The 121,896-nt window shown below is 46.8% G+C and overlaps 5 protein-coding genes across 10 annotated transcripts in view; all 5 read right to left on the minus strand.

Annotated features, from left to right (window-relative positions):
• si:dkey-46i9.6 (E3 ubiquitin-protein ligase TRIM39) overlaps positions 1-4,199 on the minus strand; it is a 4,827-nt gene extending 628 nt beyond the window's left edge. The window contains exons 1-7 of one of the 2 annotated variants that reach the window (XM_068587938.1): positions 4,186-4,199; positions 2,333-3,278; positions 1,530-1,625; positions 1,214-1,444; positions 388-535; positions 261-287; positions 1-190 (exon numbers count right to left, since the gene is read on the minus strand). The exon at positions 1-190 is cut by the window's left edge and continues 628 nt beyond it. In XM_068587938.1, coding sequence (XP_068444039.1) covers positions 1-190; positions 261-287; positions 388-535; positions 1,214-1,444; positions 1,530-1,625; positions 2,333-3,247 — 1,607 coding nt within the window. In that variant the 5' untranslated portion in view covers positions 3,248-3,278; positions 4,186-4,199. The remainder of the gene's footprint in view (positions 191-260; positions 288-387; positions 536-1,213; positions 1,445-1,529; positions 1,626-2,332; positions 3,279-4,185) is intronic. The other variant, XM_068587939.1, reaches the window with a different exon arrangement.
• A 1,998-nt stretch (positions 4,200-6,197) lies between these two features.
• On the minus strand, positions 6,198-14,249 carry btr12 (bloodthirsty-related gene family, member 12). The gene is made up of 8 exons (XM_068588094.1): positions 14,211-14,249; positions 12,792-13,273; positions 11,648-11,839; positions 11,288-11,383; positions 9,559-9,792; positions 8,505-8,652; positions 7,724-7,750; positions 6,198-6,995 (listed from the first exon to the last, which is right to left on the minus strand). The coding sequence occupies exons 1-8, from the start codon at positions 14,215-14,217 to the stop codon at positions 6,457-6,459; spliced, it is 1,725 nt and encodes a 574-aa protein (XP_068444195.1). The 5' UTR covers positions 14,218-14,249; the 3' UTR covers positions 6,198-6,456.
• A 30,266-nt stretch (positions 14,250-44,515) lies between these two features.
• On the minus strand, positions 44,516-63,892 carry znf219 (zinc finger protein 219). Of its 5 annotated transcripts, XM_068587999.1 has the most exons (5): positions 63,765-63,892; positions 54,602-54,686; positions 52,034-54,392; positions 51,710-51,856; positions 44,516-49,849 (listed from the first exon to the last, which is right to left on the minus strand). In XM_068587999.1, the coding sequence occupies exons 3-5, from the start codon at positions 54,387-54,389 to the stop codon at positions 48,663-48,665; spliced, it is 3,690 nt and encodes a 1,229-aa protein (XP_068444100.1). In that variant the 5' UTR covers positions 54,390-54,392; positions 54,602-54,686; positions 63,765-63,892; the 3' UTR covers positions 44,516-48,662. The 5 variants fall into 5 exon arrangements, with proteins under 5 accessions (XP_068444100.1, XP_068444099.1, XP_068444098.1 ...); XM_068587998.1 differs by lacking the exon at positions 54,602-54,686; XM_068587997.1 differs by lacking the exon at positions 63,765-63,892 and having other exon boundaries at positions 51,764-51,856; positions 54,602-54,778.
• A 6,684-nt stretch (positions 63,893-70,576) lies between these two features.
• arhgef40 (Rho guanine nucleotide exchange factor (GEF) 40) lies at positions 70,577-106,353 on the minus strand. Its single transcript, XM_068588201.1, has 27 exons — positions 106,174-106,353; positions 98,728-98,817; positions 97,027-97,134; positions 93,974-94,259; positions 92,389-93,520; positions 91,888-92,126; positions 91,621-91,803; positions 90,932-91,046; positions 90,212-90,305; positions 90,030-90,116; positions 89,303-89,419; positions 88,569-88,667; positions 88,316-88,467; positions 87,225-87,363; positions 85,920-86,039; positions 84,987-85,178; positions 84,387-84,902; positions 83,795-84,186; positions 83,043-83,292; positions 82,711-82,800; positions 81,172-81,378; positions 78,451-78,630; positions 78,047-78,227; positions 77,014-77,127; positions 75,165-75,274; positions 73,513-73,556; positions 70,577-73,232 (listed from the first exon to the last, which is right to left on the minus strand). Exons 1-26 carry the CDS (start codon positions 106,174-106,176, stop codon positions 73,530-73,532), a joined length of 5,223 nt encoding a protein of 1,740 aa, XP_068444302.1. The 5' UTR covers positions 106,177-106,353; the 3' UTR covers positions 70,577-73,232; positions 73,513-73,529.
• A 9,194-nt stretch (positions 106,354-115,547) lies between these two features.
• Positions 115,548-119,414, minus strand: si:cabz01007794.1 (uncharacterized). Its single transcript, XM_068588297.1, has 10 exons — positions 119,163-119,414; positions 118,843-119,034; positions 118,615-118,710; positions 118,369-118,525; positions 117,746-118,227; positions 117,426-117,617; positions 117,198-117,293; positions 116,952-117,108; positions 116,652-116,810; positions 115,548-116,554 (listed from the first exon to the last, which is right to left on the minus strand). Exons 1-10 carry the CDS (start codon positions 119,412-119,414, stop codon positions 116,511-116,513), a joined length of 1,827 nt encoding a protein of 608 aa, XP_068444398.1. The 3' UTR covers positions 115,548-116,510.
• Between the last annotated feature and the right edge of the window lie 2,482 nt (positions 119,415-121,896).

Raw genomic sequence — 121,896 nt, forward strand, 5'->3', positions numbered from 1 at the left:
TCGCCCACCTGGACCTCCCAGTAGTGTCTCCCCGAGGTGAAGCCCTCGCGGCCCAGGACGATGACCACCGTGTCGAAGCGGTCCGGGCGGTCCGGGAGGTCCTGCCACGCGCCCAGGTGCCTCACCTGGTGCCGGTCCTGGGAGAGCTGCAGCCAGGGGTTGGCCGAGTCCGGGTCCAGAGTGACGTCCACTGCCGGGACGCAAAGAGGGATTTAGTCAAGAGTTTCAAGGTGATACAACTACCAAAACAAAACGTGTACCTGTATATTTCAGAATCTTCTTGATCTCTGTCGAAGAAACAAAAAATGTGAAATTATTTTGAGATGTATTGTGTTCAGCTTGTTCTCGACTTAAAACCAGATGTTGCCACGTTAACGGAGCTCATACCGCGTTCAGCCATTTTGCCGATCATTTCATGAAGCGTAGCCTCCAGTTTGGACATGGACCTCCGGATCATGCCGACGCACACGTCAGTGGGAACGCTGGTGTCAGACCAGTCTTTGACAGACGGGGGAGTGCTGAGCGCTGGGAAGCTCTGCGGAGAGATGCAGCACAAACCAGTGAGTCCACACAACAGCAGGAGATGAGTGTTATGAATGCACGCTGCTGGCCTAAACACAATCACAAAGTTACGGCTATTTTATAATTTACATTTTTTCATTTATTTTTAATAAATACAAACAGCTGATCGAGACTCAGACGGCACTGAAGGAGGTAGAAACTCCACGGCTCGCCACTGCGAGTATACCGATCCTTTTAACTTTACTTTATTTTAAGATTTTTAAAAAAAAAAAATTTTTTAATTTGAATTTGTTTTTGTAATTCACTTTTTTTTATAAATATTTTTATTTGATGTATTTTTTTTATTTTTATTTATTTGATTTATTTCTTGTATTTAATTAACGGCAGGAAATGAGTATTATGAATATGAATGTTGTGCTCATCCTCTTCAATCACTTAAACTACTTCTGATTTTAACATTTAAATTGATTTTTTTATGTATAATTTTAAATTTAATTCACATCTTTTCTTGTCTAGTTTGAGGTCAATGTGTAACTTTTATAAACGTGGAATAAAATGATGAAAATGAATCAAAAACATTGCATATACAGAACGGGAAGAGGGCAAAAAAAAATAATCAGGAAATCCTTTTCTTAAAACTACAATAACGACCTTAAAGGTGCTCTAAAAAGCAAAGCGCGCTCCGCCTCGCCTTCAGGAAGTGGATGTGGTCGCTCCGGGCCACGTTCTCAAAGTCGGCGTTCCTCCTCTTCAGCGCCGCGATCTCGCGCTGCAGCTCGGCCACGAGGCCCTCGGCCCGCCGCTCCGTCTGCCGCCGCTTCTCCTCGATGGCCGAGACCAGCTCGGCCTGAGTCGCCTGGATGGAGCGCAGCAGCTCCGACACCACCCGCGCGCTTTCCTCCACCTCTTGCCGAGCGCTGACCTGGACGGACATCGTGAAAAAAAAAATACCATGAACCGTAAAACCACGCGATGCGTTCAGGTTCCTCATCGTGGCCGTGGCTCACTTTGTTTTGCTCCACAGAGAGCTGGATCTCCTCCACCTTCCTCACTCGGTCCTGGATCATCTGCTGCACGTCTATTTCTGTCCTCTTCAGCTGCGCCTGCACGACACGATGTCACACGATCAAGGCCGCTGGCACACACACACACACACACACACACACACACGCACACACACACACTCACGACGGTCACCATTCTCGTGGCGTATCCACAGTGGAGCATTCTGACAACATATAATCTCCCTCAGATTGAAACATGATGAAAAAAGAAGTTGCTGGAAAACTGCAATCAATTATTCATCACACTAAACTAAATCATGTGACTGTATAAATATGTGTATGTTGACATTTCCTAGTTTTTCTACGACAAACAAACCTCTTGACTTTGTTTATATATTTAAATTATTCTTTTTGTTTTTAAATCCTTGTATTTAAAGTGCCAGTGAAGTGGAAGCTAGCTCGTCTTTAGCTCCTGCGCTGGCACATCGGAGGGATTCAAATGAAGCAATTTCATTGGGCCGCTAAAAAAAGTGGGCGGGCTTAGAATGTAGGGCAGCGTGGCTCCGCCCCCTCGACGCTGCAGATTGATTAATGGATGATTGATGGATGGATTTTTATGATTTTATTGGGTGAAATTGGGCAACGTAGCATGTTGCTCTATACAGGAAGAGAAGACAATTGGATTTTTGACATAAATGCACAATATGACACTAAATTTAACCCTTTGTTCACACTACATGTGGAAATTCCACCATTCAAATGGCCGAAACATCCGACACTTTTTTCCCCCTTTGCGTCCCTCTCACCTTCTTCTCCATCCACTCCCTCTCCACGGGGACGGTGTAGTGCGCCCGGTGGTCCGTCTCCGTGCACAGCACGCACACGCACGTCTGGTCCTTCTTGCAGAAGAGCTCCAGCAGCCGCTCGTGCTTGGGACACATCCGGTCCTCCATGTTGGCCACGGGCTCCATCAGCTTGTGCTTGGTGAAGCGGGCGGCGTGCGCGTTCAGGTGCTCCTCGCAGTACGAGGTCAGGCACACCAGGCAGGACTTCGCCGCCTTGGGCCTGCCGTCGCCCAGGCAGACGTCGCACAGCACCTCCTCCCAGGAGGGAGGCGGGGGCGAAGGGGAGGGAGGCGGGACTTGAGGCTCCTGGGCCGTGGCTTGGGGCGCTGGAGGAGCAGGAGGAGGAGGAGGAGGAGGAGGAGGAGGGGCTTTGGCTGCTGACACAGAGGGGATCAGAGGGGGGAGCTCCTCCGGCGGAGGCCTTTTCTCTCGCCTCCTCCTCTCCTCCTCTTGCTTCTGCTTCAGCTCCTCCAGGAGATGCTTCTTCTGATCTTTCTCCAGAAGCCACTCCTCGTCCTCCTTCTTCCGTCTCTCCATCGTCCACTTCCTCTCGCTGTCCTCCTCCTCCTCCTCTTCGCCGCTCACCTTCTTCTCCTCCTCGCTCCTCACCCGGATCTCCTTGAACTGCTCGGCGATCTCCCTCAGGACCGTGTTGATGCTGATGTCGGGCCTTTTGCAGAAGGTCTTTTTGCACATGGGGCACTGGTACAGAGGGCTGGTCTTCCAGTATCCCAGAATGCAGCACTGGCAGAAGTTGTGTCCGCAGGGGATGGACACGGGGTTGGTGAAGACGTCCAGGCAGATGGAGCAGTGCACCTGCTCTTCCGAGAGGTTCCCGGTGGTGGCCATTCCTGCACGGCGGAGAGGCAGGGTCATTTTTTTCAGCGCAAGCGGGGCATCCGACCTGCTGTGGTGGTGATGGTGGAGGCGCGCGGGTTAGACGGCTGAGAGACTTCATCAGGGTGTTTTTCATGCACATAGACCGAGCAAAGCGGGACAGGACTCACTTGTTGTGACACATTCAAGCCAAATGACGTGATGATTGTGTGAAGACACGTTTCATTTGACTTGCTTGTGGGCATTAAATGAGCCTTTGAGAGTCTTCAGTGAGTGTTGTTCATGTTTTGTTTCATGAATGTATTTTCCTGATTGCCACGACTTTGACAGAGGCCTTTATGTGTTTACATTTCAAAGATGATTCAGTTGACTCGTCAGTGCTCTCTGGTGGAGACTTTGTGTAACAGCGACTCAGTTACCTGAAAAGTTTTGGCATTCACAACAAATATTTATATCGATCAACTTCCACTATATTTGTGATAAACTGATAATATTGTCCAACACAAGTGTTTCTGCGTTGCCACAAACACTCTAAGTCTTTTCAAAGAAGCCTTTGCGTCTTGAGCCGGAGCTAAATATACGTGTTTGTTTGATGAGTTTGAAGGCAGCGCGTCAGAGTCTTTAGACACGCAGCTCTCCGCTTGAGGCCTCCAAGCAGACGGGATTAACATCGCTCCAAAAATACCGGCCCAGTCAGCGATTTCCTCTGCTTTGAAGTGTAATCTGGATTATTGTGACACACAAACGCCTCAAAGAACACAAACTCAAAGCTCAATTCAACTCGTTTTTGTTTTGTTTAACATTAAAAAAAAAGAAAAACCCTGTTTTGCTCAGGTTACGGCTCTCAAGCAGCTAAACTGTGATGAATAAAACACAAACAACACTCCCCTGAGAGACCAGAGGAGCAGATGAGATGGAAGAGATATGAAAACTCAGGAGAAGCACGAAGAGACGACGGGAAACAAGCAGAGACTCACCAGAGAGCAGCTGCCTCAATGCTCCGCTGTGCACTGACACATGAGCCCGGCTGTAACCACTGCCACCTCCAACACACACACACACACACACACACACACCTAAGACCCAAAATATACCCCCACCCGCCCCCTCCTTTTACCCCAGATCCAGATTTATACCCCCGGCCCTCACAGGAGGACGGCGTTCACTAGTTGCAGATCACCAGCCGGCCACCAGCCACAAGAAGATCCAAGAGGATGAAGCTGAAGTTTGACTTCTGTTAAGAGTTAAAAAGTCAGTGTTGATCGTTTATGGATCGTATTAGTTATGTTTAAAGGCCCTCTGCGCCATAAGGGTTACAAATAGTGTGTCTTCTTGCAGGAATTGGGCAAATTATTGAACATAATCTGCTTGGAGGTTCACAAAAATCACAAATTAGTGACGTAAAAACTCACTCTGTATCTATTCGTGCATGTTTTTCTCGCTTAACTTCATATTTAAAATATAAAATGGTTGATTGGTTTGCTCGGTGTTTAGATTGATAAGCAGCCGACTGGAAAATAGGCATCACTAAAATATTTAGCATCGTAGCTTAGCATGTTGACAGGTTGATTCGTCCATCTTAAAGGCAGAATAAGAACGATTCCTCATTTCTGGATTTAAAGTTGGCTCCGCCCCCCCGGCTGCACACGCCCTCCTGGCGTAAAGTCACGGCGCTCGCCGCCCTCGGGTTACCGCTGGTTTTGAAACGACCTTCGTTCACTTGGCGCCGCGCCTCAATGCGCCGGCGAGGTTTCTTGAGGCCGTTCCAACGCACACACTTACTTTGTGGCTGTTATAGATATTGAATCCCAGACGTGTCCGGTACACATAATACACCATAATAAAATACCATCAGAGCACCAGGGTCTCTGCAGACACAGACACACTCCTCTAGCGGGTCAGGTTATGATTGGAAATCCTTCTCATTGAGCCTTTAAAGAGGAAAATTAAATCCTATAAATGCTCTTTAGAGTCTTTTCAGGAGCTAAACGAAGACAAATCCAACATAAGTACAACAAAATGAGTAAAATCATCTTTAATGAATAAATTCAGATTCAAAGTACAAAAGATTTCATATATAAATACAGAACATACTTTCATGCCCACAAAAACAATATCAGAGTATATATCAGAATATTGGACAGTACTGTATGTACAAAAATCTCTCACTTGGTCCCAAAGGCCGGCCAAAAAACCTCTAAACGGTACATTTACATCTATTAAACTTTCTTTCTTTGATCTGTAAAGTCTCCAAAGCTCCATAATAAACACTTACACGGTAAGGAAAGTGTCAAAACTACATTATTACTAACTCGCTTTAAAGTCCAACTTTAGAGGAAGAGGTCAGATTTAGTCCTTCACATGTTTTTACACCAAGATATCTGTTTATTTTCTATACAATTAGAGATAAGAGAGCACAGCATGACAGTATCTATCTGTAATATGTCATATCCATGTTACAGAACACTGCTCTTTTTGATCTGTATTGAGGCTGAATAGTTTTTTTCATGTTTACACACAAATTTTACTAAATGTTTGCTTATGGAAATTTGGTTAAAAGTCATGAAAATTTGGTTAAAAGTCATAAAAATTTGATCAAAAGTCATGAAACTTTGGTTAAAAGTAATTAAAATTTGGTTAGAAGTCTTGAAAATTCCGTTAGAAATCATGGAAATTTGGTCAAAAGTCATGAAAATTTGGTTAGAAGTCATGAAAATTTGGTTTAAAGTAATGAAAATTTGGTTAGAAGTCTTGAAAATTTGGTCAGAAGTTATGAAAAATTAGTTAAAAGTCATGAAAATTTGGTTGAAAGTCATGAAAATTTGGTTTAAAGTAATGAAAATTTGGTTAGAAATCATGGAAATTTGGTCAGAAGTTATGAAAAATTGGTTAAAAGTCATGAAAATTTGGTTAGAAGTCTTGAAAATTTGGTCGAAAGTCATGGAAATTTGGTTAAAAGTCATAAAAATTTGATCAAAAGTCATTAAATTTGGTTAAAAGTAATGAAAATTTGGTTAGAAGTCTTGAAAATTTGGTTAGAAATCATGGAAATTTGGTCAGAAGTTATGAAAAATTGGTTAAAAGTCATGAAAATTTGGTTCGAAGTCATGAAAATTTGGTTTAAAGTCAGAAAAAAATAGTTAAAAGTCATGAAAATGTTGTTTAAAGCCATGTAAATTTGGTTTAAAGTCATGGAAAAGCCGTCGGTCCACATGTGCATGAACCCTGCTGCGGGCGTCCTGAAGGCCTCAGGTGTGCTTCACGGGCGAGATGACGAGCGGCGCCGAGTTCTTGCCGTCCTGCTGGAGACACGGGCTGAAGATCGGGTACAGACTCTCGCTGAAGGTGTCCATGAAGGTGTAGAGGTGCAGACGCGCCTTCACGTCGTAGAAGGAGATCTGCCCGCCCTCGTAGTCCAGGAAGACGCCCACCTTGCAGGGCTGGGCGGCGAGCGGCAGGGCCAGGCGGGGCGCCGCCAGGGCCTTCACCTCGCCGCCCTTCAGCCACAGGCACCAGTAGCCGCCCTCGGGGCTCAGCTTGATCTCGCCCTTGCGGCGGGCCGTGGCGCTGGCCATGCCCAGCGTCCAGGCCGTCTTGCGCCCGAGGTCCACCTCCCAGTAGTGGCGCCCGGAGCCGAGGCCCTCGCGGCCCAGGACGAAGAGGGCGGGGCTGAAGCGCTTCGGGCCCTCGGCGTGGACCGACTTGCGCTCTTCGAACCGCACCTGGCGGCCGTCGTCAGACACCACCAGGTTCTTCTGGGACGTGGCGGGGTCCAGGATCACCTCGCCTGGGCAGAAGAAGAGGTTTATTACGTAAACATGGAGTTTAGTGACCTTCGCTTTTAGTGGATTATAACGTAGCTAAACACCTTTGGCTATTTGCAGGACCTTCAATCTATAACGATTCACCATATTTTAAAAATTAATCATCCTTTTTTTTGCTCTAGAATACACATGATGTCGTAATTTCATCTAAAAATGCTCTAGCGAACTAAAAGTACAACGTACCATGACTTGACTATACTCAAGTGAAGTAAAAGTACCTTCAAGGTTGTACTTAACTTACTTGTATTTAACCCTCAGGCCTGGTTTTCCGAAAAATGGTTATACTAAATTCAGATTATCTCCTCAACCACAAGACCTATTTAAATAATTTAAAAAAAATATAATATACAGAAAACCCTTAGGAGCATATATAATAAGTACATATATGTATTACTGGTATACTGGTTTATGATAGTGCACAGAAAAGAAAAAATATATACTGCAAAAAATATATAATTTAAAATTGTATTTTCTTATTGTAACTATATTTTATTTCATATATAGCTATGTATGTATACAGTACACACTGCATAATGGTGCCAGTGAACTTTGCCCTCTTTAACTGGGTACAAAGCTCCTGGTTGTGGAGAAACGGCGCCCCCTGGTGGACGTTTGGGAGAACTGTTCTGCTCCAGTGAAATATCTCAAGAGTCAAAGTGCTGAGCGCCAAATGCATTAAAGTCTCACTCACTTGAGTAGTTCTGGAGCTTCCGGAGCTCTGAGAGAAAGAGAGAGAATGAGAGAAAGAGAAAGAGAGAGAGAAAGAGAAAGAGAGAGAGAAAGAGAGTCAGCAAGACATTCTTCTACAGAGTCAGAGCAGATGGCTCGTGTGGGCGGTAAACATGGAGACCTCCAGACATGTGCTTCTGTCAGTCGGCTCTCCGTTGAATCCAGGCGGTGGTGAACTGCGGCGTCAACACCATCTCCATCTGTCCGCCCATCTTGTGTGTGTGTGTGTGTGTGTGTGTGTGTGTGTGTGTGAGTGTGTGTGTGTGTGGGGACCCGGCGATGAGTCGCGTATCTATTTCAAAGAGCTCGTGCGGTGACCTACATTTGGATTCCGCTCAGCAAAAGGCACCAGAAGCTGTTGACATGTTACTCTCCTTTTGGAGGCCAAACACTGAATCTCGCCATGAGGAAGACTTTTCAAGGACATTTTTTTTATCATCCAGGGGATGGACAAAATAACAGGAACACCTAACAATGTAATCCAACTTTTGACAGCCAGTTTTTGTGGGGTTTTGTGCCGCTTATGTAGCGTTTTGTAGCATTTTGTGGTGTTTTTGTAGCGTTTTGTAGCATTTTGTAGCGTTTTGTGGTGTTTTGTGGCATTTATGTAGCGTTTTGTAGCATTTTGTAGCGTTTTTGTGGTGTTTTGTGGCATTTATGTAGCGTTTTGTAGCATTTTGTGGTGTTTTTGTAGCGTTTTGTGGCGTTTTTGTGGTGTTTTAATGTCGTTTTGTGGCCCTCACCTTTCCCGTACAGCCTCTTCAGCTCTTCCTGGAACTTGTCCACGAGGCCGCTGACGGAGGACCGGATGGTCCCCAGGTAGAGGTCGGTGTTGACGCTCACCGCCGACCAATCGGTGGGCTCGGGAGACGGCGTCAGCGCCGTCAGGTTCTGCAGGCGGGGTGGGGAAACGGGAGAGAGAGGTCAAGCGAGATGGATCGATCCCCCTTCTCGGGAAATAACGTCTACATGTGACGTCTGTGAGGGTGAAGCATGTCGACAGAGTGCAGATGCGTCAAAGGAGAGAGGCGAGAGTTACAATTACAGAACAGGGGGATTGTGTGTGTCTGCATGTGCTCTCAACTTTGTTCTGGGAGAACATGTGCGCTTCCTCTCGCACTCGCCGGGAAAAAAAAAAATACTTCAAAGGCGTCTTTCATGAGAGGAGAAAAAAAATCAACATTTTATCTCCATAAACAGTGCAGGGCAAATGCACGAGGGGGGGAGGGGCAGAAGGATGGGGAGCGGGCGGGGGGGGGGCAGAACAGCTGGCTGTGTTCTGTGTGCACGAGGCTTTTGATGTTGCGTTGCCAATCTCTTAGCAACCGCCTCCGATAATTGGCAGTGTGGACATGATGAATAATGATAGAAAGGAAAACAGGATGTTTGAAACACGTATATATGTTCCAGTCTGGGTTTTAACCGCATTAATAGGAGTGTATGAAGTCCAGGTGAAGGTGGAATATCCGCAGCGGGATGCTCCAGTGTGATTTTTAACTAATTAGCTCCCACGCTGTCCTCAATGCATATTAAGTGTGTTGTGTATGTAGGCTGCACGCTGGAAGACTGAATAATGAAGTCACACTTAATATGCCGGCATGCATTTTTAAAATTACACTTGGGCCGTGGTCTTGATTTCAAATGTTGATCGGCACAAGCCGGAGGGGGTGGAAGTGGGGCAAGTTGCGGAGGACCAACAGCTGGAAAATTTGCACACAAAAACAGCCGAAATTTGAAATAGAGACATTCTTTCGTCCATGTTCGGAGCGGCAAAATGTCCCTCGGGGGCCGCCGTACCTGCAGGAAGAGCACTTTGTCCGACGTCTGCGAGAAGGCCTCCAGCTCGTTGCTCCGCCTCCTCAGCTGGCTGAGCTCGTTCTCCAACCCCCGGGCCAGTTCCTGAGCGTGCCGCTCGGCCTCCCGCTGCCTGCCGGCGATCAGCTCCACCAGCTCGGCCTGACTCTGCTCCACCAGCCGCTGCAGCTCGGCGAACACCTGCCAGCTCTCCTCCAGCTCCCTCTGAGAGCCAGCCTGCACGCCGGAGACGCAGAGGTTTAGAAAACCGTCACCGGCACTAATAACGCCGCAGTTATTAATAACCCTGTTTGTTATGTTCCTTCTCATCTGTTCGACTCTTTTTAAATCCCCTCGTGTTACTGTTTTTTACATCGTATGCGTGAATCCCTTTGACGTGCCTTGTTGTTGAGGACGTGATATAAATAAACGCTCCACGCCTTCAGGCCTACGTTTTTTTTCCTCTCCCATAACCGTAACAGGGTTAGGCCTGGAATAAAAACATTAAAGACAATTAAGGAACAAAAAAATAGGCCGTGAAATGCAGCTCCAGTCATGACACGGCTCTTTTATTTAAGCCTCGTCCAACCGGACTGACGGGTTAGTCTCCTCTTAGCCAATAGGAAACCAGCAAGCCCTTCATCTGGAAGTTCCCCTGCATGGGTTTCAATGCTACGCTCCAGTTTCCAGCTCAGTTTTTTATTCTCCCACAAAGAGAATATGTATAGAGAGGTTTGTGTTTTCCTTTTATTCATTATCATCGAGCGTATTCTCCGCTTACTCGACTCAAATCTAAAGAATCCAGAGAGGCTTTATTGTCTTTATCTCTATGTCCATCACGCACATGTGCAGAGTGTTTGTACAGTTAACACACACACACACACACACATCCTGATGTCCAACCCTCTGGTAACTCAAACCTCATTGTAGCTGTAAATCTCACTGAGCAGGAAACCGAGAGCAGCTCTGAACCGGGGAAATGACTCTCACGTCCAAAACCTCAAAGACAATTTGACCATTTTACAACCACAACTCGTCCTCCGTGTTGTGTTTGGAGGCGGACGCGCACGCCGGTCGCACCGGTCCGACGGCCTCAGACGTGGATCTGAGTCTGGAGACGCACGAGAAAAACAAGCTGGAAGACGAAGACGAAGACGGAGACGGAGACGCGGCCTCTCTCACAAAAGCAGAGGCCTCGAGCCCGAGACTCAACAGACCTGCGTCCCGCCAAAGTGCCCTCGCTTGGGTTTTGTGTGCTTTGCGCCTGCACAACAGAGCAAATAAAGCTTTACATGCGAGCCGACTGAGCTAATATTTAACAGAAGGAAACTGCGACAGATCCACGCACCTTAAAAACACACACGTTTAAAACGCACAAAGTATTCAATCCAAAACTAGAAGACGGATAATAACATTCGGGTGTTTGTCAGTCAGTGTCTTCCTGTGTTATCTTGATCAATACTGTCTCAAATCCTATTTAACTGGTTGTCAGGAGGTTTTTCCTGTTTCCCTCCTCCGAAGCGGACTCGTGTGGATTTAATCAAGTGGATGAAACGTCTCGTCTTGAGCTTCAAACAGCTGCAAATTGACACCGACACTTTCAAAACACGCTGTGTTTTGTCGCCCGGGGCTCCAACAACACACACATGCCCAGTGAAGACTCACTTGGTCTTCTTCTTCTTCTTCTTCTTCATCATCTTCTTCTTCTTCTTCTAGCCTTCAGGAGACTCACCTTGATGACCTTGATGGATTGTTTGATCTCCTCCAGCTTCTTGGCTCTCTCCTTGATCAAATGTTTGACCTCCGACTTCTTCTTGCTCAGATTACTCTGCGACAAAAGAACAGTCACTGAAATCAACATCGGCAATAAATAATCAAAACCATTCACATCGAGCCCAAATAATCACAAAAGTCAGTGGTGAACACATTTGTTTTGCAGATGGCCTTTTATTTCTCCTCTTTTTGATGTGCCACATGTCAAAATTATATCAAAATGAGGCTTAAATGTGGTGTTTTGTGTGTGTTGCATATTGCACTACTTAAGTTCACCGGCCCTCTCATTGCTTATTAATAGCGTGCGGCTGCAGCTCACCATCTTCTTCTTCCACTCGTGGTCGACGGAGGCGATGTCGTGGGACTTGTGCGTGGACTCGGCGCACGCCGTGCAGATGGCGGCGTGGTCGGTGCGGCAGTAGACCTCCAGCAGGCGCTCGTGCTTCTTGCAGACCTTCTCCTCCAGGTGGAAAGTGGGCTCGATCAGACGGTGAGACATCAGGGGCTTCACCTGCGAGGAGGAGGAGGCAAATAGTTGGTGTTTGAATGCGATATCTTCGCATAATAATGCAAAAATAAATACGTTTTAATGTGGCAGGAGACATATAAAGCTCATTATCAGGTTCCTACTTGTATTTAGAGTTTCTACACAAACACATTTACATGTTTTAATGCTCCAAAATCTTTCCCCCCAATACTATCCATCTGAATATACCTGTATTCACCCTCATGATGTTTTATCCCGTCTCTTTAAGCCCCTCCTCCAAAAAAAGCCCAGTCTGCTCTGATTGGTCGGTTACAAATCCATCCGGATAGAGCGTTTTGATACTTCAAGTGTGCATATATAACACTTAGAATACTTTAAATACACAGTATCAACATAGAATATGTTTTATAATGTATATTACACCTTTGAACAGTACATTATGGACGATACAGTACTGCCTCTTGTACATTATTGACGATACAGTACTGCCTCTTGTACATTATTGGCGATACAGCACTGCCTCTTGTACATTATTGACGATACAGCACTGCTTCTCGTACATTATTGCTTCATTACAGTCCTGCAACCTTTTTTTGAGATTTGGCGTGACTAAGTATGACCTAATAAGATAAGATATGTGGCATTAGTGCCAATCTTGGCTGAACTAAACAACCGCTCTGGAATGTTCTCGTGACGGTAGAGCCGAGAGGTGTGTGTTGTTTGCGAGCGTGGGTGTGACGTGTGTGCTAAAACATTTAATGATACGTAATGCAAGACACATTTAATGTATAATCCCCCTCTTTGAGAGGCGTTAGTCTCTCACAATAATTAAAAACAGGGTGTTTTATTCAACTTCGAGGTCAATTTGGTGGGCCAAAGTACTGACAGTTATTCAGAAAAGACAACAAAGAAAGGCATTGCCAAGGAGAAAGAAAACAGATGTGTGTTATCTTCCCGATAGAGGATACAAACGGACCTTCCTGTGATGCCTGAGGTGGACCTCGCAGAACGATCCGGGGCAGTTCACGCAGGACTTGAGCGCCTTCACCTTCCTCCCGATGCAGGCGTCACAGGGAACCTCGCCGGCCCGGGCGAACTCCCCGTTGTCGGACCCCGGGGAGCTGACGTGGCTCGTGTCCGAGCTGAGATTCAAGGTGGACCCCCGCGAGGCCCCGCCGGCTCCCACGGCGCCCACGGCCCCTCCGGCCAGCATCAGCCCCTGGAACTGGGAGGAGATCTCCGCCAGGACCCGGTTGACGCTCATCTCGGGCTTCTTGGAGTAGCTCTTCTTGCACATGGGGCAGAGGAACTTCTTGCTGTGGTTCCAGTAGCCCTGCAGGCAGGCCTTGCAGAAGCTGTGGCCGCACGGCGTGGAGATGGGCTCCACGAACACCTCCAGGCAGATGGAGCAGGTGAACTGGTCCTCGTGGAGGACGCGGCCTCCTGGAGAGCTTGTGCCTGGAAGGACGACGAAGGAGACGCGGGACGTAGATCAGACTTTTTAACGGAAAAAACATTTACTTCTTCTTGCGCGCACAAACCGACGGGCACACCGGCAAACAGTAGATGGGATTAAAGCGTGGATTGAAGAAAAACACTTTGTTTTACAGAGAAAGAGAGAGAAAGAGCTGAGGATATGTGGCGTTTGTGGACCAGGGTCAAAGGTCAGTGGCCGCAAATCGGCTACCGCTCCTTTTGTGGCTTGAATGAGGTCACGAAGAAGAGTGGGGAAATGATGCCATCGCGCGCAAGAGAGCACAAAGTCTGTCCACGCGAGCAGGAAGCGCCTCGACGGCGTCACTGTGTGCAGAAAGGTGAGAAACTATCCGAGGAATGCAGAAACTCAGGACCTTCTGCCGCCCAGCAGCGCTTCAGGTTTACAAGACAAACACAACTCCCACTGGAAATGTACACCACTCTGCTGCTTTAGGAGGCTGAATGGCTTGTTTTTTTTCCCCCATGAAACCCAAAAGGACCAAACACATGTCGACATATCAGCTAGTGTAGCGTCATTTCAGGTCATTAACATAGTTACGATAAGAAAAAACAACTTTTAGTTGTTGTTTTCGGAGAAATCTTTTTTTTTTTTCGTGCGCTATCATAAACTTATACACCACTAACACATATATAAACTCATTATCTATGTTCACAAGGGTTTTCTGTATGTTAAAGCTTTTTAAATGATTCAAATAGACCTTTACGTTGAGGAGATATTCAGTATTTTAAGTAAGTCAGGCTTCGCTGTGAGTGTTGCATTAATATTTGACACTGAGGTTCTCTCTCTTCCACTGTGCATACACAGCAACCAAACACAACCAAACACACCTTGTCCTTGTCCTACAGTCAAAAGAAGAGGCTTCACTGGGAGAAGCCGGTGAGATAAAGCAGATCTTACCCTGCATGTTGTCCTCTCTGACGCGAGACACTGCGGCTCTTCACTTCATGCACTTTGCTATGAATCACACGGCGGCAGGTGCTGCTCTCTTCCTGAAACCTGGAGGGAGGCCCTCCCAGTCGCAGCGTGACACACCCGGACGCTCACACACACACACACACACACACACACACACTCACACACACATGCCCTCCCTTTCTTATCGCACTCCGGTTCCAACGACTGCAGCCCGGGACGTCCCGCGCTGATCGGTGTGAAGTATCGATCTCTTGAACCGATCAATGGCTGTAAATAAGCTGTTGCAGGTGAGTTAAACTGTTCTGCTGCTGTGTAGTTTCTGTTGTTCCTGTCAGACGTATAAATGGGGTCATAAAGGTCCTTTACGGTGTGAAAGAATATGAATCATTTGTGACTATCTGAAGCTTCATTTTACTTATAAATTTGGGGAAAATACAGGTAATTACTTTATGTATGAAGTCCCTAAACCTCCATCTAGAAATATTCATGCAGTTTAGATTAGAAATTGTACTTTTTCCATAACATGTATTATTATGTGTGTGTTTTAAAATGTTTGGATGCACCAAAAAATATAGAAAATATATCTTAAAATGTATATATGTGTACTTAAAATCACCCAGATGGAAGTAAAAGGTTAAACAAACACCAGAAATCATGTCAATCGGGATTTAATGACGAGTTTCATTGCAGGGAGGGAGGGGCTCGAACCAGAATATCCCCAAAATATGAAAAGATAATCCAAAATGTTGTCGTTTCCAATGCTGGTGGGACTCGACCTCAACCCATCCTAAATATAATCACAACTTCTCAGAAGTACAGACCACAACCTGCAACACGAAGACTCTTTTCATCTCAAACTCGACGCTTCTCTCGGAGCCGTCACGTTATGCAATCTTTCACTGCAGGGAACTAGAAGACTGTGTGCTGTGAATCCTGTAATCCAGATGATTTTCTAAACAACTGGACTGGACTATGATGTGCTGACCAACGTCTCCAGTGAGAATGTGTTATATTGGCAACACAACTGCATTACTTTCATGTTATTTTTGACCATTTGCACAGTGAACTGTGACTGTTACTCTGCATATATTTAGTGTGCAGCGTGAAACTATTTCGGAGCGTTTCTTTGTGTGAGAATCTCAGGTTGAGCGAGTGCGGGGATTAATCAAGGCAAACCACGAACAGGTGTGTGTCTGTGTGAGTGAAGGCAGGTGTGCAGAGCTGATAACGAGCAGCTGTAACGCTCTTAAATATCCGTCCCCCAGAGTTTAGACGTGGTTTTGATGGTGTTAATGAAGTGTTTGGTCCAGTTTGAACTCACTGGTTTGCTTCTTAATCTGAACCGGCGAGGGAAATGAAAACATTAGTTGTAGTGGAAACACTTTTATCTGGAGAAAGCACATGTTTTTATTTGTACAAACACAACCGTCACTTGTAAACCTGTTCCATGTCTTCGTTGGGCAACCCGAGCAGCTCAAAAACCATGTGGACAGATCTCAACTTGTGCTCAGCGCTGGGACGAGATGGAGTCAGCGTTGGTCACCAAAGTTGCTGCAATTGAGCTCAAGGGTGACATGAATGTCTGCACAAAATTGTGTGGCAATCCACCGAATAGTTGCTGAGACACTTCAGTACAACTGACAGACGGCCATCTTTAGAAGCGTTCAACACTGTCCAGACGATGACGTCGTCACACTGAATGAACACGGCTGGACTACTGAACAGGCCGAGCAGACGCAGGCCGAGCAGACACAGGCCAACGGAGCCAAAATGTCAGGAGCCCTTCTGGCCTTTACCACCAAAATGTCACTCAATGAGATAAGAATACCAACCAGGAAGAGACTCAAACGAAACCTACAAACGCTAAAGAAATGGAAAGAGACACATGAGACGTATCAATCATGAAGAGACTCAAAATGGCCACAAAGAGACACAAAAAGACGAGTAAAACGACTGCAAAGAGACACCAGACGACTGAAAAGGGACTCAAAACGCCCATGAAAAGGGGCACAACAACAACAACAATAGACTCAAATGACCGCAAAGAAACACAAAACCACACAGAGTTGCGTCGTTACTACAAAGCAACAACTGCAAAGAAGTTTTAAAACTGCAAAGTCTGTGTCTAGCTCTTGGAGGAGAGGTGGAAGGGCATTTGTCTCATCATCAACCCCACGGGCATGAACACACAACATTTTAATTGTATTGTCCTTCAAAGGTTCTTCTTTTAGTGCAATGCAGTCTGCAGCGTTGATGTGTCAGAAGCTGCGTTGCTTCATCTCCACCACTAGTGGGCGACCTCGCTCTGGCGTTGAGGCAACAGCAGCTCCTCCACAGACGCTTTACAGTCGAGTTGCGTTTCCACCTGATACGGCAACGTGAGAGCACAACAGGCTCAAATTCCCCAAAAGCAATCAGTGTTGGTCTTAAAGGGGAGGTGTGTGTGTGGAGGGGGGGGGGGGGTCACTGTCCAACCACGATGATGTCATGATGCAGTCCATGTAAGTTTCCGATAATCCTGGAAACGGCAACTTTTGGCCGACGGGCCTGAGACCCAGCACCTCGTGGTCCGATGAGACGTTAAAGAGACGCCGTTGATCCTCTTCACCTCCTGCAAACGTCACTGCGTCTCTTCCTGCCTGTTGTCTCACGTTGTCTCCACTTCCCTGAGAAAACTGTCTTCTTCTTCGTTGAAAGAACAATTTGCCCCGAAAAGACACAACTTTTTTTTTTTATAATCACGACTTTTATTATTGCTGTAAATCTGCGTTTGAACTGTCAATCATTACCGGAAAACAGTTGCAACCACAACCTTGCATCAGCGATACTGCTGTGTGTGTGTGAGTGTGTGTGTGTGTGTCGGCATGCGTCTGCATGCTATAATATTTAGTGTAGCCCCACTGCAGAGATTGTGTCGCATGATGTTGTGGGGCTACAGTTTCTTGGGGGGGGGGGGGGGGGGGGTCTGCTTTCTCTCCCTGTCGCAGTGTCAGTCAAGGTAAATGTATTCCTCCCTCAACCCCCTTTTCCTCCCCCTTCCTCTTCCTCTCTGCGTCCACCAGCAGCTCCTCGCTCTCTTTCAATCTTTTTCACACATCTGCTTGTCTTTTTCCTTCTCTTACCCCCCCCCCCCTCTTTTGTTCTGTCTGTCTCTGTTTATTATTTTCCATAACCCAATCCAAAAGCTCCTCTTTCAGGTTTATAAATAGCCGCTATACCCGTCTCTTTATTATTCTCTCCGTTGCTTCCTGTATTTTCTCCTCTTCCCTGCAATCCGGCTCGACCGTCAGAGTCTCTGCTGGCAGCTCCACTGCGCTGCGTTTTTTTTTCTTTCCCATCCTTCTCCAACCTTTTCCTTCTCTTCTCTTCTTTCCTCCACACCTCTCACCCATCTCTTTCTTTTCGCCTCATTTATTTGAAGAACTCTTGAGCGCGCTCGCGAGCGTGGTCTTTCTCAAGAAGGATGTACAGCTTCGGGTTTACGCGGCACTCGCTCCTCGCTCATCCGCAGAAGGAAAAGCCACCAGCTCGCTCTCCATATAGTTTTCCCCTCCTCACGCCTCAGCATGTTGCTTCCTCCGTCCTCCAGCTCATCCTCCCTCCTCTTTCCATACGCTCTCTGGTTTCCCTCGCGAGGGTATCGGTGCTCTCCTCCTCCTCCGGGGGGGTTCGGTAGCACCGCCGAGCATCACGGATACTCGGCTCTCTGTGTTACCGATAACCAGAGGACAAAAAAAACGCCGCAAATGACGCCGTCGTCTTTGATCCCATCCCATGCAGGCGTCGTGCTCAAGGGCACTAAAGCATGAGCGGCTGGACCGGCCGGGCCTGCAGCTGGAAAGTTTTCTGCACACATGAACCCTGCTGCTGCTGCTGAAGGACTCTGAGAGAGGATCGATGCGGGTCGATCGTCAGTGACATCACATGCTAATTACATAAGCGCCAAAATCATTAATCCAACGACCAAAAGGAAAAAACACTTTTAATGGACTCAACTAGACTTTGTAAATCCATAAATGCATGAATTTAGGTCGGGTAGACCTCGCATAAATAACACAGTTGCAAGATTTATTCAACTAAGTTGACGATACGAGTCGAAAGGAGTCGGGGCGCGTTAGCTTAGCACGAAGACGGGAAGCGGCTAGCTTGGTTCACAGGCTAACAGCGAGCGTTTGGAGGAAACAGAACGTGGCTCTTTCCAGATGTTTGTAGAGGCATGAGAGGCCGGCCAGAAGGCAGATCTGCTGCGTTTGAAAGCCATCGTCAGGTTAAAAGTACCGTGTTGTGCAGTCGCCTGCTCGCTGGGACGAAGTATCTGGAAGCTGAGACGTGAGGGAACTGTCTCAAAGAGCAAGTTCACTGGTTTTCTTTGTGCGTTTAAGAGCAAAGGCCAAATTCTTGCAGGTGAATATTACACCCTCTCGTCAGTTAGCCTGTTAGCATGTAGCTCCGGGTATCGATGTGCCTATACGTGTACTGCGCCCTCGCGCAGGCTCTTGTTTCTCAAAGCATCGCCGCATCGATCGGCTTGATGTCGGCCCGTCATCTCCGTGCAGCCGCTTGAAGGTGAGCTCCTCTTACTCGGAGCTGCGACGTCATGCGCATCATGTTGGTCTTAGTCATCATCACTCTGATGATGCACACCGCTCCAGAGGAGCATCTATAGCTTCTCGCATTGTCCCCTTTTCCTTTTGCGTCTTCAAATGTGGAAATTCATCCCCTCTTGTGCAGGGGAGGATTTCCACCCCAAAACGCGTCGACGGTCTCTGAAGCACGCCGGCGTGAATGTATTCAAGCTGTGTGAACGTGAAACAAATCAATAGCGGCGAAGCCAAAGGCATCCCAGCGTGGTGAATTCAACCGCATCCATGCTGCTCCAGCTGTTTTTATTTTTAGCCATTTTTTCTTCTTCTTCTTTTCTTTCCATCATTTACAAATTAAACGTGTGACTGTATCTGCCTCCAGTTGCTGCTTCATTCAAGTGTGTGTGTGTGTGTGTGTGTGTGTGTGTGTGAGAATCTCCCTCCAGTGACTTCTTTCACTGTAATATCTGTATCACATCCGTTTCAGGTAATACCTTTTCATGCATCACATGGCCTTTTGTTGCCCGGCCGACTCGCATGTGTTCCCTTTTGAATGCGAGAGACGCGAAAGCGCGAGCGATCGGGGCCAATGTGGGATTTTATTTAAACCCCATTCTGCTTTAAACGGCTTAAAACGACACTGCGGCGGAGAGCAACATCAACCTCTCTCCCTCTTTCCTTCCTTCCTTCCTTCCTTCTCTCGCCCTCTCTCTCCCTCCCTTCAGACGCGATCTGATCTGATGCCGCCACGTCTGATCTCGTCTCTCCTCATCTCGCGCAGGACTTGAAATATCGTCTCAATAGAGACACCCGGGAAAAACAAAAGGCACGTCTCGCCGCCGGCCGATGGCACGAGACATTTTGAGGCTAAAGATCACGTGGTTCAATAAACAAGCGAAAGGCCCGTCCGAGATGTTTACGGCAACAGAGGCTGGTTGGGAAACAATGGTTCTTCCTCGCTCGCGGGGTTTTTCTTATTTCTTTTTAAAAGATGAGGAGTGGGATAGAAAGATCAGAGAGCAATTCAGCTGAAAGCCGGATGATTCCACTGTTTTCTTTTCATCACTCATCTGAACAGCCGGCTTCAAGGAAATAGTGTCTGTTGAAGTAATTGCGACTGTTTCTCCCTGTGCATGAACCGCTGCTTTGTAAAAAAAAAGAAAAGAAAATCTCTTTTTTAGCTCCGTGGATGGAGCCGGGTGACCTCTGACCTCCTGCGTTACAGGATGCATCCGCTGCTTTTTACCGGGAAATTGACAACAAAAAAAAAAAAAAAGGCGAGTTGGTCTTTAGGAGTGTTGTGTTTTTTGAGGCGTCCCGGCTCGTGAAAAATCTGTTCTCACGCTTTGAGTCCTTTTTAGCGCTCGGTTGAAGTGTGTTGGACCCCTCTACGACAACAAAAACACCCAGGGTGCACTGCGGTTTTTAGAACGCAACCTTTTCAGACGGGCTTCCCTCCAGGAAGTTAGAGGCAGAAAAATAGCTCTGGGCAAGCGGCCTGTTTATGGTCTTATTTTTCTTTCTTTTTTTTGTTTTTTTTTGGACCGAGTTGACTTTTAAGAGGCTCACAGAGCCGTGACGTTCTCTCTTACTACACTCAGCTCTTCTCGTGTTGTTTGTGTCTTCTGTTGGACTTAAACCCTCTTAATTAAAACACTGGAATTAAGTTTTTAGACGTTTTTGGATCGACGTACCATCTCATTAACGTCCACCTTTTGATTCTGGTGGCATCGATCGCTGTATCTTCACAAAATACAAACGGTTTTGACCATAACTCAATAATTAATATGCTAATTCTGACACTTTCTCACTAATATGATGAATTTCGTGAGATGTAAATTCAAGTTTATATTATAAAGACGAATGAGGTAAATCCAGGTTGTAACATTTGATATAAATATTCATCAAAACCCAACAACACTCATTGGTTTCCAAAATTTTGTCCTGATGTAAATCCAGAAGAAATATTAATTTACTGCGTTTGAATTGTTATAAATAGTCAAGACAACCCTTATTTCTGTCATCAGTGAAAAATGTGTGTATTCATGACATGCGTAATTCCTTTTCTCTAAATATAAACACACTATTTCGGTCCGCGACCACTGAAACATGCCGGACCCGACTGGCCCCGGCGGTTCGACACCTGGACGCCGTCGTGAGTGTGAAGGACTCAAGTGTCCTATTTACGCTCGGCATAATTGAGTGCTCCAAATTCCTCATGAATTCCAGCAGCGTAGGTGGAGAAGCCGTGTATAGCGTCGTGCGTTTGAACTGGAGCAGCACCCAGAGGGGCCCAGATTGAAACCGGCCCCTGCAGGGACCCCTCGCCGTAGGACTCGCGTCCCCTGAAGGGGCGAAGTGGAGCTCTGCGTAGAAGAAATGGGACGTTTGTGTGTTTTTAGTGGAAACAAATAAAGCGCTGGACCAAGAGAAGAAGAGCCTCTGCGATACTTCTGTCGGTGTCTTTTGGATGTTTTTGGGAAACCGTGCGCCCAAAATCCTCCCGCTCCCATTTTAAGTCCCAGCATGCCCCATTCAGACAATCTTTTGGCATAAAATACTTAATTTTTCCCTTTTTTTTTTACTGAAACTCCTTTTTAACAGGACAAGACTTTGTTTTATTGTGATTTTTGTTGCAGATTCTGATTCTTTAGGTCCTAATCTTTCCAAAAAGGTGTTTTATTGATGCTCCAGGAGGCATTTTTGGGGGAATCTGGCTCATATCATGCTGGATGTTCATAGTTACCATCAAAAATATGAATCTTTTGCAGATATACATTTTTCCCAAGGCTTTGCTGAACATATACATACAATAAACACAAGTAATGGAAGTAATTTGGGGTTTCTAAGACAGGGAAAAACACTCAAACACAGGGAAAAAGAAGGTCTGGAGCCCAAATTGGTTTCCACAGTTTTCAACAGGTTAATGCAAGAAAACTGACAAAAAAGGGTGCAGAGTTCAAAGCAATATGCAGCAAGTTTTATTTAGTGCAGAAAACACAGTACAGGGAGTGTTCGTGTGCATTCTCACCTCGTAGCCACCAGTTTCTGAAAGTCCAACAACACATCATAGATTGAAATGTCAAAATACACCGAAGGGAATTCATAGCCTAAAAACATACAAACATGGATTTTCACATGCCTACACGACAAAACGAGTGGGAGGAGCTCACAGCAACGCGTGTTGTCCACGTGTGAATCGTAGAAACGTAATCTAACACAACCAGCAAATAAATAAAGCAATCGTGACGGGAGAAGTGATGAGGCAATAAAGGAGATTCGGTGGGTTGTGGGATGGGGCTCTGTCGAGCTTCCTGATTGGCAGATGCCTCCCTGAAAGGACAGTGGCCACTGATTGGCCACGCTGAGAAGGGTAAGCCCGCACCGCGAACGCCACAATGTGAACGTACAATCATCTCGAACACAAAACTAAAATCCTACTTCGCATGCTTTCCTTTATCCTTTTCTTTTTTTGTTTTCGTGGCATGGTCGTTTCAGCGGGACGCAGCTGGATTTTCTTCGCGCTACAGACGACGTAACAGAAGGGATGTACGAGAACAGATTATCTAAATATACATGTTTGTTTGTCCTCTGAAAGTATGGCTTTGATGTCACTTCTAGGCTGTAAAGCTGTGCCCCGAATATCCGCACCAATTTACGTTCCACTATCAAGTACATTATATTCTCGTCAAGCATAAATAAGGAGTGAATGTAGATAAACGTATACAAGCTAGAGGAGGGTATTAAGTCAGCAAGCACGGGTTTTGGGGAGACACTGCACAGACACTGAAGTGAATAAACGGGACGTACAAAAGCGCCGGCTGCCGATTGCCAAAGCTCTCGTCCGCCGTGACGTCGGGAGGTTTTTTTTAAGAAAGGATGTGGAGACTTGACTTAAGCCGTCTCGGACAAACTGTACGGGGCTTTGCTCCATTCGTGATGTACTTTTTTTATTCCAACCCGTCCTCGCTCCTCCTGTTCGCGGGGGAACCGTCGCCGAACCCCTTGATTTGGCCGCCTTCGGAAAAAGGCGGGAAAGGGGAAGGAGGGGAGGGAATGAGGTCAGGTTGGCAAAAGCAAAGCGGAAAACATCGACAAAAGAGACGGAAATAAAGAGCCAGTGTCTGTTCATGTGCAGTGTGAAGGGGATTCAAAGCGTCTCAAAAATGAGCTCAAACTCTGCGTCGATACGTGAATTAGATCTGACGCCTCGGTCGACTCGAAACCCGCAAACATCTCGCACGCCGTCGACGGTTTGCAAAGTGCACCCACACACGAGTGGCTTATCGGCGGTTTACTAGAAACAGTCGGGGTTTGTGGAGTCGGGAGGAGGGGTGGGGAAGCAGCGGAAGTGCTCGACAAGAGAGACGGGAGACTGTGTTTTAGGTTGACGTGCAATCTCGTGGCCGGCCACCAGGACGTTTCGCTGAATTTCGTATCAAAACTCCTTCCTCCCCTGTGACACCGGGGGGGCCGAAGCGACATCTAAAGCTCGGCTTACACTAATCCCCCCCGCCGAGGAGGAGCGCGTCCGCCGGCACGGGGAAACGCGCCCCGCCGACTCCCGCGAGGATCAAACCTGTGACTCCATTCGGCTATTGCGGGGGTCACCTTTTCATCTCGCCACCTCGCCACCCCCGGACGCTCCCGAGGCTTATCTATCACAAGTCCCGTTTCACATTGAAATGACCAGCTCGCCGACCGCTTTCCTCCAGTTGTGTCTGTTGCCAAGCAACATTAAGCTTCTTTAGCTTCTGACAGGTAGCTATTTTCGGCCTCCAGACAGAGACGGTGTGTTTTCCATCACGTGCATCCGAGTCCCGCGACGTGTATTATAACAGGTGTTACACGTTGTGATCGTGAAAAAAGGTGTTCACACACACACGGCCGGAGCGTTGCGGATGAGGACTTGGCGTCGCTCTGAAATCAGAACAACGATGCAAATATGCAACGATTGTTTGTGTGCAATCACATGTCAGAGGACATCTGATGTCTAAAATACATTTAGCTATTTGAAAGAAGAAAAAACTGATTTTGAAGGGATCCTCGAAAGTGATTTTTACAAAATCTAATAGTTATTGCTTTTTCATTCTAATATTCTTTCCCATTGATTGATTGATGCACAATTTGTCGACTCAAATGAACTGAGCTGGTTTGATTTTAACACTTCGCTCCGGAGGAAAAGCGACCTCCCGTGACGCCGCGCGACCGCTCCAAAGTGCGTTCGTGTCTGACGTTTTTACGGGGCCCTTTAACTTCAGAATGAATGTCACACGCCCGCCTGCAAATATTTACAACCGCCGCCTAAGTGTACGGGCGTCGTTGATGTGGAACAGCTGGATATAAAGGAGGCCCATAAAGGAGGGCCGAACCTCAGCGGCGTCCAGTCAGCAGCTTATCTGAGCGCTTTATTTTCTAACTTGCAAATCCGATCGGCTCAAGCGCAAAAAATGTACCGGCTCTGGACCGGGGCCCACACACAATCCAACTATATATATATATATATATATATATATATATATATATATATATATATATATACACAAGCTGTGCTTTTCACTTCGAGGTGTCAATTTTTAAAATGCCTGCCAAGTCAAATCCCCCCCTAAATCCCTATTATTAAGTGTATGTCAGGTAATTATTTGAGGAACCGTGTCAAATCCAGTCAGGGGAGAAGGGGAAAAAAAAAGGGGTGTTTGATATCAAACTCAGGCGACGTCTTCAACAAGCCTCCTCTACGCTGAGAGGGAAGGAGGAAGCGGGGGAGGAGGTAGGAAAGGAGGCACGGCTGCTTCCTGTCCTCGAAATAGAAAAAGAGGTTACATTCCAATAATAATTCTAGTAATTAGTGAGATTATTATTAAAGCGATGGAGAGTAAGTCTGGCTTTTTAGAAGCAGTTCAGTGTGCTACATACATCGAAGAGGGGGGACGAAGCAGGAGTGTGTGTGTCTGTGTGTGTGTGTGTGTTGTCCCACAATACCAACAGGACCCTTCCTGTTCAGTGTGCTTCATATTTACTCGTTTTTCCGCGTCTTTCCTTTCTTTTCCGTCTCGGCCCGGCAGCTGCCGGCGTCTCTCTTTTCCTCCCCCGTCGGTCCGATCTAAAGGTGACGGGGCTCGGGTTCGCCTCTGGCATCTGCTCCGAATCGTTATCGAGTGTTTATTTAAGGATGCGGAGGCTTGGGTTACCCCCCCGCAGCCGAGGGGGAGGGGGCGGGGAAGAGTGCCGAGTAACCCGAGGCCACAGACGAACACCGCTTTTTAAACGGCGTAAGGCGTGGCGTGGACGGCGGAGAGGCAACACGACGCCGGTTGTACGCGTCTCTAAATGTCTTTCTATACCTTCGGGCCGGGTTTCTGGTCGGCTGGAGGTCAAAAACTATTCTCGGGGTTGTTGGTCCGGACTATTCTGGGGTCGTGTGAAGACAGTCGAAGCCGCGGCACGGTGACAATGCGCGGCGTGTTCAGTTTCAGTTGTTTTCTCTATTGAGTCGCTTCGTGCTCTGTACAGCAGAAACACATATTTTACTCAAGATCCGCTTACTTTCAACCACATCTCCGATGTCCGTCTCCGCGTGCGCTCCGTTTGTAATTGGAGACGGGTCGATTCTCATATTTTGTCATATTACTGTCTCGCTGACACACCGGGCTAACTCCGTTAGCCGGGGAAGAACACGAGATGCGACTGTAAAAGCCCAATGCTTAATTTAATCAAAAATAAGAGAGCACAAATAAAACACTTTTGTTTTTTTTAATCAAGCCAGAAACTAGCAGCTTCCTTTAGTCCGGCACTGAGGGAAAAAAAGTCAATTTTACAACCAGGACGCGTGAGAGAAAACATGGCGTTCCTCTGCCAGACGTCTCCTCCCGTGCCAAAAAAAACCCCGTTGCTAGTTTTAATCCAATTAAAACAAACAGTGGGAATTATTTATCGCTCCCTATCGGTGACGGAGGAGCCGCTCCGGATCTAATGACTCCATCGAAGCCACTTGGGGACACTGGTTTTGAAATGAATATTTGAGTGGATTTCCACCTGGTCGCTCGTTGATATATTAGCATCAGGTATCACTGGAGAGGGGGGGGGGGGGGGCGTAACGCGCCATAGGGGCGTTAACGTGAGGGCGCGCCGCCACGTATTGATCCGGCCCTGCGTCAAAAATTACCTCCGACTCGTGCGAGCTAGCGAAACCGGCTTCCCGTGACCGCCGCCTGCGTCACCCCCGTGAGATCAGACTGGCAGAGGCGATCCAATACCTGGCGTGAGGGGATTTTACACCTGAGACTGTTACTCGGTGTTAATTCCATCCTTGCGGAGAGAGAGAGAGAGAGGGAAAGAGAGAGCGGAGAATGAAAAGAAAGCGTGATGCCGAACGAGGCGGAAAGAAAAGAAACTCGAGTGTGCTTCTGTTTTCGTTTTTTCCTCCTGTTTTTTTTTGTGCGCTCCTGTTTTATATGAGGACGTGTGCTTGTTTCTTGATAGGAAAGAAGTGTGCTTTTTGTGGTTTTAAAAGCACAAATCCTGTCTGCTTGTGTGCTGGGCTTTGTGTTGCATCTGCAGGACGAGCGAGGGCAAGGGGGCAAGGGGGCAAGGGATCAAGGTATCAAGAGGTTGAGGGGTGACATGTAGGGACATTTGCAAAGGTTAATTTGGTGACGGGAGGTTACAGTATTTCGTCATGCTAGATTATAAATTCCAAATCTCTCCTCTTTCCCCTCTTCTTTCTTCCTTCTTCCACCTTCCTCATCCTCCATATCAGTCGATCTCTCATGCAAAAAGGCGTTTCATGACACTTTGCATAATATGACGATAGATCCTGAACTTTTTTTTTTTAAATCCCTGCTCCGTCAAACCTCCCGATCCAAATCATTTACTGTATTTCTGTACATCTGCGTAAATTATTTTTTTTTCCTTCATTATTATTTTTTTTTAATACATTTTTTTTGTTCTCATTTTAATTTTAGCGTTTCCCTCGTCGCAGTCCCCTCTACTTCTTTTTCTTCTGGAAGCGTCTGAACTGGTTCTGGATGGCGAGCGCTGCCTTCTCCGTCTCCGGCGCCTCCAGGTCGATGTCCACCTCCTCCTCTTCCTGGTCCTGAGGCTTTGCTGCTGACGCCTTCTCTGTAGAGGAGGCACAGGGCGGAGGTTAATACACTGCGGGAGGCGTCAGGGAATCCATTTTTATCAGCAGCATTTCAATCAACCACCGCACCCAAGTTCAGGATCGTTCCAGGTGATGAAAAAACAAACGCTTTCTGGCGAGACCCAAAAATAACGAGCCTGTTATGAACCGCTAGAGCCCTCATCGCTGATTTGAGAAGTAAAAAATACAACAAAGACGGAGGAAGTAGCGGCGATAAAAGCCGCGCGGACTATAAATGTACCAAACTGACAGTAACAAGTCCGTGTTTGACGGCGCTTTAAAAACATCTCTGCGTGTCGGCCTAATCTGGAAGAGTACATCCTGCCGATGAGTCCAGTCAAGCCGAATGATCTCGTAAAGTCTTGCGCCCGTAAAAGACATTTGTGGATATGCTGGAATCAAATATGTCACTCGGATTTTGTTTTTCCTTCCTCTCCCAGTTGTGAGGAGGCGCTCATGCCTCATAATGAAGCGCAAAATGTTCAGCCAACTGAAAAGTGCCACAGTCAGCAGGCTTCATGTGGGGAACGCTGAAATGCTGAAATCCCAACATGTTTTTTTCGCCAGAGGTCAAACGCTTGAGACTGACGGCACGAGAGAGGAAGGAAAATGTTCAGCATCATCGAGGGGCCGGCCGTAAACGTGAGGAATAGGACTATTAATTTAATTGGTTTTGAGGGAACATATTCTTTACAAGATTAAGTTCGTCTTTGACGCATCACAAACGCGTCTCTAATCGCCGGCTGCTTCGGTCAAACAACACTCTCACCCAGCAGACCAGTATTCATGTCCCACTTGGAACAAAAAAACATACTTAATTTAACCCAAAACATGAACCTGACCTCGTAGTGCAGGTTAAAACACCACTGATGCGATACATCGGATCAGAAAGGATGCAATACATCCGTGGTTTGCAGAAGCGTACAATGCCAACCTTTTATTTCCGACGACTGGATTGCTTGAATACATGTTGACGCCTACGTCAGCCAGTCCATTGCTTTGTAAACTGAGTTTCACATTTAAAGATCATTGTACTGCGGAGGAAATGTCTAAAAAAAAAGGCCGAATGATTTGAACCCCAATCAACAAAAGGGAGGTGTCTACATTCCTGCAGTCCGTTCTATCCGATGTGTGTTTAGTTTAGCCGGTACAGCCGTTGAACCTTTTCGCCTTCGGGCTAGAATAAAAAACCTTCACGCGCAATAGATTTGAGGCACATTCGGACAGTAAGGACAGGTGACAGAGGGGAACGAGGAAAAGATGATGTACTCTGGGTCAGATACAAAAGAAACATGTTTAAAAAAACACAGAAAAATAGTATAAAATTGCTCCCAAAGGAAGCGCGAGACAAGTAACCTCATCCGATCCTGGCCGATGGTGCATTGATAGATGGTAAATTCTGCAGTGCTAGAATTTATTGATGAGCGACGTTGCACAAAAAAAAAAAAGTGAAGCTGCAGCCAACTTTTCCTGGCTGCCACGCCGGTGATTCCTGCCAAAAAAAAAAAAAAAAAAAGACTGTCTTGTCTTGGTTGCTTAGCTCATGGAAAATCAGTCGTCCGACCTCCATAAAACAAAATGTCAAGTTTCTTGTGTTGCGGAAGCTGCGAGAGGGAGAGACGGTGCAGAGAAGGACAAAGAGGTGGATCAACAGAAAAGAGAGGCTTGAGGAAGAGGGATGGGAACCCGCATGCCCTTCAGAGACTTTTGCCGCGAGGCCTTTGGTGATGTTCCCGATTCCCGTGACAAGTTTGCATCTCCAATGTCCCAATCTGCAGCTTTGACTTGGACGTAGCACCCTTTACCTCTGGAGAAGACATTAGTACAAATAATCTCAAAGACTCTCCCGTGGAAAGTTGTCAGTGTCTTTGCTCAGATCTTAATGAATAAAGCTGTGAAAGTTGCCATCGACATGAGATGTCAGCAACCAAAAGCGTATTTCCTGCATGTACATAATCTATATCATAATGTGCAAACGTAGCTTTTGCTTCGACCCTGGACGGGAAACATATTGAAGGAGACCAAGGATTCATTAGAGAGAGGGTAAACATACCTTTGTTGTCAGCCGCAGTCGTCTGGCTGCATTTAGCAGAGTTAGTGGATGCCAGCTGTAGAAGACAGAAACAACACTTTGAGTCACACGTTCTGTAACTGGAGACGTTCTGTCACGTTCCTGCTCGGTTCTGCACCTGAGAGGAACTGTTCCCTGCAGCAGCATGCTTTGTGATACAACACGTGCACAATTACAGCACAAACAAGTGACTCCTTGATTGAGTTTTCAGTCATAATCGAATGGTCCACGCGTCATTATTTTTATTAACAACCATTGCAGCTCCCACGAATCCGTGCTCTGTTCTTTTACTGCCAAAGCGGTGCAGCCTAATAGTCTCATATTTTTGCTTAAAATCTTCCTGGCAGGCTGGATGAGAAGCAGAAGGCGGCATGGTGTCTTCCTGGAAGCGTTCGAATGACTGCGATGGACTCAAAGTGACACATTCCCTCTGCAGAGAGCGCTGAATGAGCGGCAGCTGAATGAGTGCGAGTGTAAGCCAGGTTTTTCCGACATCTTGCCGTATGCCAAATCTCTGTTTTTCTGTCTCACTGAAATCCAACTGTTTTGGTCCGGTCTCACCACCCTCGTCAACCTTGTTCCCAGCAGCTTTTTCAGCAAAAACAAGCTTTGATAACCCACTTGGTTAGGGTGAGGAAACAATCTTGGTTTGGGTTAAAATGGCCCAATCCTGATGCTCCCCTTAGGCCTCAAGCCCTGAACCCTCAAGTGGATCCTGGACCCTCAAGGCTGAAAGAGCATGAACCGGTATAAATATGAATGGGACAATGTGAAAAAATAAGTATACTAATCTTTACATCCTCCAGCTCTCCCCTTGTGAGACAAGAAGTGTCCACATGTATGGTGAATAAATAAACCAGGTGTGTAATACAGCATATGCTTTCATTACTCTGCGTTCATGTATTTTTCATGCATCTTAAATCCTTGATGTCAACGCAGCGTTTCTGTGTGAATTTAATACGCCAGACTGAACACCCATGTGCCGTCCTTTTTGTTTACCCTTTTTCTTTACACCTCTGGGCTTTCCCCGGTACCCATGTGTTTCAACACACAGCTACGACTTGTTGGTAATTCCACCCGCAGAAAAGTGTGCAGAAAGGGCTCGCTTAAAGGACGGAGCCGAGCCCTCGCGGACTTTGCGGTACGGACCCTCGAAGTCAGTGAGTCCCTGAAAGCAAAGGAAGCTTTCACATGGGACATGAAACAAGGTCTCCTGGGTGAAAGTCCCTTTTGACCCATCTTCCTCCTCCGAGACTTCACCCTGCTGTACGCTGCCAGCTAAGCACCAAATGGTAGACGGAAAAACTCCGCTAGCTAGCAGAAAAACTTTGCTAGCGATCGGAAAAACTTTGCTAGTTAGCTGAGAAACTTTGCTAGCTAGCGGAAAAACTTTGCTAGCTATTGGGTATTTCCCTCTGAAGGTGGTGAAGACTAAATTCGGAGCTAAAACGAAAGCGAACGTTAGCGTCCAAAGACTCCAAATTAACGCTAACGTCGGCGCTGTGTTTGCTAGATGTGTGAATGGCCATCTGTTTGCTTTGTGTGCTTTATAAGAGGATAATACGTTGATGTTTGTTCAGAGATTTTTCTGTTGCCCTCAAGGGGTCAAAAAAATCTATTACTACAGCTTAAAATACATTACTGAGGAACCTATAGTGGGGGATTTAGGCGGTGTACTTCTAATGGCTTCCCTCCCTCTTGCTTCTCTTTTATTTATATTTTTTACTTCCTCCTGTCCCTTTCAAGCTCGACTTGCCTTCCTGCCACCGCGCTATAAGTGTTACACTTGCGGACATGTGAGTCAGTGATACAGGAGAGAGAGAGCGTGAAGAAAACTGACGGACTGGGACAGAGAGGAGGGGAGAGATTATGACAGATTCTGCGATTACGCAATATCGTGTCAGACGGAGGAAAAAAAATAATAAAGGAGAAGTATGCGCGTGTCAAAGTGCGTGTCACTGCATATTCTTGTGCGTGTGTGATTTGGAGTGTGTATATGTGTGTCTGTCGCTGCTTAACTCTGGCCTTATTGCGCTTTATGATCCACGTAGCAAATGGCCCATGCATAACACAATCTCCAACCGGGCGCGAATGAGTTGGTGAAGAGCGGCCTGCCACTCCAGCCCTGCCAATAACTCAGCAGGAGTCCGTGTGTGTGTGTGTGTGCGTGTGTGTGTGTGTGTGCGCCCGTTTTCTGCAAGCATGCATGAGCGCATGTGTGTGCTGATGTGCTCATTTGTGTGGGAGTTTTCTCTGCGCTCATTCAGTGTGTGTGAGCGCGATGTGTGTGATTTATGTGTGTGTGCACACGTGCAAAAGAAACCCGACGGGTCAGCGGCCAATCCGGAGGCCCACGTTCAAAGTCAGACGGGGAAGGAGACTAATGTTCAGTGACTGTGTATACAGTATGTGTCTGGTAGGAGGAAAGAGAGAGAGAGAGAGTGAAAAAGAAGAGAGTGAGAGGGTAAATCAAAGGAGGGAGAGACGAAGGGCTGGGTGAGAAGAAGTTCAAATGACAGCCAAGGAGAACGAGCTAGAGACAAGTCGGAAATAAGAAAATGTCAAACAAGTTCCAAGTGCCTCAACAAGCTGTAACGAGGAGGTGAAGGTTGACTGTTCGTTTTGCAAACCACAACTGGACTTTTTCCATCGCAGACTGTCGTGATATTAAAAAGCACAGACGTTACTGATGGCACTGACAAAGTGTCCCGGTGTATTTTAGTTAGCGCTCAAAACAAGACGCTGAAAAGCTATATCTAAATCAACCATCGACAATATAATATTAACTGTATTGTTGCTGTATTATCATTTATACCTGTGCTTTTCCTACTTCCAAAATGTCGAACCTGCGACCTGTCGCCAGCCAATGAACACAGCTGTTGCTAATTACCGTTAATTAGCTTGATGAACATCCACCTACGTTATCAAGGTGATCTGAATTAAATCAATCAATTCTACACAAAAGGTTAGCCAATGTGTTGCGAGAAACCTTAAATGGGTTTTTAAATGAGATGTATTTGGTTATAAATGGCCTGCGATAACATGTAGTAGCAAAAAGAGTGAACTCGCGTCAATTAGCTAGCTAGCAGCTAGCTTGGTTGTTCAGCGCAAACGACTGATAGCTCGCGCACATTCTTGAAGAATAACCTGTTAAACTTTTATCATGATTTTAGATGAACACACTATCATTTGAGCTGATATAAATTGTATTTGGGGGGCTGTGAAGATGCGACGCTGCGCCGTTAGCTTAAGCAGCTATAGCGCAGAGTTGGATGTCAAAATGCAACGAATCAGTCCGATGTAGCTTGTCGCTCGGATAAAGAATTACAACATGGTATCATCATTGAGCAACAATAAGTACACCACTATTACAATATGTGTAAATATGAGATTTCCAATCAAGATGAATTCAGATTATGCTCGAAAAAAGTAATCTGCTGAAAACCAACGCTGCTGATCTGCCAGGATTACATCTTATAGCATAAAAATAATGATCAGACGTATTTCGATTCTACTACGTTTTTTCCCCTCAAATGATTCAGCCCCGTTTGAGCGAGCGCATCTTACTGCAGCACTGCAGTCACGCTGAGACATCAAGGCACCAGACTACAAGCCAGTAAAAAATGAGCAGCAAAGGTGCCACAGAAAGAGAGAGAGAGAGACAGTGATAAAACAAAAACCGGTGAGGCACTGTGAGGTAGAAAGAGGGGGTGAGAGGGAGAGCGAGCGAGAGACTGCAGAGATATGAGTGAGTGTGTCTGCAGCAAGAGGGTGAAACACTGCAGAGAGAAGAGGGGGAGGCTTATTGTTCGGCATTAGCACACACCACACGGGGAGAAGTGCGGGAGCTTTTTCGGTGAAGGAGGCATTAAAAACAGGTTTTCTTTTTCAACACGGAGCCTGATAAGCAGCGAGAGAGAGAGAAAGGGAGAGAGAATTCGGCCTTGATGTGAATAGAAAACCAGACAATCCTCGGTGAAGGTGTATGTGAAAGACGTGCACACCTACAGGCGGATGACACGTCGTTCACATTCAGGGTTTTCAACGTCTCTCTGGGTTGTTTGAGGATGAACTTTAAAAAAAAAAAGAATCAAATCGAGCCACTTCTTTTGTGTCTTGTTTTTCGGCTCGTGTCTACAGTTGTTTGGCAGCACCTGACAAACGGCGTCAATGGAGCTCATTTGATGAGAAACCGGGGATGGAAATCAAATGTTTAAAACCTGACGTTGTGCCTTTGGAAGTGGAGCATGAACCCATCGGGGCTGTCAGAATATATATTTTTATTTTGTTTCCTCTTCTCTTGATTCCTTGTGTTAGTCTTTTCATGCTCGTGTGCTTGAGGGGCTTAATTTTCCCTCACAGAAACAATGGCGATACATCTGCATGTGTGCAGTTTGTTGACTGGCAGACGATGACGCCGCCGCCACGCGATAACGGCTGGCAAACAAAAAAGGTAACGCAAGACTCCTGCAGCTGCAGCGAGCCGAGGGGATCGGGTGAGGGTGGAGAGGAGACGCAGGAGGGGCCAGGAAGGGGTTACAGAGAGCGGCGACTTATAAACACTCCCAACCGAGAATGTGAGAGATGGAAGATAAAGGAAATAAACAAACGGTGCGAGACGGCGAAAGCAAAAGAGCAAAAAGCACAAAGTGAGATTGTGAACAGACCTTGACTTCACCTCCAGGCTCCTCCCAGAACGTGTTGCTTTTGTGCTTATAGATAATATAACAAAATAGTGTTTCTATTCAGAAGTAATGTGTCCCTCACTACTCTTCTTGTGGCACTTTATCTTTACGTTTATTAACCTTTTTATTGCACTTTGTATTGCTATATTGTTACGGCACAATTGTCTTTTTATCTTCCTCCTCCGGGACATTAAATATCTGAACAGCACCGTCTCAGTTATTGTCGTCTTAGTTGGCGCAGACGAGACTTTTAAACATTTGTATGAATTAGATTTTTAATTGTCGCCGTAGCTTTGACGCTAGTCTTGTAAGAAAGAGAGCAGATGGGTCAAACTGTCAGTGGGACCGAGTGTTATCTTTATTACAAGCGTGTGGATGCAGAAAGGTCGGTATCGGAAGTGTTTCCTGTTTCTAGCTCGAGTGCTGTGGACCAATCACGGCCCGGCTTTGGCCGAGCGCAGGTAAACAGAGAGCTTTTTATTAGGGCCGCATGTGTACGAGGAAAATATGAGATATGCGAGAGCGTTATTGGATACAGCAATATCGATATCACTTGGGATAAACACACAATAGCTACTCAGTTTTGCCTTTCTGTTGCCTTCAGCACACCACTCAACACAACAAAAGGCACCAATAATAAAAAGTGATAGTTCAAGATGCAGTTTTCTACTGCAACTCTTCCACCTAACTGAAAAAAAGATCTTTAAATATCTGTAAAGATTAGCCGAAGACGTCTTCTCTCAACTCTTAACTTCATTGCCCAAAGTTGATAACGTTGGCATAACTTGACTGTAAAACTTGGCCCGGATGTCCAGATATCCGTTACCCGAAATATTAGCCCGTTGCCCTCAGCGGCTAAATGGCGGTCAGACCTGAGGCCTTTTGAGCCACTCGCGTCGCCCCCGTGGGTCCCGGTCGTCGAAATGTCTGTCGAAATCAATCAATCAATCAATCTGGTTGGAAGGAACCGCGATCGATCGGCCCGGTGCCCTCGCGCAGCATTCAACTTCAGGGAGGCAGTCGGTTCGCTTCCCATCGCTTCAGAAAACCCAGCGAGTGAACTGCAATGGCGGGTTCGTCAATCTGGGACTCGGACCTGCCGGGAAAACCCTGCTAGAGAACGGCGTGTCAGAAACACCCCCCCCCCCCCCTCCGGCAGCACCATTAGTTTTTTTGAAGGGCACTTAACCCCCTTTTGCTCCAGCGAAGCTGCTCCGTGATCGACAGAAGATTAATGTTACAGCGGCGCGGCTTCCCGTAAGAAAGTAACCGTTAATGCGAGAGCCAAACAACCTTATTTGCTCCCAATTCAGCACTTTTCTCCTGGCGAAGACACTTCTGCCTCTAATGGGTGTCAGAAAATGGCTTTCTGAGTCGGCGGAAATGAAGTTAAAACCTGACCTCCGACCCCGGCATCCTCCACACAGTGATCCTAATATCGTCTATCCGTCCTTTTGTCTCATCCTTTCTTCTTCTTCTCTTGTCCCATCCACCCCCTCTCTCTTAATCACCAACGACTAGCTTTAACCCCCCCTTGAGATATCTCCTTATCCCCCCCACCCTCTGCTTTTAGTCAGGGATTTCCCTCTTTTACATGTAGCAGTTAGCGCTGTAATTCACGAGCGGCGAGCCTCGGAGAAAAGGCTGAGAGAAAGCGAGCGAGGGAGGGAGGGTAAGGATGGGAGACAGAGACAGATTGCAGCATTTAACAGCCTGCCCTGGGGAGCTGCTGAAGGTGATAGAGAGAGAGTAAGACACATACGGAGGGAGAGGGGAGGCAAGATAGAAAGAAAGAGACATGCATTGTAGCAAGAGGGTGATAAAAAAAAAGAAGAAGAGAGGAGAAAAACCTTGCACACTGGCTCGGTGAGAAAGATTGGAACATACACGGTCTATTCAGGAAAGACTCTGCCGGCGTAAATGGAGTCCAGATGGAGGAGAGGGAGCGCTGTACACACATATACAGAGGCAAGAAACACATGCACCCCCACCGGCTCGCTCCTCTTCTCACACAATGCAATGCACTTCATTTACAACAAGGTTTCTACCCTGTGGGAAGAGGAGGAGGAGGAGGAAGAGGAGGAGGAGGGTACACCCCCCTCTCACACTTCTGTCACATTTCTTTATCCGTTCGGAGCTGGAACCGCTCCCCGCCTCGCCTTGATCTCAAAGCCAAGTCCTGGTGGAATAAAACCTGCTAAATATTAAATGAGTTATATAAGGTCCAAGAGAGCTGCTTTGCAGCGGTCAGAGAGGATTCAGATCGCAGCCCAGCGCCCGGATCCAGACCGGATTGTTCTCCCGATTCATTGTTAATCACAAAGAGCCCAAGTTGACAGATTCAAACTGTTTATTATTATTATTATTATTATAGGAGACTTTCTTTACTGGAGATGTTCATTTATCTATTGTTGAATAGTTTTTCTCATTCTTTACCCTGCGACATCTGACAATCCACTATGACATCGGATCACATTTTGGTGTGTATATATATATATATATATATATATATATATATATATATATATATATATATATATATATATATATATAGTAATCCAGTATCATTATTTATCATAGTCACATGTTTATCAAAAACAAATTAACAAAAGCTCAACGATGCAGTGTTTCGACTACTCTGAACCAGAGTGGAGGGAGGAGCTTAATACAAGGAGGGGCTTAATATTAGGGAGGAGCTTAATATTAGGGAGGAGCTTACTACAGGGAGGAGCTTAATATTAGGGAGGAGCTTAATACGAGCACTCAGCAGATGTTGACACAATATGAACATGTCAAGTCAGCACTAGCGTGCCCGGCTAACAGGCTTCCACTTAGCAGTATGACGGCTTAAATCTCCAGTGAGTGAGGGCCAACACTTTGAGGGCTTGTTAAAAAGGAGGGGGGGCTTGCATCAACACTGGCAGTAATTACATGCTCCAGTGGAAATTGACAGCGTGTGCCCGTAAAAACATGTCGACGATGTCATCCTCTTTACAGCCGACGTGTCCAGACGCACACTCAAGTGCATCAAAGCCAGCCAGTTGGCTAATTGGGCCAATATGACTTTTAATAAGTCGATCGTGATGCCGTTTTTTAATGCCTCCGCGATGGAGGCCTCAACGAGACGCTGGTGCAACGCCAACGGGACAATAAAAGAGATTACGGGAGTCGCCGTGCATGAGAAGGCGACGATTCAGTCTCTGCGTAATGATGAAATTAAAACGTTGTCTTTAGGGGGAGAAAAAAGCGTCCCACAAGATAAATGGGCACCGCGGAAGCGCTAACTAGCGCCGGCGCGCTAATGACGGTGTCAAAACAAACGCACCGGACTCATTACCGATCGGTCCGGAGGGAGGTTGCTGTGTGAGGGAAAAGGGGAAGTTGTGGCATCTTGGGGGTTTCTTTGCCTACAAGCATCCATCTCTTGAACCCCCGCCTCCTCCTTCCTCCTCTCTTACGTAACATACGCCACGCTTAGAGTTTCCACTCGTTTTTTAGTGTTTTTTTTAGCCTGGCGCTCTTTTCATCGCCTCTCCTGTCCTCTTCTGCACTCCACCCTTCAATTTCGCACCCACACAGGCGTCGTTCCCTTCTCATCTACGCTGTCTCTCCTCCTCCGCCTCCTCTGAGGACACTCACTCGGTGTTTTTTCGGGCGGCCAGATGAGCTGAACATCTGCTCAGAGCTGCTCTTACTGTATGTACATTAAGTGGACCGGGCTGTTAATCTCTCTGGGTCCTGCTGCTCTTACGGCCGTATTGATGACCAGATTATGTCCTAATCGCTGGATGCATTGTTTTAATAAAAGTGCTTTTTGGCTCCAAAAGCTGGTCGACCTCCATTTTAAGAGCTTAACCTATGCAGGCAGGTCCACGTCCCGTTTGTATAATCTGTCTCTGTCCCCCAAAGTCAACACTGGCCTCCCGAGTATGGAGCGAACGTGATGAACGTCATGTCAGGCTCCCGAAAGGGGGGATTGCAAGAAATATACATATAAGGCTTGGTTTTTGATGCATTTAAATCGTCTGCTGACTTTGTGACCACTTTCGTTCTCCCCGTCCCATCTGTTGGACTCCGCGGCTTCAGTTCTGGAAGCCGTGAAACAATCTCCTCGTGCTGAACCGCGCTGTACCTGCCCACTAAAAATAGCACAATGCCGGTTAATGGCTTTATATAAGTCGGTGGGTGTAGGGGTCTGCGCGGCGAGAGGGAGATGCAGAAATAGTTATGGTTCCTGGGGGCAGATGGGGGATAATGAATGGTATAGTATAGAAAAGGGAATAATTAGAGTGCATCCAGAAATCTATAGCACTTACGCTATATAATATGAGGGGTTTTTTTATATGAGAGAGACTGGCAGCAACACAATCCTTGGATTGTGTATTTCAATCCAATCCTTCATCCACTTATGATCATTGTGACCAGTTCTCGAGAAAGTCGACTCAAAACTAACGCCAACTTCATGCCGGTGCTTGAAAAAATATCGGGGTCGGGGTCACCAAAGTTACGATGATTCATCCTCCGGGAAACATGAACGTCTGTCAATCAGATTGGCGCCGATCCACCCACTCGATGTTTCATTTCATCGGGTCAAAAAAGACGCGGACCTGCTAATGCCGCCGCTCATGAGTCCATCGCCGTCAGATCCTACATCCCATCCGACGTTCCTACTGGTTTCCTTCCTCTAAAAGACACTGGGCGTCCACGCCGCTCGCTCAGCGAGACTACGATCGAGCGCCGGATAAGGAGAGAACATCCAGTGTTGGCTTTGCCGTCTTCAAAGTCATTTTGCCGTTGATATTCAAAGCACGCACCCCGAGTCGCCCGACAATCATCTATTCGCATGTCGGCGTCTGATACGCGATACACACTCGCGCCCCCCTCCCACTCCCACACAATTGGGAAATGGAAGCAGCCGATTGGCCGAAAGGGCCGAAGGAGGCGACAACGCTCTGGATACAAAGCAGGTGCGACAACCGCGAGGTAGCACATGTCTCCTTTAATGGAGAAAGCACTTCCTTTCCCTGGTCCCTTTTCGCAGCTAGTGCTCAAACCTCAACAGTGTCTTCTTGAAAACACACATCCAGTACACTTCTTAAGCCAAGGCGCACACACACAGGGCTTAGTGCTGCACTTGCTGTTGGTAGGGGGTGGGGGGGGGGAGGCAGCAGAAAGCCTCTAAAAGCTCAGCAGAAATGTATTTATAGACAGAAATAAAAGGATTATACCTCCATGAAGGAGTAGGGGAAAGCCAGTGATTTCCAGACATGCCAGATGCCGCACAATCTCAGTTGTAGGGGGGACGAAAGGGAGGGAAGATGCGAAGGAGGAAGAGGAGGAGGAGGAGGAGAAGAAGGGGACTGACAGATGGAGGGAGACAGATTGACAAAGAGAAACAAGGATCGGCGCTCCTCTCGGTTTGACTTCAGCGGCTTCAGATTGGCCCCCGAGCCCCGTCAGACCCGGGTAATTATCCCCTGCCAGCTTGCTGTAGCAATAGGGTGGCGCTCTGTGAGGGGTGAGCCTGCAAAGTGATAATTACCAGCATAATGAGAACGCTACCCCCCCCCCCCCCCCCCCGCTCCCTCTTTCACTTTGTGTGCACGAAGGCACCGTTTGGACGCACGAGTACGAAACGTCTTATTTTTTCAACCTAATTCTGTCCCGCTTTTCGAGAGCGAGCGCAGATGATGATGATGATGATGGTGGTGGTGATGATGATGGGAGGGAGAGGGGGATAAAAAAGAAAGGAAAATCCACCAAACAGCTGTCAAAAGTGGAACCGCTGCCAAAGAGCCTATTACATAAGAGCCCCGAACTCATTTCAGTTCAAACCCCCATTCATACCCCCCCCCCCCCCTCCACACCCCCCCCCCCCCCCCCCCTCCTCCTCCTTTTGACTCCCTCGGCGCCTCACGCTGTGCAGATGTGTCGACTCCCGGATGTGCGCATGCAAGTGTTAATACCCTGCATGAGTCCTCGCTCCGCTGTCGCTAAGGAGAATACAGTCGAGGCTTTAGCTGGAGGAAAGGGAGGAGGGGGGAGCAAAGAGGAGGAGGAGGAGGAGGAGGAAGAGGAGGGGGATGAATGGAAGCGCGTGAAAAGAAAGAGGAGGAAATGAGGCAGTGGGTGACATGATTTCAGCTGGAGGAGACAGTCTGTCAAAGCAGTGGGAAGGTGCTCCTCAATGAGGCCGCGGGGGCACGCTCTTCTTCATCTTCTTCTTCGTCTTCTTCTTCTTCTTCGTCTTCTTCCGCAAATTAAAAAACAAGAGGACGTGCGTGTTGAGATTATCTGGCGCGCGGGATGTCCGTGTCCTAATAACTTATTAAATGTTATCACTGATTGTTGAACACTTAAGCGCGGCGAATCCTGTGTACATGTGTGTGTGTGTGTGTGTGTGTGTGTGTGTGTGTGTGTGTGTGTGTGTGTGACCCAGTGTAAAACTGAAATGAAAAAAAACAAACAATAAAGGCTTTTTTTCTTCATTTCGTTGCAGCGCCTCATCATCCGTTGGGATCGCGGCGCGGCTGCAGTCTAATGCACGAGGTCGCGGGTTCAACTCTCATCCGGCCAACTCACGGGCCGGCGGGATGGATGCGTTTAGACGGCACGGAGGTGGAGAAAATGTAACATATGAGGCCGAAACGTGCATGGAAAAAGAACGACGAGGTTCATCCTGCTTTGGAGAAGACCTGCTTTTACTTGAAGAAGATGGAAGTTTAGCAATCGACCGGCGTAAAAGTTTTTTTTTTTCTGCTATTTTCAGAGTCACTAATCTGCTTGTTTCTTGATTTAACCATCAATCGATTGGCCTATAAAGTGTCAGAAGAAATGTCCGTTACATCACAAGTTAACGTCTTCAATACAACTAATTATTGATTCACCGTCACATGAAGCAAAGGGAACACACACGTTTAGCCCCAGAGAAGATTCACACCATGAATCGACTGTCGAAATATCCGCCTGTTCACGCTCTAGTTGATAGACTGCGGATTGATTGTTTCAGCTCAAATTCAGTTAGTTATCATATTTAAAGGAGATCAGAACTTGGAAACTAACACGGTGAGAATCTCCAAATGTTGTCTGATACTTCCACCGGATCAGACTCAGGACGTTGTCAGAGGCCTTGAATACGCAGTGATGTCAGCCATCAGTGAGCCGCAGAAGTGACCGGCAGATGTTCCTTCCTTCCTTCCATCCATCCATCCATCCTGTGTTTACACTCCTGGTCCCCCATGTGCAGCATCATCTGCTACGTATCAGAAGCCGGAGGACGTGAGCGACGAGGTTCACAGAAATCCGGCACATGCATTGGAAGCGAAGCCGTCCCATTGGGCCGATGCTCCGCTTCTGTGACGGGGAAGAGAAAATAATCACTCCACCGGGACCCCGCCCCCCCGGCTCTCACCCCCACACCACGTTATTTATATCGACGACGAGGGACTGATCGATGGCGATGGAGGGGGGGCGACGCTGCACCCCCCGGCGAGACGCTCTGCGGGTTAGCGACTAGAAAGGTGAAGCAACACCTCAATGACACTCCGGTCCGTCCCTTTGCCAGTGGAGAGCTTCTCCTGGGGTCAACGTGGAGGTCAAACCCGGATTACAAACCCATCTCATCATCGGTATAAAGCTCCGGGCGAGACCCTCAGCAGACGACTGGACCACGTGGGGTCATGCAAGCCGGACTTAAGGTGGAATAACAAGATAAACGCAAAAAACAACCTATGTATAAATATATATTTGAATATCCGCAACCAGCAGTAAGTGTCCATCAAGAGCCTACTTTAAAGCACACATGGGCGCACTGGCTTCCTTCATTAGTGCTGAGCCTGCAGCATCGAGTCCAATGGGCCCCATCATGAAGAGAAAGAAATCTACTTTATTATGCATGGGCAGCAGCGATGCATACGAGCGAGTTTGGGGGGGAAGGAGTCATGCAGCAGTTCTGCAGGGAGTCCTCCTGTGTATCAGCTTCCTGTTTCACACTCTGCAGGGGTCTCATCCCCCCACATCCACGCTCTCATCACTGTGCTTCCTCTTGAGTACATCTTGCTTTTTCCGATACCGAGTGTGAAAAAAAAAATCCTCAGGAACCCCCATAGGGCGCCCTGCGGGTCCCCAGACTCTACTTTGGGGGAAACCCTCGCGCTCCACCAGATGTTGCCCAGTGGCGATGTGGGCTGGTGTCACTGCTGCTGCTGCTGCTGCTGCTGCTGCTGCTGCTGCTGCTGCTCTCATTGCAGTGTTTCTGTCAGACTTGGGACTGAAGCCAATGGACAGTGTGGTGGAAAGCGCTGCGCTGAAACATCATGTTCTTAAAAAACCGCACCTTGTTTTGCGGCTTCTGTGGATGGATGGTGGTGAGATTATGCACGCAAATTAAAAATACATTTTCTCAAACCCCACATAGGTTGAGTTGCGCATGCTTACTGGAGTGAGAGGACGCGGTTGACGGCGTACAGGTGCATGATGTGGACACATGGGCTTCATGTGATGGAGAGCAAAATGACCGCCCCCGTGGAGAGGAGAAGCGCTGGATGACTGCAGCAGCAGCAGCAGCAGCAGCAGCAGCAGCAGCAGCAGCAGCAGCAGCAGCAGCAGCAGCAGCAGCAGCAGCAGCAGCAGCATTGTTGAATTACTCACTTGTAGCCGACAACTGTGATCTTAACACCAGATTCATGCTTTGCAACGCGCGCGCACTCACCTCGCTCATCTTGGAGAGGAGAAAAAAAAGCCGCGCGCGGATGTGGAGTTCTGCAGCAGAAGTGGACTTCTACGATCTTCTTCTTCCTCCTCCTCTTCTTCTTCTCGTTCTTCTTCTCTCCGTGTTCTCACACCGGCGTGGAGAAGTAGATCGATGAGGAGGTTGTTTTGGTTTTTGAGGGTTTTGTTCGTTTTTAGCGGACAAGCTGCAGACAGTCACAACAGTCTTGTGGACGCTCCGAGAGAGAAGTGATGCTCTGCTCCTCTTTGCGCTCGAGATGATGGAAGGAAGCTTCAGCGCCTGTAACGGTGCTCTCTCTCTCTCTCTCTCTCTCTCTCTCTCTCTCTCTCTCTCTCTCTCTCTCTCTCTCTCTCTCTCTCTATCCCTCTCTCTCTCTCTCTCTCTCTCTCTCTCTCTCTCTCTCTCTCCGTGTCTCGCCCACTCAAGTCTCAACCAGTCACCAGGGAGCTGCAGCCTCGTGCAGGGATGTAGGCTAATAGAGACACAATAAGGAGGCTAAAGCCCTGGAGCATTGGACTCTGACTCCTGCAGATTCATGTTAATTGTGTTGTTTAAAAATAAAATAAAGTATTCATTTATTTCCTGACAGGAAGTGCTACTTCCTGTTAGGTGGATTTCGCACCTTTTATTTATTTTTAAACTAATCTGTCTGAAACGAAGCTGATGTTTTCTTATTATACTGGTGATTTAATCTGCTAGATCCTAGTTTTTTTTTTTTTTTAAATGAAAATAAATAAAGCCAACCGAAGTCATGTACGACTTCCTTTCATTGCTTTCAAAATAAATACTGAAAATAAAAGCTCAAACAAGAAGATATAATCGGTTTAAAATATGATTAAATACATGTTTTATTGTGTCTGCACTTTAAATTGCATAAACTAACATCTTATACAAAAAACAAATGAAAAAACGGATTTTATTTTGAAAGACATCTGTGGCATCCGCTTTTGTGCGAGCTTTTTTTACCGCGGATGTTTGTGCTGCGTGTTCTTCACGTGGGCAGAAACAAACTTTAATTTAACACAATGAAACGCGCCGTTGTGTCCTCCGCGTGCGCACACGTGATTAGTGGCGCTAAAGCTGTGAAACCCGGAGTCGCTGTCTCGCGTCTGTCCTGCAGTACAACCCGCGTCCACCAGAGGGCGCCGCCGCGGCCCGTCACCACCTGGAAACCCCAAGCTGCCGGTGTCAACGCTCTCCAGGTGCAGATAATGAGCGGGAGACTCATTAGTTGACGCAAGGAGACGCTCACCGGAGTGCAGCGGGTCTTTACAGCTGACAGGATGCTGCGGAAGAGGAGCACAAAGGCCCCGGAGAGTCTCTGAGCACGTGACTCTGCTCTTATCTGGACCCTCAAAGAGTCACAGCATGATGGGAGTGCAGGGAGACATATTTCTGCTGTGTTTAATTGTTATGTCTTGCATCAACCACTAAGGAAATACAAATTAATAAGCATCCATCACGTTCATATACACCACACATACAATACCTAAATGAATACACTCTGCACTGTATATATCTTTCATCCCAGCTATTTTTATTTGATTTTTCTATTTTTTGTGTGTCTGTAAGCTGCTACTCTGACAACAAATTTCACCTTGTGGATTAATAAAGTATATATTCATTCATTCATCAGTCTCCTGGGCTCTAAACTCTTCTTTACAGTTCATTTTTAAAACAATTTCATAGCCTCAAGAGTGTAAACTAAGTGCAATGTGCAGCTTCTTTCCGCCGGTCGTCACTCTGATGAACAATTAGACTGTTGTCTTTAATGTCTTTTTGTAATATTCATCTTGTTTATTGTGTATAAGTACAAAGAGCTAAGTGAAACTGCACTTGTGCCTTTGGGACAATGATGCATCTTTAGATAGCGAGCTGAGATTGTTCTGCAATTTTTTCAAAATACATCTCACATGCAAGAGCCTTTAAATACCAAATACCTGCAATTCCCCTCAAAGCCACAAGAGGGCTCTCTTCTCTAAAGCTTCCCCAAACACACATACACACACACACACGCACACACACACACACATTCACACTCAGTTTTATGTAATCACAATCTTGGCATGGAGGTGTAGGAAGACAGGAAAGAGGAGTCTCGGGGTTATTTTGTTTGTGTTTATTTATTTCTAATGTGTTTTATTTTATTTTTATTTTATTTTTTTTGTATCTGTCCACAAAGTCATATTAGTCACTACTATGTTAGATCAGTTTTCCCTCACTGCAATGGCAGTCAACTACACAAGAGCCCAAACCCGGCGAGGGCCCCTCGCCTCGCAGAGATGTGTCGCTTCACGATTGAACCGGGTCAAAAACATCCGACCAATCAGATGCCTGTATATATATATATATATATATATATATATATATATATATATATATATATATATATATATATATATAGACATTAAAATGATCACGCTTTTGCCGAAGATGTCTGATTCTGAATCAGGAGATAAGGTGCATCTTTCACAAGGGAGCCACTTGTTTTCATCTGGAAGTGCAAATTTAAAAAAGTTTTTGTTTTATGGTGGAGAATTTTGCAAATTTTTCCAACTTAACTTTTTTTGCGTATTTTGAATTGATGCGTAAATAGGAGCTCTTCTTAAAAACCTCCATCATGGGAACTACTTTATCTTCATTTTGTTTTCCGTCAGGCTCTTACAGACAAAAATAAAATGGAGGCCGTTAAACATACTTTCACTCTGCGTATGGACACAATAAAGGCACCCATGTGTTTCTTCGTAAAACAGTCAAGCTACTCCTTCAAAAAGAGTAAAAAACATCAGCTTTCGTCTTCCAGAGAGGATTCGTTTTTTCTGTGCGAGACATTTGGCTCGAATGAACCTCTGGAGAAGCTCCTCAGACACGAGGAAGATGTTTCTCAGATTGATCGGCAGGCTGTTTTATTCCCGTCTGCCGGTGGGAGGAGTCGAAGGGACCGTCACTCGGGTTTGTGCTCTCTTTAAAAAAACAAACAAAAAAAAAACACAACAGCTCTAGCGCTATCTGTACAACATTCAACAACACATTTCTCTTGTTTTTTTTTGTTTTGTCTTTTTGTTTTGTGTCTTTTTTTGTCTTTTTTTTTTTTTTTTAACCATAATGCCAAAACAATAATAATTATCATTATAAGAAGAGCGTTTTTCCATCTCGACGGCATCGAACAAACACCACACAAACTGAAATAAAAATCTAATAAAGGCCTCAAATACCAGATAGTACACGTCACCTTCAAGTGGTGCTAGAGAGAGAGACAGTTTACGGACGAGAGAGAGCGACGTGGGGGGGAGGGCAAGCGAGAGAGACAGAGAGAGAGAGAGAGAGAGAGAGAGAGAGAGAAAAGGGAGGGAGGATGGGTTAAAGCAGTGGTTCTCAAACTGTGGGGCGTGACCCTCTAGTGGGGCGCGCAGGTATTACAGGTGGGGCGATGCAGATTCTTAAAATAATAATATATATATTTTATTTTTAAGAATTCTCTGCATCTTTAGCAATTAAGGAGCTTTGTGCTGCTGTAAAGCTCTGGGGCTTCAGTGCCTTGCTCAAGGACACTTCAACATTAAGCTATGGGGAGAAAACAGGGATCCAACCGGCTTCCTTGGTCATCTTTTTTTGCCAAACATGAGTTATTTTTTTGCACATATATAACTTTATCTGCATTGTTTTAACAAAGTGATTGCACGTGTTATTAGTTTGTCAGATGGAACAATCTGGTTTACTTGAAAGGGATTTAAATCTTCTTTAATCTATTCATTAAAAAAGTTTGAGAACCACTGAGTTAAAGAAAGAGAGAAGTGAATTATTTAGTTTTCTCAAGTTGAGCGTACTTTAGTGTCACCTCGGACATGTTTTGGCACCTTTTTGTTTATGAGATTAAATACATAATTCATTCGATTTAGACTTGGGCTTTGGTTTACAAAGGGTTAGTATCGAGACCAAGAGCAGTCCAACCCTACAGCTGCAATGATTTGTACTTGTCTAAAAGGTTAAAGGTCAGGTAGTCCATTCTTTCAAGAGTCTAGCCATGCTAGATTGTAATAAGGCCTAGTGACCAGAGAGAGAGAGAGAGAAGGGATTGAGGTGATGGAGGAGAAGAGGAAGGAGAAAGCGAGGGAGAGCGAGTGTGATATAGGCTAAGTGCTTTTGGTGAGTTTTACAAAATACACCAGGAAGTGCTTGAAACAGAAGGCACGATGGCATTGACAGTAGTTGTTAAGGAGACACCACTAAGGGACTTATCACTACACAACTCATAAGGTGCTCTAAAGAAGGAACTTAAAAACACATTAATGCACATTAAGGTGTGGCTGCGGTCGTAGGATACCCCATTAAAAAGTAGTCCGGAGGAGATAAATAGTGGTTTCGAGGGGGATATCACTGCATATTCGCCCCCTTCCTCTTCTTCAAAACATCACGATATTCATGATTGATTGTTTTTCGTTCATAGCAGTCGTCGGTTACGCAGAAAGTGAACTTTTCTTTAACAACCAGTTCAACGGTTGGATATCTGATTGACTAATCGATGGGGTAAATCTATCGAAACCACAGCTTTACACATTCAAAAAAAAACAACAAAAAAAAAACAGAACGACAGAAAAGTGACAACTTCCATTGAAAAAACGTTTGGTCTATCGATAAAGTCGAAAAAACAAAAACAACTACTTTGGGAACTGAAACCTTGCACAGTGCTCTGTATAGACATTCCAACTAGTCTTAGCTCACAAACATTATAATCAATATTACCTATATTGATAACCTTTTTCTGTAAGCATCTTGAAATGAAAATAAACAAAAGTCTGCTTCTTTTTTTGTTTTCTTCTTCTTCGTCGTCTTTACAAAAGCTACACATATTCTACTGGGATGTCTATGCATTTTGTTAGTGTTTTTTTTTTAATAATTACTCCTATCTTTTCTTTTCTTAATAAAAAAGAAGAGAGGGAATCTACTCATCTAAAAGATGCCATACCTCCCCTCCACGAAGAGTACGGTTCGGTTCTCCGATTGAGGTACGGCTTTCTTTCTCGTTCTCTACCTTGTATCGTTCCTTTTTTTGGGGGGGGGGGGACACAGTTGCCGAGTCTCTGTCTCTTTAAAAAGGGGCGTGTCAGTTGATTGTGTCCGGGGGCGGAGCCTCAGGACAGACTCCCGCTCTCCGAGTTTTTTGTTCTTTTCCACGCGTTTCGGCGCCATTGTAAACACAGATTTTCTTCTTCTTTTTTAAACTTCGACCCCCTTCAGCCGTTAACTTATCGTCGCATTTATCGACATCACCGATTTAGTATTTTTTTTTGTTGTTGTTTTCTTTTTCAAGCCGAGCCACAAACATCCGCCCGCCTGTGTCGAGTACAACGCGCTACCACGTAGCGTTTCTTTTACAACTTAACTATTCACAACACCCTAGAACCACTTTTAACAAATATACTGTACTTAAATTGTTTTAAACTGTATATTCAGATAAAATGAATGACCTATCGGAGCCTCGATGTGCAGACCCTCTGGACGACGCACATGAACAGGCACTAACTGAAATAAAAATAAAAAATGTTACAAACGTTTCTTTTCCGTTAATCTTTAGGACAATCGCGTAGAAACACTTTTCAGACAAACAAGGCAGTGATATATAGTCGAGGGAAAGCACGGTTACCTCATGCCTTAAATTAATACCTAATAGCTTAGCTGAGGTTCGCAGCTTGAAACCTTTTTCCAGGACTCAACTTTCCTGCACATTTATGTGGAGGAAGGAACTTGAAGTTTGAGGTTTCAAACCGTCGGGAGAGTGTCTCTTCACAGCAGCCTCGTCGGTGTAGTAGTCTGGAATAAACGGTCCATTTATTGGTGGGAAAATGAATGCGTGTGGGATGATGCCATCAGAGATCTTACACGTGTTCCTTTCATTCATCACGTAGGAGATCACCTTTAAAATCCTCTTGGAGTGAAGCTTGAGAAAAAGGAGGAGGAAAAAAAAAAGGATAAAGTGGCCGACGAAATCCTGAAAAGATGCATGGATGCTCTCTTGTGCAGGAAGTTTCTTTTGAGGATGACCGAAGTAGACGAGTAAAGTCGGAAGGAAAAATAACTGCTGCGATGTTTCTCTCGCTCTTTCCGAAAAAAAAACAAACAGAATCCTTCGTCCGTTTCTTCAATTCTGTGTCGAATGCAGTTGAAAAACATTGAACCCGACCCTTCCAACTCGAAGGGCGTCATCCGAAAACGAAGCATTTTTAATCTGTGAAGACTCTTTCCTCCTCTCCCACCAAGTGGTTGGAGCTCAGGGCTGGTGAAAGAGCCAGGGACATCCTCAGGTCCTGGTCCTCTGAATCCTCCAGGCTGCTGTTCTCCAAATTATCTTCCAATTCCTCCTCCTCCTCCTCCCCCTCCTCCATCTTCCCCTTGAGCGCCAGACCACCTCTGACACTCTTGGACGCCGAAGCCTCGTCTGGGCGGTCGAGGACGTCGCCCAGATGGTCGTGCGTGTCCTCGGAGAGCCCGTTCGGGGTCTTGGCCTGCTTGGAGGACCATTCCCCCGGGGGCGCCTGGGACTCGGCCCCGGTCACGTGCCTCCATATTGTCAGAGAGTCGAGATCGGGGCGATCCGCCCGGGGCTTGGCGGCCTTCGGGGCTCCCTCGTCGTCCAACGGGTTGGAGGGGGCTCTCTTGCGCCTGGACTTACTGGTGTGGTTGACCTGGAGGTGCATGGCCATCAGCTCCGCGGAGGACGTGCGGAAAGGGCAGAACAAACACTGGCTCAGCTTGACCCCTATTGAACTATCGCCGACGCCATCCCCACCTCCGCCCTCGCCCAAGCTCAGGCTTCCGTCCTCCTCCATGCCCCCGAGGCCAGGTGAGGGGCGGCGAGACAGATCCAGGGGTTCAAAACCGCCCTCGTGGGTCGAAGGCGCGGGCCCTTCCTTGTCGTTGGGCGGCTGGACCATCCGGCTGGTGGTGAGGGGCTTGCGGCGGGACACTTTGGGAGCCTTGGGCGGGGGAGACTCCCTGATCCAGCCTCCTTCCATCCCGCCTTGGTAAAGGGCCCCCATCACCCCGGACAGATACCTGTACTGGGTCTCCAGGTCGACGTCCCTCAGAGCCGCCAGGGTCTTGCGATGGTCCCGCTGGTCCGGGAGCCCCAGGAGCCAGGACGGCTGGCTGTTGGCCCGCGAGGTGGGCGCGTCGGTGGGGCCGCGGTTGACGGGGCAGTGGTTGGTCGGCTGGGATCGGCGCTGCTTGGCCAGCCCGGAGGTGCCAGAGGTCAGACTGTTGATGGTGGAGGTGAGGCCGCTGGAGGAGGAGTTGGAGGAGGCGGACAAGGCGTTGCGTTGCTCCCTGTGGTGCCGCTGGAGGTGGTACTTCAGCGAGCCCGACTGGGTGCCCGCGTAGTCACAGTGGGGGCATTTGTAGGGTCTCTCGCCTGAAGAAGACGAGAGGAACAAAACAAGATTGGGGAAACAGTTTTGGAGTATTAACTAAAGTAGCAGCTGACCTACAGATGAGGCTTAAAGAGACCACTGATTTTGCATGTGTTAGCTTATCTACAACAAATCATATGAGCTTTATATTAGTGTAAACCATTTTTGCAAAAGAAAAAATTTAATAATACACATATAACATATATTTACATGTGAAGATGGGCTTATAGAGCCTGATAATGTATATTTTGTGTCATTTACATATCAAAATTAATGATGATAAGACATTAGTTGTCTGAAAAATCCTAAAGAAAATCTGTAACACTTGAGCATTTATTAAAAATGGTCAGCAGTAACGTGCAAAATAACTGGTATGGTCCTTTTAAACAGTGGGAGATGTAATTATGCATGTCAAAGGGAGATGGCAGTATTTCATCACTGATTGAAAATGACACTGCTGGGAGAGATAAAGAGGAGGGGGCATCATGCTGGAGACATATCAACAGCAGGAAATGCATTGCGAATGAAAAGCATAAATTATCCTTTTTTTCGCATGAAAAAAAAACCGAACACACAAAAGAAAAAACAGCTCTGTTGATGATCGCAGATGCACAAGTATTAACATTTTGTTTCTGCAGAAAAACAAACGAAAAAACGGAAGTCTCTCGGAGGCAATAATCTCGAGAGCGCAGTGATATCAAGAGTATTATTACAATTTGATGCCTTCACTTAAATTACTGACCATGTGGTAATCACAGAGAAGCAATAGCGCATGATGAAAAGAGCTGCACGCTGTCGTGAATAATACAGCTGTGATGTGATGGGTCCTGTCAGCTATAGACAATTATTCATAATGGCAATATTAAATAGATTTCATTGAATGCATTTTGGGCACCGTCTTGCCGGAAAGACTTGGATGTGCTCCAGTTCCCCGTTTATGGGGATTGGTGGCATCTCAGAAACTGGAAGACGGGTCTTCATTTTGATCAAATACATCAAGCGAAGAAAGCGAAAAATAAAAAATAAAAAATGGCAATGACTCATGCTGATAAAGTCTTATGAATATGGATAATTAATTAAGAGCGTGAGTGAGTGCTGTGAGAGTTCCCAATTTTCATAAAAAGTCACCAGAAATTCAATATACGGTTCTTTTCATTTTTTGTTATTCTTTTTGCGGCAAAAGCCTGTTAGAGTCTGTTGGATAGCGCCGCGTGTCTGTTCTACAGTCTGAATTATTAAGATAGCATTTGATGTAAATTTAAGGAGAACAATTAGAGATTCACTTGCTTCAAAGACAAGATCAGAGAATGCGAATCTCAGAAAAGATTAAAGCCGAAATTGCTATTATGGAGAAATCTGAGAGCGTGTATTTTGTGTCTTGATGTGTACGCAAAAATCATTATAGTTAATCTAAAAAAAACAGCTCAACCAAACCATATCAACGTTGCACAAATTGGAGTTCAAATCAACTAATAGAATAAATAGTCCTATTTTCAAAAGAATAAATGCATTGCTTCTTTTCATTGGGGGTGAGGTTACTGGCTAGTGAGAGAAGTGAGCTTTTTTACAAAGATTTAACCTTATTTAATCCCTGGAGTGGCTTGATTTTTCCTCTGAATCTACCGTTAATATACCCTTTAGCAAGGCACTTAACCAGGAGTTGCTCCAGTGGGGCTGCTCGGTTGCCTGCAGTTAGAGCAGCTATGATTAGCGCTGGCCAGCTCTCTGGGGTGATTGTGTAAAAAAAGGAAGCAAAAAAAGGGTATCGCTGCCGAAGCGAGGATGCTCAATGAAACCTTTCCAGGGATTTATAAAGGCTAAAAAAGTAAATGTGGTTTGTTAAACTCACAGCAGTTTCTCACCTGTGTGAACTCTCAGGTGCACTTTGAGATGGTGTGAAGAGCGGAAGGCTTTACCACAGTAGGGGCAGTCTTTTATCCCTCTACCGCGCACTCGCTCCCTGGTGGGAACTGAAGGTATGGAGGAGACCGCTGTCAAGCCATTTTCTCCTGCAAGTGGAGAGAAATGTAAAGATAACCGCGGGTGTGAAGGGCCCTACGAGAGCTTGTTTGTTTTTTTTTACAACAGAAAACAGAAGGAAAATAAAAGCACTCTTGTGAAAGTAACATATGCTACATGGGCGCAAAACAAATAACCCAAAAGACAAGGCAGACATGCGATTGTACCTTTGAAGCCGGAGATGACAGAGTGGAACCCTGCAGCCGCCCCGGCCTGTTGTGATCCACCACTGTGCAGTTTGGATTCCTGCCTCACTTCTCCTGCTTGTTGGGATTCACCACCGTGGAGCTGAGCTTCCTGCCTCACTTCACCGCCGCCGCCGCCACCTCCTCCTCTTCCAGGCCCTGCTCTTCTACGGCTACCGCTCCCTTCCTCTTCGCCTCCTTTCAGAGGCCTCTGAGTGTGAACGCGAGCATGGACCACCACCTGCTGCAAGCTGCGGAATAGCTTTCCGCAGTCCGGGCATTCCCATGGCCCTCCCGCTCCGCCGGACTCTTCTCTCGGCTCCAGGCCTCCGAGGTAGGCCCTGACCTGGTCGGCCTCTGTGATCACGGAGCTCCGAGCTGGGCCTCGCTGGCTCTGCTGCTGGCCTCGCTGTTGGGGCCTCTGCTGCTGCTGCTGCTGCTGTTGCTGCTGCTGCTGTTGCTGCTGAGCTACTGCCAGGCTGCGAGCCACCAGCTGCCACCAAGTTGCCTGGTCACCTCCTTCTGAAACTAATGAAGTAGTTTCACCCGTGCCGCCTCCTCTAGTTGCTCCCCCTCCTCTTCCGGGGTCCCCTAGTCCTGAGCCGCCAAAGCCACCACCGCCACCGCCACCATTTCCCATCTCTGCCACCTGAGCCACTGCTTGAAGTCTCTCCATGCAGCTCGCCCCGCTGCCATCGATGGGCAACCCCAGGTAGCCCAGGATGGCGGACTTGCTTGAGCCCATCCCCATTCTGCCTCCAGTTTCTGATCGTCCTTGTCCACCTCTACCGCCTCTTTGCTGGGCCAGAAGGAGGCTTGAGTAGAGAGCGTTGAGAGACTGATTGCTAGCGCCTTTGCCCTGCTGCTCTGAACCTCCCGGTCCCCCGAGGGTTCCCAGCCCGGCCTTCAGCCCGAGCTTGTTGAGATGTACTTTCATGTGGTTTTTGAGGAACCAGGGCTCTTTGAAACCGCGGCCGCATACCTGGCACTTATGGTCCAAGGAGTCCTTGTGCTTTCGCATGTGTCCCTTCAGGAACCAAGATTGGGTGAACCGCTGTCCGCAGACTTCGCAGCGAAACGCCGGCACCGGCGGGGACGCAGCCGCCGTGGCGGCTGCCGGCACCGGCGGGGTGCTCGGGGTCGGGGCCGGGGTGTGCGTCGGGGTGGGCACGGGGGTGTCGGGGGTCGCGATGACCAGCCGGGAATTGAAGGCCGGTGGCAGAGCGGGTACCTCGGGGGAAGGGTGAAACTCCTGCAAGTGAGACGCGAGGCTCTCTTCTTGGCTGGCAGAGAAGGGACAAAGAGTGCATTTGTACGGGTTGTGGAGAATGCGGACATGGCGCGCCAACTCTGAAGCCGTGCGGAATTTTCCTTTGCAGGCATGGCAGCGAAACGTAGGCGCTGTAGGAGTCGACGCACCCTCCAGGAGGGTGGAGGAATAGGGAGGAGTCACGGATACAGGATCCTCTGTAAGCGGAGGGGTCAACGGTGTGCTGTCATCCAGTAGGAAGTTTGGGTTCTGGTCCGTCTGTAGGCCGTCATCTAGACCTCTGACCTCACCGTCAACATCCTCCTCCTCCGTCAGATGCTGGATAAGTGTCCCCGGCAGTATGCGCAGGTTCGGGTGACCTCGGTGATTCTGGACTAGGTCTTTGTGGTTCTGTTGGATTTTGAGGTGCTGCTTCAGGGGCGCCGAGGGGAGTCCAGTCCGGTACAGGGCCGAGGCTCGGCGGTCTCGGTCCAGACTGTGCGCTCGGGCGTGAAGAGACAAAATGCTTTGGAATCTGAATCTCTTCCCGCAGACGTGACAGGGGAACCTGAGCGCGGGCCCGGGTGAAGCCCCGCCCACTCCAGGTAGCGCCCTGGTCACAGTATCTTTCTGGAACAGCTGCAGGTCGAGCTCGTCGTCGCAGTTGCCGCTCTGCCCGGACGACAGGGCCAGCTCCAGGGCTCCGAACCCGAGCAGCGCCGCCGACGGCGTGGCCGGCGGAGAGGAGTCCAGACGGCGTCCTCCGGGGAACAGAGCCACCGCCGGGGTCGGGGACGGCGGGCATCCGTCCGGCCCTTCCTCGTCATCTTCCTCGTCGACGTCGCGGTGATTGTCGTCGACGGCGTCCTCGAGGAGGGGGAAGGGAGAGAGGGGGAAATAAGGCGTGGTGTCCGGGCTCTGAGGGGACGGTTCGGGGCTGTGGACGGGCAGCGCAACGGGGCTGCCGGGCAGAGAGAGTTGCAAGAGAGGCGAAGACGCCTGGGGGCTGTGGTCCAGGGACGGCAGCGTCGGGGGAGACTGGGGATGCTCACAAGAAAGAGACAACACACACTCGGGCGGAGAATCCATCCTCTGTCAGTACAAAAGCACAGAAGACAGGACAGTGAGTGGAACTGGTGACTTAAGGGTGACCGCTTTAAAAAAGATAGAGGATCAACTGCATCATGACCTCGACCAGATGTGGAAAATGGTCAAAAAACATGGTATTACTTGGCCAACAGGTCCATATGTATCTATGTATGTAGGTACTGTGTGTGTGTGTGAGATCAGTAGAGAATTACCAGAAGTGTGTGTGATGTTATGCCATTCTTTAGTGTCTTGGCTGACGGGGGACACACTTCTGTGGCAGCCTTCTCCTTTAATTTTCTGGGGACAAAAAGCAAGCAAAAAAAAAAACGATGAATGAGAAACTTAAACATGAGTTATTTGCAATATAATTGTAAATTGAATTGATGCTTTTTTTTTAGTACATCACTAAAGAGAATTTTTGGACTAAATTAGCAATATCAGTGTCAATGTAGGAGTAAATGCTTTTTAAAAAAAAAAACAGATGAACCGTAGGTAACGGGGGAAATATAAAAATAAACATTTGCAGAGATAAATTCTAATGGCACAGAAAATAACGCACGCTAATTACAGCACCGCTTTGCGTGCGTTTTTTTTTTTTTAATGCATTTAACGTGACGCACAAAGCGCGGATCTCCCATTTGATCTTCAGTCACTCTGCAGTGTGCGTGGGTGTGTGTCTGCGCTTGAATGTGTAACAGGTGTGCACCTGTTCTGCCTCCTGCAACTGTTCGCGATGCGCTCCGGCATACTGCCGGCACATATGGGATGATTAGCCGGAGTGTGAATGTGCATCGGCGTGTATCTCTGTCTGTGTGTGTGTGTATGTGTGTGTGTGTCAGTGTGTGTTTAGGGGTTAAGGGCACCACCACAGGACATGGACTGTCCCAAACAGGATGGGCGCGCGATGTTTTGACTTCCCCACACACCCTTCCTGTGCACTCATACAGTAGCAGCTTTGCTTAAATCAGGATTACACACACACACACACACACGTACATTATGCATGCACTTAAACACAAAACATGTTTGTTACATCTACAGCCTGGGTGTGGTGCTTTGACCCCTGCACTGCTTAGTCATACTTGTTTAAGTAACGCACCAATGTGCTCATTGTGTCGCCGTCATCCCGGATCACACAGTCAGCTGAAATGTAAAGTGTGATATACAGCATATTGAACAACACAAGCACACTCTCACACACACACCAAATATTTCCAGTGCGCAGCACTTTGCGTCAGTTCGACTGGATTTATGCACATCGGCTGTTTTTTGTTGTGTTTTTTTCTTTCCGTCCGTCGTTCGGCGGCGTTGAGAAGCAGCAGCGGCGCCCACAACAAAACAAAAGGTCATCAATCATTGTGGCAAAACAATGGAACATCTGTGCTCGCAGGTGTGGCGCCCATATTTGTGTTTATGGCCACATATGTGTTTATATGATCAGTTGGATTTCGGTATGTGCGTGTGTGTATATGTGTATGTATGCGTGTGTATGTGTGTGTGTGTGTGTGTGTGTGTGTGTGTGTGTGTGTCACTAAGCCTGGATGACAAAGAGATTCTCATGTAGCCAGTTGACATTTTAGCTCAGCTATGACTCACAGGGATATCACACCATATCAATCACATAAACACACACACACACGCAGCCGACAACAGACACACACACAGTCTTTTTCTTAATCCACCATTATTGTTCTCTCTCACCCCGTCTTTCTTTCCCCTCTGTCTTTCTTTCCCTGATTCACACTCCTCCCATCCCCCTCTCATTCTCTCGCTCCCTCCCTCCGTCCATTATTCACTAATTTTCTTTCATTCTCTCTCTCTCTCTCTCTCTCTCTCTCTCTCTCTCTCTCTCTCTCTCTCTCTCTCTCTCTCTCTCTCTCTCTCTCTCTCTCTCTCTCTCTCTCTCTCTCTCTCTCTCTCTCTCTCCTGCAGTGTTGCCAGTTGGCAGGGTGCCAGGGAATGCTGATATCAGCTGGTAGATTGGGCCCTGCCAACATGGCGAAGAGCAAAAAAAAAAAAAATGAGAAAGGAGGCAGACAGAGGGAAAGAAAGAAAGAAAGAGAGACGGAGAGAAACATACAGTGCTGTTACAAACTGGGCAGCAGAAGAAGAAGAAGAGGAAGGAAAAAAAACACATTGTCAGAAGCCATGTGAATGAAAATGATTTAATGCGATTGCCAGCGTGGTGTTGAGAGGGGGGGGGGAAGAAAAATAGGGTGAAGAGGCAGACATGCTGGAACAGAGGAGGGGAGAGAGGAATCAGAGCGGTGGAGTGGCGGGCTGGGGCATAAAATGAAGAGAGAACAACAGATTCGTAAGAAAAAATCATTTGAAAAGTCAACACACACACACACACACACACACACACACACACAGACGGAGAGGAGACGCAGGACGCAGCGCGACGTATCGGCGTCTGGCGGCGTGAACATCACCATCACGGTGCATTGTTCGTCGCCCTGTCGTGCCAATAAAGGACATTTTGGATAGATGGAGAGGAGATAAGGTGCAGCAGTGGATGCAGGAGGGGGGAGGGGGGGGGGGAGATAATCAGATTGGGATCAGGTGGAGCCGAAGCACACGGGACCCAGGTGTTAATGAAGCAAAGAAAAGCAGCATCCTATAGTGGAAAAACCGGCTCCGGACATGGTCGGAGACGCATTTGTCCACATTACCAACACATGCAAATCATTTGCGATCTGCATATTTGGGCACTTGTGTGTGTGCGGTTGTGCTCAGAAATGGCGTTTTTAACGTGCAAAGATGTGCAAGCGGGCCGGCGAGGAGGAGTCTGGTGTGAAGACGCGACGGATTCTGCGTCGAAATACACGATTTGACTGAATTGTGTTGGGAGAACAAGAGCTTTTGCCCGTTTTTCTTTATATTTTTGGGCTTAAAAGCCAACATTAAGTGTCCGTCTCCCTGTGAAATACATTAAGTGGTGAAAGAAGAAGAAAGAAAACATATTAGACTGGTTTCAAACTGCTCTTTTGCAGGTTTCCTACACCCCTCCCTTTGCTCTGACCCTGAAATGTGCACCGTTCGTGCAGCGTTGCAGTTCTCACGGTAATGACAGCTTAAGAGCATATCCTTGTTGTGTTAAGCATCGCCATGATGGTGTCATTACTGTAATTGCAGAGTAACTTTGTGGCCACTGAGATAACTGATGTAAAGTACTGAATTACCTTCACTGGAAATTAGTTTTTACGACGGAGGTCAACGTGCCAACTGTCTTTTTTTTTTTATTCTTTAAAGCCGTCCAAGAAAGATCTGCGTTGTTTGAACGCCGTTAGCTTCTTTCACAAGGTGTGTCGAGTAAAAGGTGTGTGTGTGTGTGTGTGTGGGGGGGGGGGGGTCTGGGGGGGGGCATTGCTGAGTCATACATCACATCCATGATAAATAGTTGTGGAGGGAGTTGAAGCACAATATGTTCAGACAAGTTTTTTTTTTAGTTTTTTTTTTTTATGTCATTGTGTAAATATCCACCGAGCGGTAGCGCTTTTATTGTGAAGGCAGTTAGTGCGTGTCCGTACACGCCTGAACGCCACACACCATAATTGTGAATGCAAGGGTGTGAACACCTTTCACTTAGTGTTTTTTCTTCCCCCTGTGTGTGTGTGTGTGTGTGTGGGCAGGAAGTACTCCACCGGCTCTGCTTTACATTAACGATATGACGTTGTTTTTTACGAGCGCGCGTCGCGTCCCGCTCCTCGTCGGCTTGTTTGCCTTTACCGCCCGAGCGAAAACATACTTGCAGCCACTCGTCACAGTTTGCATAATTAAGTCTGTGGGCTCTTAAGAGTGTGATTTGCCCTGCTTAGGTTGTTTCATGTTAATGGTCTTCATAATTGATGGAGGGCTGCAGCATATCTCGAGTAAAAGAAGAAGGAAAAAAAGATCCAACGAGGGGCGGAATAAAAAAATAAGCATCAATTTCTGCATCATAAATGTGCGATTTACTCTTTCCAAGCTTGTTAATCGTCTCATTTTATTTTGTGACCCCTTAGGGGAGGGGGGGGGGGGGGGGGTGAAAAGGGTGCACGCCATCTACTTTTGTCTTCTTATCTGGGCCAGTATGTGTGTGTTTGTTGCACACGTCCTCCGTCCGCCGGCCTAAAAATAGGCACCTCCAAGGTCTCCGGCCTGGGCCCCGAGGGCGTAAAGTGAACGCTGTATCTGGAGGCTGTGTGTGTGTGTGTCTGTGTGTGTGTGTGTGTCTGTGAAATCCTCACAAGTGATACCTTTTCTTTCCGGCTGCATTAACTGGAGCTCTCATGTGATGGAGCGCGTGCGAGCCGAGGTGTCCTTCAGGGGGATAAGTGGGTGTTTTAAGAAAAGTGACCACATAAAAAAAAAATGGAAAAAAAGAGCGGCGATGAAAGAGAGGATGAGCGGCTTCAGGGCGGCGCAGGGGAGCGCGCTCTCTGTGCGGCGGCGGCGGCGGCGGCGCGATGTGGTCCTGTGGTTTTTATCGGCGTGGGGTCACGTGGCGAACTTCCCCACAGACGGTATTCATTTCCTTTACTTCACCTTTCCCTGAACCCCCTCGCTTTCACTCCCTGCCTCGCTCCAACTTTGTCTGGCTGGCGCTCTCCCCTCCTCCTCCTCCTCCTCCTCTTCTTCCCTCCTCCCCTTCCCTCCTCCTCATCTTCAGCAGCGATAAGTAAGGAACGTCTCCCACTGAGCCTCCGATTAAGATGCGTCTGCTGGATTGAAACTTGTTTAAATTCTTTTTTTTTCTGCACTTCAGAGTCAGAGTCGCTATCAAAGGGTTCACTTCTGCTTCGGGGAAACGACCCCACAAGCACCCGTTGGGCTTTTTTCGGGTGGGGGGGGGGGCTTCGATCTTTTGATCGGAAAAAAACATTCGGCATCGGACGCTCGATCTCAGTCCTCGACTCTTTCACCTTCCGCTCGACCCGGCGGAGGCTCCTCCTCTACGTGATGTAACGCCGTCCTCCTGCCCGACCCCTCGACCTCTTGACCCTCCACCCCCCCCCCGTCTTCCTCTCAAGCTGTTCCTCCTCCTCCTCCTCTTTGTCGAACGCGAGCCGTCACTTCCCGAAGCGAATCCGAACGTCGTCTCCGTCGTCTACGCCGACCGGCTCGTCTCTTTCAGGATTACAGGGATTGAGGTTCCCTTTTAAAGAAGAAGAATTGCTTTCGGGAGCATGCAAATGTCACAAGCAAATCTCTGGATGTGTTCTCGCTAAAAGGCTTATCGGCGCACGGTGAACATCACCTGCAGGGGTCGAGGTTGAGGGGAGAGAAGAGAAAGAAAAGGCAAAAAAGGAAGAGGGCGAGCACGCATCCCACAGGTGGAACAAACGCCTACACGTTGTCTTTTCATTTCGCAATCAGGAAATCCAAAAATGCACCGAAAAAAACTCCCCACAAGCCCCTAGCTGACCCGGCATCGTGACCTCCGTTGTGGGATGTGTGCATCACACGGACACACACCAAGACATGTGAGCACCGACAGAGGCACATGGCAAACGTTGAAACACGAGTTGATTCTTTTATTCAACCCCCGAGGGGGGAATTTGCGCAGAGCACGTGTTCCCTTTCTTAGTAAAAACTTGTTTCACACGCGATGACACTGCGACTGTGTGCACAGGCAAATGGCCGCGGCGGTGCTGGGATTCACACCTTTTTGTGTGCGATGCAACTTGCGCGAGGCACGAGGGTCGGGGAGGAACTTCTCTGTCGGCGGTTCGATGCTCAAGGTGACGGCATCGTGACGGTAAAATGTTGCCCGACCTCATTGGAGAGCCAACGTGGGCCGAAAAGGCCGAGGTGTTGGTTCAAATCTGGGCGATAGCGGATCTCACGGAGTCGCACTCGGTTGAAGAAGAGTGCCAGAAATAGTTGTCAAACAAATCGGAGGGGAAGGATCTTTCTTTCCCGCCTCCTACGGTCAGACCCGGACAGCGGCGGCTCGCGGCGTGCGGCGTGCTTAAACTGTCAATTTTCCTGAAAGAAAATGTCAGACGCACACGGGGAAAGGAGTGAGTGGACGGGTGGAGGGGGGGCGTTCAGAGTCTCATTAAAACCCTCCGCCTCGCTCGCTAACCTTCAGGCTCACCGTCTCTTGATGATCTATCTTCTGCTTCCTCCCTCACCTCCTCCTTCCCCACTTCCCGCCACCGTGACCCGCTTAGCTCAGCTCGCTTTTGACTCGCTTTTCCGAAGGGCCGAGCGGACGAAGTGACGCCGCCTCACCTGTCCGATCCCACCGGCGGAAGCGCAACAAGGATAAATAAAAAAAGGAGTTTGGAACTGGCCTGCGAGCTCAACACAAGTGGCACAAGCGGCGTACTATTTAAGTAAGACCCCGGTGCTCTAAATACCCGCTAATCCCGGGCAGGCAGCAGAACTCTCAGCAGTCTCAAAATGTCACAATGCAGTAGCTTCTCCCTCACCGAGGGCAAGCAGGTGCCTCTCCCGCAGCGCACTAATGACCCAATTATATCAATCAGAAGCCTTGATTGGTGCTACACTCCTCTCCCTCTCACTCGCTCCGTCTCTTTCTCCCTCACATACAATCCCTTCACCCAAGAGCCACCTGGATAGGGGTGCATGTGCCCCCCCCCTCCCCTCCCTCGAGCACAGTACAGTATGTACAAAGGTGGGGAGGAAGAGGAGGAGGAGGAGGATACTACTTGAGCACAACAAGCATCAGGGAAGTCTGAATGAGGCAGAACCATTAGACTCTTTCTGACGTGGGGGCCGGTTGCTCCTGACGAGCATTTGCGACGCAAAATTGTCATCTTGTATTCCAAGAAGTAGACGACCCCCCCCCCCCCCCTTCCTCCTCCACCTCCTCCCCCATGGAGGGGTACTGCTCCACCGGAGAGGCGACTCTCCTCAGGTGGAGTTTTTTCCACGTCACAGAGAGACACTTGTCTTATTAGTCCTGGACGAGGAGATTTAATCTGCATCGGCGGTTACACAACACATATAAATCCTCAATTTCGACAACAATGCTCTCATTATTTATTGTATAGATCGTCTCCTTCCAGCTCGCAGGATGCGGGTTGAGATAAAAATGTACTTTAGGTTCATTTGGAGTGTGTAAAAAACAAAAAGAGTCTCTTATAGGACGAGCCAGCAATGTCAACCTACTTCCACTATGCACACGCTCTGAAAAGTGTGACATTTAGGGTGGATTTTTTTCAAAAATATATATAAATAGGCCATTTCAGGATCTAAACATCTTCTATTGGACAGGAAAACGAGTCTTTGGTGGAACCCAGATGACACGTCTGCGCCTTATCTCAGGAGGAATGTCCTCCTCGCCCTGTGATGTGCGTCAATAACGTGCAACCATTTGCAGTCGCTCTTTCCCCCTCTTCCCTCTCGCGGCCATCTCAATTAGAGGCACATTAATGAAATAAATAACCATCAACAAACAATGCACTAATAAACACACACCCCTCCCGCTACTAAAAAAAAAAAAAAAGAGAGAGAGAGAGAGAGAGATTAACCCCCGCGAGCAGATGGTGCCCCGTTGCATAGTCGCCGCTTCCCAAAAAAAAAAATGCGATTTAAAAATCCTAAACAGTGGCGCCGTAGTTTGGAGAAGTCGGGGGGTGGCGCGTGCGTGTCATGTCAGCCTATCTATCTCTCTCTCTCTTTCTCTCTCTCTCTCTCGCCCCTGCTCCATTTTGTTCGTAAATTTTCTATACAAAAGATTAAGGGAGGGGAAAAGACGAGTGTGCGAGGACGAGAGGAAGAAAGTGCCATCATGGATTTCATCTCGAGTCCTCTGCCAATCTCCCAAAATCAGCCCCGAAAGAAAAAACAGGGCTCATTTTGTTTTGTGTGTGCTTTTTTTTCCTCCTCTTCTTTTTTTTAAGGGGGGGGGGGCTGAAAACGTGGTAACTTCTCTATACAGAAGACAATTTTGGCAACACGCGTTTCACACACACACACACACACACACACACACACACACACACACACACGCACACGGAGCTACATGCCACACTTGCTATGCTACTTTCTAAGCTCGTGGACGCTGGAGGTGATGTTAGGACAAGTAAACGCGTTGTAGTAAACATCGTAGTAAAAGGTTCCGGGTTGGGGGGAGAGAGAGAGAGAGAGAGAGAGAGAGAGAGAGAGAGAGAGAGGGAGAGAGAGAGGGAGAGAGAGAAGGGGGGAGTGTGGGGGAGAGACGTTTTTTAAGACACTGTTGCGGTTCGAGGATGCGTTTTTTCTTTCTTTTTGTGTGTGTTGTTGCGCACATCCCAGATGAAAGTGGCGGCGCTTATCTGGAAAACAATGCACTACACAACGCCTAATGTGTGTCCAACAAAAGAATTAGCCGAGCTAATCGCATCCACCACCACCACCACCACGAAATGACGCTTCTTTTTTTTAAGGGGAGAAATCAACTCGCCAACATGCCAAAAAAAAAAAAAAAATATCCACTTTTCACGCCTGGACAACATGTCTGCGGCTTATGGAGCTGCTCCGTTACGCACCGACAACTTGAGCCTCTTTTCAGTACATTTTTTTTTTTAAAAAGCTACTTTTTTTTGTAACGGGGAGCAAACGTCGTTTTGTGTTGTTGTGTGTCGTCCTTCTTCCCAGAGAGGTTTGAAGAAGAAGAGGTCGTAACGGCACCGACATGGCCCCCCTGCCTCCGCGCGGGTTGAAAATAAAGTGCTCGCGACCAGAACTTTGCTTTTAAAGTTACGCGAATTTTCAAAGAGGCTCGTCTCGAGCCACTCGGGGGACTTTTCGTGCTCTTGCAACCATTTTAAAGTCGCGTTTAATTCCGCGTCGACTCGCCGAATCCACTTTATCCCCCCCCAAAAAAAATGTTGCACCGAGTGACGCCGCGAAACACCGTCTTCATATTTGTATTTGTGTTATTTTTTTGTCGTGTCACGGGGCTGTACAGGAGGGCTCGCGAGGGGGCTAACATGCATGTCGGCCACGCGCGCACATCCGCCGGCTTAACATACATGACACACACGTAAAAGTGTTCCGGAGGGCGCGAGGTTCGCATGCACACACACACACATACAATACATACATGCTTCATGCCAATCACTCACACACACACGCGCTCACACACACACACACACACACTCACTGTAGCCTCCCGCAACCAAACTGCAAATAAAAACCCAACAACAACTATATTGGCCATTATCCCGTGTGTTGCTCGTGGAGAGAAAGAAGAAGAAGAAGAAAAAAGAGGCAACAACAGTCGCAATAAATTCAACAAATTTGGAAATGTTTCATCACCGGTGTTCCACGCCACCGTGCATAAAAGTGTCCATGTCAACAGAGTGGTGGATAAAATCTAGCGAGATAAATGAAGATATAGGATATATGTTGAAAGTAAAGACTCAGTGTACTTACGGGAGAGGCGGCGAGGAGATTAATGACACGACACGTCATGATTACGTTTCACTTGAATTAAATACATTACGAGTTGGGAAAAAAATGGAAATCAGGGTTGTATACAAGCATACGCCGTTTCCCCCTCCCTCCTCCCTCCGTTTGGTCACCCTCTCTTCTCTCTCTCTCTCACTCTCTCCTCCTCCTTTTCTTTTCCTTCTCCCTTTCTCTCCTTTCTTCTTGCATTTTTCCCCCCCATTTATTGCACAGGAGTGGGTGAATAGGGAGAAAGCGGAGGAGAAAGTGGGAGGGAGAGTGATGTAGGTTGGGAAATGTTAATTATAATCTCGGCACGGGCACCATTTTACAGCGCTGTCATCTCTTCACATTTGTATCCTAAATATGGCATCTGGGGTGGCGGGTAGCTGACACTTTCAGAGAGACATTTTTTTTCTTCTTCTTTTCAGGGAAAGGAGGAGAAGAGGAAGGGGAACCCACCAAAAAAAAAAAAAAAAAAAGAAGAGTAGAAAAAAAAGTTTCACACCAATTGAAGTGCGTTGAAAGTGATGACAGAGGAAGAGAGGTGGTTTGGATGTTTGTGGTGAGCCACCCCGGAAGCACATGGCCACTTCCAGGAATGGTAGCCAGAAAGTGCACATATTTGGATGAAGGGTTCCCAGCATAAGGTCCGGGGACCGGCGGGAGTCCCCAAGGGTGGGTTTCCAGAGGGTGGGGGGGTCCCCGGGGCCAAAATAGCAGCAGTGGGAAAGAAGAAAACGCAGTGGAAGTATCACTTGAAAAGCATTAAAAAGTGAAAGCACTGTGAGAAGACAGCGTGCACAACGCTGCTGCACACACTTTTCTTTTCCAAGCTGCCAGAGGTTGTCGTGGTGGCAGGTGCAACGCCTCCTCCAACCCACGAGCCCCAATCTACGTCATATGCTAAAAAAAATAATTCAAAAAGTCCCGCTGGTGTCGACCCATTCGCCCCCTCGTTAACGGGGGTGTGAACATTTTTTGGGGCCGTTTTTAGTGTCGCCTATTGAAAAAAATGGTTAACATTTGCCTTTTCACAACATAGAGTGACATCATCTTCTCTTTGCTGGGATGTTTCCGACCACTTGATGGATTTAGATCCAGTCTTCACTCTCCTTTTAGCTCCTAAGTTGACCTGGTAAATATGTTTTTTTACCAGCGAGTCGCTATCTTTGTCCGCATGTGTATATTTAGCGTACAGTGGGTTTATTTTAGTCCCTTTTTTCTTTTAGGGGAAACATGGCTGAGAGCGGTGAGACTGAACCAAACTGTAGATTGTCTTAAAGATCCCCTCCAGACATGTTTTAATACATGTAGGTACTTTCACTTTCAGCAAACGTGCACTGGAGCTTTTTTGTGTGAATTGCGTATACCGCTTCTTAAAAAAACCTGCTTGTATACGTCAGTGCTGTAAATTCAGATTCAAGTGGCGCTAAAGGGCGACTTCCCCCTGCAAACGGTCTGCAGGTGTCGGACACATACACGTGAACGAGGCACTTTGACCCAAAATTCAACATGTTTCCTCGTCAAATTGTTTTACCGTTAGCCGCCTAGTTTTGGAGTTATCGGTGCGTCGACATGTGGGCCTTCTCTTCAAAATAGTGGCAAACATATGGCCCCCAAAAATACATTTGAAAAACTCAACAACAATGTCTCTTTCATCCAGATCATGACACGGCTCCTCGAGATAATCCAGTTATAGATGATTCTCGGTGGGTTCAACACTTGAAGGACTGTAACTTCTGTGAAAGGGGGAACTCAGATTCAATGTTATGAGACTTTTGCTTAACCTTGATCTCTTGGGAAGGCGTATAAATAGCATATGGACATTTTAGGGGCATTCCACGTGTACTGATAGCGCATTTTTGGGGCTAATTTTACGCCACGTTTGTGACAGGGGAACGGTCAAAATGTCTGGTTTCGACAACAAAACCACTAGGTTTGTAAAAAATAATGTAAATTGTTTTACCCTTTGTGTGTTAATAATAATACAATACAATAATATTCTATATAATACACAAAAACAGACTGAAAAGCTATAGGTAGAAGCAAAAAATGGGTATATTTTTTAAATATTTTTCCCGTTAGCCGCCCAGTTTTGGAGTTATCGTGCGTAGACATGTCGGCCTTCTCTCTAATATAATGAAAAATATATGGCCCAAAAAAATACATTCAAAAAACTCAACAACAATGTCGCTACACGCTACACTAACGCAACTTAAGTGCGCCACGCTAACGCAACTTAAGCGCGCCACGCTAACGCAACTTAAGCGCGCCACGCTAACGCCTTGTGCTCGCCTGACACCTTCACCGCCGCGCGTCGCGCAGGAAGATGACGTTCTCTCACTTTTAATGCTACGTTACTCACTCTGAGCGTAGCATAATCACGCATGCGTTCACACCACACCTGCGCGGCGCGCTAAAGTAGCGAGATCGTCCTCCTGCAGTGCAGTGAGGCCGCGTGCTCGCGAGGCTTTACACATTTCCGCTTGTGTGGCGGAGGGAAAATGTTCAATTGTAAGCAGCTGACCTGCGATGTAAAAACTGGGGCCCGAAGGGCAACAACTGAGGACTGGAGCTCAAGGAAAAGGTCGCGGCTCGTCGGAGGAGACTCGTCTTCATTGGCGTTGGCAACAAGTCTGCATGTGATCCAACGGGGAAACACAACATCCAAGCTGTTGGACGTAAGCATGTTTTTTTTCCTGGAAAATTCGCCGTCTGTTTTAACCGCAGAGTATTTTTCATTAGACCAACGCCGTCTATTTTTATTTGCTCCGTCCACACAACAGCATTTTTTTAACGTCTCGAGTGCACAGAGTCAAACGTACAGTACGTGGGCTCGGACGCTCGTGGAGTGGAGCGAAGCCCACGCGCCTCTTCCAGCATCTCTCGACCTTTCTTTCTTCTCTTTTTTTTTGTAAGAGCGACGTATACAGAGCATGTTGAAGAACACAAAGCCAGCTGGATCGTCACGAGTAGCGATTGTATAAATGTTCACCTTGACATGCTTACCTAACTCTCCCCCTCGCTGTGTGAGTTTGTTCTTTTTAATGAAAGGGTCTCAAACGGCATGTCGATGCAACCTCTGCCTCCGCGCGTTCGCTTTCTGTTCCCCTCCGAAATATGTCAGGAACACGAATCGCAACGCCCCGAATCTTTTCCTCGGCCCGAAGGCCTTCGGTTTTGCGGGTGTGAAAGTGAAAAATGCGAACGCAGAAACACTGAGAAGGTAAATGTTGGCTGTAGAAATTCAAATGTCTTTGCTGACGCAGAACATATCTCCTGGATCAGCCATTGTAAGCCTGCCATTGTGTATCTGAGAGTGACTGACTAAGTCTGTGGCACATGTGCCGTGCATGCTTGTCTCAGCGTGTGTACACAGTAAATCAATGTGTGCTGTGTGAGTGTGTGTTTGTGTGTGTGTGTGTGAGCACGTTTTGCACATCAGCAGCTTATATATATATATACGTGCATAGAGGTGATATATGTATATTAATGTGTCTCTGCGAATAAACTTATGTGTGTCGGCCTTGTGTGTGTGTGTGTCTGTGTCTACCCCCTCAACCCCCCTCGCTATCTGTTGTGTTTGTGCGTTTGCTCACGGTACATATGTGTACGTGTTTGCGGCTGCCACAATGGCATCATCACCCGCCCCTGACGCTTTGATTGTTTTCTCCGCCGCAGCAGAAATGCACCAATTAATATGCAGAGAGTGAGTGAGACGGTGACACACACACACACACACACACACACAAAACACAAAAAAAACAGCCGTGAGGGAGGGAGGCGGGGTGGGAGGTGTGATGGAGAGAAGGAGTGAGGGGGGCAGAAGAGATGGCACAGAGGGAAAGAATAGGGGGAGATGAAATGAAAGATGGGGAAAGTGTGTGTCTGTCTGTGTGTGTGTGTGTGTGTGTGAGAGAGATGAGGGTGGAGGGGCATAGATGGGGTGGAGGTGGAGGAGGGTGGAATCTGATAGATACTTGAGCAAAAACAAGAGAGGGAGAGAATGAAAAGAGTGATGGCTGAGGTGGGGTGAGGAGGAGGAGGAAGGAGGAGGAGGATCAATATGTACATATTCAGTGAGATACGGTGGGAAATCAATTGAAAGGAGGGGAGGGGGAATTGATTCGGGTGGAGGTGGAGGTGGAGGCGAGGAGGAGGAAGGGGGGGGGGGCTCAAGGAAAGAGGGAGGGAGGAGACGGAGGAGGAGGAGTGCAGAGGTGGAGTGATATGTGGCTACGGCTGCTGTCCTTTTTGTCGCAGTGTCAGGGTATTGATACTGTAATACACTCCCCCCTCCACACACACACACACAGACACACACACACACACACACACACCATACCCCCCCCCCGCCCCACCATCACAATGCTGCCGTGACAACGGCTGTCGCGGCGACGCCTACTGGCACAATGCAGCCACAATACAGAGGGCACTGAAGCATCACACACTCAGAGAGAGAGAGAGAGAGAGAGAGAGAGAGAGAGAGAGAGAGAGAGAGAGAGAATGAATTAAATAAAGGAGGAGAGATATGAGGAGGGAGAGGTGGAGATTAGGAGGGAGGGGGGAAGATGGATGGATAGAGAGGGAGACAGAAAGAGATGGAGATGGAGAGGAAAGGAGGAGGGGAAGGGTCGGGGATGTGGATTGATGGAGAGACAGGAGCGAGGGAAGGAAGGAAGGAAGGAGGGAGGGAAGGAAGGAAGGAGAGATGTGGCGGGATAATATTACATGTGTAAAATACCGGAGGGTGTGTGCCCATAGAAACATGTTTAATGGCTTTTATTATTGCAGGGAAGGTTGTGTGAGGTGCCTTTTTTTTTTTGACGGAGTGATGCATGCACTCTGTGTGTGTGTGTGTGTGTTGATGTGTGTGTGTACGCACAAACAACAAAGTGTTTAATGTGTCTCGTGGCTCCATTTTGGACGACAGTGTGCTGCTCACACACACATACACACACACACACACACACACACACACACATACATACCTGTGTCTAGACATGTGTGGGCTCCATGATGTGGGTCTGTTGTTGTCGAGTTGTACAGGATGCATTTAGTGACAAATAGTGATTCAGTTTTTCACGGATGTCGTCGAGAGCGGCGGCCGCTGCCCCGGGAGAACGCCGTGTGTCTCAGACATGTCGGCGAGGGGTTTTCAGCTTTGTGACAATGCACTAATCTGCTTATCCAATTGGGGTTTCAACCGCTTTACGTAACTTAAGGAGCAGGGGAATGTTCTCCGCCCGCGACGGAGCGAGAACCATCAAGCAACAACAAAAAAAAACATGACGTTGAACATCGATGAACCTTTTACTTGGGGGGGTGTTATCCATCTAGTTCGACCTCATGTCCTTCCCCCAACAAAGTGGGGGGTTAAATAAAGAAATGTATTGATGAAACACACACACACACACACACACACACACGGTGAAGTGATCCTGATATCAGTCTTCATGTTGCAGTTTAGGAGTCTGTTTCTGAGTGCTTTAAATCATTTGTCAACTTGTATTCAAAGCAGGGGGAGAAAACAACACACACACTCTCTCTCTCTCACTCTCTCACACACACACACACACACACACTGCCTGCTCTGACCTCCCTTTGCCAAAATGTCTGTGCCGGCATATTACTGTATCTCCCTCCAACATGCACTCTCATTTACAAAAGAAACGCTTGGCTGGCTGCCTATAAGTCAGTTTATCCGCGTGAGATGACCAACGTCCCTCTTTTCTTTCTCCCCCCTCTCTCTCTATCATACAGTGTGTGTGTGTGTGTGTGTGTGTGTGTGTGTGTGTGTGTATGATCTATAGTTCCCTGCCTCCCCTCCCTGCATCCCCCCCTCCCTCACCCTCACCCTTCTTAATATGATGTAAAAAGCTAATCGCATGCAAATGTCTGTTGTCCCGGTAACCGGGCCTGAAAAATCCCTTTGATGTTTCCCCCGACTCATTCTCTTCACGTTCTCTTTGTTCGCCACAGTCTCGCTGCTTTGTCAACATCCCCCCTTTTACCCCGCTCTCTCTCTCTCTCTCTCTCTCTCCTTCATCCATTCTGCAGCTCTCTCGGCCTCTCTTAGTCCTCTCTCCGTTAGAAGAAGAAGAAGAAGAGGAAAGTTCCAACTCTACTTTGTGTCTCCCTCTTTTCTATAAGCCCCCCCTCTCGCTATTCTTCCTCTCTTTTTTCTTCCCCCTCGCTGCCTCCTCTCCTCCTCTCCCCTTGACTGTGCCTCTCTGTCTGTCTGCCCCTCTCGCCCTCGCTCATTTCCCATCATTCCCACCTACTGTCTCGTGTCCTTCTCCTATGTCGCTCCCTTTCTCTCTCTCCCTCAGTTCTGCCCCTTCCTGTCCTCCTCCCCCCTCCTCCCACTTTACCCACCCTTTATCTCTCATTCCTCTCTCTATATCCCTCACATGCACAGATGGACACACACTCTCTCTCTCTCTCTCTCTCTCGAACTGCCCTCCCTCCTTTAGAGAATTTGATCCCTGCAACTATTTGATATGGCGCTGCACATGCAGTTATCTAATCATCATTTGGGGTTGTGTTTTTTCATGTGTGTGTGTGTGTGTGTGTGTGTGTGTGTGTGTGTGTGTGGTAGCTGACAGCACAGCTGGCTTTTCGCATAAAAAGAAAGAAGAAGAAGAAGAAGAAGAGGACCCTCCACTCATTACAGCGAGTTTGCGGCCTCATGTTGAAGTTGCAGCCCCTTCGAGCCCCTCCTGGAAATTTCGTCGACTGAGAGATTTTGGAACTTGCATCCAGTTTTAATTCAACACAGAAAAGTTTTAAAAAAAACACACACACACACACACATAGTACATTATCAAGTGAGCGTAACATGCATCTCCGACATTCCTCTCCCAAAATAAATGTAAACATCAGGCAGAGTGTCGTAGAGAGCGGGGTAAAAAGTTTATGTACATTAATACTGTCTCGCCACGGCATACAACAAGGGGGGAGGAAGAGGAGGAGGAGGAGGAGGGGGGTTCTGCATATGACAATCCATACTGCGGTACGAATGAACGATGGTGTTCATTACGTCGCTCCCGATTGCGGCGCAGTGTACCAAACAGCTAAAGGCTACGAGGCGCGCGGCGGCTTTCTTCTGCCGGCCAACAAATTACATATCGACCCACAAACGGCTCAATAGCCATTTGCAATTTTTGTTTGTTTTTTGTTTCTTGAATTTGAATGCAGATGTGGGGACGTGCCGAATCCGGTAACGGCAACAATCCCACGCCGGAGTCGCGTCCGCTGGACGCACTGGCGGTTGTACCTTTAAGCGGCCATTTTGTTTTCTGTCCAATCTGATTGCTTCAAGCTTTCCTTCATAAACTACGAGCTGCAGCATCATGTGACACATTGATAGCTTGTTTTGGTTTTGTTCCAGATCTGTTGTAGTTGACATATTCAGCACGTGTGACATCTTTAGTCACGGACCCCTGGCTCGAGTAGGAAAAAGTTGAAGTTATTTTTAAGGTATCGCAAAGAAAATAAATTCTGGTTAATGCTCTTATCCGCTTCCTTTGGATGAGAGGAAAGCTTTATTGATACCACTGTCATTTATATGCTCAATATGCAGCTATACCCAGCAGATGCTAAGCTTAGCTTAGCTTAGCACACAAAGACTAGGGAGGACAGTTAGCATAGCGCTAACTAACCAAAATCTACCTTAAAGCACCTCTTAAACTAGTACAAAAATACATGTTATATCTAATTTGTAAATGTGAAAATGTTTTTTTTAGCAGGCACATAATCTGGATGTTTTCTGACAACCTCACAGTGACGATAAGTCTCCAGGAAGTTAGTGCCAAGAAACGGTCTCCAGCAACCGCGAGCTGTCATTATGTCTACGGATAGAAACAGCGGGACGTCATGAGTTAATTTGTCCTAATTAATCGGCTCTTTGGAGGCACTGGCAGGTACTTTTTGTCACCTTTGGACAGAGGCAAGCCAGCTGGATCCAACCGCTATGCTAAAGCTAAGCTAACTTCCCATCCAACTCCATGACAGTACTTCCCGAAAATGTCAAACTACTTCTTCAAAAAAAAAAAGGGAGATACAACGTCACAATACTGTGACATCACTTTGACTTCCTCAAGCGCTGATCTTGTAAATTCCCAGCCGGAGGGAAGGAACATTTTAAGGCACGTGAACTTTTCTTCTTCTTTCTCTGAGCAAGAAGGAGTACACTTTAAAGATAAAGGAGTTCATGTCTTCAGGCCGCAAGCACCACACAAAAAAAATCCAGTAAAACCAGAATAAGGCACATCCAACACCTCTCTCCATTTCATGGAGATCAGGAAAAGCTCCGGCTAAATGCAACCGTACACAAATCAACATTGCACAGACACCCATGTTAAACCTTTTGGCACCGAGAATATGGACCTTACATGAAGAGGTATAGTATTAAATACCTTATCGGTACAAGTTATACTTTAAAGAAGACTAAATATGTTGGTCCTGAAGTCCTTGCCACTGCTAATAGCACACCATTAGCTTGAACAAACAGTCGGTTATGACGCCGTGTGTGATCAGATGTAACCTTCCTGCTGTTGGTTTAGCCGCTGTACCAGGCTCTAGAGCGGCCACGGCGAGTGTGTGTGAGCATGTGGATGTGAATAGAGCTCCACTGTCTCACAACAATACGAATGACTGCATGTTGAGGGACAGTGTGTGTGTGTGTGTGTGTGTGCTCACACCACCCCTGCCTCATTTACATAGATGCAATCACACCTAGGCAATGCCATGCATTTTTACACAGGCAAGAGGAGAACAAAAAAAAAAAAAAGAAAATGGAAAAAAAAGCCCACAGTACTGTGTATTCGGCGTTGTGAAAATGACAAAGTACATAATACATTCCAAATCTGCAATCCTACGGTGGATTTACGCCCCTGCATATTACTTCCTGTTCATTATCAGATGATGGAGCATGTGATGCGTACAGTCAGCCAGCGGGGCAGTCAGTGGTTCAGACCAAGTGGTTTGGCCTAGTGGGGAGCCGCGGGGCAGACAATGGCCGCACTGTGTGGCTGAAGTGCCTTTGGTGTCAATGACTCTGCCAGCAACTGAGACTGGCAGATCCAAAATGGCGGAGTGCGGAGAGCCCCGCTGGTGCTTGTCATGGTTTGAACAGGGCAGTTTTGATCCTTTTTGGGGAGGGAGGGAGGGAGGGGAGCTTTCCTTCCCGTGGGGGTTCATATCAGAGCCGGGAGGTTTCAAATGAGGGAAAGCAGCTGCTTTGGGCTAATCCGCTGGCATTTTATTTGTTTTAAGGAGGTGAAAGAGGGAGGGGAAAGGTGGGGAGCAAGGAAGGAGGGCGAGAGGTTCAAAGAGTCCGAGTGTCTCTCTTTTGTTGCTCCAGTTTGGCTTTGCCCAGTGGTGGAATAGAGATGTCTTCAATAACTTCCCCCTCCAAAAAAAAAAAAGAGTCCAGGGTCCAGTTTTCTGAAAAGTTACAGGAAGAAACACAAAGACATGAAATTCACTTTTTTTCCACCTTTTTTTTTCTTCGCTGCCGCATGAATTCTCAAGCATTGTTCAAGACGCGGAAACAAGAATCAGTGAAAAAAGGTGTAAAATCTGAAAGTGAGCGATGCAGGGAAGCGGTGACTTTCAGCAGCGACATAAAGGGAGAGAGGGAGAGAGAGAGAGAGAGAGAGAGAGAGAGAGAGAGAGAGAGAGAGAGACAACATGAAAGAAAGGTGTAATAAAACGAGTAACTTACTCTCATTGAGATGACAGTTATACGGCTGTAGAGGGAGACTGACTCTGAGGAGGAATAAAGAAAAACAGAAACAGTCACATCTTTTTCTTTCTTTTTGGGGTGTGTGTGTGTGTGTGTGTGTGTGCGTGCCAAAGCGTGTGCGCGGGCCACAAAAGCGGCAATCCTCCCTCTGTTGTTGAATATGTGCGTATCGCTGTCTGTGTGTTTGCCCTATCTGTTTGGGCTGCGTGTGTCCGTCTGTCTGTCAATCTGTTCCCAGAGCAGTCTGTTTGCCAATCTGTCATATTCTGTTTGCTAGATAAGGAGATTGAGAGAATGTGTGTGTGTGTGTGTGTGTGTGTGTGTGTGTGCACACAAATTCATTTAGACTCCACCATGGAGAAGGGAGGCAGGTATTGTTTGATTCCTAGCACTCACTGTCTTCACTTTACTTTTGATTTGTGCCGTTTGAAGGACACCTTTTCTTCTTCTTTTTTTGACACAAATTCACCCCACAATGACTCCAATAATCTCACATCAGCAGGAACGTCAGGTGACGTTCAAATGGCGGCAGCTCTACAGCATTTAAGTCTCCCGTTTTGCACGAGTACACATCTTTTCTTCAGCGATACGTGATTGAAAAGTGATGGTGAAAATCAAAATGGGCTTTTGAATGCGCTCACATGACGGCGAGGTGGAGAGGCGGGACTAGAGAAGAAGGAGAGACAGATTGAAAACTGGTGATGATGCCGTTCGTGGTCGCCATTTTTAAACCTCTAACCCACAGGGACGCACCCAGCGAAGTGTTTTTTGGGAGGGGTTTGGTTCACATAACTCACGTTTTCATGTTTCCTCAGCTAACGGACACGCAGACCAGCGTGACGCGCCTCAAACTAGAGCATGACGTTATCCCAGCAGTGGTCCGGGCCTCCTGCCCCCAAAACCATGACCCTACAAACAAAAACCATGACCCCGCCGCCAAAAACCATGACCCCCAGCCACAAAACCATGCTCTCGCCCTCAAAACCATGACCCCGCCCCCCAAAACCATGACCCCGCCCCCCAAAACATGGCCACGCCCCCAAAAACCATGACCCTGCCCCCCAAAACATGGCCACGCCCCCAAAAACCATGACCCTGCCCCCAAAAACATGGCCACGCCACCGGCTGCCAGCAGAGTGAGAGTTCTTCTTCGTGCTTTGCTTCTCTCGCTTTGCCGAACGTCGCTTGCTTTTATTATAAACGACTCATTTACATGTCGGGCACTTCCTCGTCCCCGACGTCCACCTGTCGGCTCTGAATCTACGCTCCCCTTTTCAGGGGAACTTATCGCTCCCAACTTGGCATGTTTGCCTTCTGCAGCGTGCCAAAAAATATCAGCGCCGTCCATATTCTGCATGCGCATAATAAGCCATTCTCTCCGCGAGTTGGCCGACTGAACTCGACACCAGTGACAACCGGCGCGCGGGTTGAAAGAATGCCGGACTCATTTGCAGTCTCAGGCCTCGTCGTCGGGCCGCGTTCGGGTTACCAAGACGTCTGGAAAAAAGTCCAATCAGAAACTAGAAAAGGGATAATTCCTCCCATTTCAAGTGTATACTCGGCGTCGAGTCATTTCTGCAACGTCAAAAATGTCCCTCTGGCTGGATTGTGTGTCGCTGCGTGACCCCCACCTGGGAGTAACTTGTTGATCCGGAGCTTCTCCTGGGGTCCCTCCCAGACGCCGGGGATCCCCCCTCCTTCTGGCTGCCGACGGAGGAGGAGTCTGAGCAGCTACTGTGGACTGAGGAGAGAGGAGAGTGTGTGAGTGTGTGTGGGAGAAAGAGAGGTGGTTCTAGGTTAACCCGCAGCATCACAATACAGCATCTAGCAGGTGGTGGACACTTAGAATAATGGGGTCGGGTGTTTTTTTACCCTTTTTTTTTTTGCTCCAGGTAGTGGATCAAATGTCAAATAATGATAGCATTCTGCATGATTTGCATGCACAGATCCTTCGCCTACAATTAGCATTGTCTGTGTGCACTTTTGTGAACGCAGAGACGTCCCTTTGTCTTGACGCTTGAGATGGAAAATAAATAAATAAATAGAGGGAGGAGGAGGAGGAGGGGGGGGGCAAAGAGAGAGGAGTCAGAGAGAGAGAGAAAAGGCATTTTTTTCCTCTTCCCCTTCATCCTGTTCAATGCATTTCTAACACAGCGTTCAGTCCCAGAGGACAATTCATGCATTGAAATCCGGCGCCGCCAGCGCTCATCGAGCCACCTGGTGGCCGGCGCGCGCACTGCAGCAGACGTCACGCCGGCCTCCTGGAGACGAGACGCCGCAGCTGGAATCTGAGGAATTGCAGCTACGTTTTGTTCCAATGTCAATTGTGATGACATGATTGCATGATTGAATGATTATAATTGCATTATGATTATAAGGCGTCGGTATGTGACGTGTGTTAAGGGAGTTATTTTTTTAAAATATATATATAAAAGGGCCAGACTTTCTTTGCTCGCCAGGAAACCTGTTGGTGGGGAGTGTTTTTTTAATCATGGATGTTAATAGAATTGCCAGATTTCTCTTAATTCATATATCTGACACATATTTAAAGTGATGTTTTAGATTCCTGGTGGATTTCTGTGATAATTAATGCGATATTTGGTCAGATGTGTACAGCAACAGGGATAAATCTATAAGTTTAGGGTCAAAATATTTCTTTCAATAATAGTAACGTGTCACCGTTTTGTTTATACGAACAATAAATTGAATGTTTTAGTAAATACTCTCGTAAAGTACATGTCTAAGATGCTTGTACTTTACTTAAATCAAGTATTTCCATCGCTGAAGGTCTTAAAGAGACGTCAGTATTAAGTAACTTAAAGTAAAGGAGCTCAATACTTGTACAATATGGCCGCTAATAAAAGGCCGCACTAATAATAATACAATAACTGCAATGTAACGATTACACGAGTCTCCTGTTATAAGTTTTAACTCTTAAATCTCACATAAATGTCGTTCCTCAGTAGTTTGACGGGTGAGCCGTGTCAGAATGGATGTTTCAGTGTTTTTGGGTATTGATCCTGTGGGCAGCGAGTGTGTTGGGACGCGATCACAGCGGAAGTGAAAGGTGCTCCGTCTCCTCCGCGGGCTCGTGTCTCCGTGTGAGAGTCAAATATCTAAAGAAGTCTCAGGAGGGCCCCGAGGCCCGACCCACTGAGAAGAGAAAGAAACGATACCGCTTCTGTTCCTCGACGCAGGTTTACTCAAACGACGCCGGTGGAACGATGCGGTCGCGTCAAAGCCGCAAACTTCCTGATTCTGATTCTAAAGCCACGGAGGAAACGTCGCCGCACACTTTACTGCTGTTAGCTCCAGAGTCGCTCTGCGAGGTCAGAGCGTCGCTCTGTGAGGTCATGGCGTCGCTCTGTGAGGTCAGTGTTGCTCTGTGAGGTCATGGCGTCGCTCTGTGAGGTCATGGCGTCGCTCTGTGAGGTCAGTGTCGCTCTGTGAGGTCAGAGCGTCGCTCTGTGAGGTCACTACCTCTGTCGTTGAGGCTGTAGACGGAGTCCAGCTCGCAGCCTGGAGCTCCTGTGGCGTCCAGCAGCAGCAGCTTGCTGGAGATTCCCATGCAGAGAGACTCCTTCAGACACAACTCTGGAGGAGACGGAGAGAGTTACACACAGGAGACACACACACACACACACACACACACACCCACAGGAGACACAGGAGACACACACACACACACACACACACACACACACACACACACACACACACACACACACACAGGAGACACAGGAGACACACACACACACACACACACACACACACACACACACACACAAGACACACACACACACACACACAGGGGAGACACACAGGAGACACACACACACAGGAGACACACACACACACAGGAGACACACACACACACACAGGGGAGACACACACACACACACACACACAGGGGAGACACACAGGAGACACACACACACACACACACAGGGGAGACACACACACACACACACACACAGGGGAGACACACAGGAGACACACACACACACACACACAGGGGAGACACACACACACACACACACACAGGGGAGACACACAGGAGACACACACACACAAAGAGGAGTCACACACACACACACACGGAGCAGGAGACACACACACACACACACACAGGAGTCACACACACACACACACACACACGGAGCAGGAGTCACACACACACACACACACACAGAGGAGACACACACACACACACACGGAGCAGGAGTCACACACACACGGAGCAGGAGTCACACACACACACACACACACACACACACACAGGAGTCACACACACACACACACACACACACACACACACACACACACACACACACACACACACACACACACACACACACACACACACACACCCCTGCTTTTCTTCGTCCTTGTCAAAACCCCGGAAGCCGACATTACCCACAATGCTGCTCTCGCTCCCTCCGAGAGGCCCCTCCCCCTCCGCAGCCCTCCCATCAGAGACCGTCTCTCTGGAGGTCAAGAGGTCAGGTCGTACCCGTGTTGTTGATGGCGTGCGTCCACAGCAGGTGGGCGATGTCCCTCGTCCACGCCGCCTTGTCCTCGCGGTCCTTCGCCTGCAGCGTGACGCAGTCTCTGGCGCGCGGCGCCTGCCGGGCCCAGACCTCGAACCGCACGCCGTCCGGCCCCACGCTCTGCGTCAGGCCCATCTCGCCCGTCTGCGGGCAGAAGAGGACGACGGGGTCAAGAGGACGCACTACTTAAAAAAATTTAAAAAAAGACAATTGGGTCCCGGAAAAAGTTCAATTTCATCTTTTTTAGAGAGAATTTCCTCTTCAGAACTCTTCAAACACAGAGCACTCGGTCGGGAGATAATGACAATTTAATTGAAAGCAGATGCAGTGTGTGTGTGTGTCTCTTTGTGTGTGTGTGTGTGTGTACCTTGATGCTGTGCTTGTAGCTGTACGTGCTGCGTCCCGGCCCGGCGCTCTTCTGCTTGGTGAAGACGACGGCGTGCTGGTAGAGGAAGACGCTCCGCACGCCGGCCCGCTTCCTCCGAGCGCCGCCGCACACCGTCAGCTCGCCGTGCCGCACGAGCTCGCCGCGCTCCGCCACCGGGATCTGAAACACACAGACACACACACGCAGACACACACACACACGAGTGAGGATGCACTTATCTTGGCCCGGGGCCCAGGCCCAGGGCTTTAATCTGAAAAAGATAGCATCTTAATTTATATCTTAAGAGGCCATTTAGTCTTGAATTCAGTTTTTTTTTTTTTTGCCAAAGGGTTGAAAGCGTTTTCTCTTTTTCTTGCAGATCCAGTTTAATTTAATTGTATTGAAACAAGCAACAAAATGTCGCAGGAGCAGAAAAAAAGGAGATTACAGTTCTGGATTCTTAAAACGAACAACGCGAATAACAAATTAACCCGTTAAAGTGTTTAGTCTCCAGAGCTCTTTCCTCTGTGTTTGAGTCGTCGTAGGAACCCCAATTTAATCACAATACTTGTGTTTATTGTATGTTTTTGTTCAGCAAAGTCTTGGGAAAAAAATGTATATCTGCAAAAAAAAAAATCACTTTCAAAAGATCTTTTGATGCTAACTGAACATCCAGCATGATGTGAGCCAGATTCTCTAAAAAAGCCTCCTGGAGCGTCAATAAGACACCTTTTTGGAAAGATTAGGACCTAAAGAATCAGAATCTGCAACAAATATCACAACAAAACAAAGTGTTGTCCTGTTAGGAAGGAGTTTCAGTCAAAAAACTGTGTCGTTCGGTTCAAAAATGGAAAAATATTATGTATTTTATGTCAAAAGATTGTCTGAATGGGGCATGCTGGGTATTAAAATGGGAGCGGGAACGTACAAAGTGTTTAATCCGACTCTGTCGTGGACTTTTGGACCTTCGTTAGCCGACAGGAGCTCGTTTTTCGTGCTAAACACAAACTCTCCGGTCTTTTGTTGTTTTTCTGGGGGACAAATCTCTCAAATTCTCGAGACGTTTCCCGCCGCAAAAGACTGACAGCGCCTTAATCTGACGTCAATAATGCAGAAGAAGAAGAAGAAGAAGAAGAAGAAGAAGAAGAAGAGGACAAAGGCAGTGTAATAATTACAGGGCTGCGTGCTGAACCCCCGCTTCACATGGAGGCTCCTGTCGGCTGCATCTCGCCTCTAATTGGCCCTCGCTGACTCACGTCTCTCATGAAAGCTTCTTTTTGGACTCCATTGTTCGCGTGGATGACGGGGTTAACGGACGCCGCCACGCTCTCGGGACGCCGAGAGACGCGCGGGGAGGCCGGTAAAAGCCAAATGTTACGCAACGCTCCTTTCGGGGGGAACTCGACACGAGACGCAGAGGCGACAACAGGCGACAACAGGCGACAACAGGCGGCAACAGGCGGCAACAGGCGACAACAGGCGACAACAGGCGACAACAGGCGACAACAGGCGACCTCCCTCGAGCCCACAGCGTGAGGACGAGCGATCGTTTACCTGCAACCCGTCACGCCGATCCTTTATTTTTAAACCTCCAGAGATGTGCGGGTCATGATTTTAAGTGATGCTTCACACACATTACGGAACACCCACACACACACACACACACACAGAGACACACACGTACGCGCCCGCCCTTACACACACCTGCACTTACTTGGAGAGCTTTTACCGCGCGATGTGAAGTAGCTCAATGGAAGGGTTTGTACTGCCGTAATGTCTCCTTGTGTGTGTGTGTGTGTGTGTGTGTGTGTGTGTGTGTGTGTGTGTGTGTGGGAGTAAACGCTTGTCACGACTAGCTCTGGATGATTCTGCTGTGTCAGAGCGGCACAATGTGCAGCGAGTGGTTTTGGGGTTTTCTGACTTTTTGGTGAAAAAAAAAAAAAGGTGAAGCAGTTTTTCCTCCACGACGACGGGAACATGAGTCTCACGCGGTCGGCCATTTCTCACACTTTGCTTTCTTTCTGTTCAACGTTTTTTTTTCCTCGACATTCGGAGCAAGATTTATGTAAATATTATGGTTTGAAGTTTGGATTTTTAAAAAGGAAAAAAGAAGATGTTAGAAGATATTAGTCATTGTATTGAAGCCCATTTCCGCGACAAACAACCCCAAAACTCATAAGTTTGACCAAAAAAAAAAAAAAAATCTTAATTTTGAGTCTGACTAGAAAAAAAATTCTGACCAAAAAAAAAAATTCTGACCAGAAATAAAATTTAAAAAAAAATAAATAATTTGGACCAAAAAAAAAATCATTATGACAAAAAAAAAACATAATGACCAAAAAAAATGACCACAAAAAACAAAGAGCGCAAGCAGTGGATGCGCACTCATAATTTCTACTTTTGTCATAATTATGATTTTTTTTTGTGGCGGAAATGGACTTCCATACTTTTGTGTGTCCGTGTGATGTCCAGATGTTATTAAATCATTCTTCATCATGCTTCACCTGAAGAGCGTTTGCATTTCTCTAAATCCAAAACACCAGAGAAGAAGAAACTGCACATGGAGCTCCTGCGGTGAGATCTCTCTCTCCCTCTCCCTCTCCCTCTCTCCCTCTTTCTCTCTCTCTCTCTCCCTCTCTGACCTCGTCAGGATGAGTTAGTTTCTTTCCCTCCGAGAGAAGAAAGTGGGACTTGATGGTAAACTGGGACAGGCGTTCTCACCGGACAGCCGGCGATGAGGTCGCTGGCCCGGAGGTCCTCGCCGTGCCGCTGAGCGTGTCTCAGGATGGAGAGGGCGGAGTCGGAGGCGGGGTTTATCCCGCCCAGCTCCTCCAGCGCCTCGCAGTACTGCTCCAGTCTCTGAGAGGGAGCCAGGAGACAGTGAGGGAAGGAAAGAGGGGAGAGGGGGGAGGCAGGGGGGAGTTTGGACTGTGAGGGAGAAAGGAGAGGAGAGAGAGAAAGGAGAGGGGAGTTGGGGAGAGAAGAGAGAGGAGGGAAGGGGAGAGGAGTGACGAGAGGTTAAAGGAGAGGACACAGGAGATAGGATACAGGTGAGAGGAGTCAGAAGAGAGGAGAGGATGGAAGGAGAGAGTGGAAAGAATACAGGTGAGACGAGGCAAGGAGAGGAGAGAGGAGAGGAAGAAGGAGACAGGAGCAGGCAAGGAGAGGAAAAGGAGAGAGGGGAGGAGGAGAGGAGGGATGAGACATGTAAAACAGAGGAGGCAAGGAGAGGAAAGGAGAGAGGGGAGGAGGAGAGGAGACATGTAAAAGAGAGGAGGCAAGGAGAGGAAAGGAGAGAGGGGAGGAGGAGAGGAGACATGTAAAAGAGAGGAGGCAAGGAGAGGAAAGGAGAGAGGGGAGGAGGAGAGGAGACATGTAAAAGAGAGGAGGCAAGGAGAGGAAAGGAGAGCTGCTTTAGTTTGCACACAAACAAAAACAAAACTCCTGATTGTTTCGTGACTGGATTTCTCCGCCATGATCGGTTGCAACACTTCAGACATCTTTTCCGAGTGGATTCCCCTCCCGTGGGAACGCCTCGTCCAAGCGTTCACAGGTGGCGTTCCCGCGTCTCCGTCCTCATAACAGACTTTACCGCCGTCCCCGGGACCGAGGCCCATCATCGCCTCCATCACGATAACCATAAACCCTCCTGTCCCCATAAACCACAATCTGTTCAAGCTCTTCTTCTTCGGTTTTTTGTGTGTTGTTTTTTGCTCGACTCACGTCGCCTCCTGCTGGCCGCTTTCTGGAACTGCGCCCGCTGCCCTGCACCACCTGAGCGGGATCAGGAGCGCCGCTGATCTCTCTCCCTGTAAAGTCCTCTGTGGTAATCTCACGATGACGTCGCCGCATTAGTTTTAGTTAATTGTAGCGTGCGCGCTCAAATTACTTTCTCCGTAATCCGCCTTTAATTGGCTTTTCTAGTGTGCATTAAACATATAATTAGCTTTACTGTGTACTTTAGTGTACTGCTCCTTTTTTTAAAATTGCAACCGTTGAACAAAGCAACTTTAATTGCTTTGTGCTTGTGATGTGCTACAAAATTACTCATAATGATGTTCTCACGTTGTGGTTTAACAAGACTTTGGTAAAGGAAAAGAACCAAATGAAAGGGTTCTGACCCTCTGATTGTGTGTTTGGATCGTCGGAGAGGACACGGGGAACTTCCTGCAGTCGAAATGTTTGAGTGACAGGTTGACGGTGGAGAAGCAGGAACAACCGGTCGGCCCCCTCACAGAGGTGACGCAGGGCGACGCTCACCTTGAAGAAGTCCACGGCCTGAGTGACCAGCGCAGAGTCCAGTTCTGGTTTGTTCCGGATGTAGTGGGAGTACTGGAGGAACTGGTCCCGCTGAGAGACAGAGAGAGCAGCTTTTTACTGCCTTTATGATCTATAAACCTGCATATCTGTATCCTCTCATATGATAAGGGTCAAGAAGTGAGTATATATATATATATATATCCCAGAGGAGCATGACATAGTTACTGGATAGTTCTACCTTAAAGAGGGTACTGTCTCTTTAAGGGCTCACCAGACAAAACTACTTAAACAAACCACAGTTTCTCAAAACAAATGTACATTCCTGAACGTACATATTTGCTGAAGCAGTCCTGTTGCAACAAGCTCTGCACGAGAGCGCCCTCCATGGCCGGGAGCAGGTTCTGCGAGTGGAAGGCGCTGAGGCCGGCCCAGTTGGGGAAGAGGGCGTCGGCCTTCCCCCTGACGGAGGCCGGGGTGTCGGACAGCTCCAGCAAGGGGAGGTACGTCTCCTCCACGCCCTTCAGGATGGCCACGTACTGCCGCTCCGAGCTCAGCATCCTGCACCAGAGCAGGTACAGTTTACTGCAAGGGGGCAAGTCCAAAGGAAACAAGGAGACGGTGAGGAGAGAGCGAGGGAATTCACTGAAGAGCAAAACCGACTCGGGAGGAGGAGGCGGCGTGGGAGGGAGGAGGAAGTGGAGATAGCGGCGAGCGATGAAGAGAGATCAAACAAGTCGGTAACGGATCGAATTATGTGAGATTGTACGCTGACGGAGAAAAACAGACTTCTCTTTTATCGTCTCAGCCGCTCACGTCGTTTATGATGTGGGCCTCAAGCCAACTCAGACCTCATAATAAAATACCAAAAATATAAATAAAATATAAATAAATAAAATAAAATATTAATAAAATATAATAAATCAAAATAAAATAATAATAAAAGAAATAAAAATAAAAAACACAATTAAAAGAAATAAAAGAAATAAAAAAATAACACATAAATTTAAAAAAATTAATAAATAAATAAATAAAATAAATAAAATGCACTATTTTTTTTAGACAAATAAAAAGACTGAAAACGCACCTCTGTGCAGTTGACCCGGACCTGTCCGTCCCCGTCTCCCTCTCCGTCCTCCCCAGCAGCACGTGTTGCCGTGGCGACCCCGTGTGGTCCACCACCTCCTTGCTGCTGACTTCCACCCCTCGGATTAAAACCCCTCCTCCTCCTCCTCCTCCTCCTCCTCCTCCTCCTGTGGCCCATCCGGGGATGGTCGCGGCCATGCTGGTGGCGATCACCGGGTCGGCGACCGCACGCCTCCCGAGCCAGGACATGGGCGAGTTGCGGCTGGCCCCGCCCACCGGGGACTCGGCCGGTTTGGGGGAGGCGGCGCCCCGGCGCGGGGCCAGCAGGGCCTGCAGGTCGAAGCTCGGGTGGCGCTTCCTGGGCGGCTTCGAAGGGGGCGGGGCCTCTGTGGGCTGAAAGATGAGAGACATGATATTCATATGTTAGCATTTAAGCTAGCAATTGAGATGTCAAATGTCTGAAAAACATCTGCAAAATGCCGACTACCAAGAAAAATTAAAAAAATAATAATAATAATAATTTCTTGTAAATTTGATTTCTTAACAGGACGACTTCACGAGCCGCTCAATCCAAAATGAAAACACAAGCTCACGCTCTTTTTCGCCGGATTCAGCAGGTTCTGCAGGAACTTCCCTCCTCCGGCTCCGCCCGCTGCTCCTCCTCCTCCTCCTCCTCCTCCTCCCCCCGCCCCCTCCTTCCTGTTCCCCTTCTCCTCCCCGATCTTCAGCGTGGAGCAGGTCTGCGGCCTGAACAGCGACGCCAGCGACCCCCAGGCCTGCAGGCCGCCGTCGCCTCCCCCGGCGCCCAGCCCCCAGTCGCCCTCGCCCTCGGGACCCATCAGGTCCCACAGGCTGCTGGCCGACGGCGTCTTCGGCCTCCCCTGGCCCGCGTTCTGGGCCCTGTCCGTCTGGAGGAACCGGGGCTTGACCTGCGCCACCGTCCGCTGGTAGCGCTCCACCGTCTGCGTCCAGAGGTCCAGGAGCGCGCCGCCGCCGAGCTCCATGGCCAAGGAGCGGGCGTCCTGGAAGCGGGACGGCGGGATGGGCGGGAGGGAGGCGAGCGGGCAGGTGGAGGAGGGGGAGGAGACGACCTCGCACCACTGGGTGGCCTGCGCGAGAAGAGAGAAAAAGACTGGTTTGCCCCGACGAGGCTTTCAAACGCTCCTTCTGCACACAACGGCCGGCTGCGGTACCTCGGTCAGCGTGGACAGCAGCCTCTGCGTGTTGTCCAGCGTGGTCCAGCAGTCGGACAGGCAGTGGGACATGTCCCTCAGCTTCTCCCGGACCGGGGGAAGTCGGATCTGCACGGCGCTCAGGCCCGCCCAGTCCAGCTCGCACCAGCCCTCCAAGTCGCTGAGCACCGACAGAGTCTCGCTGTGCAGCTCCTGGGAAAAGGAATCCACTGTGAGGTCTCGGCACAAAAAAAAAACACCCTCGAGGGTTCAACTGTGGAAGACTTGAAGAGATGCATTTGAAGGGAACGATGGCGACCGCCTCCGCCGGGAACATCTTGACAGACTTCTGCTTAAGCCACAAGAAAGACAAATGCACCACTGAGGGCTCACAACACATCTGCTTACATTCAAATATTGTTAGTACCGCCTCAAGTATTTCAGCCATACAACAATACTTTGCCATGCTGTTGTTTAAATGCAATATTTACAGTTCAACCCGATGCACCTTTCCCAAAAACAGCATCCACTTTGACTCAGTAGCATAACCAGACCAAGAGAGGACGTGGCAGGAAAAGACCTGAAAGTATTTAGAGCATTTTTTTATTGCTTTTTCATTAAAAAAATACTTTTATTCTACTTTCAAATGCTACACAGGCGGGTTTTAAAGCCACTACGCGTTGGAGTTGTATGTGAGTATATTTATATAACCTTTTAAATGATTCTGATGGGGTTACTTTCGTGTCATTCTTGATTCGGCCACCGAATGGCGCCAAACAAAGGGAGTCCTGAAGCCTAACCACGGTGGCTTTAATCTGACGATTTCCTGCTGTGATTTGTGAGCCAAACACATTGAAATAGCTCTCCTTGTGTCTGCAGACAAACACACACTTATATGCAGATGATTCCACGCTCTGCAAACGGAAAAATAAACAGATGCAGAGTCACACTCACGTTGGCCGTCTCTCTGAATGTCTTGAATTTCTGCTGTTTGAGCGAGAGTCTGCTGAGAGACAGAGGAGGGTCCTTGTAGTCGTCCAGCTGGGACTGGACTTGCTCAATCTCCTTATCACACTGGGGTATGAGAGAGAGAGGGAGGGAGGGAGAGGGGTGAGAGAAGGACACAAGGCCTCTATACGAAACCGAGACATGCGAGTGAAGTGGGAAGAAGACGCATCGCATTAAATCCTGTTAGTCCTGAGCGATCAAATCAATCACTTTCTATTTTCAGTTATCATTTTGACGACGGGATAATGCAGTTAACACGAGTATCGAGATGCCCTCGTTTCCGTCTTCTGTCAGAAATCCAGCGCTTCCCCGTCTTCCCTTTTGCTACTGAAATGTGTTGAATGTAGTTCTCCAAAATGTCGAGTATAAATCTTTCAGTAGGTTGTGGCAGTCCACGAGGACGTATTGCTCTAATTTATTTTTGGGTCTACTTTGTTTTGTTTTTTTTAAATATGATTTGATATATTGAATATCTCACTAAGTTTACAACGTGACTGATACACTTTATATTCAGCTAATGTGTGTTTATTTATGGGTTACAAGCCGCTACTACCTTTGGTAGGTGTCCCTGTTGTAGCCAGCTAGCACTGCTGCTAGCTCTCCGCTAGCGCTGCTGCTAGCTCGCCACTAGCACTGCTGCTAGCTCTGCGTCTCTCCTAGCTCTCCGCTAGCTCTTTGCTAGCTCTCCACTAGCTCCCTGACAACCACCCAAGGTAGCGGGACCAGCCCCGGCTCGACGCTCGACTTGGGCAGCGGGTAGCTAGCAGCAGTGCTAGTTGCTACAGTGGGAACACTCACCTGCTTTTACATCACATTATTTTGCTATCTATTCGTATTTTCTAATGTCTAATGGTGTTAAATAATCCCGATTATGATTTTTTTTTTTTGGTGCCATAATCATGAAGCCCTAATTCTGTATATATTTTCCCAGAATACTGCATTGCATCGCACATATTCAAACCGTCTCGTTTACTGAGCAAGTAGTAGTGTGAGAACATTCTGGAGTAAACACAGCCGTCAGTAAACACCAGCAGATCGGGGAGTTTCCATCCGGCCCTGTTGGGAACAGCGGAGCGGATTGAGGAGGAAATGTTGTGTAAACTCTGAATTTAATCTCTCATCTAATTTCCGTGGCTAATGGATAATTTGATAGTTTATACAGTAGTTTAGTTCCTGAGGATTAGCAAGACGGAGACAGCAGCGAACATGAGGAACACGAGGACTGAACTGCTCTTCCTCCCCTCCGCACACCTTTTCCAGTTTGTCCACCAGCGCCGCCAGTCGTCCCAGCGCCTCCAGGTCGCGCCCCCTCTGGTTGGACACCCGGACGAGCCGGTGGAGGGCGTCGTCCACGCTGTCGTAGAGTTTAGAGGTGGCGGCGAGAGCGGCCCTGATGGGACGAGGCAAATCATCACGAACAGGAAGGAGAGGTTTTTAGGTTTTTTTTGACAGCGAAAGCTGGTCGTCGCCCAAAAGAAAAAAAAAAACGAAACATTTTTGGCTGGTAGAAATGATGCAATCATGAAAAACAGAAAAAAAGAGCCCTGCAGAACGCGTGGAGGAAAGGAATCAAATCAGCAATCAGCCTCTACTTGTATTTGGCCTCACTCTCGTGCAAACTGAGCCAAAACTCATTACCGGATACAAAGAACGGCGACAAATACTGCAGTCTTTAGATCATCTTTAAGCCGTCGCCGGCCACAAACAAACAAGTCCTCCGTTTGATGTTAAGTTCACATTCCTTATCCTCCTCCGGCTGGTTTTGCGTGTCGAAAAACAAACAACTTCTCTTTTACGACGAGGAGTATTTTTAACCTGTAACTCATCTCGACAACAGAAAAACACAGCAAAAAAAAATCCCTCAATCAAACGCAAGAGCTGGGAAGGCAGAGGACCTGCAGATGGCGTTCCTGCCTCTGGGGACGGCGGCGCTCGCGTTAGCGTTCGCCCAATTAGAAGAGATGTTTGTCGTGACGTCTTTGTATTTAAAATAGTCCCGACTTCAGTGGCGTAATGTATATTCCAGCTGCGTACAGTCTCATTAGCGTCATAACAAGAAGACGCACATGCAGGTGCACACAACGCTACAGTAACTAATGAGTCTTTAATACAACTGTACGTATACTGAATATTATTAGACCGTTTATTTCACTTATTTTCATGTTAATGACCAATTCTCTGGCTGAGGTAAGTGTTGAGCAATACTGTTGTTATGTTTGGACCAATTTGTGAAGATGAATACTTACAGCAAGAAGGAAAAATATGAAAAATAAGAAAATATGAAAACAAAATTGGACCAAAACGGCGCCAGAGTTCGAGTCCACCACACGCATCCTGGGTACCTGCAGTCCGGCGACTTCTGTGCCAGTCCAGTCGCGCTATTGGTCAGTCCGGCGAGCCAAGCCCCGCCCCTTTGCTGCGGCTCCGTCAGGCGCGGGTCGGCCAAGACGCTCGCCATGAGCTGCCTGTGCTTGCCGATGCTCAGCGGCACGGCCTGAAAAGGAAAGAGCAACGTCGCTTATTGACTGTTTTTCATCGTCGCGCGTCGTCAAATATGGCCGCCGGGGGTGACGGGGGGCGTCAGACTTCGGGTACCTTGATGTCGGCGGGCATGGGCTCGACGTCCATGGAGCGCAGGGCCTCTGCGAGGAGCGCGATGGCGCTCTCGCAGTGCTCCGTCAGACTCTCCAGACTCTGAAAAATTTGGAGAAAAAACGATTTGAAATCAGCAGTTTTGAGATCCACAAACAAAAAGCAGGTGTGTAGAGCAGTTCACTCTTCATTATTTTGTTAGTTTTGTTCCATGAGAGAGGTCAGAGGAAGTGCAGAGGACAGGAAAATGTTTTCATCTGTTTGGATAAAGTAACATAAACTGTCTGCGGGAAAAAAAGAAGAAGCCATTAAAGAGCCCTTAAGATTCTTCTCAGGCCGCCTCTCCCTTGATTTATCACCCACACCCAGTCCATCACGGATCTCTGACATCACCGACCACCATCCTCTCATCTGTCCTCCCTCCTCTCCAAACTTTCCCTCCTCCCACTCGACTCCCTTCGCTTTTCACGGTCCTCTAATAAACACAAAACTAAGTCGTAATAAGAACTTAAACCTGACAAATGACTGCGAGGGAATGGCTGGAATAAAACCAGAGTCATTTTCACAGAAGCGCAGATATCCATCTTTAATGTCTGAAGTGATTTCCTGTTCAATTTCCTCAAGACCACTCCGCGGAGTCCGAGCAAAAGACAGTCCGAGTGGAAAATAGAAGAAAAAACAGACGGCTTATGTGGAAAAATGAAAAGAATAGGACTTAAAAAGCAGCGTGTGCTCACTAGTCTGAAGGCCAGCCAGTCGGAGTGACAGTGGGCGAAGTCTCCGTCCATCTCTTTGGGCAGCTGCTGCTTGTCAACGTGTTGCTGAAGGACCGCCGTTCCTCGCACCACGTGGATCTGGACACACACAAAAAAACATTTTGCTCATTTATCAACAGGAATAAACATCATTACAACCAAACAAGAAGAAGAAGAAGACAGAGTCCCTTTGGGGCGGGACTTCTCTTTAACACGCAACGGTTTATTTAACACTGCCAAGCTGAAATGCAAACCACATGGCCACGAGAGGAAAAACTAAAAAACTCATGCGTCTGCGTGAGAAAGACCTCTGCTGATCCAATTCTAGATGTCTGAAGACGTGCAAAAAACACATGGAAATAAGGTTAATTTAGATTAAATGTGAACGAGCGATTAGCAAGGGACAGAAAACACAGCACGGCGTGTGAAATGTTATTTAAATTGGATATATTACCAGATATTCCTGCAGTTATGATGGACAATGGAGGTTAATTTTACACACACACACACACACACACACACACACACACTATAACTGTTGTTTTGACGGTTTAAAAAACTCCTTCTAGGTGTTCTACCTGCGTTTTAACGCTCTGATATGCAAATAAAAAGAAATAAAACAAACTGAAGCAGGAGGAAATGAGTGTGTGTGTGTGTGTGTGTGTGTTTGCTCGTTCATAAACACGCCACACGTCCTGCATGAGGTCACCTCCACTCCTTCCACATCATGAGAAAGGGACTCCTGCTGCTCTCCCACCAAAACCAGAACAGATCCAAGACCGCCTGGAACCGAAACCTGGAGAAAAACAACACACATGTGCGCTTAAAAGCTACTAATTAAGAGCAACACAAGCACTCGCGTAGCACATTGGGCCAAACATTTCGTCTCACCTGGAACAATTTAAGAGCAGAGAGGCAGAGGGCCGAGGGCGGAGAGCGTCTGCTGTCCATTAACACCGTCAGACCCTTTTCTTTGGCTGCAGGCCTGTCGAGGACCAGCGGAGGTTCAAACAGGAGCAAAGTGGTGAGAAAAGAAGAGTTTTGTTCTCAAGCGAGTGTAAAAAGTAAAGAAGGATGATGTCTACTTCTGATAGAAACCTTTCACAGTGCTGTTTACCGCTCATTTAGGGGGTCATCTATATTTTAACATCAACTAAGCTTCCTAATATTTCTTCTCAAACCTGCTGTGGAACCTTTGTTCAGACTTGTTGTGATCTGACAGGTATCCTGGCCAGCTCCAAGACGCTTGTTAGATTGACTTTGAATCTGTTATATAACTGTCTCTGCCTCCCGGCACATACTGCACTTTCTTCTGCCGCATTTGGCCGAGTCGGCAAAAAAAGCAAGTCAAGTCAAACATCATGTAGCGCTTCTTTGGCTGAACAGGTTTGTAAGAGAGTGGTGCAAACCCAGCGCCTGAGAAAGCAAAAGGTTGAATCCGGGACGACATTTCACGGCATAAAAAATGGATAAATTGTGCATTTTAAAGTCGGCTACACTGACAAGACTTAATTCCCTGGAGATATCTAGAAAACTTATTGTGAAGTCTGGAACACACCGATAACTTTCTCCGCTGGTTTTCTGATTGGTGGAGCAAGAACACAACCTTACCGAGTGATTCTGTGGTAGCAGGCCAGGACCCGGGCCATCTCCTCCTCGGAGAGGCTCTCCTCTGGTGCATCGGTCTCTGTGACCACCAGGGCGCGTCCCAGCCTGTCCACTGTGCCTGTGGTCGGGATGATGAAATAAGAAAAAAGGTCTAAAAACTCAGAGTCTACTATCAGGCTGCAACATTGGTTTATTTGTTCATATGTATATATACTTTAAGGTTATCAGTGACATCCACTTCTATTTGGCATGATTATGTTTAAAGTTTTGGGAGTTAGAGTTCCCATGATGCTTCGGGGGATCCGAGCAGGAAGTAAAAACCAGGAAGTAAAAAAGTTGCCATGAGGTCAGTGTGTTAGTTAGCTGTGGGCTAAACCTTTAGCTCTGCTGCAGTTCATTAAATCTGCACTGTGAAAACTCCTGCCAAGTTTTCTAGTCGCAGTTCCTGTTTTGCACTGGACTCTAACCAAAAACAAATGTACAGATACAACATATGGGAACAAAGAAGAAATACTGCACCGAAGGTCTAAAGTTGTGTTCTGCTTGTTGTAGAATATATTAGTGGACTTAAGGACCTTCATCCACAATGGACTTCAGAGATAAAGTAAGTCAAAAATGCTAACTAGCACAACATCCATACAGGCCTGTACGCTCACTAGTATAACAACCATACAGGCCTGAATTAAACTCACCTGTCAACTTGAGCTTCCCAGACTGGAGAAGCTCTGGGACCAGTTCCCTCAGCAGCGGCGGCTCTTTAGATGAAACGCCATTTAGTTGGTCGGGACGCATCTCTCCCGCCTCCTCCTCAGAGTGGTTAAGTAGGGATGTGCCTGATTGACCATTGCAGACAGGCATAGATACAGCTTCTTTGTCTGTTGAGGGAAACAGTAGTTAAAGAAAGTAACCCACGGGTTTTTTTGAGATTTTAGCATCTTCTACATTGTCACGCTTCAGACCTGCGCTGCTTTTCCTTGTGTCCTCTGTCCCCTCACGAGCTGAAGGCGACACCCCGTCAGGTTCGTCCGCCTGTTTTCTTTGCTCCGATTGGTTCTCCTCTCTGATTGGCGGCTTTGTCAAAGCAGAGCAGGTGGTGGGACTTGGTTGAGCGGCTTTACCTTGGAGCTTTGATCCCCTCTGGTGTGCGCGACCACCAGACCTAGCCCTCCCTTTGGCCCCCTTCCCCTTCCTTTTCTTCCTGCAGACAAAGCACAGGAAGGTATCAATGAGGTACAATGGACAGTTAATGATTTGTATGACTTAAGAAAGGTGTTTGTTTGGACACAATGTCCTTTTAGAATGGTTTGGGAGGTGTCTTTTGAACCATTGGTGTCAGGCCTATATGTGTGTAAGTTTGGACGACATGCATGCAGAGTTTGCACCAAAGTGTTACTGACTTTCATACTGAAGTGTGAAAATTAAAAGTTAGACATGGAAGGGCCCATAAGAGAAGTCTGTACCTTGGCGCTCTTAATGCTGCCGTCTTAACTTCCTTTTCTCTTGGACAAATGCTGTCCTCAGTCTTTCCGTCGTCCTTTTCCTCGTTCACCTTTGGTTTCGACGAATTCTTCATTTTAGGTCCAATGTTGGCTTTTTCTCCACTTGCTGAAACTCCAGTGAAGGGCCTCTCTGGTGCGTCTGATGTTGGGGTCGTGGCGTCACTGTCTCCGCTCTGTGGCTTATCTGCGTCCTCGAAAACAGAGTCCGAATGAGATCCGTGATCCGAGTGGCCCTCTACGACTTTGCGATTCGTCGAGTCATGGGCGGAGCTATCGGCGCTCTCCGAGTCTTTACCCCCGTGGTTGTCTCTGCACGGCTGCGGGAGGCCGTTGCTATCCCTCTCCTTGCCCACGCCGGGCCTCCTCTCTTTCAACACGCTATCCAAATAAGGCCGGTGGCTTTCCAGGCCCTCGGAGTCTCTGCTTGTTTTATCTCCTTCATCAGAGTCGTGGACAGAAGAGGAGTAAGACCGCCTCCCTTTGCCAGGTTCAGGGACTGCTCGCGGAGGCCTATGTGGTAAAATGTCACCTTTTGGGGTAACCAAGTCTCTTTTGGCAGCTCGAAAGCTTCCCGACCCTTCCACTCTCCCATATCCCCAAGCCCTCCCCTTGCGGAGTTTGATGGCTTTACTCCTCCTGCAGAGAGGCAAAGTCTTGGTCTTGTAAATCCCATGCATCTCCAGGTACCTCTGCCTCGTGTCAACCCCTCCATCGGGACCCACTCTGGGCTCCAACAGCTCCACATAGTCGCCGTCCAGCTGCGGGTGCCTCGCTGTCCGCCCGAGCCCATCTTCGCTGCGCCTTCGCCGGGGAAGCGCGGGCTCGGAGTCCAAGCCGTCTGGCGGTAAACCGTCGTCTTCCTCCTCATCCCAGGACCAGGAGTCCAGCTCTCCGGAGGACGAGCCCCCCCAGCCCCCGAGGCTGCTGCCCCCCTCGCTGGGCAGGCGGTTGGATTTGCCGCCGTCGTGGTTGGACATCAGGCCCAGCTCCTCGGTGGGGTCGTGGATGAATTTTGGGTAGACGACCTCCTTCCACGGAAGTCGAACCACACCGTCACATGTACTGACCAGGCAGGTGTCAAGTCCTCCTCCGACTGTGCAAAGACAAGAGAGGATTAAGTTTGGAGTTGCTATGTTTGAGGGTATACATAATGTAAAAAAAAGGCCATTCTGTTAAAAGAAAGAAACCAACATAAGTTACAGAGAAAACTAATGTTTGAACTTGAGCTTTAACTCTACTGTTGGGTTCTTATCACCACCAACCACCTCTTGACATCCATATATCTCTCTTTTCTGTCGTTGCCTTTCACGTGCCATCCTCTGGTCATAAACCAAGCGTCTCATGGTCATCTGTTTCACTTCCCTTGTCTTCTTTACAGTCACACTGGCTAAGCTACAAAGTCTTTATCACTTCCAACTAAAAACCAGATTACGAACATGGACCCTCACTAAATCTTTGTGGATTTTTCCTGACTCTTAACTTAAAATACAGGACAATCGTATAAGTAAGAAGATCAGACGTAAAGAAAAGCAAATCCTTTCCTTACGTTCTCTCTTGTGGCCTCGTTCCTTGTTCACGCTGTGCAGCCACTCGGTGGTGAACACAAGGGGGTGCTGTGACTCGGGTACCAGGATTTCCTGGACGGTGCGCCCCCCGGGGGCCAGGCACTTCAAGGCCAGACGGGGGCAGCGCGTGGAGAAGGGCACCACCTGCAGGTAGAAGTCATTACTGCGCAGGATCCTCCAGTCCAGGGTGGAGAGCTGGACGACCACTTTCTCGGCTAAACACAGAGGCCAGCCGGAGTGAAGGAACAAGCAGCCCAGGTACTGAGACTGTGACGACAGAAGGAAAGAAAAGGAGTGCGTTAATTTTAGAAATATGAAATTAAACCTTTACCTGCGTGCCTTTAGCTTGCGTATAGTGAACTATCTGCACTTTTTATAATCCCCTTTTGTCACAAACTATCCTAACTAATGCTCACGCTCAGCCAGTTGGAACCAGCCTGCTCGATAGTGTTTCGGCAATCAAATGAGTCGAATTTCTAGAACCGATAACGCCCCAGTCAACACTATTCACTCGCTCGACTGGCCACGAGCCATGGTGCCGCACGCACAAATGTCGGACATGTGACTCGCGCTGTTATTTTTCCAACGTGTAAAAACCGCTTAGCTGGCGTGACACAGCGAGAAGACTCTGGATGGTCGGGAGTGAGTCAGATAGAAACATGCAGAGGGACCGCAGCAGCCAGTCGCTGTGAAACCAGCCCACTCTTTCATGAGCGGAAAAACACACAAAAGCAGCTCTATAAGGCTGAGAAAATCAATCTAAATCCAGTGCATCTAACAACACGGGTCTAAATATAGAAAATCCCACAAGGAGGCATTAACTCGAGAGCTCTCTGAATGTAGGTGAAGGAGAGAAGGCCCCGAGTGTGATTCCCCCTGCACTGTCAACTGATTAATTTAGAAGAAAAAAAAAACACCTTATTCCAAACGCTATTCTCACCTTAATCAATCCTCTTTCAGCCCTCTCTCTTTCTCTCTCCTGCAATCGGAGGTATGAAAGTCCTCCAGAAGAACTAGAGGACTCTCTGCCGTTACCAGTCACGTCTAAAATCGACTGATTCGGGCGCCGCTCGCTCTGCCCTCCAGACCCACGAGACGTGATCGAATTATGTTCCTGATTCGACCTGTCCTCCATCTTACCCCCGACTCTTATTATACCCCCCCACCCTCTCATGTAAGTCTTGTTTCTCGCCTGTTCTCTTGCTTTTGGGGCAAGCGTGGGTGGATATTAGTGTAAAAAAACATCACATGTGACTTTTCCTTTCCTAAAACTATTTTTCAGTTTTGAGCCAGACCGCATTCTGCAACTCCTCTGGCCCTCCTCCATCCTCCTACTTATCCCTCAGAGTACCCCAGTGTTTGCACCCTCTTTCACAAAAAAATCCTCAATCAGTCTACTATAGTCTGCAACCTCCCGCATCTTCTGTTTTTCGGACTCGCACGCATGCCGTCCCTTGTGAATGAAAGCACCCCGTTCATTTTTTCCCCACATTCGGTTCCCACCACATCACTCTCCCTTTCTCTCGCAGCAGAAACGCACTCGCATATGGAAGGCATTATTGTCATGACTCACAGTCTAACTCCCGTCCCGCTCCACTCGGCGACAATGAAAACAAAGTTTGCTCAAAAATGCCTGTGTGTGTGTGTGTGTGTGTGTGTGTGTGTGTGCAAGTCTAGGAAAACTGTAAAGGGAAATATGAGACAGTTCTGAGCCTCTGAGCTTGTGCTAAACAGTGTGTGTTTATCTTTGTGTGTGTGTGTGTGTGTGTGTGTGTGTGTGTGTGTGTGTGTGTGTGTGCTTTGGAAAGTAAAATAAAAGGAATGCTGTTCAGTGTAAACCTCGTGGCTTTGAGTTAAGTACAACTTGCATCTCATTTGTCTATCTTGTGTTGTGCGAGTGATGTGAGGCCACCAAGTGGAAGTTGTCTTGTGTCATACCGTTTACATGCATTTGCTTTTTGCACAACCTGAGCTCTTTTATTCACGCTTCATTCCCCTGTGCTTCATTCATCTCTGTGTCCATTTAGTGGAGCCTCCAATGCAGGAAACCACCGCTTTTGTCCACGGGTCACGGCGGCTGCTAAATCTCAAATTTCACCAGCCACTTTCTCTAATTTTACCGGTCGGCTCGAGTTTTTAGAGCAGACTCGACCCTCCGCAGTGCAGTGAGGGAATGCTGCAGGTTCACACATGTGTCCGATTATCAAAGCCTTGAACTTTTCTTTGCACCGGTGTCTTCATGTCACCGGTTACTGAGATAGCATGCCGAAGACCTGACACTTCAATTCAGGGCACACACACACACACACACACACACACGAGGACCTGACACGGACTCGACTCGCATGTCTACATGTGTGAGCAAACCCATTCAAGTCAAGTTTTTTCCTCATAAATTCCCACCAATGATCCAAATAGTCATTTTTTTAGGACTTGTGACCTTAGGGAACCTTAAAAAGAAGTGCGGTCTTACAAAGAGTTATGACTAGTCTTAAAACTTGACTTGGACTTGATCCTTATGGACATGGAACTTTCCCTTTACCTGAAATTGACCTTAAAGCCTTAAAGTTACTACGAGACACTTTCATTTGGTGTTGATTCTGGCGACCCCTGTGGACGAAAGCGGTAGTGTTTCCGAACACCATGATGTCCCTTTTTTTCAGAAAACCTCTCATTTTATTGCAGCAAGGTCCGACAGTGCTGGTTCTGGTTTCTCCCGCGCTCCCCATAGCCGCCTTAATCCGACCCGGTGGCACATGTTACAAACATTAAGAATAACTACATAAATATCCCATCTCCTCACTGATGGTCTTGTTTATGTATGTAGTCCATATAGAGGCATCAGAATGACATTGAGCCAGTTATAAGTTCCTTGTAATAACGTTAACATGTGGGACTTGACTTTGACACACACACACACAAAAGCTAGCAGACTTCCCACACTACACTCTCTTGCGTTTGAAAGCTGATTCTGCTTCTGATTATACAGCTATGTGTGTGTTCTCGTCCGCAGTGTTTGCAATTTGGAACTCACACAGGCGTGCTGCTGGAGTTTGTGCAGGAGGTGCTTGGCAGGAACGAAGTAGTCCAGGAGGTAGCGAAGACTGTCGTGTTGATAGGTCGACTCCAGGACTGAGAAGACCTGAACAGATGTGGAAAAAGGGGGCAAAAACACTTGAGTGAATGCGGGTGTATTCGCGCATTTGGTGCATTAGATCAACGAAACAAAATTAAGTATACTTCATATACCGTTCATGTCTGTGGAAAACATTTCATCACTCATGAACTAAGAGTAGCCTTGGTTTCAGCCGCCTATAAAAGGCATTTTTGAGTGTATCAAATGGATTTTTTGAAGGGGAATTCCCTCAACGCAGACGCCAAGTAATCAGAAAGGCTGTTTCCTGTTATCCATCAAGCAGCTGTTTCTATTGTAACGAAGACATTGGATTTGAAGCTACGTGGAAACAACTTGGAACCAACCAATAGCCAAATTCCTATAAATTCCAGCGGAAAATGGCCCAAAAGCTTTACCTCAAAGGCCCCTTTGTGTTTGAGCCATTCGACTGAGTCAATTAAAGCCTGTATTGCTGTATCCTGTATTGCCCATCCTGTGTGGCTACCCCAATGCTCCAACCCCCAATGATCCAACCCCAATGATCCAACCCCAATGATCCAAGCCCCAATGATCCAACCCCCAATGATCCAACCCCAATGATCCAACCCCAATGATCCAACCCCAATGATCCAAGCCCAATGATCCAAGCCCAATGATCCAACCCCCAATGATCCAAGCCCAATGATCCAAGCCCAATGCTCCAACCCCCAATGATCCAACCCCAATGATCCAACCCCAATGATCCAAGCCCAATGAGCCAACCCCAATGAGCTACCCCCAATGGGCCGCCTGCTCTAAAATGAGCATTAACCGTTTGTAGTTTGGTCTAAAAATAGTCTTAATTGTTTTGTTTTGTGGTTGATGTTTTCTCCTAAAACATCATAAAATCAGTTGGGTTGTATGGCAGGGTTTTTATGGAGCACCAGCGTCTCCTTTCAATGGTTCCCAATGATCAGAGTGTGTGCGGCAGCCAAGAGAAGCTACACCCTAGCGTCATTTTTCAGGGCACTCCAACAATACAATAGTCTTTTATTCTTTCTTTTTTTTTGCAAGGAAAGATCTGGTGTTGTCCCTTTTTCAAGCAAAATGCAGAGAAAAGATATGTCGCCTAGTAAATGCATAACCTTCATTATTCAAACAGAAAAACCGAGCAAAATTGTATTATTTATTGCAGTATTGAAGTAGCCCTTCATATTACTCTCTCCAGGTAGCTTTTAGTCTGAAAAATATTGGCGACCCCCACATTAGAGCCCACAAAGAGTTCCCATGATGCACGTTGCCCACCAGCTGAGTCGGCTCCGTCAAGGCTTTGACTTAAAAGCAGAACCGGAGCGCGGCTTTCGGTGAAAAGGAGTCATGTGAAGCTCCTGTAGGGAGGAAGAGGGTTCGGCTATAACTGGCCAGCTGGCTGGGTTTTGTTTGTCTTGGCTTCCAGCAGCAGTTGATATCCAGGGGAAAAGCAACGCTATCTGCACATAACATCGCCTTGACCACATACTCCAACGCCGCCCTATCAGTTAATTGAATCCGCATTATTTTTATTCCCCTGTTTATTGCTTTAAAGATGTGAGACTGCAATATAAGAGTGTGTGTGTGTGTGTGTGTGTGTGTGTGCTGTACCTGGGAGAGGAGGGGTGGTGCCGTGCTCTCAAAAGGAGGGTAAAGCGATGAGAGCGCCCCCTGCACACAATCCTCCATCGCCTCCGAACCCTGAGAGAGACACACAAAAGGTGGAGAGAAAGGGTTAATCCATAACCGAGCGCTGAATCAACTGTGATGTCTGTGTTTGTGTTTAACAGCCGGGTTGTCTCGCTTTTTGCTGACACACACAGACACACAGACACACACACACACACACACACGCACATATATACACCCACGTTCTACTTTCAACTTCCTGTTGTACGGCCTGGGGAGTGTCAAACATTTCCTCCAAGGCCCACTTAATGCAAGAACCCCGAGAACAAGAGAGTCAAATCACTGCAACATGTTAACCACACACACACATGCATGCACACACACACACACACACGCTATTACATTGAGACAGTTAAAAGTTCCTTGTAATAACGTTAAGGACATGTGGGACTATACTTTCGCACACACACAATGTTTATTTTTCAACCGTTGGCATCGCAACCTGCAACTTTCTCTGCCTTCCAACTTCTCTCTTTCACTCTCCCTCCCTCCCTCCACATTTCCCCTCTCTCTGCTTCTCTTCCTGCCTTTTTTTTTTTCCTCCTCCTTCTTCTTTTCACCTCCATCTGACGACCTGAACGTCACCCGACAACAATTACGCCGGGATTCTCCTCAACAGACGGCACATTGTCCGAGTAACTACAACAACCCAGAGGGATGGAGGGATGGGCGGAAAGCCGCGCATGGGGGGGGGGGAAAGAAAAAAGGAAAAACAGAATGGGAGAACAGAGTGTACGGAAAAAGAAAAGTGCGGCTAGAGCGAGCGAGGCCAGGAGGGAATGAGCTGGTTTATGGAAGAAGATCGAGCTTCAGCCGTATTGAACATAATTTTTCTGGCTGCTTTTGGTACACAGAGGGCTTCGTGGTCCGCCGCAGAGGACGGGATGAGTATTACAAGAAAAGCACCGTCTCCGATTTGTGCAACTTTCGCCTGAAATGCTCCACAATGATGAATTCAACATGTCTAATTGGGAATTAGTGGAACATGCAATAGAAGTGTAGGCACAGGGGTCAAGATGTCACTGGAGGACTGAGAATGAAGGAAGTTTGAGACGCAAAAAATAAATTAAAAAAAAGCCAAATCATCTATAAATCTGGTGTGAGAGCTGGGCCGCTGATGGTGCTCAAGGTCAGTGGTTCTCAACTGGTGGGTCGTGACCCAGAAGTGGGTCGTGGACCCGTTTTCAGCGGGTCGCAGGTCCATGCACGGGCGAAAAAGCTTTTATTTTGAAGGGGATTTTTGTGTTAAGATGCACTTTTTGAATGATAAACGACTATAAAAAGGGAACTAGTTTGTCTCTTGTTGGCATGCTGTGATATCCTGTACAATCTCAGGTTTTAAACTGCATCTTTTCATTAAATACATTTCAGAAGTTGAGACTGTTCCTTCGTTTTGGGTCGCGGCTCGTCGTTCGGCGGCGTTTGTGGCTCCCGCACACAGACCAGTTGAGGACCACTGCTCTCGGTCTCTCGCATCAGATGTTTCCTTTTCCCGCTCTCTTGGCTGGCGAGGCAAATGTTTAAACTGTGACTTCAGCCTCTGTGGCGCAGGGCCGCAAAACGGTGGCACCGACGGGCCCGGAGCCACCCAGCTCTGCTTTTCCATCGCAACGGATGCATTTTAGACCTGGAGGAAATAAATAAAGACCAAAACTCGCTCACTTTTCCCAGAAGCAGAGCGGCTGCTCTTGAGTCACGTTTGTTTAGTCGGGTTTTTGGGAGTGGCGTTTTTTGGAAAATCTTGCGGCACCTTTCAAAATTTGTTAAATTTCTACCCCACTACGTGAAAAGATCTTCTCTTCATCTTCTAAAACAAGCGCTTGAAGTCTCGCGAAAAAGACGCTCCGTACTCTCAGACAGAGCACGAATGTTAAAAAATAAAAAAAGGTACTAAAGTTGATGTGAAGGCGATGACATCACGGGAGGAGGCGTCTCGGTGCGTAGACGCCGGTAAACACCAGTCTGCCGTGGAGCGCGCTGTAATAGGTGTCGCGCTTGTAAAAAGAGGTTTAAACAGCCTCCTGGCTCACTGGCAGAACAGAGTGAGTCTAGTAAAAGCACAGCGGGGAGTTCAGGGGAGCCAGCAGGAACTTCCTCTTCAAGAGGCGTCCCACAAGACTCGGGTTAATTCAACACAACACGATATTAAAGCAAAATACATGAGAGCGGACGCTCTCTTATGTCTGTCGCCGTGTTGGCAAAACTCTTTGTGGGAACAACACAATATATTTGGATGTGTGATGTGTACATTTGTACCCTTTTGTATTTCCTCATTATTAACTCTGAGTGCATGCCCGTACAGCAGGATATTCCACTGCGCAATCACTCCAACACACACACACACACACACACACACACACACACACTAGGAGTGGGGGAAAACATCGATACAGCATAGTATCGCGATATTTTGCGTGCCGATATTGTATCGATACACGAAAGCCAAGTATTGATCTTTTATTGAATCAATTCTAAACGTTTTGGTCCTAGAATAATACAATCAATTTATTTTTTGTGGACAAAGTTTTCCTTTGGGGACAATTTTGCGGTCGCAATACTCAATGTATCGCAATAATATCGTATCGGGACAATAATTTATCGTGGGACACACACACACACACACACACACACACACTCATGTCAAGCAGAGGCAGGAAAAAGGCAATGCTGCTTCTCCAACAAAACCACATAATCATCGTGAAAAAATCTGAGAATTCCTCATTATTCCGCTCCAAAAAATTGTTTTAACGCGGCTGTGTTTTGCCCAGTTGTTGAGACAAAGGTCAAGTTTGTTTTGTACACCGTCACTCCTGGCTAACCGGTAGCTTTTGGGTTCCAGTGCGTCTAATGCGTTGAGATAACTCTCTTCCTCTCCATCACAGCTCTCAGCCTGAAACAAAGCAGCCCCGGTGACATTTGTAAATTAGATTTCCGACTCCAAGAAAGATGGAGCCTCTCACGTTAAAGAACAAAGAAACCCTGGTGCCTCTTCTTTAAGGGACTATATGTGTGATTGAATTACTCTTCAATGGGATACTTGATGCTAATTCAATCGGCTGTGGTACTTTCTCAAAGTCACTTTGGACAAACCTTTACGTAATGTACTGTAATGCAACATATCTGGATGGAGGCTTTGTTTTTACATAATGACATAACCCCCCCCCCCCCCCGACCTGTTCTCACACCCAATTTGTCACATTTCAGGCAACTTATCTTCTTGTTTGGGGTTAAAATAAGTACGCTTCTGACAACATGGGAATGACAACTGATGGGAAACCCCCAGAAAAGAGATGTTCCACAGCGCGGTGTGAATGAACGCGTGTCCTCCGGCTCGGTGTCAAGAATCGGGGTATTCTTGCGTCAGACTTCCTGTCTTTCTCTCGCGGACGCATGACTGAACCGGAAAAGACAGGGTAAGACAGAAATGGCATGAGAGCTGCTGCCCTCCATGCCGGCTAATTGAGAAGCAGGAGACAGAGAGACATTACGAGAACCAGGCGGCTCGACGGAGACCGAGGGTTCAGACAAGAAAAAGGGGAAAGAGAAAGAAAGGAGGAGGAGGCTGACCGGTGGGAGCGATCGATGGGAAACAAGAGCAGCGAGCCTGATAGAAACCAGATGTAGACCCATACAGCACACGGAGGACGGGGCGAGAGAGGAAGGGAGTTGGAACCGAAAGGGGCCCGGAGAAGATGACATGATTAGGAGCAAAACTGAGAAAGGTGCTGACAGGGAACGAGGGAACAGAGAAGAAGAGGGGAGGCAGGAAAAAGAAAGAGGCAGACAGACAAAGGGAAAGCAGGATGAAGAGGAAGCAAGAGGGAGAGGCCTTAGAGTGATTTCCTGTCCTAAATCTTCCCGCATAATCTAACCTGACCTACCGAGGGTCAAACGGCTTCTTTACAGATTGTTTTAGACTACTTAAGCGCGACAGTCTGTTGACGAACAGAGTAAAAGGCGAGTTTTCCCAGCGGACGAGAGTTCACACTCGGCCTCCGTTCGTTGGCTATTCGTGGTCCGTTACACACGAGCCTGGTATTTTGTCACATTTATTAGCGTTGTCGTGCTTCCTCGTGTGACATTTCCTGAGTCCGGCTGACGTAGGCTTTGCTCGGCTGAGCAGAAGGTTAGCGTGCTAGCGCAACTGTCCCATCACATCAACACAGATGTAGATACAGTAGCTGGGTGAACATTAAAGAAAGCTGACAGTGAGCACACACCCTGATGTGTTAACTCCTCATTGCAGATGCCTGGTCTATAGATAGAAATGCATAATGATGCAAAAATACATTGGAAGAACATTTTAGTTAGTTTAGCTAGTTGGTTTGTTTAGAACCTGTATGATCGGGTTTCTTGCCCTGCCATGTTTTGAGAGATGTTGACCCACTAAAATTGAACTATTAGCACCTTGAAGATGTTATAATACGAACATGCTAGCAAAGAGCTGCATATTTACACCAGCTGACGCGTAGCAACATTAGCATTCATTTGGAGTCTTGTTTCTGGCTACCTGTCGGATACACTTATTTTTCCACTAGCTAGTTGCTAACTTTGACTGGTGCTGCAGGGCAAGTAGCACACAGTGGGTTTATCTGAGCGTTTCTTCTTCTGCTGCGGCTAGAAAAAAAACCATGCTACAAACATGCTAGCAAAGAGCTGCATATTTACACCAGCTGACGCGTAGCAACATTAGCATTCATTTGGAGTCTTGTTTCTGGCTACCTGTCGGATACACTTATTTTTCCACTAGCTAGTTGCTAACTTTGACTGGTATCTGAGCGTTTCTTCTTCTGCTGCGGCCAATACCTTTGATTCATTGATACTATAAAAGATAGTGATTAGAAAGGCTTTAACTCGAGATTTAATGATTTCAAGGTTACCTTTATCCTCTAGCAAGCATTAGCCGTCCATTATTCTTTGGGGCTTGCCGTCATCTAAATGAATTTTAGCTGCATCTCACAATTGCCCCGAGTCCATTGGAGGGTTATTGGGTTCAGCTGTTGCACAGGGTCAGTGTGGGTACTTGCTCCTAAGTAAGAATTGAGAGCTGCTTGCTGCATTTCCCCTCTTGGCAAATCAGGGAGTGATTGGCCACTTATTTAGTGCTTAAGAGCAGTGGGGGACTAAACATCCAGGGCAACGCAACCCTCATTCCAGCCGATATCGTCAGCCAGAGACTCTGGTCTTTATGGCCCTTTCAGACTTCTTTGCGGTCTCACATTTTCCTATTGATGGTGATTTTTACGCATTGTGAAACCCTGTATATTCAAGAACGCCTGCATCAGGGCCGACCCAAGTGCCATTCATGCAAAACGTTGTGCTTTGCAGAACACCTGCAGGTTTATTAGCTTATTTTTATTGATGCCCTCTTCATCCACTATTATAGGAGAGGCATTTTGTATTATTGTTAAAAGAGGCATGCATATAGTTGAAGAGGTAAAGACATTCCTACGTTCCTACAAATATCTCTGTATTATTTGCTTGAGAACTGGTTCCCGGGCTTCTTCCAGATCGGGTGAAATCGGAGGAATCGTTATTGCCACACTATATTCCGGCTCGCAGGGCAAAGTAAGGCATATTAAAAACAAACAGTCTGCTTGGATGCCCAATAAGGACTCCAATGAAGCATGAAAAGCATCCATCCAGCGTCCATCCAGCGGTCTCCAAAATTGCAGAACACTCTGTTAAAGAAAAGATCCCTGTGATTGACAGCGTGGCTCACCTTGTCTGGGTTGTTCTACGCGCTTGGTACTCCCAAACAGGTTAAAACACACGCAGAGACTTTATATATTTGGACTGGTATTGGACTGGTATTGGGCTGGTATTGGGCTGGTATTGGGCTGGTATTGGACTGGTATTGGACTGGTATTGGGCTGGTATTGGACTAGTATTGGGCTGGTATTGGACTGGTATTGGACTGGTATTGGACTGGTATTGGGCTGGTATTGGACTAGTATTGGGCTGGTATTGGGCTGGTATTGGGCTGGTATTGGACTGGTATTGGGCTGGTATTCGACTGGTATTCCTCATGAACTAAGAGTTTCAGAATCAGAGCTCAGAAGACAGAAAGGACTGGAAATACCCTCTGCCACATTTTCTTGGCAGAGGTTTCTGTGCGTGTCACCGTGGCGCATTCTCACACATACATGTGCATGTGTGAGCGGCCGGGTTTGTGCCTGAGCGTGCATGCATGCATGCATGCTTTTCCTCATGTGTTAACTTTATGAACACATGTTCGCACATGCAGATCACACACACGTCTGGTTCGGTGTTATTCCTTTGAATCAGGCGTGTTCAATTTCTCTACTGTTGCTGCATGTGACCTATATATTTGTGTGTGTGTGTGTGTGTGTGTGTACATCTGCGATTGTTTTTCCTGACTCTCCCAACTGGTTCAAGAGGAAGATGAAGCCGTGCTGCACATGTTCTTCCTTCCCTGAAGCCCATGCCATCCCTTGTTCCCCCCTTTTTCTTTTTTTCTCTCTCTCTCTCTTTTTCTCCCAGGTTCAATGTGGAAAATGTGGCATCACTGAAACCACCGTCGCTGCCGTCCAAGTCTCCTAAAATAAAAAAGTAACCCTACCCTTCTCTTTTATTCCGCTCTTTCCCCAACTCCAGCTCTCCCCCTCTTTTTTTTCTCTCTCTCTCTCTCTCTCTCTCTCTCTCTCTCTCTCTCTCTCTCTCTCTGCCAAGCTGCTCCACCCTGCACCAACACACAGGAGCAGGGAACACGATCCCACATCTCTGAGCTAATCTTCTTCTTTCTTAATTCCGTTTTAAATGTTCTCACATGTGTGCATGTGTCTGACTCATGTCCAGGTCTCTCTACCCGTGTGTGTGTGTGTGTGTGTGTGTGTGTGTGTGTGTGTGTGTGTGTGTGTGTGTGTGTGTGTGTGTCCGTGTGGGGATGGTAAACAAATTCCCTGGAGACTCAACAGTGAGCCCTTGATCCCCCTAAAAAAAAAAAGAAATCAACAGACGTCCCACTACTCCAAATCGTGTCATTAGAATTTGATGCCATTTGGGGATTTGACAGTTTTATGTGAGCAATTAAATTATAAAAGTGTGTTTTTTTAACACACATGTGGAAGTCTGGGTGTAAAAGTCAGCATGCAAATGTTTCAAAGTAGCCAAAAGTAATTTGACTGTTGACAAAACTTTGAAAATGTCACGTTGCCATGGATCAAAAACAGAAAACAGTGACAACAGATTGCATGTGATACAGTTGAGAACACAACGAGCCCTTTGAGAACCCAAATGAGCTTTTTTGGGGGGGAATGTTGATCTTACTTTCTAGAAAAGGCTGGACTACTTTGAGCATGTTGGGAACTTGAGTTCTCCATATAGCCAAAGAGAGAGGGGACTTACCATGACTTCAGTCAGGAATCCCTACATGCTCCTCAGCTCCTTCCCGGCTTGCGCTTCTTCTCCGCATTCTCAAAAAGCCCTCTCTCCTCAAACAGACTCCATTACCTCCCTTTTCAGCCTTCTTCTTCAAGTAGGACTTCAGCGCGTGAAAACAGTCCTCCTCCCTCGCGCTCCGCTATGTTTCCCAGCCTGGGAATGTCCTTCTTCTTCCCCCTCCTCCCCCCTCCCAGTCTGGCCGGCAGTCCCACGCACTCCCACCTCCTCTCCTCCCCTCCTCTCCTCTCACCTAACAAGAGCGCTTCAGTCCCCCCTGTGCACTCAAACTTTCCATGTTTCCCCCCCAGAGAGCAACTTAAATGAATAGACAACGAGAAAGCAGTTCACCTCACAGACGAGTACGCGCAGAAACACAACTCTCCAATGTTTTTACGCACGTTTTTTATTCTCACTCTGAGATAATGAAGCTTTTTGGGTCATGTCAGTCTGGATTTTGGTGCCATCGTTTGGAAGAAAAGGTCTGTTTCTGCACGTGTGTTCGTGTGCGCGCTTCAAAACGCTTCGTAATAGAGGTTTTTTTTTTAAGGAGCACACGCGCGAGCCAAGTTGCGTTTACGAAGAGCTTTTTATTTTTTATTTTTTGGCGGTTTGTTGTTTTTGTTGAAGGTTGTAAACGGCTCCACATGACGCGCATTCCTTCCACGGGTCACGCGCATTGCCACCCATCTGACAGCAGCGGGTTGGAGGCAGAGGGCAGTGCTGCACTTCCGCTATGTTGGGCACGCGCTTAGAAACGAAGAGGTGGAGATGTGCTTACTTTTCAGTCCTGTCTTTATGTGTCCTTAACGCATGCCTTATGTGAACCTTATGACGTCATCAGGCCCCGCTTTCTCAGACCCTGGGCTCCCGTAGAGACACGTAAGAAATGAAACCTCTGTTTTTACTTCAACTGGTGATAATAAACTGAGCGTCATGTGGCGAACCTCTTTTCTTTTTTAAAGCTGTTTGCTCAATGCATGTAGCAGAACATTAGTCATGGGATTAAGATAGAATATGAGTTACGTCATGCAGCATCGAAATGAAAAGATTCCTTCCCTTCCTTAAAACATTCAGCATCAAATATTCAAAGTTACTGGACCCTTTTACACTATATATATATATATATATATATATATATATATATATATATATATATATATATATATATATATATATATATATATATATATATATAAATATATATATATATATATATATATATATATATATAAATATATATATATATATACACACACACACACAATATATATATATACACACACACACACACAATATATATATATACACACACACACACACAATATATATATATATATATACACACACACACAATATATAATATATTTATGTGTAAATATATTTTTTGAATTTGTTGTATTCATATTTTGCTATTTATTTATTCATGTTTTGCTATTTAAATTATTTTGATTTATTTCTATTTTTTATTTATAGTATTCTTTTCGATATTTATTATTTTATTTTAATTATTTTTTAAATTTATATTCATAGTATTTTTTATTTTATATTAATATTATTTTCATTTTATAGTATTTTTTATTTATGTATATATATATTTTATTTATTGATATTTATTATAACTTTTAGTGTCATTTTCCCCCTTTTTTTTCAGTGATGCACTGGTTGTTATTTCGTTGCTAAATTTAACCTCAAAGGTTTGTTTCTGCTCTGCTTGAAGACTCAGTCTGTTCTGAACATCCACTCCAGCGGCCCAACAGCGCCCCCCTGCGTGTACTGCGTGGTACTGCATTGCTGGAAGAGGAGAGGAAAACAAACTTACCGTCAGTCTTTCTAGCAGCAGACATTTTGACTCAGACGCTACTAAACACATGAAAGATGACTTTTCCTCTCAAGTCTTCCAGACTCTGACAGCTCGATGCCAGAAAGCTGCAGTCTCATCAGCTCCAGGTCATTTCCTTATATTCACCTGTTTTTACTTGAAACAAATGTTTGTTTCTGGGTCAGTTACATAAACAGAGCATTTTAATTTTTTTTTAAAAAGGGGCGTCAACATTTCTATGCCTTGATATCATAAGATGTGTTTTTATTTCACCAGATTCTTTATTAGTTCCACAGCTGAAAACTCATTTTCTCCTGTGTTTGAGTCGTCGTAGGAACCCCAAATTTATTACAATACTTGTGTTTATTGTATTGTATGTATTTGTTCAGCAAAGTCTTGGGAAAAAAATGTATATCTGCAAGAAAAAAAATCACTTTTAAAAGATATTTTGATGGTAACTATGAACATCCAGCATGATGTGAGCCAGATTCCACATAAATGCCTTCTGGAGCGTCAATAAGACACCTTTTTGGAAAGATTAGGACCTAAAGAATCAGAATCTGCTAAAAGAAATCACAATAAAACAAAGTGTTGTCCTGTTAGGAAGGAGTTTCAGTCAAAAAAACTGTCGTTCAGTTGAAAAATGGAAATAAATATGTATTTTATGCCAAAAGATTGTCTGAATGGGGCATGCCGGGACAGGATTTTTGCGAATGGTTTCCAAAGGGTTAAAAAGATATTTTTCATTTCATTTCAACATATAGTTTGTTGTCTCAGTGACTTGGCACACATGTCAGAGACGGCGAGCCGGAGGAACCAGGTGAGCCGGTGATTTCCAGGCTTCTGGGTGTGTTTATCCGTCCTGCTTCTCAAACTCAGTTTATACAAGACACTCCTTCACACACGTTATTAAAAAAATTCCATTAAGCACACAGGATTGTGCCACACCTAATCCAATGTTCTATATAATTTAGAAGCGTGTGTCCTGGTTGAGGTTTACAAGGCTTTCCTCATGCTGCCTTACAGAGCGACGAGAAACTCCCACGGGTCAACGAGTTAATTTTCACATTCATTCTTTTGTTTCTGTTTTGATTATTCCAAAAATAACTTTGCTCAATTCAATCAATCGACTTTATTTAAACTGCTAACAAAGAGACCACCTGCATATTTGATGATTTTTTTTAATGCTGTCCTACCTCAAGGTCACACCGTTGCAGAATAAATGCTGCACCTTCTCTTTGGTTTTGAATGCAAATCTGACTGTTTGATGTGGTGGACGCTGCTGCTGCAACTCACATCTCACATCTCTGAGATCTTACACACATTATAAAACCATGAAGTGGGAGAATAACAAAGTAGTCAGGAGCTTCACGACAACAAGTACTGAACATCTTTCATCCAAAAGGGTTTTTATATTGTTAACAGCGCAGCAACAACTGGTTACATGAGATTGCAGGGAGCATGGGAATGAATGCATGGATCCCTGCTTTGATAAATCCAGGTGGTTGAGGCTCTTTTGTGCAGAAATGCATCATCCTGGCGTGCTATACAAACACTACTTGATATCAAATGGACTTTAAAACAGCTGTTCTATAAGATATTCCACATTTTTCACCCTCATTCAGGACGCGTGGCTTCGTTGGTGCTGCTGAAATACACCCTCTGTGACCCCCACTCGGCACCTGCGGGACAGAAAGAGCCGGTGAAGGCCTCGTGGCGACGTGGGATACGTGCACAGGTGCAGGACGTTGTAACACCCTCCCTCCCCTCGTACCTGATTGGCAGAGGAAGTTGAGGTGCTCGTCGCAAGGCCGGTCCCCCCACTGGAAGTGCTCTCCTGCGGCCACGCCTCCACAGGGCTGAGAGTACAGGTGAGGTGCGGTGTCTCGCGGCCACTTAGCGAATCTCATGGTGTCGCCAGACATCCAGAACCACGTGTCCCGCATCGCGTATCTGCCGGACAGATTTGTCATCAAACTTGTGCATTGAGCTATGCGTTGGTTTCTGTTTAAAGTCACTCCACACACACAGTCACAGGTATCGGGTTCTTAAGCAGAAAAATCTCAGTATTTTTAAACATCTTAAAGATTAATCTTCACGATGTGAAGGCTACAAATAACCTTTTTTTTAATTCATGAATAATTCTTTTGATGAATCGTTTCGTCGGTGCGAACAGGTTTTCTGAAAGCTCGAGGGGACAGCTCCAGTTTCGTCAGGCTAAAACCTGAAGATGTTGGATTTAAAGCATGGGAAAGCAGCTAACGCTCACACTTAGAAAAAAAATGGTACCAGGAAATGTTCTCGCTCAAACCACTTCATTGAAACTATTTACTGTAGTATTATGTTCCTGTCAATTTATTTAATTATATGGTCTGTAGTTGTTTCCGCTCTGTGGTTTTGGCAGGTTCATTGGGTGTGTCTTCGGTGAGAGCTGTTTATAAAGCATCCATGCACGTCTGTTTTTGGAATAGCAGCAATGCAAATCAGCAAATACAAGAACGCAGAGTATTTGACTTGAAGACCTGTGTTTTTTTGCATAAGCATACATTTGCAAAATTCAAATCCTTTAAGAGTTTGGACTGCAGGAAAGACAGCAGCGCATGCAGGGCCCTCTCAGTTTATTCCAGGAGCTTCATCAAAAGAGCACCTTGTCGATCTTGATATTTCTTGATGACTTTTACATCGTCAATCAATTGACATGGAAACAGTTAAACATACTTTAAAAAAAGTTACCTGTATACGAGAATGTGAGCATTTATATTGTCTCCACACAGCTCTCAACATGGCGACGGCTGAGCCGGCGGCTCGCGGCTAACAGTGCCGGCTAACGTGCTGACCACGCTCAGAAGGCATTCGCGGCCGACCCAGCTATGTGCACAAAGCAAGGAGAAGCTGTCCCTAACGTATTAGTTTAGTTTTTCAATGTCTGAAACGCCAAATTCAGAGCATATCTAGATTGCGAGATTGCCTCCGCGCGGCTCCCAACATGGCGACGGTTGAGCGAGAAGCTAACGGCGCCAACGGCACAAACAGCAGGTTGACATTATTCCTCTCTATATATTTACATAGCAACTAGTTTGCTGCTTTATTAATGCTCTGAGTCCTGTACATGAGAGGCCCCATGTAGCTGATTTATATGATGTCATGTTTATTCACAGAGGTCGCCCGAAATAGCTAAAAATCACGAAAGTGTCGATGTCAGTGTAGATCACCTGCGCAACCCCAGCCAGACATGGCCTGTGAAGTTGAGAGCACTGCTGTTCAGCAGCTGCTCCACGGCGCTCTGCTCGTACTGGCTGCGAAGGCTGAGCAGGTCCCAGTGGTGACGTCTGCAGAAGAACAGAGCGTCGGACCAGCAGAGCCTTTTTCCCACCACCGTCACGTACCTGCCGTTCAGCAGCAAACTGTCGGAGGGAGCAGGAGCGGTGGGGGCCGAGGGAGCGACAGCTGGCACTGGAGAGAAAGAATGTGGGCGGGTTTCATTTGACATAATTAATTACTATGTGCGTCGTTTTATGAACAGGCTTGTCCTGAAAGTTGGTTGATTCAGGTTCAAAGTGAAAGGCAGAAAGTCAGCACCTGTCAGCACCTGGCTTTTGTCGCCCATCTATCATAGTTTCACTTAGTCCGATGTAGTATTGATGAAGTTATAGCAACAACGTTAACGTGTGCAAGTACAACAGTTCGCTTCAGAGGCTAACGACCTCACTACTTAAACAGCATCAGACGTTATACAGTCTAGGACATTTGTATTTCCATCTAACGCTCAAGGACCATACCTGCCAGAGAAGCAAACACCTCGACTTCACACAGTGTCAAAATTGCCAATCTTGGAATGACTATGGTGAGGTAGCGACCTTCCATGCCTTTACACTCGAAGGTGAACGTCGACGTGCCCCATATTGAAGTGATGGTACCACATCTGATGGAGAGAGAGAGAAACCCAATGGATGCCCAGGGGTTTGTCGGTATAACGGAGTAATGACGTCCAGAGCAGAGAATGGAGTCACAGTGACGCATCGTGTTGTTCAGCTAAATCAGAAGGAACGCACACTTTGTAAGTGTTTGCTCACAAATATAGCAACCGTAGATATTACGCCTGACCTCGGGTTTGTGGTACCAGACCACGCCAGTGAGTTGCCAATCCGGATCTCTGCGTCAGCGAGCCAAGTGTCGACGAGCCAGTCGCGCCTGTTGAGGATGGTGACGGCTCTGAACTTGTGCACGGCTAACAAGTCCAGTCGCCACCAGGGATGGAACTGAGGGGACGTTTCGCTGCAGCAGAGTCCCCAATACTTCCCACTTCGACACCCGCTGACGGCATGCGAGGACGAACCAAAGATGGACCAACTCCACGCCTGCGCTGTTGGTTTCCTGAAGGCCACGTTTAGTATGGGTTCCACTACAGGGGAAAAAAGAAAGAAAGAAAGAAAAGCGTCAATGTCAGACTCTTGTGTTTTCAAGAAGTCAAAGCCAGTCAGAGTTGTACCTGTTGGGGTACCATACACCTCCACTTCGCACAGGCTGAGAGTCTTTCCATCTCCGGGGTTAATCACGTTGACGAATTGGCCGTCCATGCTGCCTCCATCGCAGTGGTATGTGTTGGTTTTACCTGCTTTGATGTGGGAGATGGAAGCACACCTGAAAGGGGGGATTGGGGGAATAGTTATCTTGTGGGGCAAACACTGAAATGGTACACATGTGCTGAAATACTTGTTCGCACATGGGGTTGTCGTTTCCGTTGTTCTCCAGCGAGTTCCCGATTCGGATCTCGGCTCCATCCAGTCTCTCGGCACAGCAGTCTCCTCTGTTCGTGACCTTAACAGATGTGACAATATATGGCCGCCCCAGGTCCACCCTCCACCAGGGATCGGTCTCGTTCTCGCCGGTGTGGCTGCAGGACCCGATGCCGTAGAACGAGTTCCGTCGGCCATCGATGGCCTTGGAGGCGACGGCGAACGGGAGCGTCGACGACTGGGTGGCGTCTCCTTTTACTGCCACGTTGGGAAGAGGATGCACTTGAGAAACACAAACGGGCCGATGGTTAGATTGACTCTATTTCGTGCGGTTCGTCCGCCATTGGCGCCATTGCGACGATGCATCAAGTGCATGGGCATCCATGGTGTGAGGGCGTACTCTAAGAACAACAGTTCACCAATTAAGATTAACTCTCAACAGTTGACATGGTTCAAGCCCATTAAATCACTGGCCATATCTCTGATTTGTTCAAAACAGGTCTCGTGCTCACTACCAGCTGTATTTGTTTCCTGGTCAGAGAGACATTTGACCAATCAGAGCTTGGGGGGTGACAGGAGATGTCCTGTTCCAAGAGAAATTAGCCGCACACATGAATGGGCATCAAAAATGCATACTTGACAAATCTGCATCATATTTGATGTATCATTACCAAAGTCAACGGGATACACCTCAATCTCGCAGAAACTGAGAGTCCTCTGTTCTCCCGGGAGACGCACGGTGACGTAGCGTCCCTCGATGGCGTTGAATGAAAAGTGGAACGTGAGTCCAGCCGGGATGTCAGCGATGACCGCGCACCTTTTTGCACGGAGAAGAAAAGAGAAGGCGATAATGAGCAGAATGTTGCTCATATCACAACGGTAGACGTATGATACAGGTAAATCAAGCTGTGTCACCTGATGTTTCTGTTGTCATTGGCTTCTATTGAGTTTCCAATCCATATCTCGCCACCAATCAGCAAGCTCTCGCTTGATTCTCTCTGGGTTATTGTTAAAGCATTAATCTTGTACACATTCTGCAAGTCCACCCTCCACCAAGGATCGGACTCTTCGTTGGTGCTGATACAGGACCATTTGTGAAATCTCACGTCTATGTTCCCGTCGACTGCCGCGCCAGCAGCAGGCGAGTGAATGGCTTGTGAAGACTGGACGGCTCGTTTATGACGTGCCACACTTTGGAGAAGGGTACCTTGTTGTCAAACAGAATAATTATAAGACAAGAAAAACACAGAATGTATTGAGGGGGAAAAAACTGTTTACCTGCCAGCGCTCCAGATGTCAGCACGAGACAAATGCCTGTTAAATAATTAGTAAACACAGTTAGCACTATGTACTCATTTTGATGTTGATGAGGATCATCATCATCATCACTGTTGACATGCCAGCAGTGAAATACTGACATGCAAACAAGGTGTACACAAACTGGCAAAAGGAAACATAGGGTCTGATTTTATCCAATAAAAATGCTCTGATAAACCCACAATATGCATGTGGCATCCAAAAACCACTCGATGTTTCTCAGAAGTCTGGAGACCTGACTGAGAAATATAGCATATATCCCAAAAAAAAAAACATGAAAATTTGACTTTTGAGTGACACAATACTGAGGACAGGGCCAATTAAAAGCTAAAGCACTAGCAATTACAATTTGAAGTACTGTGGATTTGGGGGTGGCTGTCACCTTGTTTAAATATTAATCTAGTATAGTTTGAATCTTTTTAAGCCTTCTAGCATTGGAAACCATCTTTATAAAGTATTTCAATTGATTAGATTTAAAAGATTGCTATAAAATGTAATAAATAACATGAAGAAACTAATGTAAATGCTGGCATCAATAATAAGTAATTAATAAACTTTCACATACTGTGACTTACCATTGAGGATCCAGATGGACTGACCGCCCCCATTCATGACTTTGGAGGCCATCCGAAAATAAAGATTATGACAATCGATTATAACAATGAAAAAAACAATGAAGACTGATTGATTGTTAGTTGCTGTCTTTGGCGATTTCCTCAGAGTGTTACCAATCACGTACTGTCCTGGATGATTTGTTCTGGTACATGAGAACATGTAAATTTGCCGTCAGCGATGTTTGCATGAAGGACAACACACCCAGATAGACATCTGCTTACTGCAAATAACTCCTGCGTCTGCATTAATGATTGATGTTGATCTCCTGTCTTCCCACCATTTTTAAAGCAATTATTACTTTGCATATATTGTTCATAAATTATTTTTGCTATGCATTTATATACAGCATGGTCAACAAATTAAAATGGTCTTGAAATAATGTATTCGAAGCTACACACTTTTTCACAAATAGGCCTACTGCCCATGCTATACGAAGACACCTTTACATCCCTACATCCCGTTTTGGTTTGTTAGAAAGATCTTTGTGTAACATGTAAAGCACACTGTAAGCTAACAGGTCCTGGCTAACTGATGTGTAACTTCAGTATTCACTTATATATAATTTATTTTTACAACCAAATTTGTTACTACCATCAATAATGCTTTCGCATCTTATATGATACTTAAATCTGATTCTAAATTCTCCCTGCATAATTGTTGATCATACATTGGCCTGTAAAAACATTTCAGGATAATTAAAATCAGCAATGTTTTGGAGGTTCAGCTTTAGATCTCCGTCTCTGCTTGTTGGGTCTGAAGTGTTCCATATTTCAACAATATCTGACAGTGTATTAAAGCCACTCAGATAATCAGTTTACTTTAAATATTTATTCCAAACATATGTCATCAAAAGTCAACTTTTACATAATGTAATGTGCAAAATCAGTTTCACCAATACTTGGTATCATATATAGCATTCTTTACAAGCGACTGCTCATTTCAATGTATTTGCACTTGGACATATGAAAATATCAGCCAATAAAGGCTTCATTGTAAACGTTTGATGGAGTCATCAATATATACATTCACACAAAAGAGGATAACATTGTAATAATAATATAATGCAAACTCAATTTTCTGGTATTACGTTGCCTGTCTTGTGTGTCACCAGAAACACAAACCATGAATGCAATGCATAGTGACAACCAAAGAAAAGCTAATTATGGTCATTTACAATGTCCCATCTGACATTTATATTATACATTCACACAAAAAGATAATAACATTGTATAATAATATAATGCAAACACACATTGTAACCATTTTCTACTATTATTTTGACTCCAGAGGAGAAAAGACATTGTTTCTTTGCCTGTCTTGTGCGTCACCAGAAACACAAACCATGAGTGTAATACATAGTGACAAAAGAAAAGTTAATAATGGTCATTTATATTGTCCCATCTGGCTATTTTTAGGGTAAACAGACACACAAAGATCATTTCCACACAACGATTGATTTGATTTGATCAATAGGAAGAGAGTCAATATATGTGGCTACAATGAAGTAACTCGTAGGACAGAAATCCAGCAGTCCTATGGTTACAAAACAAACACAGTTGATCACATATTAAATTTAAAAAAAAACCTTAAAAATGAGCCTTAATGGACGCGAAAGCAAGTGTTAAGGCGATGAAAGTGGGTTCATCCTCCATCGGTGCTACTTTCAACTGCAATAAGTTGATACACAATGAAGCATGATCCTAATAATGTGGGATGTATTGCTGATGGTAAACCTCATTTGAGATGTTTGTAATCAGCACACATGTATAAATAGCAAAGGTATGATTTTCTTCTTCTTTGGGGTTTCAGTTTCCTCATAGCATGGTCAGACTGAGTACACCCACAGTGATCAGCACAGCTGGAGGGGAGGACAGAAATACATGATTTATTAGGCATTGTTCTAACACACTTTTAGGACAACTGTTCTCTTTTTGAGGAAAATAACCTTGACTTACCTTGAGTCAGAGATTGACGGAGTGGAATGGCGTGGTCGGTAGTGGTATTGGGGGACATAGTGGTGGCGGTAATGTTATTGGTGACTGTGCTATTAGGATTTGCCAGGTTTAAAACGAGAGTCCGTACTACGGGGGTAGGGCTTCCCAGAGTACCAGTAGCTAAAAAAGCAAGCAAAAGACAAAAAGTTCATGGACATGGGAACATATTAATATACAGTATGATCTGTGATAGTCTCTGACAATGTGTCTTAGTTGCTGTTTAAAATGCATATGATGAGTGTCTCCACTATGTTGGCTTACAGCTGTTGAAAGTTCCATTGGAGACTGTGACTGCAAAATTTGATGTTGTAGTTTCTCTCTTGGCTCTACCTCTAGTACTTGGGGTTGGTACAGTAGCAGCAAATCTACACTGGATAGTACTTCCATTGATTCTGCCCCTCACAGAGTTCACATTCAGCTGCAAAGCAAAAGAGACAATGAGTGTTCAGTGTATAAATATAACAATCATAATCATCCCTTCACTCCATTAATCTGAGTAGAACTCACCTCTGTCACAGTCAGCACGCCGTTGTTGAGGAGAGTGCCAAAGAATTGAACAGCACCGTTGTTATTTGCACACACATATGTTGTGTCATTTCCTCCCTGTGGTGAAAAAACAGAAATGTTTAATAACCTGTTTAAACAAATGACTTCAAAGAAACTATATGAACAGCATTAGTTAAGCCGTCATGGTCCTATCATCTGTGAGTGAGCGAGTGGCAGAATTTAGCATACCAGTTCTGCGTCAGTTGACAGGGTGGCAGCAATGTAGCCGTCTGCTTGTCCTGAGAGCGCAAACTCAAAGTTATTACCGCTCGTCTGCCTGGCATTAAGAAAGAAACAGGAACTTCCGGTGGAGGGGTCGCACTCGTCAGGCTCAGACAGACAGAGCACCTCGGTCCCACATCCTGTCCGATTAACAGGTTCCTGCAAAGGAGATAAAAAACTTTTGAATAGGTGGGAAATGTGCACTGTGATGATGTTGAACACCATCAATGATTATAAATTCAGTTCTATTGTATTCCACTATGTTCTATTTTTTGGGCATCACTCACCTCAAGAGTTACCACTGTGGTGTTTGGCGTCAGTGGGGGAGCAGTTGTTGTGGCTACCGGTGTCGTGGTCATGTTTGTTGGTGCTGTTGTCATGTTAGTTGGTGCAGTTGTCATGTTCGTTGGTGCTGTTGTCATGTTCGTTGCTGCTGTTGTCATGTTCGTTGGTGCTGTTGTCATATTAGTTGGTGCAGTTGTCATGTTCATTGGTGCTGTTGTCATGTTCGTTGGTGCTGTTGTCATGTTAGTTGGTGCTGTTGTCATGTTCGTTGGTGCAGTTGTCATGTTCGTTGGTGCTGTTGTCATGTTCGTTGGTGCTGTTGTCATGTTCGTTGGTGCTGTTGTCATGTTAGTTGGTGCTGTGGTAGTACTGGGGGACGTGGTGGTGGTGGTGGCAAGGTTATTGGTGACTGTGGTATTAGGATTTGCCAGGTTTAAAACAGAAGTCTGTACTACGGGGGTAGGGCTTCCCAGAGTACCAGTAGCTGAAAATGCAAGCAAAAGACAAAAAGTTGATGGACATGGGAACATATTAATATACAGTATGATCTGTGAAAGTCTCTGACAATGGGTCTTAATTGCTGTTTAAAATGCATATGATGAGTGTCTCCACTATGTTGGCTTACAGCTGTTGAAAGGTCCAGTGGAGACTGTGACTGCAAAACCTGATGTTGTAGTTTCTCTCTTGGCTCTACCTCTAGTACTTGGGGTTGGTACAGTAGCACCAAATGTACACTGGATAGTACTTCCATTGATTCTGCCCCTCACAGAGTTCACGTTCAGCTGCAAAGCAAAAGAGACAATGAGTGTTCAGTGTATAAATATAACAATCATAATCCTCCCCTCACTCCATTAATCTGAGTAGAACTCACCTCTGTCACAGTCAGCACGTCGTTGTTGAGGAGAGTGCCAAAGAATTGAACAGCACCGTTGTTATTTGCACACACATATGTTGTGTCATTTCCTCCCTGTGGTGAAAAAACAGAAATGGTTAATAACCTGTTTAAACAAATGACTTCAAAGAAACTATATGAACAGCATTAGTTAAGCCGTCATGGTCCTATCATCTGTGAGTGAGCGAGTGACAGAATTTAGCATACCAGTTCTGCTTCAGTTGACAGGGTGGCAGCAATGTAGCCTTCTGCTTCTCCTGAGAGCGCAAACTCAAAGTTATTACCGCTCGTCTGCCTGGCATTAAGAAAGAAACAGGAACTTCTGGTGGAGGGGTCGCACTCGTCAGGCTCAGATGCACACAGCGCCTCGGTCCCACATCCTGTGCGAGAAACAGGTTCCTGCAAAGCAGATAAAAAACTTTTGAGTAGGTGGGAAATGTGCACTGTGATGATGTTGAACACCATCAATGATTATAAATTCAGTTCTATTGTATTCCACTATGTTCTATTTTTTGGGCATCACTCACCTCAAGAGTTACCACTGTGATGTTTGGCGTCAGTGGGGGAGCAGTTGTTGTGGCTACCGGTGTCGTGGTGGCCGGTGCAAAGGTCATGGTAGTTGATGCAGTTGTCATGTTACTTGGTGCTGTAGTCACATTAGTTGGTGCTGTTGTCATGTTTGGTGCCATGGTCATATTTGGTGGCATGGTCATGTTTGGTGCCATGGTCATATTTGGTGCCATGGTCATATTTGGTGCCATGGTCATGTTTGGCGCCATGGTCATGTTTGGTGCCATGGTCATATTTGGTGCCATGGTCATGTTTGGTGCCATGGTCATGTTTGGTGCCATGGTCATATTTGGTGCCATGGTAATTGGTGGAATGGTCATGTTTGGTGCCATGGTCATGGTTGGTGCCATGGTCATATTTGGCGCCATGGTCATGTTTGGCGCCATGGTCATATTTGGTGCCATGGTCATGTTTGGTGCCATGGTCATGTTTGGTGCCATGGTCATATTTGGTGCCATGGTCATGTTTGGCGCCATGGTCATGTTTGGTGCCATGGTCATATTTGGTGCCATGGTAATTGGTGGAATGGTCATGTTTGGTGCCATGGTCATGGTTGGTGCCATGGTCATATTTGGCGCCATGGTCATGTTTGGCGCCATGGTCATGTTTGGCGCCATAGTCATGTTTGGTGCCATGGTCATATTTGGTGCCATGGTAATTGGTGGACTGGTCATGTTTGGCGCCATGGTCATGTTTGGTGCCATGGTCATATTTTGTGCTATGGTCATATTTGGTGCCATGGTATTTGGTGGCATCGTCATGTTTGGTGCCATGGTCATATTTGGTGGCATGGTCATGTTTGGTGCCATGGTCATATTTGCTGCCATGGTATTTGGTGGCATGGTCATGTTTGGTGCCATGGTCATATTTGGTGCCATGGTATTTGGTGGCATGGTCATGTTTGGTGCCATGGTCATATTTGGTGCCATGGTATTTGGTGCCATGGTCATATTTGGTGCCATGGACATGTTTGGTGGCATAGTCATGTTTGGTGCCATGGTCATGTTTGGTGCCATGGTCATATTTGGTGCCATGGACATGTTTGGTGGCATAGTCATGTTTGGTGGCATAGTCATGTTTGGTGCCATGGACATGTTTGGTGGCATAGTCATGTTTGGTGCCATGGACATATTTGGTGGCATAGTCATGTTTGGTGCCATGGACATATTTGGTGGCATAGTCATGTTTGGTGCCATGGACATATTTGGTGGCATAGTCATGTTTGGTGCCATGGACATATTTGGTGGCATAGTCATGTTTGGTGCCATGGACATATTTGGTGGCATAGTCATGTTTGGTGCCATGGACATATTTGGTGCCATGGACATATTTGGTGCCATGGACATATTTGGTGGCATAGTCATGTTTGGTGCCATGGACATATTTGGTGGCATAGTCATGTTTGGTGCCATGGACATATTTGGTGGCGTAGTCATGTTTGGTGCCATGGTCATATTTGGTGGCATAGTCATGTTTGGTGCCATGGACATATTTGGTGGCATAGTCATGTTTGGTGCCATGGACATATTTGGTGGCATAGTCATGTTTGGTGCCATGGACATATTTGGTGGCATAGTCATGTTTGGTGCCATGGACATATTTGGTGGCATAGTCATGTTTGGTGCCATGGACATATTTGGTGGCATAGTCATGTTTGGTGCCATGGACATATTTGGTGGCATAGTCATGTTTGGTGCCATGGACATATTTGGTGGCGTAGTCATGTTTGGTGCCATGGACATATTTGGTGGCATGGTCATGTTTGGTGCCATGGTCATATTTGGTGCCATAGTATTTGGTGGCATGGTCATGTTTGGTGCCATGGTATTTGGTGGCATGGTCATGTTTGGTGCCATGGTAATTGGTGCCATGGTCATATTTGCTGCCATGGTCATATTTGGTGCACTTGTCATGTTAGTTGGTGCCATAGTCATATTTGGTGCACTGGTCATGTTCGTTGATGTTGTTGTTGTAGTGGTATTTTGGGCGTAGGTGCCCGCAGATATCCAAGACAGCGTCACAAATAGGACAGTGAGGACCAGTCGGTTGTCCATGCCTGGATTGGGTCGGGTAAGATTATTGACTTAGGTAATACAATGTAAAACACTTAGTCTGTGGTAATTGTGTCAATAGATTGTATCAAGTGGGCTAAGAGTAAATCATAAAAGGAGAAATATTTAACGAGACGTACATATTTAAGAACATTTAACAAACATGGAATGTTGAGCTATGCTCTTTTAGGGATTTCAGATTGAAACATATAGCCGATGTTACTCAAGAAAAAACGTGATTAATGATGGCGCCCTAAAACTGAAAAACGAAATTAAAAAGATTTATTGCAATGTTAACCAATTATGTTAACCATTTGTTTTATATTGACATGAAAATATTTCCATTAACACAGGTACACACATAACATGTAATTTAGCTTACGTGTTTGTTTTTTCAATCAATTTTGTTTATTTAAGAACAATTCAAATCATAATGTAGGGTATAAATGTATAATGCGATTAATTATGTTAACTTTGTTTGAAATGACTAATCTATTCTTAATACTGATCAATTACACATAACATTCCTTTTGGAATTAAAAGCACTTTATAGTTACTCTTCATAATTCAGGTGACGGAAATTGATTTTTAATGGGATATATTTTATGTAACTTTGCAAAATAATCCTAAATTTGAAGAA

The sequence above is a fragment of the Clinocottus analis genome, unplaced genomic scaffold (genome assembly GCF_023055335.1).
Source record: "Clinocottus analis isolate CAN_PGR_092001 unplaced genomic scaffold, fCliAna1.0.p SCAF_21, whole genome shotgun sequence".
NCBI lineage: Eukaryota > Metazoa > Chordata > Actinopteri > Perciformes > Cottidae > Clinocottus > Clinocottus analis.

What these genes read in the sequence shown, in the direction of transcription:
- btr12 (XM_068588094.1), bottom strand. An exon ending in ACAAAGTGCTCTTCCTGCAG is followed by an intron (nt 8,653 to 9,558) that starts GTACGGCGGCCC and finishes CCCCGCCTGCAG; the next exon opens with AACCTGACGGCGCTGACGCC. An exon ending in GAAGCTCCAGAACTACTCAA is followed by an intron (nt 6,996 to 7,723) that starts GTGAGTGAGACT and finishes TCTTCTGCCCAG; the next exon opens with GCGAGGTGATCCTGGACCCC.
- znf219 (XM_068587996.1), bottom strand. Translation starts at nt 54,739, where the DNA reads ATGTTTAAGTTTCTCATTCATCGTTTTTTTTTTTGCTTGCTTTTTGTC. An exon ending in TGTCATCTCCGGCTTCAAAG is followed by an intron (nt 51,857 to 52,033) that starts GTACAATCGCAT and finishes CTCCACTTGCAG; the next exon opens with GAGAAAATGGCTTGACAGCG. An exon ending in GCACCTGAGAGTTCACACAG is followed by an intron (nt 49,850 to 51,709) that starts GTGAGAAACTGC and finishes CGTCTTCTTCAG; the next exon opens with GCGAGAGACCCTACAAATGC.
- arhgef40 (XM_068588201.1), bottom strand. An exon ending in ATGATGTGGAAGGAGTGGAG is followed by an intron (nt 89,420 to 90,029) that starts GTGACCTCATGC and finishes GTGTGTGTCCAG; the next exon opens with ATCCACGTGGTGCGAGGAAC. An exon ending in CATTCAGAGAGACGGCCAAC is followed by an intron (nt 85,179 to 85,919) that starts GTGAGTGTGACT and finishes TCCTTTTCCCAG; the next exon opens with GAGCTGCACAGCGAGACTCT.
- si:cabz01007794.1 (XM_068588297.1), bottom strand. Translation starts at nt 119,414, where the DNA reads ATGGCGCCAAACATGACCATGGCACCAAATATGACCATGGCACCAAAT. An exon ending in TGTCAACTGAAGCAGAACTG is followed by an intron (nt 118,711 to 118,842) that starts GTATGCTAAATT and finishes TTTTCACCACAG; the next exon opens with GGAGGAAATGACACAACATA. An exon ending in CCGTCAATCTCTGACTCAAG is followed by an intron (nt 116,555 to 116,651) that starts GTAAGTCAAGGT and finishes CCTCCCCTCCAG; the next exon opens with CTGTGCTGATCACTGTGGGT.